Source organism: Mya arenaria, chromosome 9 (assembly GCF_026914265.1).
Source record: "Mya arenaria isolate MELC-2E11 chromosome 9, ASM2691426v1".
Classification (NCBI taxonomy): Eukaryota; Metazoa; Mollusca; class Bivalvia; order Myida; family Myidae; genus Mya; species Mya arenaria.
Window position 1 is genome coordinate 35,706,798 of NC_069130.1, and position 144,179 is coordinate 35,850,976.

The 144,179-nt window shown below is 36.1% G+C and overlaps 8 protein-coding genes, 2 long non-coding RNA genes and 1 pseudogene across 15 annotated transcripts in view; 4 read left to right on the forward strand and 7 right to left on the reverse strand.

Moving 5' to 3' along the window:
• Positions 1 to 3,186: 3,186 nt before the first annotated feature.
• LOC128203788 (ATPase family AAA domain-containing protein 3-A-like) lies at positions 3,187 to 19,672 on the reverse strand. 2 transcript variants are annotated; one of them, XM_052905332.1, is made up of 15 exons: positions 19,418 to 19,672; positions 17,288 to 17,364; positions 16,913 to 17,074; positions 15,427 to 15,496; positions 13,234 to 13,399; positions 12,613 to 12,682; positions 11,348 to 11,503; positions 10,116 to 10,172; positions 8,434 to 8,559; positions 7,774 to 7,898; positions 7,214 to 7,265; positions 6,181 to 6,251; positions 5,485 to 5,652; positions 4,811 to 4,919; positions 3,187 to 4,166 (listed from the first exon to the last, which is right to left on the reverse strand). In XM_052905332.1, exons 1-15 carry the CDS (start codon positions 19,611 to 19,613, stop codon positions 3,948 to 3,950), a joined length of 1,824 nt encoding a protein of 607 aa, XP_052761292.1. In that variant the 5' UTR covers positions 19,614 to 19,672; the 3' UTR covers positions 3,187 to 3,947. The 2 variants fall into 2 exon arrangements, with proteins under 2 accessions (XP_052761292.1, XP_052761291.1); XM_052905331.1 differs by having other exon boundaries at positions 16,913 to 17,364.
• A 287-nt stretch (positions 19,673 to 19,959) lies between these two features.
• Positions 19,960 to 45,549, forward strand: LOC128202760 (uncharacterized). Of its 4 annotated transcripts, XM_052903893.1 has the most exons (9): positions 19,960 to 20,296; positions 21,571 to 21,677; positions 21,975 to 22,086; positions 22,742 to 22,880; positions 29,002 to 29,139; positions 29,622 to 29,765; positions 40,032 to 40,136; positions 40,913 to 44,159; positions 44,513 to 45,549. In XM_052903893.1, the coding sequence occupies exons 1-8, from the start codon at positions 20,180 to 20,182 to the stop codon at positions 41,146 to 41,148; spliced, it is 1,098 nt and encodes a 365-aa protein (XP_052759853.1). In that variant the 5' UTR covers positions 19,960 to 20,179; the 3' UTR covers positions 41,149 to 44,159; positions 44,513 to 45,549. The 4 variants fall into 4 exon arrangements, with proteins under 4 accessions (XP_052759853.1, XP_052759851.1, XP_052759852.1 ...); XM_052903891.1 differs by lacking the exons at positions 19,960 to 20,296; positions 21,571 to 21,677; positions 21,975 to 22,086; positions 22,742 to 22,880 and adding an exon at positions 23,633 to 24,512; XM_052903892.1 differs by lacking the exons at positions 19,960 to 20,296; positions 21,571 to 21,677; positions 21,975 to 22,086; positions 22,742 to 22,880; positions 44,513 to 45,549 and adding an exon at positions 23,633 to 24,512 and having other exon boundaries at positions 40,913 to 44,180.
• LOC128202762 (uncharacterized) lies at positions 31,124 to 34,305 on the reverse strand. The gene is made up of 3 exons (XR_008255812.1): positions 34,167 to 34,305; positions 32,318 to 32,480; positions 31,124 to 31,269 (listed from the first exon to the last, which is right to left on the reverse strand). It is a non-coding gene; the product is annotated as an uncharacterized LOC128202762 (long non-coding RNA).
• A 16,120-nt stretch (positions 45,550 to 61,669) lies between the features above and the next one.
• LOC128245966 (uncharacterized protein K02A2.6-like) lies at positions 61,670 to 65,635 on the reverse strand. Its single transcript, XM_052964182.1, has one exon. The coding sequence runs from the start codon at positions 65,633 to 65,635 to the stop codon at positions 61,670 to 61,672; it is 3,966 nt and encodes a 1,321-aa protein (XP_052820142.1).
• A 1,887-nt stretch (positions 65,636 to 67,522) lies between these two features.
• LOC128203069 (uncharacterized) lies at positions 67,523 to 70,116 on the reverse strand. The gene is made up of 3 exons (XR_008255853.1): positions 69,959 to 70,116; positions 68,765 to 68,927; positions 67,523 to 67,670 (listed from the first exon to the last, which is right to left on the reverse strand). It is a non-coding gene; the product is annotated as an uncharacterized LOC128203069 (long non-coding RNA).
• A 5,199-nt stretch (positions 70,117 to 75,315) lies between these two features.
• On the forward strand, positions 75,316 to 79,448 carry LOC128245967 (DBH-like monooxygenase protein 1; annotated as a pseudogene).
• A 130-nt stretch (positions 79,449 to 79,578) lies between these two features.
• On the reverse strand, positions 79,579 to 84,398 carry LOC128245516 (uncharacterized). The gene is made up of 4 exons (XM_052963709.1): positions 84,033 to 84,398; positions 81,231 to 81,341; positions 80,704 to 80,808; positions 79,579 to 80,397 (listed from the first exon to the last, which is right to left on the reverse strand). Exons 1-4 carry the CDS (start codon positions 84,248 to 84,250, stop codon positions 80,391 to 80,393), a joined length of 441 nt encoding a protein of 146 aa, XP_052819669.1. The 5' UTR covers positions 84,251 to 84,398; the 3' UTR covers positions 79,579 to 80,390.
• A 4,616-nt stretch (positions 84,399 to 89,014) lies between these two features.
• LOC128245515 (DNA polymerase eta-like) lies at positions 89,015 to 107,654 on the reverse strand. Of its 2 annotated transcripts, none has more exons than XM_052963708.1 (11): positions 107,496 to 107,654; positions 103,738 to 103,880; positions 101,336 to 101,470; positions 100,025 to 100,170; positions 99,087 to 99,250; positions 98,585 to 98,688; positions 98,025 to 98,144; positions 97,388 to 97,511; positions 96,350 to 96,415; positions 95,744 to 95,916; positions 89,015 to 95,482 (listed from the first exon to the last, which is right to left on the reverse strand). In XM_052963708.1, exons 2-11 carry the CDS (start codon positions 103,860 to 103,862, stop codon positions 94,072 to 94,074), a joined length of 2,568 nt encoding a protein of 855 aa, XP_052819668.1. In that variant the 5' UTR covers positions 103,863 to 103,880; positions 107,496 to 107,654; the 3' UTR covers positions 89,015 to 94,071. The 2 variants fall into 2 exon arrangements, with proteins under 2 accessions (XP_052819668.1, XP_052819667.1); XM_052963707.1 differs by having other exon boundaries at positions 100,025 to 100,218.
• A 2,737-nt stretch (positions 107,655 to 110,391) lies between these two features.
• On the forward strand, positions 110,392 to 133,694 carry LOC128245669 (E3 ubiquitin-protein ligase MIB2-like). The gene is made up of 19 exons (XM_052963879.1): positions 110,392 to 110,501; positions 111,559 to 111,777; positions 112,145 to 112,313; positions 112,790 to 112,896; positions 120,120 to 120,317; positions 120,540 to 120,670; positions 121,034 to 121,138; positions 121,662 to 121,766; positions 122,055 to 122,229; positions 122,654 to 122,883; positions 123,307 to 123,455; positions 124,069 to 124,225; positions 125,734 to 125,888; positions 126,621 to 126,747; positions 127,648 to 127,750; positions 128,239 to 128,318; positions 129,068 to 129,246; positions 132,085 to 132,305; positions 133,376 to 133,694. Exons 2-19 carry the CDS (start codon positions 111,582 to 111,584, stop codon positions 133,414 to 133,416), a joined length of 2,628 nt encoding a protein of 875 aa, XP_052819839.1. The 5' UTR covers positions 110,392 to 110,501; positions 111,559 to 111,581; the 3' UTR covers positions 133,417 to 133,694.
• Positions 116,720 to 118,854, forward strand: LOC128245670 (uncharacterized). The gene is made up of 2 exons (XM_052963881.1): positions 116,720 to 117,618; positions 118,234 to 118,854. The coding sequence occupies exons 1-2, from the start codon at positions 116,925 to 116,927 to the stop codon at positions 118,578 to 118,580; spliced, it is 1,041 nt and encodes a 346-aa protein (XP_052819841.1). The 5' UTR covers positions 116,720 to 116,924; the 3' UTR covers positions 118,581 to 118,854.
• A 3,881-nt stretch (positions 133,695 to 137,575) lies between the features above and the next one.
• LOC128245968 (sushi, von Willebrand factor type A, EGF and pentraxin domain-containing protein 1-like) overlaps positions 137,576 to 144,179 on the reverse strand; it is an 8,078-nt gene continuing 1,474 nt past the window's right edge. Inside the window, exons 3-7 of the mRNA XM_052964184.1 lie at positions 143,639 to 143,818; positions 142,825 to 143,246; positions 138,822 to 142,287; positions 137,976 to 138,152; positions 137,576 to 137,604 (exon numbers count right to left, since the gene is read on the reverse strand). Of these exons, the coding sequence (XP_052820144.1) occupies positions 137,576 to 137,604; positions 137,976 to 138,152; positions 138,822 to 142,287; positions 142,825 to 143,246; positions 143,639 to 143,818 (4,274 nt within the window). The remainder of the gene's footprint in view (positions 137,605 to 137,975; positions 138,153 to 138,821; positions 142,288 to 142,824; positions 143,247 to 143,638; positions 143,819 to 144,179) is intronic.

Sequence of the window (144,179 nt, forward strand, 5' to 3'; positions counted from 1 at the left end):
AAATCTCTTCACGAAGAATGCCATCCGGAGCTTTCTGAACGAGACTGTGACATCACCAGTAAAGAATCACGTGGTTATCTTTCATTGCGAGTTTTCATCAGAACGAGGCCCAAAGATGTATCGACATCTTAGATCACTGGACCGTGAACTTAACAAAAACAACTACCCGCGTCTGAACTTCCCGGAGATATACCTGCTGGAGGGTGGATACAAGGCTCTTTATCTTCAATACCAGGTGTGGGTTTGTTAAAAGAACTATTTTGTTTCCATTTTATGCAACATTGAAAATTAAGGCAAAATAACAATACATATACTTAATGTTACTTTACTGTCCTGCAGATAACATGTATTGACCTCGCAAAACTAAACGTCCTCTCAAGTCAAGCGCGTACGATCGCTATTTAACTTCTAAAATTACCTATTAAAAGTACATGTACTTTTAAGGTCGATTAAAAAAATAGTGGCATGCTCACATCAGAAAAATAAGGATCAACACATGTTATACGAAAACTAATGTCACACTTCTGTCAGTTTTTAGTTTCGTATAACTCGATGATAACCATGCATGTCAAATAATTTCAGAGCCAGTGCTTTCCCCAGAACTACATTCCTATGTTACAACAGGAGTACGCGGACGACTTGCGTAAATTCCGGATCAAGTCCAAGTCCTGGGCGGCAGGCGACAAACCAAATCACAGATCATGTGTAGGTTTAGCGCACAAACTCGCTTTTTGATTGGTCAATAGGCAGCACTCAATATTAATCTTATCCTTATTCTTAGACATGCTTCAGTGATTCCATTCAGCCTATTGGTCAGCCAAATATACAGGCCAATCAAAACACTTAATTTCTAATCTTGATGTTAAATTCAATCTGAGCACAGGCATCTGAATAATTGTTTGTCATTAAAATATTGTTTAAAACCATTTTGGGTACATACATGTACAATGAGATAAACAACACATCTGATGATATTTAGTGTCTTTGATATACAAAAGACACTAAATATCTTCAGATGTGTTATTTATCTCATTGTATGTACCCAAAATGATTTTAAACAATATTTTAGTGACAAACAATGATTCAGATGCCTGTGTGGAAAGCAGGCGACAAACCAACACACATGTCACGTGTCATCAGTGACCATATTATAATCGTTGGTTTGGTCAATGAATGGGATTTGCGCTAACAGTTTCAAATTTCGAAGGATATTTGGTGTAAACTGTTACAGTGTGTGTATATACCACGTGATTTATGACGTCATATATGCTATGTCGGAAGGCAGCATTTAGCTTAAAATGAACACTTAAATCAAAGATATCTTTTCTTTTACACCACCATTTTAAATGAAACAAAGGCCAGTCTATGTCGCTTAAAGAGCCCCGCATTTGTTTTATTACCGAAGTTTGATAAAGTCATTAGTTTCATCAAACACTTCGACAAACCTGTTTCCAAAATCATGTTTTGACAGTGCTCCGTCAGACGACCGTATTGTGAAAAGGTTTGTCGAAGTGTTTAAAGAAATTAAACTCGCAATCAAACTCTGGTAAATGCCGAAGGCAGGGCTCCGTTAGCGGCGTAGACTGCGCTTTGTTTCATTTAAAATGGTGAAGAAATAGTGAAGTTATCTTTGTTTAAAGTCTTTTTTCAAATCAAAATATTGCCTTCCGACGTAGCAATTCTGACGCAATTTATCACGTGGTATACACACACTGTGTGAGATCTTTGAGAGTGCTTTAGAAATTACATTTTTTGATTTCTCTTTCTCTTGCTTCAGTACTTTAATCGGTTTTCTGAATACGTATTTCACATGTGTTTAAGTTTGGAAATGTTTCGTTTGTCACTTATGTTTTCTGTTTATGATTCATGAAATAAATAAAAAAAAATAAAGCTGTTATTGATTGCAAAGTTGTAAATACTAATGACTGTTTGACTGTTAATGTTTACGACAAACAAATCCTAGTTCAGTTTAAAAGACTAATACAAATGACTATTCTCCATCTCCAAAGGAACAAAGATAGTACACAGTAAGGAATTTTCCACAAGTAACGAATATATGTAAAGCAAGGAAGATCGTGCATTGTAGTAACTTCACAAAAGCCAGGCTGGCCATTCTCTTTTGTCATTTCCCACAAGCAAGGGATCCCCAGATCGTACATTTAAGTCATTTCACAAAAGCCAGGCACTCTTTTGTCATTTCCCACAAGCAAGAGATCGTTCAATTAAGTCAATTCACAAAAGCCAGGCTGATAGATCACTCTTTTGTCATTTTCCACAAGCAAGGGAGATCGTTCATTTAAGTCAATTCACAAAAGCCAGGCTGATGGATCACTTTTTTGTCATTTTCCACAAGCAAGGGAGATCGTTCATTTAAGTCATTTCACAAAAGCCAGGCTGATCTCGCACTTGCGTCACTTCTAAGCAGGGGAGGTCATGCATTTTAGTTACTTCCCACACACAAGAAAATCTAGCATTCAGTCACTTCCCGCAAGCAGGGAAGATCGTGCATTCAGTCACTTCCCGCAAGCAGGGAAGATCGTGCATTCAGTCACTCCCCGCAAGCAGGGAAGATCGTGCATTCAGTTACTTCCCGCAAGCAGGGAAGATCGTGCATTCAGTCACTCCCCGCAAGCAGGGAAGATCGTGCATTCATTCATTTCCCGCAATCAAGGAAGATCGTGCATTCAGTCACTTCCCGCAAGCAGGGAAGATCGTGCATGTTCGTCAATTCCCACAAGCAGGGAAAATCCTGCATTCAGTCATTTCCCGCAATCAAGGAAGATCGTGCATGTTCGTCGATTCCCACAAGCAGGGAAGGTATGCATTTAGTCACTTCCCGCAAGCAGGGAAGATCGTGCATGTTCGTCAATTCCCACAAGCAGGGAAAATCCTGTATTCAGTCATTTCCCGCAATCAAGAAAGATCGTGCACGTTCGTCAATTCCCACAAGCAGGGAAGGTATGCATTTAGTCACTTCCCGTAAGCAAGGAAGATCGTGCATGTTCGTCACTTTCCGCAAGCAAAAAAGATCGCGTATTTTATTCACATATTAACATAATTTAAATTGCTCTCTTTTTAAACGTACATTCTCATTCATCAGAGTTTTGACAATATTATGGCACAGCATCATCGCTCTAGCAAGTGTCATTTAGAAGGATCGAGATAGTAGAAAAAGCAACATTGTTTAATATCTTGCTTTATTATTTTATAAATGCAAAACCTAATTTAACATGTCAGTGACACAATCATTAACAACACTTTGACTTGAATATTTGTTAAATTCTAACCTAAAAAACATATTTACTAGAAAATGGCAGTGGTAGTCTGGATATAAATAGTGATACTTTCAAAACAAATGTTATCCCCTTCAAACTTACATGTGGACAGTCAATTCTTGTATATGCATATGCCATAATGGATTTGTCAATGTTTACTGAATTGTCCAACCATAGTACCAGGGCAGTTTAGACACTTACTACACTATGCACAAAGTAACAAATACGTATGCAGCATAATGAAAATTAAGGTTTTAGTATATACCAGTAACAGGCATATAAGAAACATTTTTTTTTGGAAACATGATTTGAATGAAGATTCCGCATACGATGGCATTTCTTTACCAAAACACTTGGCACTACAACATACATTTTTACTGTGATACTTCTTCAACAGTTCCTAGTTTCTATTCACATACAGAAGTATTCCTTGAACAGAACACTCCATTGGCCCTAATACGGTGCTCTTATGCTTTTATGAAAAGGTCCAACTGTCACATTCCATTCTTTTTGATCACCATTGACATATACTCATTAAATGGCACACATGTACCCTTAAAACATGTTTTAACACACATGCCATGAAACCTTACATGTACCGGTTTTACAGAGCACATGGTCCATCTCTAAACACACATTGTTTAAAAGCTAACTCCTATACAAGCTATCACATCAAGTTGCGGTCTCGGGAGCTGATGACCCTGATTTTGGTATGGCCATTGAAGCCCCTTTCTTGGACATGTTGTGGGTTTGATTCACTGTGTCATAGGAGTACAAGGTTTGGTCCTCCTGCCAGACCACCTTCTTGGAATGAGCTATGAGGGAATCATTCACCTTCTCGTCAATCATCTCCTCTGTGAGAATGCCCGTCTCCGAAGCATAGGCTGATGCCTGAGGGTAAAAGAATAAATAAATTAGACATAGTCAAAAACTAAAGACTTGTTAATAATATACAGCAAGAATTACATTCCATTTTAATAATCAAGCCACTTTCTCAAATTGAAAATTACTTAATATAACTTTCATTTGAAGTTTGAATTTGTACATGTTTTGCAATTGTACATGTTTTTTAAAGGCAAATAGTAAAACTGTTTTGATATTAAAAGGGTTCAAAACATTTCAAACCACTAACCAATGAATTTTCAATCAGCTGCCCATGTTTAAACAAGCCAAAATACAAGAAAACCCTGAATTTTGACCAATGACCAAGATCTTTGACTTACAGACATCAGCCTTCATGTTCATGTGACGAGCTGACTTCTGATGGTGAACATTTGTGCCCTGTTTTTTTTAAATCACCCAATGCATGGCCAAGTTGCAGCCCAGACAAGCCAACATCAGATAGATGGTTCAACAACCTCATCGACACATATTCAACCACAGAGCCACCTTTCTTACATCTATGTTGAGCTCACCACAAGTGGGATCGCCTTTCAATTTATTTAGATTCTAAATGCTAGGCACTAGTTGAATACCTTTCTATTTTGAGAGTAACAGTGCTATAAATCTGACCCCTTATATTATAAACAACCTACCTGCCACGCCACACCCAGTTTTGAGATCTCTCTCCCTGACAGGCCTTCTATACGATCCGCAATTTCCGTACATTTCAAGTCATAATCAAATTCTGCGATCTTCATACGGCTGGAAAGTAAAAGAATTACACATTTTAGAAGATATAAAATTAGAAACATTGCTATTGGGACTGTCATGTCATAATCAAACACCTCCAAGGTAGATCAATATCTTTCATAAGTGTCTTTCATGTGTTTGAGGTGCAGAGAGCAAAAGCCGGTGAAGGGACTTGTCAGGTTACCAAATACGCATCATGCCTTGATTTATATTTTTTCTTGCATTACCACTTCTATTTTTCATAGAATTAAAAATTTAAATCAAAATGTTTGAACTTTACACCAAAATGCCTATGCATTGTTTACGGAAGTAATGAGGTGCAATTATAAGAAATCAAAGTTTACATCAAAGAAAATAGTTTTCGTTTTTCTATATTTTTCCCAAACTGGTCTGGAAATCAGCACGAAACATACCAAGCGTTATTATTATATTCCAAACTCATGTTATTGAGCAGAAACTACTGAGCAAAAATCAGTTCATAGTACCTTGACCTTAACTCCACTCGTTACAAATGACAAGTTTCATCATTATATTTAAAAGCCTAGCTGAAGTTTGTGTGAAAACCACCACCCCTTACCCTTTGCCTTCAAATGCTGGCTGCAGAACATATTTATCAAAGTAGTGTCTGACAAGACGCTGCCTCTCTTCTCGATCCGGCAAGATGAACTCTACCATCTCATCCAGACGGTCATTGATTGCCCAGTCAAACTGCTCCGGCGTGTTACTGGCAAGGACCAGCATGAATCTGAAGTAAAAATAACAAAGATGACCAAAACTGTGAAGTTGTTAAATGATTAACGAATCTGACTTTGTCTCTCATCTAGATGGTCTGTGATGGCGCAGTCAAACTGATTCAAAATTAATGTTCCACTATCCTGGGGTATTAAACAGACGATAATTGTCAATCGCTTAAAATAGTTTATTGTTGTTGTTTTTACAATGAATGTTAGATTAAAATATGCTAATAACTTGTTGGCTGGATGTTGTGTGAAAGTGTGAACTTGTGAAAAACCTAGGTCTGTTAAGTTGGAGAGATTCATGCCTGAAGCAGGATAAAGGAGCTTAGAACCCTTTGTAAGTGTTTCAAAAAACACATACAATCAAATCAGAATATGATACAGTATTAAATATGTTGTTAGCTTTGGAAACAATTTAAACAGGTAAAGTCCCTTTACCATTCATTAGCTCTGATCCCCTAATACTAAACTAAGAATTCCAAGATTGGGATATGCTGTATGTCATGATCCCTGATGTTAGAATGAACATAACTTACTTATTTGATTGTTCCCCAGTTCTGTACAGGAAGGCATTCAATGTGGCCCTCATGTCCTCACTAATCAGCTCCTGAAATATACAGGGATGATAGATTAACATAGTGCTATATGGCGGCTTATCATCTCAAGGCTGTTAAGTAATCTTTAATCCGAAATCGCTATTCCGAAGTAAAAAATGATGGTTCCGATTTGGTATTTCACACCTATTTATCATTTCTTATTTCGAACTTGATCATGTCATAATTTTCACACCATACTTCAAATGCACTCAGGGCATCGGCTTGAGGTGAGAATGAACCACAAGAAGCACTTGTTAAAGAATGACATTGATCACGCGTATGTTACAAACATCGATGTCAGAAAATGAGCCATCCATTTGGGTGATGCAGTGTGTATTTAATTGCTGGTTAACATAACCTGATTATCAGTCGAAAATGTCTATCTCATCAGATTCGATTGCCACATTGCTTACTCGACCTGCTACCGAACAACCGTGCTATGTTCCGAATGCGTACATGTGCTGTCATTTTGTTTTCAATGTTTTATGTTGTTTTAATAAAGAAGTATTATAACGAACTATTTGTCGTTTATTAAACAATATATCTACAAATATTTTTGTATACGAAAGATCACTCAAACCGAATGTATCGTATTTGGTAATGAGTAACCAACATTGCAATCTTCATGACTTAGTATTTCATGTCATCTATAATTCGCGAACGCTGTCATTTTCTGAAAATTGTTAATCCGAAATATCGCTATTCCAAAATAATTTTTTGGGTCCCTAAGATTTCGGGTAAACGGTGTTCAACTGTAGTTCATTTAAGAGTTGATATTTGCTTTATTTGTAGCATAATTCTTGTATACATGTACCTCCTTCTCCAAATGCGAAAATTTGGATACTGAAAATTCGAGACATTTAGATTTTTAAAGTGAAAAAAATCCTGCAAATCAGCTTAACTAGAATTAAATACAGGGACCTGTGTGGTCCGTTAAGGACTCCCATCTGAAAAATCCTAAGGAACAACTAACCCGGTTTCTTTTTCGGAGAAAGGCATCAGCTTCATCAACAAACAGCAACACTCTGTAAAGTAATTCATACAGTGTTCAATAATATACTCATATCCCGTACTTCATCACGGTGAAATGAATTTCATATATTTCATTTCTAACAGTCCCTTTGCTTTGTAATAAAATCTTACATCTTTTACACCCTTTTGGACAGTGAGCCATTTTTGAAACTTAAAACAAGTCATCCTGAATAGTGAACTATTTTCTTAACTTTAAGGCGTTTGATGTCATGACAACACAGTGACACAAATGTCATTTCAAATGAAAAATTAACACATATTTACTAATTATGAAATCCACTTTTCTGCCAGAGTGATTATCATGAAATCCACTTTAACGCCAGAGTGATAGAATATTTGTTATCAATTTATACTGCATGAATGTGCTCTGAAAAAGACTTCATGCATGGCGCTTAATTACCCAGTATTTACCAATCTTTGGTTTATCAGCACTGTTTACAACTGCAGAGGTATTAGTTAATTTCTTAATAAAAATAGTAATATACCGCAAAACGAACTAACCCTTTCCTGCTTGTCTGTGCCCAGTCAAAGACTTTATGCATGGCGCTAACTCCTTCTTTACCCATTGGGGCGACATCACCACCGGTCATAATGGCATAGTCCATACCAGAGTGACGAGCTAAGTTCTAGAAAAAAGAATGGACTCCTGTAACAATTCACTATCTTTGCATGGGTACCTTTTATTGAAATCATCAACAATTAGCAATGTTTGACATCACAAGTAATTCAGGTTGTACTTTTATATATTATAATTCCACACACACTGAGGCAGTTTTTGCATACTCAGATAATATACTTCACACATACGTGTGACACAACGTATTGAATTACTTAGCAAACTTACAAGTATAACTTATAGAATATGATCATATTCTTTAAAATACAACTTAATCTATAGATTTGAGTGAGGTCCCTGGAGTTATTGCTAAGGTGTTAAGAATTTGACCCAGTTTTACTAATGGCCGAAATGGTTAAAGATCATGAAAAGATCGACCAAAGGGATATAAATTTTCAGTAATCAATTAAATCAAAATATGACAAAATCTCTACCATTAATAGCCAATACAGAACTTTTTTTATTGATTTTCAATAAAAAAGCTCTCATTTAAACAGTACTAGTTACTTAAATTTAAAGTATAGAACAACTCACACATTGCATACCTTTGCAAACATAGTTTTACCAGTTCCAGGGGGACCGTACATAAGCAGATTTCTATAGAAACCACTGTTCTTCTTTGTGTGTCTAGTTGCTATGGCGATATCTCTAAGACGCTCTTCTAAGGTAGGCTGGAAAACCCCCCACAATATTTAAATATAAGACATCAACCTTTATAACCTATTAATATAAGATCCTGAGTGAAAGCATTTGAAATGTGCAATAAAAGCAAGAGATGTCAAACATTATGCCCCTTAAGAGCTGCTTTGTCATTAAATAAAGGAACTTAAAAACAACAGCATGTGAATTATAATGGTTGCACATAGCTTTTTAAAAGTGAAGACGATTCTTACCTACTGACCTCATAAACAATAGGGGTCAAAGGCAACATACCATGGTTTTTCCATATATGGTTTTAAGTCAAACAATTTATCCCTAGTATTTGTCCAGAAAAAAAATCCGAAATTAATGTTATCTAAAACCTTGACCTTTGGCGTACTGATCTCAAAAGCAAATGAATGTCAAAGAATTTAGACAAATAGTATATGGGGTTATAACTAATCAACAGTGCCAAATAGTCATAATTCATGCACATTCAAAAATTTCCCATTGCCACCTATGTCTAATTGAAAACAAAATCAATGTACAGCAGCAATAACTGGTCCAAGATTTATTTTTCTTACTCTGTGCAAAATTTAATGTTGTCATCTATCAACATTCTTAGTTACACTGAATAAGTAGTGTTTGAGCTTCAGGCTCTGAATAAAACTCGATAACACTTGTTTAAAGAAAAATCAAGGTACAAGGGGAAACAAAATTGCAATATTTGGTCCAAGAATAATCATGTTTGTGCTGTGCACATGATAATGTTGCCATCTTATCAATGTTTTAAGTTTCCAGTTTTCAACAGGAATTGAATTGAAAATCAAGGTACAAAGAGAAATAACTTTGCAACTACTGGTGCAAGTGCTGCACAAATTCACTTTATCAATTTGTTTTCATAATCCCTTCAATGGTTTCTGAGTGAGGCTTTTACAGTACTTGTTTTGGCCCTTTTTGGGGTCCAAAATTTGCCCCATTCCCATCCTGAAAAAGTATGTAATTTCCCCAATCCAGGTAAAATATATCCCCTACTTTCTTTCTTTTTTGATTGACCACTTAAAATTTAGCAAACATAGCAATAAAGTGCCATTGATGAGTATATCAATATGTTGAATAAAAAGTTTGAAAACAATTTGAACATTTTATAAATCATGTTAGTATTTTCCCCTTTTTGGCAAAACGGTGCTTGTTTTCTCCTATCAAAGGGCCCCACCACCATTCCCTTTAAAAGTGGAAAAAAACAACACTTTCATTACTTCATAACCATGTAACCGCGGTTCCAAGTGTAACAACTCTAGTCAAGTTGTCAATGTTGCAAGTTTTAATATTACTGTTGAATTGATTTTAAAATAATGCTTCAGACAAATGTTGCTTTTAAAATAATGAATAACAGGAGATTACTGATATTTCTACAGAAATGCACATTGTAACTTTTTTGCAATTATGTAAAATTTCCAAATGTTCCTTAAATAGCTAAAATAGCTGAATACACTAAAGAGCTTCCTTCTGTGAACGTGCTATAACATACAGCACCATAATCAATACACAGGAATTATAACAGTAGAATATCTGCATCTGTACTTACTTTAAGAATAATTCCCGTTAACACCTCTTCATTCTTCTTAAAAAGTTTCTTTCCTATCTGAAATGTAGAAACAAATAATACTGCCAGGAGATTTCATCATCTTCATTTTGGCTTTATACAAGTCGAGTGTTAAATTATTAAAGGAATATATATTTGAGGTGTCCTTTTGCCTGGCTCAAAGAAAGGTTTTGTACAATTTCAACAATGTTCAAGTATCATATAAAATCAACAAGAAACGCCGCAATGCAACGAAACCAGGTTTTTAATGATTGACAGAAGAACTTCAGCCTGTGTCTGTTTTTCTATTTTTAGTAACAGTGACCTTGACCCTAGGGACCCCAAATGCAATCCATAGAAAGGTATCCATAAACTCTTCCTTTATACCAAGTTGTGTCAGAATATGTCAACCCTAACTTAACTTATTCAGTTTCAACAATTTTTCTATTTTTAGCAACAGTGACCTTGACCTTGAATCTAGGGACCCCAAACGCAATCCCATGAAAGGTATCCATAAACTCTTCCTTTATACCTTGTTTGGTCAAGATATGTAGACCCTGTCTAGAATTATTTAGTTTCAACTGTTTTTCTATTTTTAGTAACAGTGACCTTGACCTTGAATCTAGGGACCCCAAAATGCAATCCCATGAATGTATCCATAAACTCTTACTGTAGACCAAGTTTGGTCAAGATATGTCAACCCTAATTAAAGATATTCAGTTTGAACCATTTTTCTATTTTTTGTAACAGTGACCTTGACCCTAGGGACCCAAATGCAATCCCATGAAAGGTATCCATAAACTCTTCCTTTAGACCAAGTTTGGTCAAGATATGTCTACCCTTACTAAAGTTATTCAGTTTCAACTGTTTTTTCTATTTTTAGTAACAGTGACCTTGACCCTAGGGACCCCAAACGCAATCCCATGAAAGGTATCTATAAACTCTTCCTGTACACCAAGTTTAGTCAAGATATGTCATCCCTTACTTAAGTTATTCAGTTTCATACGAGAGTTTGACGCCGCCCGCCCAAACAACAACGTTTGCCATTCTAATAACCAGGTTTCACTATGTGTAAACCAGGTTAACAATCATATGCTATTAGCCCTTAAAACATTCAGACAATATCCCAATAATATAGATAATGACAATTTCTTCATCATTCTGTTGGAAATGTAATTCTTGTCTGCATTTGTAACTGCAAGTCTTCAAATATGTTGTGACGGAAAGATTTATACCTGTATGGGGTGCTTCAATGTTTCTAGCACAGTAATTCTCGATGTTTCTCGTACCAGTGATGGTTTTCCCAATCTTGCCTCGGTATACCTTGCAGCCACACCAATACCATATTTTGATCCATAAATACCCGCAGCCGCCATTGTTAGACCAGCAACCTATCAGATACATAATAGAATAGATATTAAATGATAGAAAAAGGTTATTAAACCTAACTTGTCATTTTTTTTTTTCAGATCATGCCTTGCAGTTAATCGTGCAGCTACTCCAACATCCTCAGTGTGTGTATATCACATGATTTATTACGTACGGAGGAAGCATTTTGCTTCGAATGAAGACTTTAAACAAAGGTAACTTTTTCATCTTCACCATTTAAATGAAACAAAGGGCAGTCTATGCCGCTTAAAGACCCCCGACTTTGTTTCATTACCTGAGTTTGATTATGTGATCAGTTGCCTCATTCAAACACTTTGACAAACCTGTTTCCAAAACAATGTTTTGACAGTGCTCCATCAGGCTGCAGTTTTGTGAAAAGGTTTTTCGAAGTGTTTAACAAACTTAACTCTTTAAGTTATCTTTGTTTAAAGTCTTCACTTAAAGCAAAATATTGCCTTCCGACGTAGCATTTATTATTTAATTTATTACATAGTATACACACACTGATCCCAGGCAAAAAACAAAAATGGTTTGGTAGGGTTACATCCATTTTAAAAACAGTTAAGGTAGGTAGGTTTAAGGTAGGTAGGTTTTTTTTTTATGTGGCCTTAAATACTTACAGTGGCGGTAAAAAATATAACATAACTAATTACAGTGGCGGTAAAATATATCTTGACTACTTAAGTGGCGGTAAAATATTTCTCCCACCTCAGATAAGTAGATCCAATAATTTAACCATGCTAGAAATTCTTATCTTGCCCACGGGCTAAGATGCCCGTATGGAACTTCTTTTTAATGGTCATCACATTGGAGTTACCTCCCATGTTGACTATAAACATAATCTGAATCACTGCGCGCATATCCATGACAACCACGATCTATCAAATATCCATACGCATTATTTTCATTATGAACAAAAGAGTTCCAGCAAAAAATACATTTATACTTAATTTTGTTTAACTGAGGTGGGAGAAAAAGCATCTACCATAGCCGCTCGTGTAAGATAGGTTCATCCCAACCCTCGTTTCCGCAAAACACCCTACACTCGGGTCAGGATGAATCTATCTTACACTCTCGGCCATGGGAGATACTTATAATCTTGACTACTTACAGTGGCGGTAACCTTGTCCCAGTCAGAGATAAGAGCTCTAAAACCTTCACCCAACACAGCTCCGGCTGTCCTGTAACGTAGAAGAAAATCTCTTTAATAGATCAAATCACTCTATGACTCCAATATGTTGTCAAGTCTTGGGAGAAGTAGGAGGATCTTATAGAGCAGTGATACAGCAGGATGAGTATTTCATAGTAATATGTGCACAAAACTTTGCTTGAGACTCTCAGGTGTTTACTCAGGACCCGTGCTTATATAATACTGCAAGTCGCAATGTATAAACTCCGGCAGATTTGAATATGAATCACTGTTATAAAGCTGTGAAAGTATATCCCATAAAAGATGTCTAGTTCAAATATCTGGCTATAAGCAGGCTAGTAGTAAAACCTGAAATGTTTAAAGGTCTGCCAGTGCCCGTTGGCTACATGTATTAAAAAAAGATTGTCCCAATTGCATTAAAACTGTCTATAAATGGATTAAATGATACATTTTTTGTGAAAAAGGGCTTCATTTGGATTTTGTTATCCAAATTTGGGCTTTGTCACATGTTTTTCCCATTAAAATAATCCACAGTTTACAAACTGCACTTATTTAGTAAAATTTATCAACTTAAAGGCTAACTTGATTGATTCCAGTCTGGTCTGTCTATTCTCCTGCGCTTTAAGCCTAATCTTCTCTCTGATGAGGTCAGCATTTTCTCGTTCAACCTGCGCCTTGCCTCGCAACTCGGCCTCTATACGCTTCATGTCATTTTTGTGATTCAATTCTGCTTGGTAGTCCATAGTTGCTAAAACAGAAATATATCATGACATTATATTCTTGTTCAACCATTGAATTGAAATTATTTGTAATATGTAACAATACTTGGATGTAGCAAAAAGCAGTGTTCAAATATTAATAGTGTCCCAGGTCCCAAGGACACCAAATCTTATTGAAGGACACCAGAACCTTCAAGTCCGGTATCTCGTCAGGACAACATTATTTTCTGCATATACTAGATTTTTATCGTCTAAAAAACACAAACATGATCATTCTATAGCTATAGTTCTGTGGTATGCAAACAGTGGTCGAAATTAATACAAGCCCACAGGCCCTGCACTGGTAAAATGTCTTCCAAGCTTGCTCAAATACTGAATTTATATAACGGGGCTTGTTAAAAAATTTGATGCCAAACAATAGTATAAGAATTTGGGCTTATTCGTCCAAAATCCTAATTTTGATGACTAACCATGAAACAATGCGAACTCAATTAATTACATATACACATGATTTGTACTGAAAGCATTTCTTATTACGCAAGAGGGACATCTGACTTCAAGATGGGACATTTGATTCCAACTGGTAGTGTCTCTCCTGGATCCCGGGAAAATAGAGTTATTATCAAATACTGCAGAACTAAAAGACTATGCTGTTACGAACAAGTAATATAATTAAGCATTTTGAATCCTTTCTATACTGGTCACTGTGAACATCTTAAAATACAACTAATTTGTTAATATTTAACGATGTAAATTCATTTAGATTGCACCATAATGGACGATGACGGTAGCAAATCTGTGGTCTAGTGGTAACACACTGGACTGTCAACCCAGGGGTCACAGGTTAGATCCCGTGTCTCACAACTGTATGTACTAATCGCTATACCAGGGAAGCTCTACCAAGGGATACATTTTGTCGGTGCACTTCAACGCGAAACCTAATAAGGCCCTTGAATTGACACCCCAAGGGTAGGACAGTGGCATCGTAATATAATATAAACAGACACCCACCGCATACTGCCATACTTCATGTATACAAATTTGGACAGAGTATACTGATAAACTTGATGTATAAAAGCTTGGACAGAGTATACTGACATACTTGATGTATAAAAGCTTGGACAGAGTATACCGACATACTTGATGTATAAAAGCTTGGACAGAGTATACTGACATACTTGATGTATAAAAGCTTGGACAGAGTATACTGACATACTTGATGTATAAAAGCTTGGACAGAGTATACTGACATACTTGATGTATAAAAGCTTGGACAGAGTATACTGACATACTTGATGTATAAAAGCTTGGACAGAGTATACTGACATACTTGATGTATAAAAGCTTGGACTGAGTATTCTGCCATACTTTATGTACATAAGCTTGGAGAGAGAATACTGACATACTTGATGTATAAAAGCTTGAACTGAGTATTCTGCCATACTTTATGTACATAAGCTTGGACAGAGTATACTGACATACTTGATGTATAAAAGCTTGGACTGAGTATTCTGCCATACTTTATGTACATAAGCTTGGAGAGAGAATACTGACATACTTGATGTATAAAAGCTTGGACTGAGTATTCTGCCATACTTTATGTACATAAGCTTGGAGAGAGAATACTGACATACTTGATGTATAAAAGCTTGGACTGAGTATTCTGCCATACTTTATGTACATAAGCTTGGAGAGAGAATACTGACATACTTGATGTATAAAAGCTTGGAGAGAGAATACTGCCATACTTGATGTACATAAGCTTGGAGAGAGTATACTGACATACTTGATGTATAAAAGCTTGGACTGAGTATTCTGCCATACTTTATGTACATAAGCTTGGAGAGAGAACACTGCCATACTTGATGCACATAAGCTTGGAGAGAGAACACTGCCATACTTGATGTACATAAGCTTGGAGAGAGAACACTGCCATACTTGATGTACATAAGCTTGGAGAGAGAACACTGCCATACTTGATGTACATAAGCTTGGAGAGAAGACACTGCCATACTTGATGTACATAAGCTTGGAGAGAGAACACTGCCATACTTACATCTTTTCATTTGTTCTTGTTTCTGTATGGACTCTTCTTGTTTTTTCAAGTTTTCTTCATTCAATCGGGCCTGCAAAGTAAATTAGTACTTGCCAGGTCTATTGTTGTCCAAGACAGTTTGTCAAAGGTTACGACTAGAATGGACTGAGTTATCCAACCATATATGGCTATCATAATATTTTCTTACTGATTAAAGTACATCATGTATACTGGCACAGCCCTTATTTTACTTGGAAGGGGATATATTGCACCAATGGGTGATTTTCAAAAATAGAATCAATGAAATCTTCTTCATGATTCTACTAGCGTTTATCAAAATGATTCTACACTATACAAGAATTAGATCGGAAACAATCTTCGGGGCGTATTTTTCAAGTCTTTTTTTGCAAATAAAGGGCCGTAACTCCTAAATGACAAAAGCGATTTCCATGGCTATCGAACTTGATCAAGATATTATGGTCACAATCATGTATGTAAAGTTTGGTGAGGATTGGACACATACTTTTCAAGAATTAGATTGGAAACATATATTTTTGAAGTATTTTTGGCAAAAAAGGGCCGTAACTCCTAAATGACTAAAGCGATTTCCATGACTATCGAACTTGATCAAGATATTATGGTCACAAACATGTGTTTAAAGTTTGGTGAGGATTGGACAAACGGTTTTCAAGAATTAGATCGGAAACAATCTTCGGGAATTTTTGGCAAAAAAGGGCCGTAACTCCTAAATGACTAAAGCGATTTCCATGACTATCGAACTTGATCAAGATATTATGGTCACAAACATGTGTTTAAAGTTTGGTGAGGATTGGACAAACGGTTTTCAAGAATTAGATCGGAAACAATCTTCGGGACGTACGTACGTACGTACGTACGTACGTACGTTCGTACGTACGTTCGTACGTACGTACGTACGGACAAGGGCAACCCTATATGCCGCCACTTTGTGGGGGCATAAAAATGTATAGGTATTTATGTGTTTGCAAACCTAGATGAATTTTAAGGTAAAACATTTTTGATGATAATCTGACTTTTCAACTGTTGGTACTTATGAAAAATCTGACATTCATTAGGCACAAAAGATATTTTTAGTTTTTACTTTAACAATTGTGAAGGAAGTTATATGAACTTATGCTTAGTCACTTTTGTTGGCATTATGTTGTGCAAGGTTTTGTGTTGTGGGGGAAAGTGGAGTGCAGTCAAGTTCAGTCCAAAAAAGAATAGATTGACACAGGCATTAAATAAATGGCAGTAAATTATTAGTTAGATGAACTGAGCAATTATATATATTTCATACTTTAACAGCCTGAAATCATTGGAATATTTGAGTCAATTTCCATCATCCATGCATGCAAACCAAAATCAGTAATCCAGGTCCATTTCCAATCATAGAAAAAGAAACAAAGTGTAATGATACTGAGCCAATAACAAATCTTCAGATATTTTCTTTTTAAACAATAAAACGGCTAAAACTATGGCTGCCAACCTGTTGAGCTAGTTGATCCTCATATCGTTTTCTCGCCAGCTGGTCCTGGTACTGTGACCGTTGCTGGTTTTGTTTCGTCTCTTCCTGAAGCGTCTTCCGTTTCTCCTCCTGCATCACCCGAGCCTGCTCCATTTTCAACTGTTCAATATGAGCCTCCGTTTCCTGTGAATGTAATGTAATTGTTTTATTAAACTGCCAAACAAAATTTAAACAGTCATATTTTGCATGTTCAAAAATTATGTGTTTTGGGTCACTGAAGGAGGAGAAACATGTATGTATTATTTTCAACCCTATGTCCAAGAAGATGACACAAAGACACAATTCCTGAGAAAAAGACAAGTTAAGAAATATTTCACAGATTGCATAGATGTCTACCTTGATTTTGGCTTGGTGTTCAAGCTGCAATGTGAGCTCCTGCGCCTTTGAAAGTTGAAGTGCATCTTTTGCATGAGCTGAAATTTAATGAAACATTACTTTTTGACAGTTGACAACACCAACTTTACAACTTTAAGGCGACAATAACAAATGAACTTCAATTTTTATGAAGATTTCCATCAAATACAGTGTGCAGACTACAAAGCCCAAACTATTTCATTACAGACACAATAAGACACAATAGTCTATCATTCAATTAGTTGGGTTTATTTTTATCCTCAAACTAAAATGTAGTTCTGGTTTCCAATTGCATAAGTTAAAGCTTGATATCATTTTTTTTAAATAGGCTTACTAATAGCTATGACTTGACTCAACCTAAAAACATTACGGCAGATTATTTTTATGAGTTAAACATATGTTAAAACATGGACTATTTTAAAAACTGTATTTTTAAAAAAAAATGGGCAATAAATATCAAACCCTGCAAGGTAGCCATGCAATCCAAAGTGCTGACATGCTTTGCCCTTGTGTATCATTATCTCAAAGAAATTAATTTGATTAATTTTATTTAAATGAAAGAGTAGTGTTGGAAATCTGACAGAAAAATTACTATATCAATAATCGGTTTATGAAACCGATCAATGATCGATTATTAATCGATTTAATTATTATTTAATTATCTTTGGTCATTTAACGCATGCAGATACAGTAAATGCACCAGTTTAAAGCACCAATGTTCCTATGCAATATTGTTTGTACATTTCTTTGTTTATATTACAATTATTTATTTAAAACGCAACTGTCCTTTAGTGTTTACAAGTTACTATTACAGAACATGAGACAACAGGCTCTCATTTTTGTCCTACATTTAGTTTTGTTTTTAATAATGAGTCAGTAACAAGTACAACAAGCAGTTGATTATTCTATATATTTTACAAGAACATGTCCTTTCAGAAAACTGAATTTGTACATTGTAAACAGTAAATGGGAACATGTTTTAAAAATCACTTTTAAACCACAAACATGAGAAGTTGAGAACCAATCCTTTAGCAGTTAAATTACAAAGTAAATTTGTAATAAGGTACTGTAGTGATATACTGGCTTGATAAGAATATGACTAAATAACTTAACATAGTAACACCTTAACGTTTCAATATGAACTAGAATTAACCAAGAAAAGAAAATTAGTTGGTAGCAGTTATGTCCCTTGCTTCCATACTTGTTTCTATAATCGATTTTTCAAATTTCACTATTGATTGCCGCCGACGTAGGCCTTTCCGATCAATTGTCGATTATAATCAATCATCGGCACAACACTATGATAGAGTAAAAGAAATTTTAACATTGGCAAACCTATTTAAAATACCAAAATGATAATCATCTCTATATTCTCTAACTTCATGTTAATCAACTTCTTTGATTCAGTTACTCCTGTAAAACAAGATTGACCTTGACCCTGTTGTGTGATGAAATGGTTGAAACCAGAACTAATTGAAACAGCAAGTATCAAAAACTAGATAATAGATAATTGTTTTTTAGTTATTTCACTTTTAAATTATAGGATACATATTTTTAGTCATCTTATTAACAAATTTGTGGACTGTGTGATATCTGTCCGTGTACTGTACTACTAGTAAATATTCATTAGGAGAGCTTTGATTATTTTTGAAATCCATAATGGCAGCTGAAATTGACCAGATTTGTAGTGATTTATTACAACTTTATAAATATATTTCTATGAATAGTTTAGGAAAAATGCTCTTGCACAATTCTATATGACTTCGGAGACATATTCAACACCAATTATACATGTACAGGCAAATAGCACCATTGGTGCAAGACTGTTTAAGCACATTACCACGATCTAAAGCTCGCAAAATGCAAGTATCTGATGATTTAATGCATTAAACATAAAACAAGTTTTTAGAATTAATATTGTCAAATTATATTTTCATTGCAAATGAATAATATCACTGCCACAAGAATCTGATGTAATCAGCTGATCTGTGACCTTCAACATTTTAAAAGAGTTACAGAAGCTCAAATTAATTTGCATACCTTTCCTTATGAATAAATTAAACAGAACATACATAATACAAATACTACCCAGGTAAATCATTAACTACATACGTGATCTTTCCAATGTTTGCGCAGCTTTTGCTGCCCTCTCCAAAGCTGCAGAATCAAAACTGTAGGCATCCGATCTCGATTTTCCCTTGTCTTTATCCCCTCCGTCTCCTCCGCCGCCTGGTGGTCCAGGGGGAATCATCCCCGGGGGTATCTGACCACCTGAAGGGGCATTGTTATATCCGAATAACCAGGACATTTTAATTTACGTAAGAAAATATTTAATTTTGACAGTTCTGCATTGCCCGCACGTGTGGGTGTTTGAAATTTTTACACGTCGTAAAAACCGCAATGCCGGTAGGTCAATGTACAGGAAGCTTTAATCACAAATCTATTAACTTGAAGAATTGTTGTTATTTTTAATGTTTTACCCCCCCCCCCCCCCCCCTTTAGATGCCGTCTTTTAACCATTTTCAACAAAATGAATGGAACAAATGATTGAATGAAACTGACACTGATAAGATATTTAAAAGAAACTGACGGTTCGATGTACACAACACTAGCCAATTCTCGAATACATATTTCATTATGGTAGTGTTGAATATTCTTACCAACAACTATTTGACAATTATACTTAAATCGCTAAATGTATATCATTTTATGATAATAACTTATTTATTTTTCGTTGCAGTTTATTTTCAAGGCGATGCGTTACGTTATCAGTCGGATTAAGTGTGTTATCAGTTTTTTCTGCGACGTTAGTACTTTAGTTTGTAAACAATACCTATCTGTATAGCTTACGCGTAATTTGGGGAGTGCGGTAAAATGGACAGTGATATCGAACCAGTGGTTGTTGATCTTGGTACGTGGATGTGCAAGGCTGGATACGCAGGGGATAAAACTGCACAGGCGTATGAACGGACACTAGTTGCCAAAGCACAGGTGCGTGTGGTCGTTTTAGTTGTTGGTCCATGGTGTAAATTAATAAATAACTATTCCGAGAAATGTCAAAGTCGCTGGTCTGATCTATCGAGCTGAGTAATATATATACAAAAATTAAAGAAAAACTTCCACTTACCAGGTAAAAGTTGGTACCAGAATCGGTTCTTTTCATTCTAAATCCGCCATTTTGTTTGCCATGAAACATTTTTCTCACTTAATGTTTGCATGAAACGAAATTACGTCCTCCCCCTAGTATAATTACGTGTTTGACTTTATGGATGTCACTTCCAGTGACGGATCCGTGGGCTATTGGTTTAGTGGTAGAAACACTCTACACACCCAAAATGTAACTAATGTATCTATGAGACCGTCAAACGAATATCGATCTAGTTATTAAGACGGCATTTGACGAAAACGACCGCAAAATATATGTTTATGTTACATGATTCTTTAACATTCATGTTAATGACATTGCAGATAGCCAATTAATTAGTACTAGTGTAATGTGTGAGACCAAATAAACACCAACAGATCCCTTCAGGGAAAAGCATGCTCGACCCTGAAGTGGTCCACTGGTCTTTATAACCACTAACTTCTAACAGATACCGGGTTTTGCTAATTTGCATGTCACTAACCAAGTTTACATACGTATTACGAACGTACTTCCGTTTTATACGGAATATTAATATGAACGCACATCCGCCGCATACAGCGGACCGTTACACTAGGCTTAATCATGAAGAATTTTGAACTTTCGCGGCCCTTCGTCAGATCTTGCGTTGGCAATGTGTCAGCCAATAAGATAGTATTCTAAGACAGATGACCTGACGTACTTCGCTCACTACGCCAATCAATTCTTAATCATTTAAATGTTACTTCATGTCATCTAACAACTACTAAAATCTGCGCATATATTTTTCATTGATTGATTATAACAGCACACGTCCGGCGAATCTATTGGTGTACACAGGAGTGCAATGCTAGCTAATAACTGTTCGGAAATTTAACGTTTTCAAAAAGTAAATTTCCTAAGCTATAGTAAAAGTACACCGGCAGATGTGATGAAGCCGATCCGTTTTAAAACAAAAGTAACAGCGCGATTTAAACATAATAGGCCTGCGGCCTCGCTACGCTTGCTCCAGATTCTGTAGATCGCCAAAATGAACTCTTAACATAAACGTAGTGGTAATTATAATACATTCCAAAGGTAATATCAATAATTAAGTGTTATAATTGTCAGTGATTTTAAACAACTATATTTCACCCTGTCACAGCCTGATCAGCTATGTTTTGGGACCGCTGCCTTGCAATCCGGTGAAGAACATGAACTGTCATGTCCTATGTCTAGAGGAGCGGTAACCGACTGGGAGCATATGGAAAGGTATGCTACTTGTGCACAAATTTAACTTGAACTGCGTAAGGAATTGAAATGAATTTAAGGAAGAATGCGACACGGATTCACTGGAAAACTTCTCACTGTTTTCTAACAAGTCAAACATCTATCTATTTGTATTCATGTACCGCCTTTAAAAAGTACATTGTAGTTGAATCACCGCGAACTTTATGACATGCGCTGTTTGTTGTATAATATTCGTACAACGTAAGTGTTTGTCACCTTTATGACATGGGCTGTTTGTTGTATAATATTCGTGCAACGTAAGTGTTTGTCACCTTTCAGATTTTTGAACTACGTCTTTAGTAAGGAGTTACGGAGTGGTATCGCGGACTGTTCCATGCTTGTGACGGAGGTTCCAAACAATGAACAGAGCAACAGACATAGTCTTGTTGAGGCAAGTGCTCCTTTGAAAATGTCTATAAAATAGGTAGTGAGACCCTGATTGTACATGTGGGCTTCTTTTTGTGTATCGCGTATAAGAATGACAAGTACGATAGCACGAGTAAAGTGATTTGTGCGAGTATGGGCGAGCCTACACGCTTTAACTTAATTGAAAATTTTACATGTACATGTACATTACTACGCCACCCTTGATATATAACTTTTGGAGCCAACTCAGTAAGATATATTGCGATAGTACTCGGAACGAAACATTTATCCTCTGTTTAATTTACTGCTTAACTGTGACAAGAATCAGCGGCAAAAGTGTATTTTATATATGTTTAATTCTTACGTCTCTATATTCCAATCTGACTTAAGAGCAGGATCGTACTTGATAATGGCTCAGCGTATAAATTGGTATATGATTTCAAGTAGATTGATCTCTATTCTGTCCATACATGTTACACAAAGTGTATTATATTCTAGGACTAGAACAAATATAATTGCGTGGCAAAATGTCATGAATTTATACATTATCAAAATGCTTTGCTACGCTTGTAAAAGTATATAATTATATTGCTCACGAATATTGCTCGTATTTTCGAATGTTTTGGCATGTTTATATGTTGCTGATCAATGTTTTAATTGACAACGCATGATTATTCCAGCTCATGTTTGAAAAGTTTAACATCCCTGCTCTGTATCTTACGATTCCGGCGTGCCTGGCCTTATACAGCAGTGGTCGCCTCACAGGTGCGGTTTTGGACATTGGAGGGTCGGTCACGCATGCTGTGGCCATCAAAAACGGTAATAATTGGATCGAAAATTCCAGCACGGATCATGGCCGTCCTTTCCAGTCTGTTAAAAACAGAACAGAATAGTTTTTTTATTCACATAAATAAATTGTGACATAAAATGCATTTAAACAAATCAAACTACATAAAAGACATAAGGTAATAGCACAATATTTACTTTGTTAAAAATGGCCGCGATACGTCCACAGGCATCTGAATCATTGTTTGTCCCTAAAATATTGTTTAAAACCATTTTGGGTACATACAATGAGATAAACAACACATCTGAAGATATTTAGTGTCTTTGATATACAAAAAAGTTTCTTCTGTGTTTTCAGATGTGTTGTTTATCTCACTGTATGTACCCAAAATGGTTTTAAACAATATTTTAGTGACAAACAATTAATGATTCAGATGCCTGTGGATACGTCTACAGGAAATGACGATTAGCGTATACTCGTAAAATAAGTACCATTGTGGTTGTTGTTTTTATGCTGTGACATTTAATTTCGTATTAGCAATTAGTTAATTTTGCTTAAACACAAAATATTTCGTTCTTATTTTGCCCAATAAAGTTAATTCTGTAACTTTTGACTTCGTTTCGCTGTAGTAGCCTCTCTTGACTTCATTACACAAAACTACGTAACACATTCGAATTCATACGCGCATTTGACAGATGGTGGTAAATTTAAATCAAATTGAAAGCGAAAAATAAAAAGGAATAATTAAATAGGCAGGTATATAATAAATGAAATATTACGATAAAACGCTTTTCTGGTGACCTGCATCACGTCTCGTTCGGTGAGTAAACATATATCCGTCGAGACAGTGTTTAATACGTATAAAAAACACCGATGAGCTATGCTGTGCAAGAGCCATTGTCACGGCGAAAGCTAGAATAGATAAACACGAAAAATGGGAGAGTATACGTAAGGGTTCCAGCATACAAGGATTACTGGCCGCATAACTACACAGTGATGCCAGCGTGTCAAGAGAAGCCTGTGGAATTGAGGAAGTCAAGAAGTTCCAGGCCGTGTTAACAAATTACCAACTGTACGTGATTTCAAAAACCATTCCAATGGTAAAATTTACAAGGGACCTGACTCGGACAACAAGATATTCTTGTATCACCATGACCAACATTATGACATCATCACGAGTATGCCAGCATTTCTAGGAAGGAGCTATTTTTGTACAGAATGTCAAAAAGGATACGATCACAAGGAGAAACATAAATGTAACAATGTGTGTCATTCCTGTTATAAAATACACGAGTCTAGCAAGGATGACTGGATTCACTGCGCTTACTGTAATCGATTTTTTAAGGGACAAGAGTGTTATACTTTACACAAAAATCAAACTGCCAAGGGAAATTTGACCTGCAAAACCTACCATCGCTGTGTACATTGTTCTAAACTATTAACAGATCCATGTGTAAAGGAAAACATAAATGCGGTGGAAAATACTGTGGCACATGTAAAGACTGTTGAAAAGGAACATCAGTGTTATATGAAGCCAGAAGAGAAAATTGAAGAATCAGATGAACAAGAAGAAGACAATAAACAAACATATATATTTTTCGATTTTGAGTGTACCCAAGAAGACATTGTGGAATGCGAAAGCGGTTTTAAAATTGGGGAAAACGGTAAGTGTATTCATTGTAAAAAGACAACATGTGACTCTTTTGAACACATGCCAAATCTATGTTAGCTCATAAAGTGTGTTCGGAGTGAAAACGTGTCCAGCACAAGTGTATGTAATTTGTGTGGCCAGAATGAATTCGTGTTTTCAGGTGTTGATACAATTGATGCCTTTTGTGACTGGTTGTTTTCAGAAGATATTATATTATTATATTTAAAATATTTGTACACAAATGGAATATTACCAAGTGTAATTCCCAATGGGGCTAAAATAATGTCATTGTTTGAGCCTAATAGCAACGTCAAGATGATCGATTCTCTAAACTTTCTGCCAATGGCATTGTCCAAACTCCCAAAGATGTTTGGCTTTTCTGAGTTAGCCCAGGGATATTTTCCACACCTTTACAATAAGAAGGAACATCAGACTATTGTCTTGGACCATTTACCTGACTTGACCTATTACAACCTAGATGCTATGGTACAATGGTATAACGAAAACAAACACAATACTTTCAATTTTCAATATGAACTTCTCAAGTACTGTACATCAGACGTAGACATATTACGACGGAGTGCCTTGAGTTTTAGGCAGGATTTTATACATATTACCGGCGTGGATCCTTTTGAAAAAAGTATTACTATTGCTTCGGCTTGTCAGCGTGTTTTCCGGACTAATTTTCTGCAGCAGGACACTATAGGTTTGATTCCATCGCACGGTTACAATCCTGAACAAGTTCAATCTATAAAAGCTCTCCAGTGGCTTAAATACCAATCACATACAATGGATGTACGTATTCAACACGCTCGAAACGGTGGAGAGAAAGTCATTGGACCATACAAGTGGACGGGTATTATGAGGCAAATGGTCAGAACGTGGTTCTTGAATTTCATGGCGATTTTTGGCATGGAAATCCAAAAATGTATGCCAGTTCTACACTCCATCCTGTCAGTAAATTAACCATGGGTGATCTCTATCAAAAGACACTAGACAAACAAATATATCTAGAGGACAGAGGTTACGTGTACCAATCTATCTGGGAATCTGAATTTGAACAGCAAATGAAAAACAATCAGGAAATGGCTGCTTTTGTACACGACCTAGAACACGTAACGCAGTTACAACCGAGGGATGCTTTTTCGGAGGAAGAACAGAAGCCTTTACCTTGTTTAAGGAACGAAGTCGGGGTGAAACACTCAACTACTATGACGTCACTTCACTGTACCCGTTTATCAATAAAACGGGGAAAATACCATTAGGTCATCCTACCACAATCACTGAAGATTTCAAAGGTATCGACACCTACGAAGGTCTCATAAAATGTAAGGTCCTACCCCCCAGAGGACTCTTTGTTCCCGTATTACCTTGTAAAATGAATGGGAAGTTAATGTTTGCTTTATGTAGGACATGTACCGATACGCAACAACAAGATCCATGTACACACACAGACAGTGAGCGTTGTTTTATTGGTACATGGGTTACTGATGAATTGAAAAAGGCTGTTGAAAAGGGGTATCGTGTACTCAATGTATACGAAGTATATATATGGCATTTTGATCAGATATCCCAATATGACGCTGAAACGAAAACCGGTGGTCTATTCACACAGTACGTTAATACATTCCTGAATATTAAACAGGAAGCCAGTGGTTGCCCTGACTGGTGTAAAACAGAGGACGATAAACAGAAGTACACCCAGTTATATTATGATAAAGAAGGTATTCTGTTGGACTATAACAACATAAAAAAGAATCCCGGAATGCGTGCTCTGGCCAAACTCATGTTGAATTCGTTCTGGGGAAAATTTGGTCAAAGGCCCAACATGTCTCAGGTTGAATACATCGACGACCCTTCCATATACTTTGACAGCTAACTTCAGACCGAGAGGATGTGACGGGCGTGAACTTTGTATCTGAGGACATGGTAGAAATAAGATGGAACTATAAGGAAGAGTTCATTGAAACATCAGAGAAAACAAATGTCGTCATAGCTGCCTATACTACGGCGCAGGCACGTTTAAAACTATATTCCTACCTTGATCGGCTTGGTTCTCGTGCCCTGTACGCGTATACGGATTCAATCGTCTTTTCGACAAATCCATGAGAATGGGTACCTAGCCTGGGTGATTAATTAGGTGACTTGACTGACGAGACACCTGGGAATTCAATAAAGGTGTTTGTAACGGGAGGCCCTAAAAATTATGCCTTCCAGTTGGTTAGCCCTGACAAGGACGGAAAGACAACACACTGTAAAGTTCGTGGTATAACTCTCAACCATAAGAACTGTCTGGATATTAATTTTAATACAATAAAGAGAATGGTGACGGAGGACAAAGACGATATAGTTACAGTAACTGACCAATTTAAAATTGTCCGCGATCGAGATGCCGCCCGTCTATTAACTACAACTCAAAAGAAAGATTATAGACCGGTGTTCGATAAAAGAGTAATCAAAGATGGATACATGTCATATCCCTACGGTTATTGAATCTACTTTGCTTTGTTGTGCTCTATAATGCGTTATGTATGAATTAATATAATACTATTTTCATGCGAACATGTGAATGTTGTAAATCTGTAAATAAAAATAAAAAACGTATCTATTGTTCATATTATTACATCATATATCTCTAAATCAACGATAAGTTGCGTTCTTGTAACAAAGCAGTATCTGGTTAAGAATCGAATGACAAACGGAACGGGGGGCTCTGACGGACACATGCTAAACCCCACGAGTTCTCGAAATAATATTACGTATGCAGACTACCACTATAGGTGTGCGCGGTCTTTAAGTCCCCTTGTACCTATACTCTTAAAAAAGTGATTCCTAAATACATAAAGGCAGCTATATATTACATATATTGGTTTATGCAGGTAGAACAATGACTCCTCAAAGTAAAATTGCGTTTTTAAATCTTATATATAATAAAAATGTAATCGACTCCTCAAGACAAAATGGCGGCTATTTATTAAATATATAGTAAAAAAAATGACTCCTCAAGACAAAATGGCGGCTTTCTATTGAATATATAGTAAAAAAAAATGACTCCTCAAGACAAAATGGCGGCTTTCTATTGAATATATAGTAAAAAAAATGACTCCTCAAGACAAAATGGCGGCTTTCTATTGAATATATAGTAAAAAAAGTACCTAGGGTACCGCCCTCTACTACTAGTACTGTATCAAATAATTACCTTTAAATGACAACCTTTATAAATGTTGGGAAATGTTTTTGGAAAGAACTTTAAAAAAAAGTCTGAAACTATTCAAAATCGTGTCACAGAAGGTATGAATGAGTGACTCTCTACAAATAGTGCTTACTTCAAGTTGATCAGTTAGAAAAGGCAGGCAGCCCTTTTTACATCGATGTATGTACTAGATAAAATCTTGTCTGAAACATCTGTTCCAATTTCAAAATAGTTTCACAGGAACTGTCCTGTTTTGCAAACATATTGTAGTTCTGTCCTTGGATGACCTTGGTCATGACCTTTTGACCGATTGTTTTTAGCTCAAACATTGTCAATTGGACAATGTGTAGTTTGGCAAACTCGTTAAAGTGTGAGTTGATGATGTTAAACGTGACCTTTTGACCAACTTACAAGCATTGAAGAATTGACCCAGTCTTAATTTTGAAGACATTGACTTAAAAGAGAAACCAGTTGATACAATTGCAAGAAAGGAAGAAAATTATCCAAAAACTGCATAAAATTGATATCGTTGTGAACAACGCATTGAAACTTACTGGTGTATCACATCGCTTACGATACGGGTATCTGTTGCAGTGTTTGCGTATTTTCCAAATTCGGAATTTACTGGGGTTGTTTACCACGTAAATTCCAGTCAATTTAAAGTTAGCGTCGGTATACGTATGTATCTGTACGAGTCACGTGACTTTTGCATTCAATAGGAAACTATCATGCGCTAAATTTAAACGGGTAAACTAAGCTGATACAGCGGCAAAATATTAAAAAAAAATATTGTATTTTATTAAATATTTATTGTAAAATCATGTATTATCTGTCTTACATTAGCTTGTATTGACAGTTTTCGGCTAGTCTTGAGAAAATACTGCATTTGCCGATTTTTTTACCATCTGGTAGCTTGTCCCTTTAATTTGGCCCCCGCTAACAATTTTGCGTCGTAAAGTATAAAGCATATTAGTTATGATAGTGCTAAACAAGCTATGCAACTACGACCGGCGAATCTTCCATTATGCCCATTTGAAAATCCTTAATTTCATCATGTCGTTCCCTGGTAGCAATAGGCTTTATTTGTGTTGTCAACTGGTAAAACAATAACTCATTGCTGGAGAAAAAGCTTCAGTTTCACAATATCATTTGGAATAATTTGAAGCAATCTAGACATTTAAAAGATATAAAAGATACTCAGTTGAGTGATTTAGACCCACGATGGTCCTCGGTAACGAAAACTTATTTTGATTGCCATTTTTCGCATATTCCAAAAGATTGCCCGCATTTACATCATGATTAATTTCAGGTAAAATCTGTAGTACCTTTGACGATGCAAATAACACCACGGCTATGCAGAGAATCAATGTTGGTGGACATGATGTCACGGAAACTCTGGCACGAACTGTGGATGCGAGATGTGGAACCTCATATTCATCTTCGTTGAGTATGCCAACTAGCTGTGTGCCATTTCTAAATGCCCATTAGTTTTTCCCGGGCCGTAACATATAAGCAACCGAGACTGTTTTATAATATATATATATATATATATATATATATATATATATATATATATATATATATATATATAGTTAAATTGGCAAGTGTCAAGAATACATTAACTTTTTTCAACATATCAATGTTCATTTGCATACGGGTGACGTCCATATGCATGTTCTTAAGAACCAAGATATCATTTTTGTCAACAGTTTTCAGTATAATGTAGTTAAGAATTTATAAGCATTCAAGAAGCCCAATTCAACTTGGTCCCCTCTCCCTTCTATAAATTGTGTATATCTGGTTAATAGGAGGTACATTATCGTCACAGTCGTCGTGTTGGTGATACCGTTGTACCAAAAAGGCATAACAGCATTCTCCTCACTATTGTACGATGTGTAGTCATAGGCTTTTGGTTAATCAATGTTGCAGGACGCCTGTTACAAATGGAATACTTGAAAGAGAGAGTTTGCATATATGGAGAGAGTACACAACACACGCTACCTGATGGCACAGCTGTAGAGGTGGACGAAGAAATAAGAAATATTTGTGCAATGTCACATTATCATTGCCAAGGTAAATCCCCTTTTGTTAACATTTATGAATAGAACAGAACATGTTTATTTTCAGACTCGTTCTGTGCATTTTATGTGTTTTACCTGTGTGTACTGATAATTTACTTGACGTTATTATATTGGCTAGTGTATTTTTATTCCGCGGCGCAGAAAAGAAATAATCATTCATTTTAATGGTTAAGATTACGCGTGAATTACAGCGAATTACAATGTCATGTCGGCGACAATCGAAAGTTGTTATCTATGTCGCTCTTGTATAACATCCGGAATTTATCGTTTGAAATGCTGTAAAAGTCTAGTAAACTCTGACAAATCAAGTGAGTTAAACACTTTGCTCAAATCATTAGAAATGCCCCCCCCCCCCCCAAATACAAATAATGTTTAATTGTTTAAAGATTTCATTGAACTCTGTTCAGTAATATTTTACCGTCTAGTGGGTCCGGACTCACTACAAATCACGGGGATCTCGGCTCTCTGCGTTTGTGGTCGATTTATAACTTCATTTTTTGTAAACAGATTTATGAAAGATTTTGATTTCATGTGACAATATTCAAATACGAATTAAGCATTTACCATCCTTCTTTTTCAGTACAAAAATGTGCAATCTTTTGTAGATCATAATGAATAAAAAACATTACGAGGTCGTCCCAGTAATGTTCTGTACTTTAAACAAACTAAGGTAATTCTAATAAGCTTAGTATCAACAATTTGTTGGTTTCTAAACGAAAAGTGCAATAACATTCATTGTTCGGTGCTTTTTCCAACTTTTTACACCAACATCAATCAATTTTATAACATTTTCACAAAGCCGCGACATTTACAATCGACCGACTCACATTAAATAAAACGAACGCCTTGATGGTTTAACTTTTTATTATCGGCTAATTAAGTACGAACACCAAAAAAGTTAGAGTTTATTTTGGCGATCTCCAGAAAAGGACGCGTGCTTTCTCGGCCTGTGGCTTCGCTGCGCTAGCTCCATTCTGTAGATTGTCAAAATGTACTCTAACATATAATAAGAGAGTAATTTTGACGATCTACAGAAAATAGAGCGTGCGTACTTCCCCAAAAATTAACTCTTAACATTTATGTGTTGCCCTCGGCTGCAACCACAGGGAATGACCATATTTCTATCTTGCCAGTTTAGAATAACTGTGAATTTTGTTATCAACACATCTCTTCTGGTACAATACTACACACTTGAATTTTAGTTTATTTCAAAGCTTGCTGAAATAAATCCCTCAATATTGCTTATCCTTGGTAGTGAATAATGAAAGGCAGGTAAAGGAAATCTTTGTTAGTGAGTAGATTAAGGATAACACTGCCTAACAATACCGATACATGTATAACACAATGGCGGCTGTTTTTTTTGTTTTATTTCAGTTTAAATAACAAAAGCTTTCATTTACAAACAAAACAATAAAGTTGTCATTGGCTTAGCCAACGTATCGATGTGAATAACAAGTGCGTCAATGATGGATTGGTGGCTTTGGTTTGAAATATACCTGAAACAGAGTAATTAATCACTGTATTACGGAAAACATCTCCGACCTCATAGGTTTGTTTTATAGAAAAACAAGCTTATAACAGTAGAAAAATATATTTAATACAAGGTTTTGTTCCTAGCCATGTAGAGTCAGTAGCCTCAACACTCATGATGATATGAATATGCCTTAATACAGTTAATATTGATACAATGCTCAGCCGAGTGTCATCTGTTATAGCTGTTTTCGTCATTTTGATAAATATAAATGATTGTTTACATAGAAAGTTAAATCTAGTGTTTAACAGACGATTAAGTCACCTTTCATGCAACTTCAAAGTACATGTAGTATGGTAAAATGACATCCATTGCCAAAGCATAATGGAGTACAAAGCGACATACACCATGGCATTTAAATAATAATTAAATTGCCCTCTTCTTTCTTATTTCTTATTGACATTATTTTTTTTATTTTCAAATTTCTCTTCATACTCTGACATTAGTGCAACGCCAGGTTGCAAAATCATTTGCCTTGACGTTATACAATATTTATCACAATACGTAAACAGACATGGCAAGACATTGCAATAGTTCCAAAGAAGATATATATGCCTTATATATATATATATTTCCATGCTTATACACACTTTTGACCAATTAGTTCATAATATGCTATAAAAAATCCCTTCAGGAACATTTCAACAAAACACGAATGTTTTTAAAGTTTTCGATCCCTTTTTTGATATTGGTTTCAGTGGTACTTTCAACTAAAGGGTTCACACGTTAAGCCACACCATATGTCATCCCTTTCTTCTTTTATTGCAGAATACGGTAAAACCCAATATTCCACATTGATGATGATATCAGATTTGATTGGTAGATGTTTATATAGCCAAAATAAAGTTCGCAATTATAGACGGGTTGGTGATCTTCAGCAAGTGATGTATTCGTACAGCTTTAGCTTAAATGCTGCACATTGTTCCAATATTAATTGTTACTCGTCTATTGTGTAAGCGGACAATGCGTGTATATACTACAAAAAATAATAATAGTAGGAATAATGAACGTACCTCTGTTAATACCGTCCAAAGGTCCTACAGCATGCCTTCATGTTGAACCTCTCTACTGCAACCTTTCCACACACGTTCGGCCACAGGTACTTAAAGGCGTACTCGTCGTAAAACGGGCGCCGGTGGTGACATTGCCGCGCGCAATGGTATTCGTAACATATTCCTACAAAACACATTAGATTGTCGTTATAAGTCATGGTACAAAAATCGTTTTCTATTCAAATGTTGAGGTCTGGACTTAAACGAGCATTCCCGTTCATTGTCAAATCGGATATAGTTTGTGTGTGTGTGTGTTGTACATGACAGAGAAGTCATATGCTTCCAGAAACTGTAATGCCAATAAACTACATAGTAAAGAATTGCATGAATTTTGTTGTACAATAGATAAGTTAAAATCCACGTTTGTTTTCGTTTTATTATTTTACAAGTTCCAGAGTCGGCTTGGTTTTCCATGGTTATATAAGTCAAGGTCAATCTCAGAGCCTGTAAGGTAATGTCGTAACGTCATTCAGCCGGGAGTTTTCGCCAAACTAATTTTACAATGCTTGCAGTGGTATTGAAATACATCGGGGTTTTTCAAACTCAATTGTTTTTGTTGGGATTTTCTCTGAAAATGGGAAATAACAGAGACTAATTTGGGGAATCAGGGAACGTCGCGGATACAGGCTACGCCAAAGCATGGTAAAAATGCTCCTGCTAATACTTGACTTATAGCCATTAATAATACCTTACTACAACTTCTAACATTTACACCAATAAATACACCACTAAAAGTACTGAATATTCGAATACCAATGTTACCATTCGTTTGCATCTCTGATAGACACAAACACCAACTGAAAAGCATTGCGTGACACATATGGTCAGTAAAAATAATGTTTCATTATTGCTTTGTTATGGTTGTAAATTACGTTAGTATCTTAATATTACTAACACGTTAGCTAACATGGGTGTTCAAAAGAGCGTGAAAATAACGTTTAACAAACCACAATTTATCTTCGTCGAATGGGGCATATTCAAGTATATTGATTGAGACAAAACTTATCAATTGTGAGATAACGCAAAACACTGAGATCAGTATGTTAACACTGAGATCAGTATGTTAACACTGAGATCAGTAAGTAAACACTGAGACCAGCATGTAAGCACTGAGATCAGTAAGTAAACACTGAGACCAGCATGTAAGCACTGAGATCAGTAAGTAAACACTGAGATCAGTTTATTAACACTGAGATCAGTAAGTAAACACTGAGATCAGATTATTAACACTAAGATCAGTATGTAAACACGGCGATCAGTATGTAAACACGGAAATCAGTATGTAAACACGGAGATCAGTATGTAAACACGGAAATCAGTATGTAAACACGGAGATCAGTATGTAAACATTGAGATCAGTACACAAGCTGTTCAACTACTTCAGTTAGTGTCGCAGATGTCATTACGTTAATTATTGAGCATTGATTATTGACAATTGATGAGGTAAATGGTAAGTCCCATTCTAATGGCAAGGCTTGCTACCGGTCCCAGCATTCACGTTCACGTTAACAATAGTTTGTACTCGCAATATTCATAATAAACGTTGAACGTTTGTTAGTTGTGAGCGTTTCTCAAATGCTAGTATTCTCAGTATTTAACAGTTAAGCATGTTGAAAGAAACACTCCAATAAATAGCAATCACAAACTACACAAAACTCATTAATTCATACCTGTAAACACATTTTCTATTTCTTTTAGGTTAAATAGCAAACTGCTTTAAGTTGATATTTGCTTACGTTATGTAAAAATATCCCGACTATAGAAAGCCTAACCGATGTGTGTTTTGAGAATTTGTATTCAATCGAATTACCTTCAACAGATGTGATGGATACAGCCAGGAGAGTACAAACGAAAAGTGCGACGAGAAGTTTAGATGCCATTGTCCTGCACTTAATCACTTAGTTTTTAACGTGATAATACAAATGTCCTTGTTTAGACTAGACACCGTTGTCTTTATATAATATTGTTGCGATAATAATTAACAATCTGCGCATGCGCATATGTTAATTTTCCAACGTACGTATTTTACGTATACGTTATACTATGTGAGTTCCATTGACGTTTCCTTGTTCGGTTGCTAATGCGTTCATCGTGTTTAACGTCTCATTGGTGTATACACTTATGACACTGTCATCTATAAACCACAGATTACCGTTTGTGTAAACGTGAATATTGTTTGACGAGCGATGACAGAGCAAGGCCTACTGATTCATTTGTGAAAATCTAATCGTTAATTTATGGGCTCTGGAACAACGTAGTAGTCAGTTATCAGTAATCAGTAGTTCGTAGAGTAAAATTTTGTCATTAAAACAGATGTAAATCGAAATATCCTTTGATGTTAACATTTATTCTTTAAAGGGACTTAGTCTAAGACACCAGATGATACATTTGCAAGAAAAAAATTGTCACAAGATTACATAATATTTTTATAGTTGTGTATTACGGATTAAAATTACTTACCGATAAATCAGATTGCTTGCGACACAAGTTATTATCGCAATTGTTTGCGTATTTTTCAAATTTGAATTTTGATTGGTTTGTCTACCACATCAATTTCAGTAAATTTAAAAATAGCGTCAGTAGTTATATCAGTAATAATCACGTTACTTTCACACGCATAATATAACCTGGGCGACTTAGCTGTGACAGCGACGAATTGTACTTGACAAACTAAAACTGCATGAAAAGATCAAAAACGCATATCGTGGACATATTACAGACAGACTCGTTTGTAAACAGTAAACAGCCATTCTTATCCATGCTATTTATGTACATTACGCCATTCTTATCCATGCTATTTATGTACATTACGCCATTCTTATCCATGCTATTTATGTACATTACGCCATTCTTATCCATGCTATTTATGTACATTACGCCATTCTTATCCATGCTATTTATGTACATTACGCCATTCTTACCCATGCTATTTATGTACATTACGCCATTCTTATCCATGCTATTTATGTACATTACGCCATTCTTATCCATGCTATTTATGTACATTACGCCATTCTTATCCATGCTATTTATGTACATTACGCCATTCTTATCCATGCTATTTATGTACATTACGCCATTCTTATCCATGCTATTTATATACATTACGCCATTCTTACCCATGCTATTTGTGTACATTACGCCATTTTTATCCATGTCATTTGTGTACATTACGCCATTCTTATCCATGTTATTTGTGTACATTATGCCATTCTTATCCATGTTATTTATGTACATTGCATCAGTCTAATATATGTCATTTGTGTACATCACAACATTTTAATCTTTGTCATTTGTGTTCATCACAACATTCTTATCTTCGTCATTTGTTTACATCACAACATTCTTATCCTTGTCATTTGTGTACATTACAACATTCTTATCTTTGTCATTTGTGTACATCACAACATTCTCATCTTTGTCATTTGTGTACATCACAACATTCTTATCTTTGTCATTTGTGTACATCACAACATTCTTATCTTTGTCATCTGTGTACATCACAACATTCTTATCTTTGTCATTTGTGTACATTACAACATTCTTATCTATGTCTATGCTATAAGTGTACACTACACCATTCTACAATTTTAGATCTGACAAAAAGTGTGTACTGCATCATACTCGCCCAGCCTGTAGGTGTACATTACAAACACCATTCTACCATTTTCGTTCAGACTATAAGTGTATGTAACACCATTTTCGTTCAGACTATAGGTGTACATTACACATTGTTCTACCATACTTTACCAAACTATAAGTATAATTATGTAATACCATTTTCGTCCAGACTATTGTTGTGCATTACACCATCCGTAACCAATCTCGTCCAGACTATATGTCCAGTTTTCCATTTCTGACCATACTTGAGTTTTACATTACACCATTTTTGTCAAGGCTACTGGTGTACATTACACCATTCTCGTCCAGACTATATGTCCATTTCTCCATTTCCGTCCAAACATAACACCATTTTTGTCCAGGCTATTGGTATATATTACACCATTCGCGTCCAGATTACATGTGTACATTACACCATTCTCCTCCAAACGATAGATGTACATTCTCCTTCAAACGATAGGTGTACATTGTACCATTCTCGTCCATACTATATGGGTACATAACACCATTCTCGTCCATACTGTATGTGTACAAAACACCATTCAAGTCCATACTATATGTGTACATAACACCATTCTCGTCCATACTATATGTGTACATAACATCATTCTCGTCCAAACTATATGCGTACATAACACCATTCTCGTTCATACTATATGTGTACATAACACCATTCTCGTCCATACTATATGTGTACATAACACCATTCTAGTCCATACTATATGTGTACATAACACCATTCTCGTCCATACTATATGTGTACATAACACCATTCTCGTCCATACTATATGTGTACATAACACCATTCTCGTCCATACTATATGTGTACATAACACCATTCTCGTCCATACTATATGTGTACAAAACACCATTCTTCTCCATACTATATGTGTACGAACACCATTCTCGTACATACTATATGTGAACATAACACTATTCTCGTCCATACTATATGTGAACATAACACCATTCCCATTCATATTATATGTGTACATTACACCATTCTCGTCCATACTATACGTGTACATTACACCATTCCCATTCATATTATATGTGTACATTACACCATTCTCGTCCATACTATACGTGTACATTACACCATTCTCGTCCATACTATATGTGACATTACACCATTCTCGTCCATACTATATGTGTACATAACACCATTCTCGTCCATACTATAGGTGTGAATAACACCATTATCGTCCATACTATATGTGTTCATAACACCATTCTCGTCCATGTTATAGGTGTACATAACACCATTCTCGTTCATATTATATGTGTACATAACACCATTCTCGTTCATACTATATATAACATAACACCATTCTCGTCCATACTATATGTGAACATTACACCATTATCGTCCATGTTATATGTGAACATTACACTATTCTCGTTCATACTATATGTGTACATAACACCATTCCTATCCATATTATATGTGTACATTACACCATTCTTGTCCATACTATACGTGTACATTACACCATTCTCGTCCATACTATAGGTGTGCATTACACCATTCTCGTCCATACTATATGTGTACATAACACCATTCTCGTCCATACTATAGGTGTACATAACACCATTCTCGACCATACTATATACATGTATGTACATAACACCATTATCGTCCATACTATATGTGTACATAGCACCATTATCGTCCATACTATATGTGTACATTACACCATTCTCGTCCATACTATACGTGTACATTACACCATTACCGTCCATACTAAAGGTGTACATAACACAATTCTCGTCCATACTATAGGTGTACATAACACCATTATCGTCCATACTATATGTGTACATAACACCATTCTCGTCCATGTTATATGTGTACATAACACCATTATCGTCCATACTATATGTTTACATTACACCATTCTCGTCCATACTATACGTGTACATTACACCATTATCGTCCATACTATATGTGTATATAAAACCATTCCCGTCCATTATATAGGTGTACATAACACCATTATCGTCCATACTATATGTGTACATAACACCATTCTCGTTCATACTGTATGTGAACATAACGCCATTATCGTCCATACTATATATGTACATTACACCATTCCCGTCCATTATATAGGTGTACATAACACCATTATCGTCCATACTATATGTGTACATAACACCATTCTCGTTCATACTGTATGTGAACATAACGCCATTATCGTCCATACTATATGTGAACATTACACCATTATCGTCCATGCTATATGTGAACATTACACCATTCTCGTTCATACTATATGTGTACATAACACCATTCTTGTCCATATTGTACGTGTACATTACACCATTCTCGTCCATACTATATGTGTACATAACACCATTTTCGTTCATACTATATGAGTACAAAACACCATTCTCGTCCATACTATATGTGAACATTACACCATTATCGTCCATACTATATGTGAACATTACACCATTATCGTCCATACTATATGTGAACATTACACCATTCTCGTCCATACTATATGTGAACATTACACCATTATCGTCCAAACTATATGCGTTCATAACACCATTCTCGTCCATGCTATATGAGTACATTACACCATTCTCGTCCGTACTATAGCTGTACACCACACCATTTTTGTCCATACTATAGGTCTACATAACACCATTCTCGTTCATATTATGTGTGTACATAACACCATTCTCGTTCATACTATATGTGTACATTACACCATTCTCGTCCATACTATATGTGTACATATCACCATTCTCGTCCATACTATTTGTGTACATTACACCATTCTCGTCAATACTATATGTGTACATAACACCATTCTCATCCGCACTCTAGGTGTACATTACACCACTCTCGTCCGTACTATAGGTGTACATTACACCATTCTCGTCCATACTATAGGTGTACATTACACCATTCTCGTCCACACTAAAGGTGTACATTACACCATTCTCATTCATACTATATTTGTGCATAACACCATTCTCGTCCATACTATAGGTGTACATAACACCATTCTCGTCCATACTATATGTGTACATAACACCATTCTCGTCCATACTATAGGTGTACATTACACCATTCTCGTCCATACTATAGGTGTACATTACACCATTCTCGTCCGTACCTTAATCTTTTGTTACACCATTCTTGTCCATACTATATTTGTACATTATACCATTCTCGTCCATACTCTAGGTGTACATGACACCATTCTCGTTCACCCTATAGGTGTACATTACGCCATTCTCGTCCATATTATTGGTGTTCATTACGCCATTCTCGTCCATACTATTGGTGTACATTACACAATTCTCGTCCGTACTATTGGCGTACAGGTAGATGTTCGATTCACACTTGTAAATGATAAAAGGCGAACTGTAAACAACTAACCCTGAACTTATTTATTGATTGTCGTTCTCTTCAGATTCCTTCTTATATTGAAAACAAAATTTATTGAACGGTCGCTTTTTTAGAGATAAGTTTGGTGTGTACGTTTACCTTGCGACGCAACAAGACTTTTCATGGGCGTCGCGTTATCGGTCTCGTAAGGTGTATACTTAGTGTACACATGAGGGTGTTAGCCTGTTTGGAGCATAGAACAGAACAATGTTATAACAAACGGTCAAGGACCTATGAACGTGGTCGAATGGCATGCACAATTACGATTTTAATTGTTAACCAGGTTATATTCACAATGATAGAGTACCTTCGTTAAAATTGAATAATGTTTAGCCAGTTTTGATAAACAAAACTATACCAACAAGGCTAGATATTGGACCTGCTTTGTCTATCTGTTCATGATGGATTCACTGAATGTTATAAACGTTTTGATACTCCTACGATTTGATATTACACTTCAATCGTATTACGACCGCTTTCGAAAATCACCAGTATTAAACGTTGTAAAATACGCATACATTTGTTTGTTCAGGGTTATCGTGTGACTAGTAAATATTTTCATTAGTTTAACAAGTATTCATACTTATAACTTTGGTTCGTATTTATGAATGTATGTATAAGTTATTTATTTCATATATAAATATGCAGGTATAAAATCAATTCTATATGACGTCATCAGCGCGTGTGACCATGGCGTTCGACCAGAACTGTTAAAAAATGTCATCGTTTCCGGTGGAGCAAGCATGCCACTCGGTATGTCTTAAAACAAATACTATCTTACGTTTATATAGCTAGTTGTATGCGTATTCTTGCTGAGTCCTCAGTTTATTCATTTTTATTTAAAATTAAAGGGACTAGACACCAGACGATGCTATTGCAAAAAAAAAAAGAATATTGTCAAAAACTACTATCGTTAAGAACAACGCATTGAATCTTACTTACTAATGTATCACATCGCTTTCGCAGTTTTTGCGTATTTTGCCATTTTTAAATTTACTTGGTTTGTCTACCATGTAAATCCCATTAGGTTTAACAATAGTGTCGGTATATGTAACTGTAGTAATCACGTGACTTTCACATGCTAAATATACACACTATAAACTGGGAAACCATTATTCGCTACTTTTAAACGGGCGAACTCAGCTGAACAGCGACAAAACATTATTTTAATCATGTAAAAATATGTATTATCGGCCTCATACTAGCTCGTGTTGATAATTCTTGGCTTGTTTTAAGGAAATTCTGTAGTTGTCGATTTGGGGACCATCTGGTGACTAGTCCCTTTAAATCGTTGCTCGATAAAGAAATTGCGTCGTTAAATATAGCTCATATAAGTTATGAAAGCGTTTAAATAGCCATTTATCTATGACCCTCGAATCATCCGCTATGCCCATTTGTAAAGCCTTGATTTCAACATGTTGTTTCCTGGTAGCAATAGGCTTTATTTAATAGATTGTTCATATACATGAATTAAAATTTCGATTCCACTTGCAAACAGATGAAAAATGATGAAACCGTTTTAATTACAGGTGTTGTCGATACAATAACATCATCGCTACGACGAAGCGTCACTTCTGGCACCGGCATTACTGTTGTAGCGCCACCGGAACGCAAGAAATCCACTTGGCTTGGTGGCTCAGTCCTAGCTAGTTTGAGTACTTTTCCAGAGTTTTGTAAATCAAGACGAGATTACCAGGAACATGGTGTTTCTTACTTTGACAGTTTTTGTGATGGAGAAATATTGGACAAACATGTTGATACATAACACGATTACATGTTTATTTTCAGATTCAATCTGGACATTTTATGTGTTTTACCTGTGTATACTGATAATTTACTTGCCTTTATTATTATGACTAGTGAATTTTTATACCGCGGCACAGAGAAAAACTCTCATGCATTTTAATGGTTAAGAAAACGCATGAGTTACAGCTAATTGTTAAGGTTTTGCATTCGAATTGCATGTACTTATATGTAGTGGTGAAACGATTATCGAGTACAATCGATAAACCGGCGCTGACAATGTCATGTTGGCGAAAATCGAAAGTGGTTGTGTAAAATCGATGTCGCTCGTGTATAACTTCCTGTATTTAGACGCGGCGTCTATAGGGATACATGTTTGTAATAGTCAATGGGGAAGTGTATACGGATAAATTTTAATTATGAAAAAAATATTTGTTAATGATATCAACTCTTATTCAACTTTACTTAAAATTTGTTTTGACGCGTGTAAAACTTCCAAAACGTCATATAAAATGAATAAGCCTAATGTTTAAAAAAGGAAATTAAACAAAGTTATTCTTTGTGTTTTTGTATTGAGTGGTCGCCGGTCATACGAGTTCGTTATTTTAGAAATTTACTTTCTGTGAAAACGATTTATATACACGCTGTGGTAGTAAATAAGCATGTGAGAATTTACTGGCATATTGTGGATAATAGTTCAAATTATGCATTCGATAACAAATATAAGTGCCTTAACACGACATTAATTGACTTTTTTAAATTTAAGTGATATAAAATGGAAGTACAAAGCTAATTCTCACGATTTTACTAACAAATATAAGTCGCAATAACGAAATTAACACAAATTAAATTTAACTGATATAAAATGAAAGTTCAAAGCGGTATTCACACGATTTAAAACAAACATTAATGAATAAAAGTAGGCCGAAAAGGATCAGCCCGAAATGATACCCGACACCAATAATTTTATCGGTGATAATGCAAGGTACCAGTCTAAATAATTTACCCATGCCGGAGACGACCGAGTAACTACGATCTAGAAAGTTGATTAAACCGTCATAGTTCGGCTATGTCCGTGTTACTTAGAATGTTAACAATTGTTGGCGCCGCACTGAAGTGCGCGCCTATTATGGAATGGGATTTTTTTTTAGTTAGTGGTAGTAGCGGTTTTTAAGTTGGTTTACAGTTGGGTTTTACTATTATTTTATAATGATTAAAAAATGCAAATGGGTGGCGATTGCATGAGTGTTAAAAATGCTTTTTATGGTTGAATAGATAGTCTTCAATTTTCCTTCAAAGCATTATTTCGGAAGAACGACAAATAAGTTTAATAACTGTTCCCGATTCGTTTATGTTTTCCGATTGGTTATCTGAAATATCATGTGCCGGAAATGTAAAATGTGTGGACCGGTAATTATGTGAATGGGAATAATTATGTTTTATGTTGTTTTGTTATGTTTACTGCATTGAAAAACCATGAGGTAATCTTTTTTCTTTAATCTAATCAATATTGGAATTAAATGTTCACCTAACTTTATTTGTTAATGTGTTGAAGGTGACATTAGTTAAATTTTATTACGATTGTCCCCGAGTTGTAACACATACCGGATGTTGCTATTTTTAGAACCAGAAGGTATTTCCCCGCTATTCATAGGTCAATAATGGAATTTTTACATCGTAGTAGTTGGAAACTCGGGTGATGATTTTATCATGAATATACGTTTAAAATAAGTAAACACTAAAAGTGCACACTGACAGTTGATTACGATACACCTAACAATTTGAGTCATTACAGTAAAACATGGATTATAAGTGAATTATACGCGTAAGACAAGATTTTCTGTCGAAAAAGCGAATGTCAACAATCGGCATGGAACTGGGATATTCGTATCAAAGGGCTATGTATGTAAGTATCTTTGAGTAGTTTTGTACGTTGATGTGTTCAAAAATGTTTGTTTTTTAATTTATCTTTGGAATTCTGAAATCATTTTTATTTGCTAAATGTTAAGACAGCGTGTTAATATTTTTACATACATGTACTATAATTATATATTATTATAAATATACATGCTACATCTACTTATGCACCAGTCAATTGTAACCACGCCCCCCCCCCCCCCCAGGTCAGGGGAATAGCCGGGACTTTGACTTTCGGTCCAGCCAACCCCAGGTAAAATCCTCGTCCTGCAAGGTCGAACTGATGGTCAAATCCCTGCCATATGCCCCCGCACCCCAGGGAGCCTAGGTAAGGCATATTCCCCGCTATATTTTGCTCGAAGACAAAACCACCGCATTCACACGGCACTGCAGGGCCACCTGAAAGGTAAAACACAGCCCGTTTCCCTGGCTATCCCCGGCATAACCCCGGACCTGGGGGCCATGGTTACAATTGACTGGTGCATTATGTACATGTTTCATATTTTTAAATGTACTTATGCACATTATTTATGTATATGATATGAGTATGTAATCTTTTATTTGATTGTTTTATCTTAGAAAAATATTAGACTTAGAATTTTGTTTAAAAATGATGTGTTTTGGTATGTAACCTATTTTTAACATACCATAATACATTAACATACCCATTATTTGTTTACAAACTGCACATTTTCAAAATAAACCTGTAAGAAAAGACGTACATGGTTTCGGGCTGGAAGCCACGACAGCTTTGACACTAGCGACATTCATTTGCTTGGTGTAGGTCTCGTTAAAACCCCGTACTGTTGTGAATCATTATCAACCATATGCACAACAACTACACATTTGTGCCTACCAACCCTTACTCTTGGCTAAAACAGATATTGGTGCAGAATGTATAATTGATACATGTGCATTTGTCTTTCACAGTTGTAGTTTCTGCCGGTTGATAATCAGAAGTCTAATTTCTTTCAGGTAGGAAAATGACTGAATATTACTAAGTCAACAAATTGGGGTTATGAAGAATTCCAGCCTGCATTAAATACTATGTTGGATCATTGAGACAGATTTGACATCCATGTCATCCACAAGGCAGTCACATCTGATAGAGATGATGTGAGTATTTCATATAAAACATATTTGAGTTGGTGTTTGTTGTTTTATAAACTCACTGTATTCAATAATAAAGTGGTGGTGGTGGTGGTGGTGGTGGTGGTGGTGATGATGATGATGATGATGATGATGATGATGATGATGATGATGATGATGATGATGATGAATTTTATTGATAAATTTAGGAATTTTCTTTATATATTATCTACATGTATGTATCAGCTTGTTGTTGTTGTTTTTTTAAATAATGTCGAAAAATATTAAGCTGTTTATTTTATTTTGTATATGTATGGCAGTATTTTTATCTATACTAATAAGTTAGAAAGGCCTTTAAAGTACTTTTTTTTCCTTTACAGCACTAAACATTCTAGATGGGTAAAGACCTGAAGGGGCATAAAAACCAAATCAGCATTGATTCAGCATTGAGTAATTATCATCTGTGCACACATTACAAGTACAAACGCATGGGAATAGACCAAACTTCAAATGTTGAAAAGTGAAGACTTATTGTGAAAAATTCTAAATGTAAGAATACCATTGACAAAATAAAACAAATAGACATCGATTACCTACAGAGACTGTTTACATGTTATAATATTAAAAAGACAAATTAGTTGAGAACTTTCACTCTGACATTTTTGGGGGGGCATTACCGCCTACATGTACATAGTGTTCTTGTTTCTTTACATATTTTAATTTGAATGTACATTCATTGTTTTTGTTAGTATCATACGTAAAATTAATTTATTTAAATGATTACATTTTATGAATAAGTCCAATAAAGCTTTATCAATTTTTACAAGAGAAGGGTTGATTTTTAAGCATTTTATTAGCTATAAAAATGTATGGTTACATTACAATATGTATATTTTCTTTAAAATTGAACGGTAAACTATCATAAATTGTCTTTTAAATTGTTCATTAGACATCATAGAAAAATATTTAAAGAGATTTCAGCAGGTTGTCTTATTATTGATTATTTTTTAAGAATTTATAAAACTGCTTTATATTTTCAAACATTGAAATACTGCTCTGTTCAGAAGACTCACAAGATCAATCAAAATGATTTTTTGCATGTGTATAAATAATGCTGTTCGGTTGAACTTATGTTTTCTGTTAACTGAAGTTTATTTCACCAGAAACTGTTGTGTTTATTTCATAAGCTCTGATAATGTGAAACAAGATTCAAATATAGACAAAATATTTACTTATCGCTCTTTGTAGCCCTTGGAGTTTGGGGTTGGGTGTAATGAAAATTAAATAACTTTTTTAATTCACGGTAAAATATCAAAATTTGGATAAAAGTCCCATAGTGTACATTGATAATAACTATGTTGTCGGTGAAAGCTTTTATTAAAGTGTGTATTACTTAAATACCTTAATTCAATTTAAATAATTATGGCCTTTAATGATTTTTGTTTTCATATAGATTTCCTGTTATATTGAGCTTTGTCATTTTTTTTTTGTTGTTTTGTATTATGTACAATTACTACTTCTATTTCCTAACTTCAATTTTTTGTCTCATTTGTCATATTGAATTGGTGCATATTTTATACAAATTGAAAAAACACACACTATTTTTAAAGATGCACTCTTACTCCCAAACAAGACTTATCACAATTAATATTATTGTTTTGATTTTTCAAAATGGGTTAATAGATGTCAACAACAATGTTTCTAATGAAGGATTTTGAGTTCAATTTGCTAATAAGAATGAACATAAAACATGGTATTTCTGCCTTGTGATACTATAGTAGACCACAGTAAATCTTTTAGCAATCACCAATCATTTAATATTTGTCATGCTTTCTGCTATTATAAACCGGGTTACAAGCTTGTTATAAATCAGTAAACAATATTTCAGTAAATGCATTATTTAGTAAGTAGTTATTGTTTAATCAGTCAATTTGATGTGTGTTATAAATACAATTATATGCAGGCGGCCTTCCATTAAAGGAAGTTTGGAAGTATATTACTCCTTAGAAATGGGTTAAAACTTTCAAAATTGTCTTCTAGGAAGTACAAAAACTTCCATAAGTTTGAAGAAAACCACCAAAGTAGAAAGCTTGGAAGTTCAAAATATTCAAACCTTGTGTCAATATTACTTTTATGGTCACAATTTCAATCAGTCTTAAGTTAAAATGATTTATTATAATATAAGTCTTTGAATTTGGCAAGTTAAAGTTACAAATTACTTGATTTTTAACATTCTAATTGAAAAATAGTGGAAAAAGATATTGTATTCGGAAGATTTTAACTTCCACATTTCAGTGTAAAACTTCCAAAATTGATGGACAGGAAGTTTATACTTCCTGTTTCTAAATTCTTAATGGAAGCCCTGTTATATGTATTGATTTCAAATAAGAGTTTCACTTTAAAGATGCACATTTAAAGATAATGAACAGACACACAAAAACTAGACACATTTGATACTAATTGTATGAATTATTATTGTTTAGGTGACCTCTGATTTGTTTTTGGAGATATTCATAAATGGGTGTTATTCTTTGTTGTCTTCAGTTTCTTATACATTTAAGGATTTTTATAATTGCTTTTCTGGTATATAATAATTTAATGCAAATGAAAACACACTTTAAAGTAGACACATTTGATACTAATTATATAAATGATTACTGTTTACATGTACTCTGATTTGTTATGAAGATATTCATAAAGGGGTGTTCTTCATGTTATTATACATTTTGGACTTGATTTAGTATTGCTTTTCTGGTATATATTAATTTAATGCACAAAGAAATTATTTTAACTGTTCAATATCACTTTCACACATTGTTTTCTATTATTTTGTGCATATTTGGCCTATTTATGCTTATATGTGCATTGTTGTATTTCAAATCCTTTGTGAAAAATAGAAACAGTATTATTTCTTTCATGCATAGTCTGATACTTATTCAGTTTGTATGCATTATTTTTATCATATTTGAAAAATTTGCCATTGTCCTATAAGACACATGCTATTTTTGTGTTAATATCACTATCAACTAAAAACATCCATTTTCAACTCTTCTTTACCATGTAAATGGAGAAGTTAACTTTATAACTCCATTGACCAGTTTTTTATGCAATTTGTCAAATTTCATATATTTTAGTAATATTAAACAGCTAAAAACAAGGCATGTTATGTTATAAATGCATTTCATCTAGTAAACAATGTTCTCTTTTTATATAACAGTTCAATAATTATGTTCTATTTATGTTTGTAACTTTCATACGAAGTGATAATGTTTATTAAAGTACTACAAAAATTGTTATTTCATGTCACTTCTTCATGATGAATTCCTCATATAATCAGGAAACTTTTTCTTCCATCAAGTTGTCATTCCAGCATGGTGACTTTGCCCCCTCCCCCTTAATGATTAGAACTGCAGTGTACAAGAACAATAACTCTATTTCAGCGAATTGCAAGAGTTAATCCCTTTGTTCTTTTTCCTGTTTGTAGCATAACAAGAAAACTACTTTTTGGAATTTCATTAAACATAATTCAATGGTAAAGCACAACAAGAGGAAGTGCAGTGCACAATGACTATAGCTGTATTTCAGCTAATTACAGAATTATTGCCCTTTGCCTCTTTTTCTTGACCAGAGCAATTACTTTCAAAATACTCATGGTATTGAAATAAAACTTGGTATATGGATAGGTGGCAATGACAAAAAGTACAGTGCACAAGCACCCTAATTCTGTCGTGTTCATTAATGTACCACACCCCTAATGAAATGTTCAACTTGAAACTCTTCAATTTCAATGCTTTAGCCTATGTTGTTAAGCAGAATACTACAAACATTTTGAGCATTTCATGGATGCGGTTAAATGTACCATATTATGCTTGTTGGCCTTGACATTCCTTGTTACATGACTTTATTGAGCCAATTGGGTATCTGTATTTTTCACGTGACACAACGATTCAGCATCCTCCTCCATCTTTTTGCGGGGAAAGAAAGCGCGAAAACTCACTATGGTAAGAGGTGTTTTAGGACATTTTCACCAAGGGCAAACTTTGTTTCCTCCATACAATGGCATGCAATGTACCGCTATGGCTCTGGTTACATTATTGGCTTTTTTTAGTTACGAACACAACCACATGTCCTCATTAACGGTTGTCGATGTAGACTGTATACCGAATGAGGGAAATGTTTCATGAACATCAATAGATATATATTAATATTCAATAAAACCCATTCTGCCGCGTCTTTGATGCCTGACATCAACACTCGTCTTGTTATTGTTTTGGAATGCAGTAAAACTCTAGTAAACTCTGACAAATCAAGTGAATTAAACATTTCTAATTCCTCCCAAATGCAAAATGTGTTTAATTGTTTACATACATCGATCATAAAAAGCTGCTCATGTTCGACCAATTATGTCGTTTGCAGGATAACTACTTAGCGAAAGTTATTTTTATCCATCGTCTTGTTCGCTTTTCAAACGGCGAACAACAGCGCCTTGGTTTTATACAAGATATTGTGAGAATTTTAAACAAGTACGTGCTGCATAATGTTTTAGAACAATTTCTTATTTGCGGGACATTTCCTTCAAAGTTGACCTGGAAACATAATATTATACTGAAGAGAAACGTGCTGATATATGTGAAAACATCATTGTTAAACACTCTGGTGCCTGATAATCCAAATATCATTGCGGATGGCCACTGTTCAAAACTCTGGACTGTTGCGAGAAACGAAAATAAAAGAACGATAATGTGCACCTCACTTCTTAAAGCTGCTGGACAGTTAATTTCAAAACACTTTGTAATGCGCTGCAGCCGATGCGGTTTGCTTACGGAGAATGCTACAGAACACGTACTATGTTTTTGCCCTGCTAATGAGGCTAAAAGAAAGCTATTTTGGGATGCGTTATGTGATTTAAGTCAAACGCTGTTCTTACAAATATTAAACATCAATAGCAACGAACAGTGTCAGTTCATTTTTAAAATTTCTACTGACAACAACGGTAGAAGTCTTTGCCATTTGAACCTGGCAACTTCATTGTGCAGATTACTAAGTTAACGCTGTGTCAATATCATACTAATTAGCCTGAGCTTAAATGTCTTAATTTTCGATTATCGTTAAGACAACCTTGCCACTGGCTGTAATATAGAACTGCGGCTTATTACGATATTGCAGTATGTTATATATTAGTTTGAATTTGAATTAGTACCGTTATCTGTGATCGATGCCAAACTTGTGCAATACTGATACTATGAAGCTATCTGTGATAGATGCCAAACTGGTGCAATACTGATACTATGAAGCTATCTGTGATAGATGCCAAACTGGTGCAATACTGATACTATGAAGCTATCTGTGATAGATGCCAAACTGGTGCAAAACTGACACTATGAAGCTATCTGTGATAGATGCCACACTGGTGCAATACTGATACTATGAAGCTATCTGTGATAGATGCCAAACTGGTGCAATACTGATACTATGAAGCTATCTGTGATAGATGCCAAACTGGTGCAATACTGATATAATGAAGCTATCTGTGATAGATGCCACATTGGTACAATACTGATACTATGAAGCTATCTGTGATAGATGCCAAACTGGTGCAATACTGATACTATGAAGCTATCTGTGATAGATGCCAAACTGGTGCAATACTGATACTATGAAGCTATCTGTGATAGATGCCAAACTGGTGCAATACTGATACTATGAAGCTATCTGTGATAGATGCCACACTGGTACAATACTGATTCTATGAAGCTATCTGTGATAGATGCCAAACTGGTGCAATACTGATTCTATGAATATATCTGTGATAGATGCCAAACTGGTACAATACTGATTCTATGAACCTATCTGTGATAGATGCCACACTGGTACAATACTGATTCTATGAAGCTATCTGTGATAGATGCCACACTGGTACAATACTGATTCTATGAAGCTATCTGTGATAGATGCCAAACTGGTGCAATACTGATACTATGAAGCTATCTGTGATAGATGCCACATTATGAAGCTATCTGTGATATATGCCAAACTGGTGCAAAACTGATACTATGAAGCTATCTGTGATAGATGCCACACTGGTGCAATACTGATATTATGAAGCTATCTGTGATAGATGCCACACTGGTACAATACTGATACTATGAAGCTATCTGTGATAGATGCCACACTGGTGCAATACTGATACTATGAAGCTATCTGTGATAGATGCCAAACTGGTGCAATACTGATACTATGAAGCTATCTGTGATAGATGCCACACTATGAAGCTATCTGTGATAGATGCCAAACTGGTGCAAAACTGATACTATGAAGCTATCTGTGATAGATGCCACACTATGAAGTTATCTGTGATAGATGACAAACTGGTGCAATATTGATAGCATGAAGCTATCTGTGATAGATGCCAAACTGGTGCAATACTGATATTATGAAGCTATCTGTGATAGATGCCAAACTGGTGCAATACTGATACTATGAAGCTATCTGTGATAGATGCCACACTATGAAGCTATCTGTGATATATGCCAAACTGGTGCAAAACTGATACTATGAAGCTATCTGTGATAGATGCCACACTATGAAGTTATCTGTGATAGATGACAAACTGGTGCAATATTGATAGCATGAAGCTATCTGTGATAGATGCCAAACTGGTGCAATACTGATATTATGAAGCTATCTGTGATAGATGCCAAACTGGTGCAATACTGATATAATGAAGCTATCTGTGATAGATGCCACATTGGTACAATACTAATACTATGAAGCTATCTGTGATAGATGCCACACTGGTGCAATACTGATACTATGAAGCTATCTGTGATAGATGCCACACTGGTACAATACTGATACTATGAAGCTATCTGTGATAGATGCCAAACTGGTGCAATAATGATAGTATGAAGCTATCTGTGATAGATGCCAAACTGGTGCAATACTGATATTATGAAGCTATCTGTGATAGATGCCAAACTGGTGCAATACTGATACTATGAAGCTATCTGTGATAGATGCCAAACTGGTGCAATACTGATTCTATGAAGCTATCTGTGATAGATGCCAAACTGGTGCAATACTGATACTATGAAGCTATCTGTGATAGATGCCACACTATGAAGCTATCTGTGATATATGCCAAACTGGTGCAAAACTGATACTATGAAGCTATCTGTGATAGATGCCACACTATGAAGTTATCTGTGATAGATGACAAACTGGTGCAATATTGATAGCATGAAGCTATCTGTGATAGATGCCAAACTGGTGCAATACTGATATTATGAAGCTATCTGTGATAGATGCCAAACTGGTGCAATACTGATATAATGAAGCTATCTGTGATAGATGCCACATTGGTACAATACTAATACTATGAAGCTATCTGTGATAGATGCCACACTGGTGCAATACTGATACTATGAAGCTATCTGTGATAGATGCCACACTGGTACAATACTGATACTATGAAGCTATCTGTGATAGATGCCAAACTGGTGCAATAATGATAGTATGAAGCTATCTGTGATAGATGCCAAACTGGTGCAATACTGATATTATGAAGCTATCTGTGATAGATGCCAAACTGGTGCAATACTGATACTATGAAGCTATCTGTGATAGATGCCAAACTGGTGCAATACTGATATCATGAAGCTATCTGTGATAGATGCCAAACTGGTGCAATACTGATACTATGAAGTTATCTGTGATAGATGCCACACTATGAAGTTATCTGTGATAGATGCCAAACTGGTGCAATACTGATACTATGAAGCTATCTGTGATAGATGCCAAACTGGTGCAATACTGATACTATGAAGTTATCTGTGATAGATGCCACACTATGAAGTTATCTGTGATAGATGCCAAACTGGTGCAATACTGATATTATGAAGCTATCTGTGATAGATGCCAAACTGGTGCAATACTGATACTATGAAGCTATCTGTGATAGATGCCAAACTGGTGCAATACTGATACTATGAAGCTATCTGTGATAGATGCCACACAATGAAGTTATCTGTGATAGATGCCAAACTGGTGCAATTCTGATACTATGAAGCTATCTGTGATAGATGCCAAACTGGTGCAATACTGATACTATGAAGCTATCTGTGATAGATGCCAAACTGGTTCAATACTGATACTATGAAGCTATCTGTGATAGATGCCAAACTGGTGCAATACTGATATTATGAAGCTATCTGTGATAGATGCCAAACTGGTGCAATACTGATACTATGAAGCTATCTGTGATAGATGCCAAACTTGTGCAATACTGATATCATGAAGCTATCTATGATAGATGCCAAACTGGTGCAATACTGATACTATGAAGTTATCTGTGATAGATGCCACACTATGAAGTTATCTGTGATAGATGCCAAACTGGTGCAATACTGATACTATGAAGCTATCTGTGATAGATGCCACACTGGTGCAATACTGATACTATGAAGTTATCTGTGATAGATGCCAAACTGGTGCAATAATGATACTATGAAGCTATCTGTGATAGATGCCAAACTGGTGCAATACTGATACTATGAAGCTATCTGTGATAGATGCCAAACTGGTGCAAAACTGATACTATGAAGCTATCTGTGATAGATGCCACACTATGAAGTTATCTGTGATAGATGCCAAACTGGTGCAATTCTGATACTATGAAGCTATCTGTGATAGATGCCAAACTGGTGCAATACTGATACTATGAAGCTATCTGTGATAGATGCCAAACTGGTGCAATACTGATACTATGAAGCTATCTGTGATAGATGCCAAACTGGTGCAATACTGATACTATGAAGCTATCTGTGATAGATGCCACACTATGAAGTTATCTGTGATAGATGCCAAACTTGTGCAATACTGATACTATGAAGCTATCTGTGATAGATGCCACACTGGTGCAATACTGATACTATGAAGCTATCTGTGATAGATGCCAAACTGGTGCAATACTGATAGTACAAAGCTATCTGTGATAGATGCCAAACTGGTACAATACTGATACTTTGAAGCTAACTGTGATAGATGCCAAACTGGTGCTATACTGATATTATGAAGCTATCTGTGATAGATGCCAAACTGGTGCAATACTGATACTATGAAGCTATCTGTGACAGATGACAAACTGGTGCAATACTGATACTTTGAAGCTATCTGTGATAGATGCCACACTTGTACAATACTGATATTATGAAGCTATCTGTGATAGATGCCACACTATGAAGCTATCTGTGATAGATGCCAAACTAGTGCAATACTGATACTATGAAACTATATGTGATAAATGTCAAACTGGTGCAATACTGATACTATGAAGCTATCTGTGATAGATGCCAAACTGGTACAATACTGATTCTATGAAGCTATCTGGGATAGATGCCAAACTGGTGCAATACTGATACTATGAAGCTATCTGTGATAGATGCCACACTGGTACAATACTGATACTATGAAGCTATCTGTGATAGATGCCACACTATGAAGTTATCTGTGATAGATGCCAAACTGGTGCAATATTGATAGTATGAAGCTATCTGTGATAGATGCCAAACTGGTACAATACTGATACTATGACACTATCTGTGATAGATGCCACACTATGAAGCTATCTGTGATAGATGCCAAACTGGTACAATACTGATACTATGAAGCTATCTGTGATAAATGCGAAACAGGTGCAATACTGATACTATAAAGCTATCTGTGATAGATGCCACACTGGTACAATACTGATTCTATGAAGCTATCTGTGATAGATGCCAAACTGGTGCAATACTGATACTATGAAGCTATCTGTGATAGATGCCACACTATGAAGTTATCTGTGATAGATGCCAAACTGGTGCAATATTGATAGTATGAAGCTATCTGTGATAGATGCCAAACTGGTACAATACTGATACTATGACACTATCTGTGATAGATGCCACACTATGAAGCTATCTGTGATAGATGCCAAACTGGTACAATACTGATACTATGAAGCTATCTGTGATAAATGCGAAACAGGTGCAATACTGATACTATAAAGCTATCTGTGATAGATGCCACACTGGTACAATACTGATTCTATGAAGCTATCTGGGATAGATGCCAAACTGGTGCAATACTGATACTATGAAGCTATCTGTGATAGATGCCACACTGGTACAATACTGATATTATGAAGCTATCTGTGATAGATGCGAAACTGGTGCAATACTGATACTATGAAGCTATCTGTGATAGATGCCACACTGGTACAATACTGATACTATGAAGCTATCTGTGATAGATGCCACACTATGAAGTTATCTGTGATAGATGCCAAACTGGTGCAAAATTGATAGTATGAAGCTATCTGTGATAGATGCCAAACTGGTGCAATACTGATATTATGAAACTATATCTGTGATAGATGCCAAACTGGTGCAATACTGATACTATGACACTATCTGTGATAGATGCCACACTATGAAGCTATCTGTGATAGATGCAAAACTGGTGCAATACTGATACTATGAAGCTATCTGTGATAAATGCGAAACAGGTGCAATACTGATACTATAAAGCTATCTGTGATAGATGCCACACTGGTACAATACTGATTCTATGAAACTATCTGGGATAGATGCCAAACTGGTGCAATACTGATACTATGAAGCTATCTGTGATAGATGCCACACTGGTACAATACTGATACTATGAAGCTATCTGTGATAGATGCCACACTATGAAGTTATCTGTGATAGATGCCACACTGGTGCAATATTGATAGTATGAAGCTATCTGTGATAGATGCCAAACTGGTGCAATACTGATATTATGAAACTATATCTGTGATAGATGCCAAACTGGTGCAATACTGATAGTATGAAGCTATCTGTGATAGATGCCAAACTGGGGCAATACTGATACTTTGAAGCTATCTGTGATAGATGCCAAACTGGTGCAATACTGATAGTATGAAGCTATCTGTGATATATGCCAAACTGGTGCAATACTGATACTTTGAAGCTATCTGTGATATATGTCAAACTGGTGCAATACTGATACTATAAAGCTATCTGTGATAGATGCCAAACTGGTGCAATACTGATACTATGAAGCTATCTGTGATAGATGCCACACTATGAAGTTATCTGTGATAGATGCCAAACTGGTACAATACTGATACTATGAAGCAATCAGTGATAGATGCCAAACTGGTGCAATACTGATACTATGAAGCTATCTGTGATAGATGCCACACTATGAAGTTATCTGTGATAGATGCCACACTGGTGCAATATTGATAGTATGAAGCTTTCTGTGATAGATACCAAACTGGTGCAATACTGATATTATGAAGCTATCTGTGATAGATGCCAAACTGGTGCAATACTGATATAATGAAGCTATCTGTGATAGATGCCACACTGGTGCAATACTGATAGTATGAAGCTATCTGTGATAGATGCCACACTGTTACAATACTGATACTATGAAGCTATCTGTGATAGATGCCACACTATGAAGTTATCTGTGATAGATGCCAAACTGGTGCAATATTGATAGTATGAAGCTATCTGTGATAGATGCCAAACTGGTACAATACTGATAATATGAAACTATCTGTGATAGATGCCACACTATGAAGCTATCTGTGATAGATGCCAAACTGGTGCAATACTGATACTATGAAGCTATCTGTGATAAATGCGAAACAGGTGCAATACTGATACTATGAAGCTATCTGTGATAGATGCCACACTGGTACAATACTGATTCTATGAAGCTATCTGGGATAGATGCCAAACTGGTGCAATACTGATACTATGAAGCTATCTGTGATAGATGCCATACTGGTACAATACTGATACTATGAAGCTATCTGTGATAGATGCCACACTATGAAGTTATCTGTGATAGATGCCAAACTGGTGCAATATTGATAGTATGAAGCTATCTGTGATAGATGCCAAACAGGTGCAATACTGATATTATGAAACTATATCTGTGATAGATGCCAAACTGGTGCAATACTGATACTATGAAGCTATTTGTGATAGATGCCAAACTGGTGCAATACTGATACTATGAAGCTATATGTGATAGATGCCAAACTGGTGCAATACTGATAGTATGAAGCTATCTGTGATAGATGCCAAACTGGGGCAATACTGATACTTTGAAGCTATCTGTGATAGATGCCAAACTGGTGCAATACTGATAGTATGAAGCTATCTGTGATATATGCCAAACTGGTGCAATACTGATACTTTGAAGCTATCTGTGATATATGTCAAACTGGTGCAATACTGATACTATAAAGCTATCTGTGATAGATGCCAAACTGGTGCAATACTGATACTATGAAGCTATCTGTGATAGATGCCAAACTGGTACAATACTGATAGTATGAAGCTATCTGTGATAGATGCCAAACTGGGGCAGTACTGATACTTTGAATCTATCTGTGATAGATGCCAAACTGGTGCAATACTGATAGTATGAAGCTATCTGTGATATATGCCAAACTGGTGCAATACTGATACTTTGAAGCTATCTGTGATATATGTCAAACTGGTGCAATACTGATACTATAAAACTATCTGTGATAGATGCCAAACTGGTGCAATACTGATTCTATGAAGCTATCTGGGATAGATGCCAAACTGGTGCAATACTGATACTATGAAGCTATCTGTGATAGATGCCACACTGGTACAATACTGATACTATGAAGCTATCTGTGATAGATGCCACACTATGAAGTTATCTGTGATAGATGCCAAACTGGTGCAAAATTGATAGTATGAAGCTATCTGTGATAGATGCCAAACTGGTGCAATACTGATATTATGAAACTTTATCTGTGATAGATGCCAAACTGGTGCAATACTGATACTATGACACTATCTGTGATAGATGCCACACTATGAAGCTATCTGTGATAGATGCAAAACTGGTGCAATACTGATACTATGAAGCTATCTGTGATAAATGCGAAACAGGTGCAATACTGATACTATTAAGCTATCTGTGATAGATGCCACACTGGTACAATACTGATTCTATGAAACTATCTGGGATAGATGCCAAACTGGTGCAATACTGATACTATGAAGCTATCTGTGATAGATGCCACACTGGTACAATACTGATACTATGAAGCTATCTGTGATAGATGCCACACTATGAAGTTATCTGTGATAGATGCCAAACCGGTGCAATATTGATAGTATGAAGCTATCTGTGATAGATGCCAAACTGGTGCAATACTGATATTATGAAACTATATCTGTGATAGATGCCAAACTGGTGCAATACTGATAGTATGAAGCTATCTGTGATAGATGCCAAACTGGGGCAATACTGATACTTTGAAGCTATCTGTGATAGATGCCAAACTGGTGCAATACTGATAGTATGAAGCTATCTGTGATATATGCCAAACTGGTGCAATACTGATACTTTGAAGCTATCTGTGATATATGTCAAACTGGTGCAATACTGATACTATAAAGCTATCTGTGATAGATGCCAAACTGGTGCAATACTGATACTATGAATCTATCTGTGATAGATGACAAACTGGTGCAATAATGATACTATGAACCTATCTGTGATAGATGCCACACTGGAACAATACTGATATTATGAAGCTATCTGTGATAGATGCCACACTATGAAGCTATCTGTGATAGATGCCAAACTAGTCCAATACTGATACTATGAAGCTATCTGTGATAGATGTCAAACTGGTACAATACTGATACTATGAAACTATCTGTGATAGATGCCACACTATGAAGCTATCTGTGATAGATGCCAAACTGGTGCAATACTGATACTATGAAGCTATCTGTGATAGATGCCAAACTGGTGCAATACTGATACTATGAAGCTATCTGTGATAGATGCCACACTATGAAGTTATCTGTGATAGATGCCAAACTGGTGCAATACTGATAGTATGAAGCTATCTGTGATAGATGCCAAACTGGTACAATACTGATACTATGAAACTATCTGTGATAGATGCCACACTATGAAGCTATCTGTGATAGATGCGAAACAGGTGCAATACTGATACTATGAAGCTATCTGTGATAGATGCCAAACTGGTGCAATACTGATACTATGAAGCTATCTGTGATAGATGCCACACTATGAAGTTATCTGTGATAGATGCCAAACTGGTGCAATATTGATAGTATGAAGCTATCTGTGATAGATGCCAAACTGGTGCAATACTGATATTATGAAGCTATCTGTGATAGATGCCAAACTGGTGCAATACTGATATAATGAAGCTATCTGTGATATATGCCACATTGGTACAATACTGATACTATGAAGCTATCTGTGATAGATGCCACACTGGTGCAATACTGATACTATGAAGCTATCTGTGATAGATGCCTCACTGGTGCAATACTGATATTATTCAGCTATCTCTGATAGATGCCACACTATGAAGCTATCTGTGATAGATGCCAAACTAGTGCAATACTGATACTATGAAGCTATCTGTGATATATGTCAAACTGGTACAATACTGATACTATGAAACTATCTGTGATAGATGCCACACTATGAAGCTATCTGTGATAGATGCCACACTGGTGCAATACTGATACTATGAAGCTATCTGTGATAGATGCCAAACTGGTGCAATACTGATATTATGAAGCTATCTGTGATAGATGCCAAACTGGTGCAATACTGATACTATGAAGCTATCTGTGATAGATGCCACACTGGTGCAATACTGATAGTATGAAGCTATCTGTGATAGATGCCAAACTGGTGCAAAACTGATACTTTGAAGCTATCTGTGATAGATGTCAAACTGGTGCAATACTGATATTATGAAGCTATCTGTGATAGATGCCACACTGGTGCAATACTGATACTATGAAGCTATCTGTGATAGATGCCAAACTGGTGCAATACTGATATCATGAAGCTATCTGTGATAGATGCCACACTGGTGCAATACTGATACTATGAAGCTATCTGTGATAGATGCCAAACTGGTGCAATACTGATACTATGAAGCTATCTGTGATAGATGCCAAACTGGTGCAAAACTGACACTATGAAGCTATCTGTGATAGATGCAAAACTGGTGCAATACTGATACTATGAAGCTATCTGTGATAGATGCCACACTTGTACAATACTGATACTATGAAGCTATCTGTGATAGATGCCACACTATGAAGCTATCTGTGATAGATGCCAAACTGGTGCAATACTGATACTATGAAGCTATCTGTGATAGATGCGAAACTGGTGCAATACTGATACTATGAAGCTATCTGTGATAGATGCCACACTGGTACAATACTGATTCTATGAAGCTATATGTGATAGATGTCAAACTGGTGCAATACTGATATTATGAAGCTATCTGTGATAGATGTCAAACTGGTGTAATACTGATATTATGAAGCTATCTGTGATAGATGCCAAACTGGTGCAATACTGATATTATGAAGCTATCTGTGATAGATGCCACACTGGTGCAATACTGATACTATGAAGCTATCTGTGATAGATGCCAAACTGGTGCAATACTGATATCATGAAGCTATCTGTGATAGATGCCACACTGGTGCAATACTGATACTATGAAGCTGTCTGTGATAGATGCCAAACTGGTGCAATACTGATACTATGAAGCTATCTGTGATAGATGCCAAACTGGTGCAATACTGACACTATGAAGCTATCTGTGATAGATGCAAAACTGGTGCAATACTGATACTATGAAGCTATCTGTGATAGATGCCACACTTGTACAATACTGATACTATGAAGCTATCTGTGATAGATGCCACACTGGTACAATACTGATACTATGAAGCTATCTGTGATAGATGCCACACTGGTACAATACTGATTCTATGAAGCTATCTGTGATAGATGCCACACTTGTACAATACTGATATTATTCAGCTATCTGTGATAGATGCCAAACTGGTACAATACTGATTCTATGAAGCTATCTGTGATAGATGCCACACTGGTACAATACTGATTCTATGAAGCTATCTGTGATAGATGCCACACTGGTACAATACTGATATTATTCAGCTATCTGTGATAGATGCCAAACTGGTACAATACTGATTCTATGAAGCTATCTGTGATAGATGCGAAACTGGTGCAATACTGATACTATGAAGCTATCTGTGATAGATGCCACACTGGTGCAATACTGATAGTATGAAGCTATCTGTGATAGATGCCACACTTGTACAATACTGATATTATTCAGCTATCTGTGATAGATGCCAAACTGGTACAATACTGATACTATGAAGCTATCTGTGATAGATGCGAAACTGGTGCAATACTGATACTATGAAGCTATCTGTGATAGATGCCACACTGGTGCAATACTGATAGTATGAAGCTATCTGTGATAGATGCCACACTGGTGCAATACTGATATTATGAAGCTATCTGTGATAGATGCGAAACTGGTGCAATACTGATACTATGAAGCTATCTGTGATAGATGCCACACTATGAAACTATCTGTAATAGATGCCAAACTGGTGCAATACTGATATTATGAAACTATCTGTGAATTTCTTAGGTAGATCTCTCTTTTTAATTAGAAGTCTTTATACTAAGCTGACCTTTTTAATAACATGTACCGTAACTTGGTAACTATCATTCATATTTATGTTACCTAATTGAATACTTTAGTCCATGTCTGTATGTTAGAGTACCTTTTGATTAACTTTATATACCACCTTTGATTTTTAAGTTTTTATTTATTATCAATAACTGTATAACACCTTAAATAATATGCCAATTTAAATATACCATTTACTTTAAGCTTTTATACACTTGTTATACCATATATATGTTTATAAATAGTCGGTTCAAAAGCTCGCATGAGCTTGTATAGTATTGTTTGTATCTTGCCGGCTCAAAATAAAACTTATCTTATCTTATCTTATAAAACGTTTTGCGGTTATATTTCACGATCTAGTGGGTCGTACTCAGTGCACATCCCGGGGATCCCGGCTCTCTGCCTTTTTTTGAAAACAGTTTTATTAAAGATTTTGTTTTCATGTTACAATATTCAAATACGAATTAAACACTTACGTTTCTTTCTTCATGTTATGTTATGAAGAACGACTGCATGTGTTCTAACTATTTATTATTGATACATATGATATTGGTGAGGATGGTACAGCTCTGACTGCTAGAGATAAACTGACCGCCTGTGTTGGCTGGCCGGCCTTATCATACAAGGTGAACTATAAATAGCGGGAGGAATTAATTCATTACCGTATAATGTTACATCTCCCTTCTTTACAAACAAAAGATATTATCAATAGATATATATGTGATTTGATATCAAATTATTTATATTTATTAATAGAGGAAAAGAGAAAGAGTTATTCAATGTTAGGGTTATAATAGCAGGATTTGAATTTCATCGGAAATTTATTAAAGGTTGTCAGACTAATTTAAACATCAAACAACTAATTTAGATAAGTGATTCAATCAGCTTACAAGCGAAATGAACATCACATGGATTCAATTACTTTTGGTTTTACGGCCCTTCCTGACCTGGTCACGTACAGATTGTGATTGATACATGGAGAGGAAGTACTGCCAATTAGAGGGCTTTCCGAATCTTTGATGTCAGTCTGGGTAGGTGTTTGACCTAAAGGCATTTCCTGTATTTCTGGCTCTGCAAATTGACCCTGGCAGGGCTCATTGGTCTTTAATAGATCCCGCCTATTTCGTGTGTACATAGACCCATCTGGGCACTGAACAGTGTATGATCTTTCATTTAACTTGCCAACTACAGTGGCTGGTCTCCAAGTTTTATTTAATTGTTGGATCATTGTATTTTCTCCATATGTTAAGGGCTCTAGTGACCTTGCTTGTCTGTCATAATATTTCTTCCCCTTCTGTTTGCTATCTTGAATACCCTGCCTGACTAAATTAGGAGATATCACCTTGGGCATCAGATTTTCCTTAGATGTTGGGAGGATAGAGCGCAATTGTCTGCCCATGTTTAACTGCGCAGGGGAATACCCTGACTCAAGAGGGGTGGTCCGGTATTCTAATATGCCAATAAAAGGATCACGCCCAGCGTCCTTAGCCTTTGTGAGGAGTTTCTTACAAACTGACACATATTTCTCAGCTAGACCGTTTGATTGACTGTGATAGGGACTAATTGTCTGGTGATTGAAATCCCATTCTTTTGCAAAATCAGCGAACTCCTGAGAGATATAACAGGGACCACCATCAGATATAACCTTCTCACTAATTCCCCATCTGGCCATTATGCCTTTCATTCTGTTTATGACCGTGGTGCTTTTCATATTGGGCAATTCCTTGACCTCAAAATACCTGCTATAGTAATCCACTATCAGAAGATAGTTCCTGTTTTCCCAGGTGAATAGATCAGTGCCTATAATTTGCCATGGATAATCAGGAATCTCAAGGGGAATTAATGGCTCTTTTGGGTTTGAGTTTCTGTGTTTTAAACAGGTGTTGCATTTTAACACAAGATTGGTAATATCAGCCGATATTCCTGGCCAAAACATAACATCCCGGGCCCTTCTGAGACATTTCTCAACTCCCATGTGACCTGTGTGAATGAGTTCAAGCATCTGAGACTGCATTGATTTGGGGATGATTATTTTATTTCCTTTCATGACTAACCCATCAATAGAAGTTAACTCATCACGGAAATTCCAGAAGGGCAATATCTGGGACGGACACATTTTTCTAGAGGTTGGCCAACCTTGAAGTATAGTCTGTTTCAACAATACTAAAGTCTCATCTTGACTTGTTTTGTCCTTCAATTCATTCAATTTTCTGTCAGATACAGGTAAATGAGACATAACCATGTGTACCTGCATGTCCATGCCTTGTGACAATTCAGGGAACGTTTCATTTAGAAAGTTCCTGCTCAGTGTGTCTGCAACTGGTACTTGTTTGGATGGATAATGTTTGATGTCAAGATCATATTTCTGTAGCTGTAGTAGCATACGCAGCAATCGTGCAGGAGCTGTGTTTATTGATTTTTTGAAAATAGAAACTAACGGCAAATGATCAGTTTGCACGTTGACTTTGTGACCATAAACAAAATGGTGGAGCCGCTTGCAGCCGAACAAAATAGCAAACATTTCCTTCTCAATTTGTGCGTAATTGACCTCAGTTTGTGTGAGTGATTTTGATGCATATGCAAGTGGCTTCCCGTCTTGCATTATTGTTGCTCCGAGACCAAACTTGGAGGCATCAACTTGCAATGTTAATGGCTTGCTTTTGTCATAATAGGATAAAACCTGATTCGGGTCTGTGATGATTTGTTTCATTTTGTCAAATGCATCACTTTGTGCAGTTTCCCAACAGAATTCAACTTCTTTAGACAGTAATTGTCTCAGAGGGGCTGTTACATCTGCCAAGTTTGGGGCAAATCTAGACAGATAGTTTACCATACCTAATATGGTTTCAAGTTCTGATTTATTTTTGGGTGGCTTCATTTTCTGTATAGCCTCTGTCTTTGAGGTTGATTTTTTCAAACCATCTGATGTGAGAAGGTGACCAAAGTAGTCTACTTCTGATACCCCGACCTCGAGTTTGGTTTCGTTAAAACGAATTCCTTCATCATGAGACCTCTTTAGGACTGCTCTAAGATTGGAGTCATGTTCCTCTCTAGATGACCCATACACTAGTATGTCATCCACGATGACAGCTACGCCACTTAGACCTTCGAGACAAGCATCAATCTTTTGCACAAAAAGATCACCGCTTGACTTCAGACCAAAGGGAACTCGGACATATCGGTACCTTCCATATAAGGTGTTAAAACATGTAAGGAACGATGACTCTCTCTCAAGTTTCAATGCCCAATAACCACTCCTAGCATCAAGCTTTGTGAAGTACTTTGCGCCTGAAAGCTGAGGCAATATATCATCCAGAGTTCTTAAAGGGTAATGTGGACGTTGAATGGCCTTATTCAAGTCACGCGGATCCAGACATATACGAATTTTGCCATTGGCTTTTTCGGCAACGACCATTGAACTAACCCAGTCAGTGGGTTCATTGACCTTTTCGATGACACCTAATGACTCCATGCGGAGTAACTCATCCTTGACCTTTTCTTGTAATGCTATAGGGACCTTTCTTGGGGGATGCACCACAGGCTGGACAGTGGGATCAATGTGAATCTTACATTCACCGGCTAGCAGACCAATGCCATCAAACACTTCCTTGTATTCCTTTAATACCATGTCTTTAGTGAGGGGGTTGACCTGGGAATCTGACATAACTGTGTATGTGAGATTTATGAGTTCAAAGTCAAGGGATGATTGGAGACTTAGCAAAGGACTTGAATGTGTGTCAACTACATGAAAGTAAACATCCTTTGTTTGGCCAGTTCCAGGATGATTACACCTCAAAGTAATGCATCCCTTTACATTTAACGTGCTTCCGTCATAGGCTGAAAGCTTTGAATGTGAGGCTTCTAGAACTGACTTTATGCCTATGTCTCTAAAGGTTTTGTATGGCAATATATTCACTTGGCTACCAGTATCAATCTTGAACTGTACGGACAAATTGGAAGGACCTACCTTGAACTCTGCAAATACCTGCCCATTCCTAACAGTGGACTCCACATTGTCAATCACTAAATCCTTGAAATCATGAGTACAAGAATTGTTATTGTCAATAACTTCATTTACACTTCTACACACTGATGCAAAATGGTTCCATTTTTGACATTTGTGACATTGTTTTCCCTTTGCGGGACACTGGTGTTGTTGTTGGTGTTTCCGCCCACAATTTTGGCAAGTCCGGGTAACGTCTTCTCCCAAAGTGACGCGCTGTTGTCTTCTCTGCTCCCACTGGCCTGAGGAATTGTGACCAGGCTGGCCTGAGGTGTTATGACCAGTAACCCTTCTTGAACGAACCACATTAACGGCTGCTCCTTGCGATGGTGCCTGCATTTCGCGCAGTGGTGCTTGAGCATATTCAAAGCTTTGACATATTTGAATAGCCTTGCTCAAGGTCAAATTTTCTCCCATATTAATGAGTTTTTCTCGGATTTTTTGTGATACTATTCCAAACACAATCCTATCCCTGATCATGTCTTCACTGTCCTTATAATTGCAATCCTTCACCATTACTCTCAATTTGGTCAAGAATTCTTCGAAAGAAAGTTCTCCCTGTGTCATATTGTTGAAACGATATCGTGCAAAAACGGGGTTGATCGTCGGCTGTAGGTGTTTTGTAATCGCTTCACAAATTGCTGACAAATGTTCTCTGTCGGACGCTGACAGTTCTAGTGTTTTGTACAGGTCCCGACCCTTTTCACCCATCCAAAGTTGCAAATAGGTGATGTGTACATCCTCATCCTTCCCTTTAAGTGGACCCTTAAAAATAAGCTCACAGTGCTCTGTGAACTTCTTCCAAGCTTCCGGAAGATTTGAGCTATTCCAATCCATGCACGGTGTTGGAACACCACTTAACTCCATTCTCACAGTGAACAGTTTATTAGATGCTTAATCTATTAATTAACGATCCAATGTTAAAATAATCCACATTTAATACTATATGAGCGATGAGTTCTTTTCTGACACCATGTTATGTTATGAAGAACGACTGCATGTGTTCTAACTATTTATTATTGATACATATGATATTGGTGAGGATGGTACAGCTCTGACTGCTAGAGATAAACTGACCGCCTGTGTTGGCTGGCCGGCCTTATCATACAAGGTGAACTATAAATAGCGGGAGGAATTAATTCATTACCGTATAATGTTACACTTCAAATAAATGATCTTTAAAATATACAACCAATCAAGCAATTTCAGTACCAAAAAATATGCAAGCTTTTGTTGAATATTATGAATAAACTCATTGCGAGGTAATCCCAGTAATGTTCTGTACTTTAAATACCAAGATAATTCTCATAAGCTGAATATCAACAGTTTGTTGATTTTAAAGATGCACTCTTACTCCCAAATAAGATTTACCACAATTAATATTCCAAAAAGGATGAAAAAATGTCGAAAACAATGGTTTTTATGTTGGATACCGAGTTTATTTTAAAGAAATGAGCATAAAACACGGTACTTCTACCTCAAGGGACGATAGTATATCTCAGTAATTCTTTTAGCATTCACCAATCATTTAATATTTTTTGCGCATTCTGCTATTAAATACACGGTTACAATATTGTTATCAGTAATTAATATTTTCCATATATGCATTATTTAGTAAGTAGTTAAAGGTTTATCAGTCAAAATTTATGATTGTTATACATGTGTTTGTATTGATTTTGAATAAGAGTGTCACTTGAAAACGAAAGGGACAATAAACGTTCATTGTTCGGTGATTTTCCATTTTTTGTACAAAGATCGATCAATTTCATTACTTATTCACAAAGCCGCGACAATTAACAATCGACCGACACTCATTTAATGAAATTATCGTATTGGCGGTTTATCTTTTTATTTTCGGTCAAATAAGTGCGACCACCAAAATAGTTGGAGTTAATTTTGGCGATCTACAGAAAAGGGTGCGTGCATTTTCGGCCAATGGCCTCGCTGCGCTCCCTCAATTATCGGTAGATGGTTAAAATGAACCCTAATATTAACTTGGCGTTTGCATTTTGGTATGGGCCAATGATAATCGTGTTTCAATATTCTGTTCATAAGTTTTACGTAGATGGACAGCAATATTGACGATCTACAGAAAATAGAGCAGGCGTACCTCGCAAAAATTGAACTGCTTCACTCCGAAGGTCGAATAACCAAAGTTCTATCTGACCAGTTAAGAATAACTGAGAATTTTGTTGTCAGCTCTTCTGGTACAATGCTACACACTTGAATTTAAGTGTATTTCAAAGCTTGCTAAAATAAATCCCTCAATATTGCTTATCATTGGTAGTGAATAATGAAAGGCAGGGAAAGGAAATCTTTGTTAGTGAGTAGATTAAAGTGACACTCTTATTCAAAATCAATGCATACACATGTATAACAAACATCAATTTTGACTGATACACCTTAAACTACTTATTAAAAAATGCATTTATGGAAAAATATTAATTACTGATAACAAGATTGTAACTGTGTACTTAATAGCAGAAAGCGCTAAAATATTAAATGATTGGTGAATGCTAAAAGATTTACTGTGGTCTTCTATAGTTTTATATGGTAGAAATGCCGTGTTTTATGCTCATTTCTTTCAAATTCAACTCAGTATCCTTCATGAGAATCATTGTTTTCGACATTTATTCATCAATTTTGGAATTTTAAAACAAAAGTTTTAATTGTGGTAAATCTTACGTGGGAATAAGAGTGCATCTTTAAGGATAACACTGCCTAACAATACCGATACATGTACAACACAATGGCGGCTGTTTTTTTGTTTTATTTTAGTTTAAATAACAAAACATTTCATTTATAAATAAAAAATGATAAATGCGTCATTGACTTCCCCAACGTATTTATGGGAATAACAAATGCGTTAAAGATGGATTGGTGGCTTTGGTTTGAAGAATACCTGAAACAGAGTAATTGATCACTGAATTACGGAAAACATCTCCGACCTCATAGGTTTGTTTTATAGAAAAACAAACTTATCACAGTAGAAATATATATTGAAAACAATGTTTTGTCCCTAGGCATGTAGAGTAAGTAGCCTCAACACTCATGATGCTATAAATAAGCCTTAATATTGATACATCTGCAAAACTCAGTCGATAGTCATCTGTTATATCTGTTTTCGTCATTTTGATACATATAAATGATTTTTACACCAAAAGTTATCTAGTGTATAACAGACGGAAAAATCACATTTCTTGCAATTTCAAAGTACATGTAGTATGGTTAAATGACAACCAAGAGCTGCCAAAACATAATGAAGTACAAAGCGACATACATGCCATTTAAATAATAATAAAACCGCCCTCTGCATTTTGATTGGACAAGCGCAACGTCATTTTACCATTATATAAACTAATGTCTTTTATTATGGGGGTTATTTTTTTAAAACTGTCTTCATACTCTGAAAATAGTGCAACGCCAGGTTGCCAAAATCATTTGCCTTTACAATATTCATCACAATATGTAAACAAGGATTTGCAAGATATCGTAATAGTTCCAAAGAAGAGGCATATATATTTCCATGCTATACACACTTTCGACCAATTAGTTCATAATATGCTATAAAAAATCCCTTCCTGAAAATTTCAACAAAACACAACTATTTTAAAGTTTCCGATCCATGTAAAGACGTATTTGATATTGATTTCAGCGATACTAAAGGGTTCACGTGTTAAGCCATACCAGATTTGATCCCTTTTTCTGTTATTCCAAATTTCAGTCAAACCCAATATTTAACATTGATGATGATATCATAATTGAGTGTTAGATGTTTATATAGCTAAAATCAAGTTCGCAGTTATAAACGGGTTGGTGATCTACAGCAAGTGATGTATTCGGACAGCTTTAGCTTTAATGCTGCACATGTATCCAATATTAATTGTTACTAGTCTATTGTTGAGGCGGACAATGAATGTATGTTCTACAAATAAATCGGAAGGTCAAATGGCCATTATTATTTATGACCGATAATAGTAGAAATGGTAAACGTACCTATGTTAATACCGTCCAAAGGTCCTACAGCATGCCTTCATGTTGAACCTCTCTACTGCAACCTTTCCACACACGTGCGGCCACAGGTACTTAAAGGCGTACTCGTCGTAAAACGGGCGCCGGTGGTGACATTGCCGCGCGCAATGGTATTGGTAACATATTCCTACAAAACACATTAGATTGTCGTTATCATACAATAAGTCGTGGTACAAAAATCGTTTTCTATTCAAATGGTGAGGTCTGGACTTAAACGAGCATTCCCGTTCATTGTCAAATCGGATACAGTTTTTGTACATGACAGAGAAGTTATATGCTTCCAGAAACTGTAATGCCAATAATCTGCATACTAAAAGAATTGCATGAGTTACACCATTAAAAAATACTGAATATTCGAATATCTATGTTACCATTCGTTTGCATCTCTGATAGACACAAACATGAATTGAAAAGCATTGCGTGACGAATATGATCAATTCAAATACTGTTTCCTTTATTGCTTTGCTATGATCGTCAATTACGTTAGTAACTTAATATTACTAATACGTCAGCTAACATGGGTGTTCAAAAGAGCGTGAAAATAACGTATAACAAAACACAATTTATCATAGTCGAATGGAGCATATTCAAGTATATTGATAAAAGTTCTAAACTGAGACAAAACTCATCAATTGTGAGATGACACAAAACACTGAGATCAGTATGTTAACACTGATATCCGTATGTAAACATTGAGATCATTTAGTAAGCATTGAGATCAGTAAACAAACTGTTCAACTAGTTAAATTTGTGTCTCAGATGTCATAACGTTAATTATCGAACATTGATTATTGGCAATTGATGAGTTAAATGGTAAGTCCCTCTCTCATGGCAAGCCTTGCTACTGGACCCAGCATTCACGTTAGCGTTAACAATAGTTTGTACTCGCAATATACATATTAAACGCTGAACGTTTGTTAGTTGTGAGCGTTTCCCAAATGCTAGTATTCTCAGTATAAACAGTTAGTATGTTGAAAGACTCCAATAAGTAGCAATCATAAATAACACAAATCATTTATTCACACAAACAATTGTTCTATTTCTACTAGTTTTACTGGTAAAAAATGCTAATGCTAAAGTTGATAATAGATAATGGTTTCAAAAAATAACTTTAGATATGTGTTTTGAGTATTTGTATTCAATCGAATGCATATTTACCTTCAACAGATGTGATGGATACAGCCAGGAGAGTACAAACGAGAAGTGCGACGAGAAGTTTAGATGCCATTGTCTTACACTTAGTCACTTAGTTCTTAACGTGATGATACTAATGTCCTTGTTTAGACTAGACACCGTTGTCTTTATATAATATTGTAGCGATAATAATTAATAATCTGCGCATGCGCATATGTAAATTTTTCAACGTAAATTACGTAAACGTTATGCTATGTGAGTTCCATTGACGTTTCCTGGTGCGTACTAATAAGTTTATTGTGGTTAACATCTCATTGGTGTATACACTTACGACAATGTCATCTATAAACCACTGATTTACGTTTGTCTATACGTAGATACTGTTTAACGAGCAATGACAGAGCACGGACTACTGATTTGTTTATTAAAATCAAATCGTTAATTGGACGAATCAGTAATAATCAGGTGCTCGTAGAGTAAAATTTTGTCATTTAATCAGACGTAATTCAAAATATCCTTTAATGTATACTTGTATTCTTTGAAGGTACTCAGTCAAAGACACCAGATGATACATTTGCAAGAACAAAAGATAATTACAACGCATTACATATTACTTTCTGAGATATCAGATCGCTTGCGACACAAGTATTTGAAACTTCATTTGTTTGTCTACTACGTAAATTCCAGTAAATTTGAAAAAAGCGTCGGTAATTTATCTGTACTAATCACGTGACTTTCACTTGCTAAATATACGTACTATAACCTGGGAAACTCAGCTGAGACAGCGACGAACTGTACTTGACCTATGTGTATGAAAAGATCACCGGTGCATATTGTGGACATAATACAGACAGACTCTTTTGTAGAGAATAGTTTTCTCCCACCTCAGATAAGTAGATTCAAACATTTGGCCATGCTGGAAATACTTTTCTCCTACCTCAGATAAGTAGATCCAAAAATTTAACCATGCTAGAAATTCTTATCTTGCCCGAGGGCAAAGATAAAACAATTGCCCGTATGGAACTCCTTTTTAATGGTTATCACATTGTAATTAACTCCCTTGTTGAAGACTATTGTGTGTAGCATCATAGAAACCTTGTCTTGTGGCAATATTTAGAATGCTAATTAATTATTTCTCGCTTCAAATGTGACCATAAAAAAAGTTTTCACACACCTTTCAAGAAATAATGCTTCACTCTCCTCAGAACTATTTAAAAACCGATTTGACTATTAACATAATCTGAATCACTGCGCGCATACCGATGACAACCACGAATTATAAAATATCGATACGCATTTATTTTTTCACTACGCACAAAAGAGTTTCAGCTAAAAAATGCAATTTTGCTTTATTTTGTTTAACGGAGGTGGGAGAAAAAACATCTACCATAGCCGCTCGTGTAAGAAAGGTTCATCCGAACCCTCGATAAATCTTGTCTCCGCAAAACACCCTAAGCTCGGATTGGGATGAACCTATCTTACACTCTCGACCATGGAATATACTTATAGTCTACCATGTAAATCCCAGTACATTTAACAAAATCATCGGTATATGTATCTGTACTAATCATGTGACATTCCCATGCTAAATATACACACTAAAAACTGGGAAACCATTTTGTGCTACTTTTAATAGGGTGAACTGTGCTGACGCAGCGACAAAAATATATTCTAATATGGCCTTCAAAGTAAAGAAACAAAAAAAGCATTATTCTTGAACATAGGTCACCTGTCAATGTTAAAAATAGAAAGATACATTTACAAATAAAATTATTAAACATTCTGTTAATAAATGCATTCAAACTTAAACATTCACTGACAGACACTCAGACATGACTATAAATTAAACATATACATATGTTAAAGAACATGCAAATAACTTATCATTCACACAATAAATGAAGCTTATAATTTCCTTTGAACGTGTTAAGGGTCTTCAAGGTACGTATGTAAAGGAATGTCATTCCATATATTTTTGCTATAATTTGTGAATGATGTTTCCATGTATTTAGTACGAGGTGTTATCTGTAAGACAAGATCCTTGTTTGATACTGATCCTAACTGGTATGTTTTATTGTCAGAGAAAGTTACAATATCTGCCAAATATGATGGGCCCTTGTTATTCATAATTTTATATACCAGGACAGCACAGTGGTATTTGCATCGGTCTGAAAAACTCAGCGATTTTAATTCTTGGAATAGGTCTGCCGATGGTGTTCGCATCGGTTTCTTAAGTATTATTTTTGCAACTCGTTTCTGTAGTATATTTATCTTATTCACATAGTTACTTGTTCCTTTGCCCCAGACCGTACAACAGTTGTCAAATATGGGCAGGATACATAAACGAAATAACATTTATGTAAAGAATAAAAAGCAATGACCCTAATATGGACCCCTGAGGCACCCCAGATGTGATGGGTAGTATCTCAGATTGTAATTTTCCAACTTTTATCATTTGTGTCCTGTTTTCAAGATATGATTTAAACAATATTAATGTACAACTTTAATATGTGGAGAAGTATTTCGTGATCTACAAGATCAAAAGCTTTCTTTCTTAAATCTAAAAATATTGTTCCCACCAATTTACCACTATCGATATCCTTCAATCATACATCTATTAATCTTATAAGGGGAGTATAACAAGAGTGGTGTTTCCTAAATCCAGACTGCGTTTTATGTATAATATCAGTTTTCTCAAAATATGACTCTACTTGTGTTGCAATATGTCGCTCAAATATTTTTGATATAGTTGGAAGAATTGATATTGGACAGTCATTGCTTGGATCGTCTTTGTTACCAGCTTTAAAAAATGGTATAAGTCTTGCTTCCTTAAGATTGTTAGGAAATATTCATTGAGCAATGCTATTATTGATCATAGATGTAATATAAGGTGTAATGTAAAATTATGTATTATCGGCCTGCCTTCATTCTTTTAAGTGACACTCTTATTCAAAATCAATACATACACATGTATAAAAAACATAAATTTTGAGAGATAAACCTTTAACTACTTACTAAATAACGCAATCCTGGAAAATATTACTTACAGATAACAAGATTGTAACCGTGTATTTAATGGCTGAAAACGCAATAATATTTAATAATTGGTGAATGCTAGAAGATTTACTATGAATAACTATGGTCTCATAAGGTATGAAGACCGTGTGTTCTGCAACTTTATTTCAAATAAACTCGGTTTCCCTCATAAGAACCATTTTTTTTACATTTTTTCTACCTGTATGATATATTTAAACAACTTTATTATACCCCCACAAACGAAGTTTGAGGGGGTATATAGGAGTGATCTTGTCGGTCGGTCGGTCGGTCGGTCTGTCGGTCTGTCGGTTTTCATGGTTTCCGGACGATAACTCATGAAAGGCTAGACAGATTTGAAAAAAATTTGGTACACAGGTGTAACATCAGAAGATACAGGTCAAGTTCGATATTGGGGCTGGTTGGGCCAAGGTCAAGGTCACTGTTACTAAAAATAGAAAAACGGTTTCCGGACGATAACTCATGAAAGGCTAGACAGATTTGAACACTTTTTGGTACACAGGTGTAACATCAGAAGATACAGGTCAAGTTCGATATTGGGGCTGGTGGGGCCAAGGTCAAGGTCACTGTTACTAAAAATAGAAAAACAGTTTCCGGACGATAACTCATGAAAGGCTAGACAGATTTGAACAATTTTTGGTACACAGGTGTAACATCAGAAGATACAGGTCAAGTTCGATATTGGGGCTGGTGGGGCCAAAGTCAAGGTCACTGTTACTAACAATAGAAAAACGGTTTCCAGACGATAAATCATGAAAGGCTTGACAGATTTGAACACTTTTTGGTACACAGGTGTAACATCATAAGATACAGGGCAAGTTCGATATGGGGCTGGTGGGGCCAAGGTCAAGGTCACTGTTACTAAAAATAGAAAAACGGTTTACGGACGATAACTCATGAAAGGCTAGACAGATTTGAACACTTTTTGGTACACAGGTGTAACATCAGAAGATACAGGTCAAGTTCGATACTGGGGCTGGTGGGGCCAAGGTCAAGGTCACTGTTGCTAAAAATAGAAAAACGGTTTCCGGACGATAACTCATGAAAGGCTAGTTTTTCTTGTCAGCAGTGTAACTTCTAAATTACCCAACAGATTTAAATAAAACAATACATGCATGATAAAAGAAGATGCAGTGTGCAGTAACCTTGGAGTTATGGCCTCTTTTCAAAGGAATGGTTTGCCATTCCTGTGTCCAGGCGGCATTTGGGGGTATTCGTCACTCCTGTGACAGCTCTATTTAATTTTGGGAAATATTATTTGGGAGTAAGAGTGCATCTTTATGGAAATTTCAAATTCGGGCGCATCTTCCGAAATGCCCATTTGAAAATCCCTAATATCAACATGTCGTTCCCTGGTAGCTTAAGGCTTTATTTAATAGATTTTTCAGAGAAATGAATAGAAATTTGAATCCCACTTGCAAACAAATGACTGTATTTGTCGAACTCTGATTGCCCGTTGAGGTCGGTTTTATCCTGTTTATTCTATATCAATACATATTTATAAAAGTACCTGTTTCCATATGGTTTTCGCACCGTAAATAAACATGTGAATATGTTATGCTAAATAAATGGAATCCCGTTAGGGACATGAAAATCGCAGTGTTGTTTTATACGCCTTACATATTTTGCACTGGGGTAAGAGTTGGTGGTGAAATGCTGCTTGGCATGAGATATTTGTTTCATATATAACTTCTTTTAACAAACTGATTTGATTATTTTTATACTCAGTCTGATATTTTTTTATTTGTATGTTTGGTTGCTTATAATGTTATAATAAACCTTTTTCCCCTTAGCATCTTGCTACTTTCATACCTCAATATTTATATTTTTAAGCTTGGTCTATTGATACAAATCTACAATCTGAACAAAAATATTGATGGTTTGGAATAAATAATATACAACCGTAGCATCTTTTTTCTGAATTTTGAAAAGTAAATGATACATTTATATATATATATATATATATACTGGTACAACATAATTAACTAAGAAATATCGCGTAGTTTCCGCAATTCCATCGGTCGCCGGGTGAGACCGCAATGACCGTTACGGTTAAATAAACATTCATTGTTTGGAACCACACACGAAATTTGTGCACACAATTGTCTCAACTAATAAGTGACGTATTCTGTTGTTATTCTGGACTTGATTGCACTGTGAATATCAGGTGAACATGTCTTATCTCATAATTATCTTCTTATACACAAATGAAGGCGGGACTAAAATAACTGATAAGATGGCAGCATATTGAATACAAATGCTTAAACTGTGAATATTAATAAATACATTGTCCTTTGTTGTTTTCTATATAGGATACCATACTTTCAATGAAGAGGTATGTATAACTCTGTTATACGCTTGTTCAATAAGGAATAAGATGTATTCAACTCACTGATTATTAATATTAAACAGTTGAAACCCGCTCTGTTGATCTCTGATTTCTCGATTTTCTGGTTGTGTCCAACTTATTTCCCGGTCCCGAATATATTTCGTCTGTTTTTTATACAAATAATTTCGCTACCGTCGGCTTTTTCTTAAGACGATTTTTTGGTATAACAAAGTCATATTTCAGTCCCTGCGATCAAATTTCACGCATTTCCTAGCATATTTTTTGTATTTAGAATGTTTCGAATGTTCGCTATGTTGAAGTATTTCCGGAGGTCTCGACGACTTCTACATAACAAGTTTCGTCTTAAGTTTATGATATATCGTGAGGCTTGCTCAGTGAAATGTATAAAATCATGAGTATTTGTGTAACAATAGCTAATATATATGCAAATATCACTAAGTTTTTGTTCACTTTAAAATTCTATTAGAACGTCTGCAATTATAAAACATTGACTCAAACAACTACACAATCGTCTTACAGTTTGGTGGCTTTGAGCAGTCTTCTTGTTTTTGTGGTGGCAGTGGAAAGTACCATCACATCTTCGATCGACATACTGTTGGAATACGTGAAAATTCCTGCAGTTGAAACGTACTATGTCTGCCAACAGTTCCAGGTGATGATGTATATTGTTGAGTCTATATACACGTGAATACATATATATTAAGTATAAATATAAGCATGTGTTTGTGTGATAATAAAATTCGTTCAGGAAACTTTATTTTGGGTCAAACATCACACTTAAAAACTATATTTTCTAGATTCCAGATGATAGACAACTACACGTGACAAAATTTGAACCAATCATTAACAGTTCTGCCATTCATCACATGCTTTTATTCGGGTGCAGCTTTGACATGGATGAGGTTGGTAGTCATGGAAGGGTTTCATTTTTATCAAAGTCAAAGAGTGGATATATAGAAATCACGCACGTAGTCACTTCAGTCCGTCTGTCCGCCGTGTTAGCATTTTTTGGATGCGGCTTTGACATGGATGTGGTGGGTAGTCATTGAAGAAATGGGGTTCAAATGAAATTAACACATTTTTCATTCCCCGCTGCACAAAGTAAAATGTCGTCACGTCAGTCCGTCCATCCGCAGTTTTGTCCGGTCCATATCTTTCTTATTCATTGTTGGATTTTTAATAGCAGACGTGATCAATCACCATAGCATGAGGATGTGTTGCGCACAAGACTCGTGTCAATACCTTCAAGGTCGACTGATCATTTCAATGGTATTGAAAATTAAAATCTAACCTACCTAAATCTGTAAAAACTGTTTATCGAGGGTCCACACCCCTGTGGCGGAATACCCAAATATGTAAAGTTGTAAACATTGTTTACCAAGGGTCCACACCCCTGTGGTGGAATAGACAACCGATGCAGATCGTGGTTGGTGAAATGGGACATGGGAATGGTTGGGGATATAGAGATGCCTTCCAATGCTGGGGTTCGGATAGGGAAAGGCGCGTTCAAATATATCCTTCTACAGATACATTGGAACAATCCTGACAAGAGAGCCGATCTAACAGGTACAGTTTGTTGTATTCGTATGGTGTTTTAATCAGACGTTAATGCATGGTCTCGTGATTTTTTTATCCATGGTTTCGATACTGTCGTTAGTTTGAATTACGAATGACAAAGAGTACCCGAGTACTCGATGGATCTTCCAAATACACGAGTCCTAATTTACTACTCGAGTATTAAATGTTTACATGTCCGAAGTACTATTATATTAAGCCGACATCGTGATAGTTATGGTAAATGATACGTATTGTAATTATCTTGAAGATCAATCGGGAATGCGTTTGCATGTGACCTCATCGCTCCGCCCATACGACATTGGAAATGTCCAGATTGGTCAAAACGAGATACATATTCCCGGTCTCCGCCAATCCAATCCAGTGTCAGGAGGGTGTTCCGGACGGTGTACGGGTCTAATGCTTCCTCGACCAATACATCTAACTGATATCTACCTTCACATGCACAGTTTAGGTATGGAACTAATTACAATTTAAATGAAACTACAGGACAAAACTCATCAGCCCCATTATACATGTATATGGACTTGTTTAAAGGGATATCGATCAAAGCCCACCAGACCCTCAACGAGAGACACGCGACGTGATTAGACAACACTGATAACGCAAATATTCGAACATCGCTACTAATGTCCGTTGTGGCTACCGTCATTGGTACCATGTATGGGGAAACAGTTATAGCCACATTATCCTCACCAAACGTTGTTTGGTGTTATAGTAGGATAGTTGTATTAGACAACTGCAGACTCGATATGTAAAGGATAGCTTTAACATACGGATGCAAAGATGCACTAAGAAGTAAAAAATAAAACGCAATAATACTCGGCCAATTGAATACTATTGGTTTATTATTCGGTAAGAAATAAGCCAAACATGTTATTGATAACTCAAAATATACCCCAAAATTAATTCTCACAAATCGAATTGTTTTATTATTCAACCATGCAAAATAAAAACGTGTTAATAACTTGCTTAGTTGTAAACTGTTGTTTATTCTTTGTAAAACCAATTATTTTTACCAGGATATAGAGCTGCCTTGGACATACAGCGGGAGAGAGAGGTGTGGGAGAGAGTTGCACTGGAAGATAACTATGACTATCGGCGGCCAATGTGGCATCACTTGAACGACACTGCAATTGTCAACCCTGGTAATTGTCAGTGGTAGTTGTCAGCCCTCGTGATTATCTCTCTATGGGACTCGTTAATGTTTGTTAAATAGATAACCAATTTGGAACCATTTTGGTTACATCACCAGGCTTTCAAGAGGCCACTTTTTACTACCATTCCCTTCCGTTTTTGTAGCCTCTGCTTTTCCCTATTTTTTCGTGAAAATTTATCTAAATCTTGATTTTAATACGAAACCATTTCTAGAATTGTTGTAAGGTTCGTTTGATGCAGTTGGTCTCTTGTGCTGCAAGAGGGGTTCTATGATGATAATGCCATCGGAGTGGTGCATGATCATTAGTCAGAGAAACCCATTTAAGGTTCATCTGCACACCATGGGGCTGAATCCCTCTTGTGGCACTGGTTTCATAGCAAAGATAACTACGTGTACATCACAATTGATGAATAGGTTAAGCAGTCATTTATTTGCATCCAAACGCGTAAGTAAAAAGAGCACTACTATCCCTCCTTATTGCCCTTAATGTCCCTATTTTACCCTACTGTTATCAAAGGAAAATCTCCTACTTTTATCCCTTTTTTCGATATTGGTCACTTGAAAGCCTGCATCACAATTATTAATCCTGCATGGTACACGGATTAACATATATCGATGTAAATGCGAATGCTTAGTTCGGAATCGGCATCATTTAAACACTTAGCTACTATTAACATCAGGTAATTTAAGATATTAACTTTCGTTATCTGGTATCTGGAAATGCATTTTATGATACAAATTGAGATCCCCTGACTTTCAACTTCATAGAGAGAACACTCCATGTACTGAATTATATTGAATCACTGACCTGAATCACTTATATGTTCAAACATCTTGGTAATTCCAAAGGTGACAGTGTACGGCTGACTTGCTGGTATAACAGTGCGGATGGTAACAGGGAACGGGCCAATATGACAACCTTTGGACAGGGGTCGGCGGTAAGACATGTAGAATTATATTTTTAAACTGCATCGTTAGATACGAACTATAACATTTACAGATAGAGTTTACAGTAAAGAAATATAAAACATTTTGTAATAGTTTCAATGTACAGTTTCAATATTAAATGGACAATTTTAGTCTATAGTGAAATAATGACTTAAAACATTTACGAGTAGTGTTTGTCATTAATAAAGTAGTAATTACATCAGCACACAAACCATATAACATCCATGTTAAGTGGACAAAAAATCTCAAATTCACGTGTTCTAAGATGACTAGTCATTGCCCGGATTACATTTCTATTGTCCAGGCTGAGATGTGTTACGCTTTTGTAAGGTATTATCCCCAAGTGCTCGGATTTGACCAATGCTTGCAGAACGGGACTCTCAATATCAATTGTATGTTTAAGAATAAACCAGAATAACAAGTGTTTACATTGCTCTGTTTTTTGTTTAATTACAGTAGTTTTATCAATATAAAACAAACATTGTGTCGGAACACAAAATCATGGTCGACACCTGTGTATAATTTAATAAAACAGAACAAATATTAACAGCACAGATTTGTACATGTACTATGATTACACAAAATGAATTGGTTAATGAGAAATCATTATAAATACTAGTGTGTGTATGTAATAAAGGTGTAAATATGAACTTGATATGTTCGAAAAATAAGCATATATAACCCGGTATCTTAAAGGATTTATTGTTGTACAAACATGTGTAAGATTATAACAAATTAACAAATTAACGTTCTAGTACGAGAAAGACGTTACTATTGTTGATAGAACTTGTGTCCAACCCATTTGCTTTCTGTATACTCTATATCATTGTTGTAAATACCAATCATGTTGAAAGAAAACAGGCAATAAAATATGTTTAAATCAACATTCTAGTATTGGAAATTAGAAATCGTTTGAAAGCAAAGAATGAACTGTTCTGATAGATTTGTAGAGCTAAATCAACTCACACCAGCTAACAGTTTCATAGTTTGTGGTATTTAAACACGTGGGGTGGGGCGTACTTAATAATTATGGTGTATTTGTTCCGGCTAGTAACTATATTACAACATATACACATAATATGGTACTCATCCTCAATATCAACTTGGTTACAGCAAATACAGTACGGTTCATGCCGTTGAATATTATTGTTTGCATGTCGTCGTCTGACATATAGAGCAACGATGCAGCAATGCGTGATATAATACGGATATGAAGTGAAAGTGGACAGGGACCAACGTTTATCTTATTTCTTACTTTGACATGAGCAGTATGTTGGAATTTCAAACGGTTCAAATTGCAAGGCACACTTGATGTAGTTGAAGGAGTACAAATAATGTATCGTGGTCACCAACTGGCATACTTCACAGTTCTATAGCCTGAAATGTTAAGTTTGTAAAGTGTACTTGTACAATTTTACACTTCTACAACCCCATACATTGTACATGGAGCTGTTCAAACTAATTTCATTTCGCTGCTGTCGTCGGATACAAACGGCTGACGTTGTCCGTTACTCAGATGAATACAAAGTAACGGTTTGTGTCGGCCATGGGTATCCGACGATGTTTCGCTGAAAAACAGTCATACATCGTGGCATTTCAATTGTGTTTGATGGAAATGTTATTCATTATAACTTATAGAGCGACATGTGGGTAAGTTTACTTATAATTTATAAGTAAACTTACCCACATGTCGCTCTTGCGTAAAGCTGGATAATACGACACGGGTCTCCGTTGGCGCTAGTCATGTTGCGAAGTTCAATATTGGAATACGGAATAACTGCTGAAATCCTGTAAATACATAAAAGTTAAATGCAATATTATTCGCAGTGATCTCCCTAGATCAGTGTTCAACGACATCCCTTGTTCAGCGTTCTATTATACAGTACACACGTATATTTTACTTCCATTTCCATGCGGTATCTTGATTTGGTTATATACAGCTTGGCGTCTGTATATATACATACGTCTGTACTCGTATATACCAGAAGGATTAAAACCTTACACTTTTCGCAAGAGTGGACTCGTCAGTTGTTTCAATTCAATTTCAAAAACAACATTCATTTTGAATAAAATCAATCCTGACAGTCCTGAGTTTCCACCACCGACGATAAATAAAACTACTTTCAAAATTCCTTGCCATTTGACTGACCCTTGATTATGCCTTTAAAAAGTTGGTGGCAATAAAAGACTAACACAATCGTTCAACTTACGTTCCGCAACATTCATCCCCGTTATCCTGAAGGTCATTTTTGTCAACAGCCGAACGGTATTCCGACAGTTTTGGAAACAGGCCACAAAGTTCAATGTTTAACTCAGCAAAGCTTGAAAATATAATGAGGTAACTACAAGTTATTCAATATTTAGATAGATAACATAAAAAAGGGAATAGACACCAGATGGTCCCAGCGTTGGCAAACACAGTATTCCCCAAATAAAGCCTATACTTTTTCATGCGAGCTGGTATGAGACCGACTGCAAATAATTCTACATGATTAAAATGTTAAACGTAACCATCTATGTCGCTGTCTCTCAATTGTTGAGTTTGCCCATTTTAAAAACCACACAACGGTTACGAATATATAAAGCCCGGAATTCACATAACATGCCGGTACAAATAAAAGGTGAATTTCATACTATTGAAATCCATGTACTAGATCATTGACTATTGTTTCGGAAGTAACGCGTGTATATTTTTGGTATATTTTTATACCGGAGGTTTAGTTTGGGAAAACCAAAATATCTATAATTCCGGGCTTAAACTATTGCAACAATATTATCAACCATAATTTCCTTCGGACATATGCATACCCAACATGTTATCATTGAAATATAATCTTTTTCGTCATTTACTGATATGCCTAAGGATTTTGGATATGTGATTGCATTAAACCACATTTTGAACGTTGGCCAATCATGATGTACAAACTAATACTAATAAAGAAGCATCTATATTTACTCATACCTTTTTTTGAATGTTATTTTAAGATGTGTATGAAATATATCAAATATAAACAATACTTTGAAATAGTACTGTTTTCTAAACCGTACGTGAATATTTACCCGCATTGTAAAATGTAAACTGAATCCATCGTGCACCATATACTTTTCTTTTGCATCAATAATGATAGTATTCGACACTTACTTTGGCGTTAACTGCATTCTTTGTTATGAAATGATATGTTTACTAGCTTTTGTAAGCTAAGATTTCGAAAGCAAATTGTCGCGATGTATTTCGGTTTTACATACTTAAATCTTACCGACGAATTACGGGTATCTCTGTATAAGGTCATTACAAGATATTCGCATTTACTTGTTAAACCGTTTGTGTTCCTAAAACAGACTTAGGACATTACATTCACGCAGCGTTCAACTGTGTCAATATTACGCCTGAAAGTCAGAATTCTTACTCATCAATATAATTTATTATGAATTATTATAAAATACGTAGCCAAGCATTTGTCTAATTTCTTTCGCTTTCGTCTCAATTATACAACATGAAATTGGCAATAAACATTTTTTGCCAATGAAATCAGATAACGATGACTTAATAATTTATCACAGATCATATTATTATTTCCATATCACTGTCTAATCGTTTTCGCTTTCGGCTCAATTAGGCATTAGGCTATTGGCATTAAAAACAATTATAGTTTTATAAAATCATAATGTGCACTGAGTTATTCCATGTATAGTATAAATTGCAACACGAATTAACTATCGCAATTATTTTCCTTTAATCTATATATGTATTGTTAAATCATAAGTACTTATAGACATTGAAATTCTATTTCCATTGTCTTATATATTACATGCAATTAAGTCCAACAACTATGTTCCATGTATATATGTATATATACTCGATCTCACTTATAATTATGTTTATGTAGTATATGTATGCAATGCCATGTTCAATCTCTTCTTCAAAAGGAGGAAATAAAGAATTATCCATCTATCATTACTGAACAATATCCACAATGAGTAGTTTGTCCCCTAGTTGTTGCAAAGCTTCGTAATGAGAAATGTATTTTCCGACGTTTGAATGTAATGAATTAGGCGGGAAATAATTTTGTCTGTATGATAATTCCATTGGTCATTACAAACTTGTTATGATATTTACCTAATTTAGTGGTCAGTCCATCGATATTGCTTTATATTGGTAATTCAGCGTTGCAACTTGGAATATCGTTATGAACACTATGGAAATTACTTTTTGACAGACAAAATCAGATGTAGTGATGTTTAAATGGTTTATAATGCAAATACATGTAGCATGATTGAGGATATCGATTTTGGATAAGAATGTATTGTCGAATGTTTGTGTTGCATGTGTATGTATTTGTAACAGCATTGTCCAAGCGCTATACATCTTACAAATTTCTTTTAAACATTGAAATATTCAATAGTTTCGTCTTGTGTAGTCAATGAATTGGGAATGTTAGAGGAAACAGTGAGTTTGTAAAATAGATACAGCCAAAAATGAAATTGATCGAAACTGAACATTTTTCTCTCAAATCAATCATTTCCATCGTTCCTTCAATATATTCACTGTAATGCACCAGTCAATTCTAACCACGCCCCTCCCCCCGGTCCGGGGAATAGCGGGGACTTTGTCTTTCGGTCCAGCCAATTCCAGGTAAATCCCCAGCCTGCGGGGACAAACCGCGGGTAAAATCCTCGCCAAATGCATCCACATCACCGGGACATCTTATGTTAGGCCCAATTCCCCGCTATTCTCGGCGTAAAAACATAACCACCGCATTCACACGGCACTGCGCGGCCACAATGAAGGTAAATACACGAACCATTTACCCCGCTATCCCAGTATCATTAAATACAACCTATTACAAACCCCATCAAAGGTTTAGAACAAATGATTTGATGTCCGTTTGAAAATTGTATGAAAACTCTGCCAAGAACTAGGCACTATTCTGTAAGCAGTAAAATCGTTTACGTGGTCTTAACCCAGGATTCGAGTAGAAAGGGGATTTTCGGTACACACTTGTGGTATTTACCTGGCACTGTAACATTCCGCTTTAGGCTTCTTAGAATCCAAGGTTTTACATATTTCAACCCCCTGTTCTGTAACAAACACCTCAGTTGACGGCCGTTCATAATCCCTACGCACATGTTTCTGGTATTGGAAAAGGGAGCTGCCACACCCATTTAAACCTCCAGTAGTCACGTGGATTACAAAACACGTTAAAATTATCGTTATCACATCGATCACCATTGCTTGTTTTTAATGAAAACAAACTAAACCAAAACGTTCGTTAAAATAAATTTACAAAAAGGATCCTTAAATATTAAGTTAGCTGCGTAGAAAACACTCAATCATGTCAACTTGTATCGATGACATGACGTTAATGATTTAATATATCGATGAGTGTATCCTTCCAGCGAAATTTAACCATACGCATGTTTAGAGCTATTGAGAGCGATTGGTACAGGGGGTACCCATGTATCGAGAAGTTGACTGAATACATCAATATGTTTGAGCTCCTGAATATGTATGGTAGGGATCGATTTTCCACCAGTTCACTCAGTATGCTTTATATATATATAAATATAACATTCAAATTTCACTTATTTCTTTTGCTAAAGTGAATTTGATGTTAGTTTCGGTAATTCTTAAGACATAGTGTAGTCCGTATCTTGATATATATGACGGTATTTTAAATTTTATTCTGTTTAACGTAACATTTTTGCGCATGTTTTATTTTTTCGATTAAGAAAAGTGATATGAGTTCCCTTAAAATTTGTCTATGTCATCTTAATTCAACATAAAACGTTAAATATGTGTCAATTTATTTAAACACTTGGTAGCAAAATATATGGTTCTTGACCATTTGAGTAATTTTGAATCAACTTGACCTCAAGATGCTGGTACCTGGTGTTAAACCTAATGTCACCTTCGTCCCCCAGAACCCGGTATTCGGGCGTCACATCTTCTCTTTCTAGAAGTATTAACCCTAAAGTTGGAATGATCCCCTATTTCGTTTAATTATTAACGTGTATGTACATGTATTAGATAACCCCTATTGTTAGCTTTATCACTATATCTAAGGTAGGTAGATAATTTTGAAATATAAATATTTCATTTGAACTTTAATTTAGCAATTAACAATTTAACTGTCTTTTCGTACACTTAAAGTATAATAATATAGCCAGCGTATTTAGTTAAGTAATTTGCTTTTGGCCTTTTCTTAATGTCTGCTAAGTCAGGGAGCAGTTATTAAACAGTTTTAACCCCCCCCCCCCCCCCGTTAATTACAAGGGCCAATTTTAGCGCACAAAACGAATGATTTCCGAATTAAAATTTGAAGCTCTTATTGCGATATGCTGACTGCTATTTCAAATACATAAATCAACATTTCCGCATACAAATGAAATTACCATGAGTTTTGTAGTAAAGAAAAAAAATACTAGGAGAATAAAATGCGTATCATATATATTTTAGAAAACAATTTCAAATAAAGAAAGACGAATTACAAGCTAGCAAATGCTAAATCAAATGATATTTCGTATGTTTACGTATTTACGAAGGCTTATTACATCTGAAGAATAAATTAAATATTAAATGTTCCCACTTCATAAAGAGTTCAAAGTACGTCAGCAAGTACAAAAAATTCATAACAGCATATTAATCAATCACTAACCTGGCAAATCGGAAAATGCAATTATGAAATACATACATGCACAAATGAAACGAATTGCATTTTAAAATGTCATAAAGCATAATAAGTGAACTGGCGCATAAAACTTTCCATAGATATCAAACAAACGTTTATGTCTTCAATATAAACCAAAATAGTGCCATACACTAGCGCATCCAGGTGGGGCGCATCCCCTAAAATCATCCAAGTTTAAATTATAGTTCAATACAGGAGAATAAAGTAATGTAATACACCCAAAATGCCCCTTTCTGGACTAGAAATTTCTTTGGTGAGTATCCCTAACCCCTTGGCAACACTTCCAACCAAAAAAACTGTTCTAAAGGAGGGGCGCAAGTCAAAAGGCTATGCCCTTTAGTTACGCCCCCCATAACGGATAACGGTGAATCCTGGACCCGCCCCTGCCTTGTCCCGAAGTCTTTCTTCGTTCTCGTCTAGATATAACTCACATATCGGAACAGTAGCACACACATGGGCGTTAGCGTTTAATAACTAACCTTGATTAATTACAAGGCTATTCATAAACTTTTTCATAAACCAGAGCGATGATGCTTGAATACTTATGTCGGGCCTGTGTTATATTTATCATTATAAACCACTGATGAATGAGAATGTTCATTTAAACCGCAAGCTATTTATTGATCGGTGACCTTGACAACAATGTACGACAGTTACGTTACCCTGCAGTCCCCGTGATTCAAATTATATACTCACGCTAAAACGATCGTGTATATTTTTTGATTTAGTAACTATGACAAGTTTTACATTTAAACCTTTAAACGGAACTGTTTCTATATTGTTTTATAGTTGTTGCGTTGTTGGTTTAGTTCTTACAACAACCTGCGGAATGGGTTAGATTCATAAGATCTCAAATGGAGTTACATGTTTATTCATTCATACCCAAGCATCAAGTGAAATACAATACTACAGGCATAGCTATATATGAAACATAGTATTCAGTATGAATAACTTCAATAGAGAAATATGCTGTAGTATATAAAGAATTGTGTCCCTTAGATACATTAAGATTAAGAATGCAACAATAGTGACACTGTGAAAGTTAAGATTTGATGTATTTACATTTGTTTAATAGTCATAATTTTGAAATCACGTAAAATCTTAATTTTGACTAAAATACATACTTTTCTGTAAAAGTGCAATAACAGTTGCCTTTGTCATCAGTATTGGATCAGCCGTGAACACACGGCAAACAGAAGAGTACACTTAAAAAACAAACAGCCAAAATCGTTTATAACGGAACGAGTGTTCGATTGGTTTTAAGATAAAGTCAAATATTCATAATTAATTTCAATAATTACGGCCGTCATTGCGACAACTTATTGTACGGGGAAAGCTAAAGCCATTATTGAAAGGGATCGCCTGATGTTCATGAGCAACCAGCTTAAGTTTACGGTTATTTTGTCAACAACTGACCTCAAACAGTTAAGGTGCTGCTCATGGCCAACATTGAAACAAATTTCTAGCTGAAGATTATCATGACCTTTGACCCGATGTGTAACTGTGACCTTGATCTTTGACCCGATGACCCTAAAATCAATAGGGGTCATCTACTGGTCAGGCGCAACTTTCCAAGTCAAGTTTGAGGGCCATGGGTGTGGGCATTGTCAAGTTATCACTCGGGCAACCTTTTTACACTCAATGTTATTTTGACCTTGACCGTTGAGTCGTTGACTCGATGACTTCTTAAATCAATAGGGGACATTTCATTGTCGGAACCAGCTTCCATGTCAAGTTTGAAATCCAAAGGCCAAGGCATTGTTGAGTTATCACTCGGACAAGCCTTGACAACCTTTTCCCGTTTAAACTTACTGTGACCTTCACCTTTCACCCAATGACCCCCTAAAATCAATCGGGTTCATCTACTGGTCAGGCCAACCTTCATGTCAAGTTTGAGGACAATAGGTCCCGGAATTGTTGAGTTATCACTAGGACAAGCTTTGTTCTACTGACAGACGGACCGGCTGACATGTGCAAAGCAATAATACCCTCTTCATTGAAGTGGGGCATAAAAAAAACCCTGCAGCACAAAACATCCCACCATTGCCATCTCCACATGATGTATGCGAAAGTTTGATACAAAAAAGAGTATAAGGAGTTTGACAGATATGACAGAATTTATACTGTACTATATATTTGACACAAACGTAATTGACTTTTTTCGACCAATGGCAAAGCAGTATTTTTCAAAATATTTGAATTGTCATGTTCATAATGATGGACGGTTTATATGCAGTATTTGTTGACTCGTCATCATATTGGTCGTTTATATCAAAACTGTATGTTTGAACAGTTCATCTAATTATTTTATTGATGTAACTAGTATCATGCCACCACTTGTAACATGTCACGCTGGCAAATGTCAATTCAGTAAGAAGTTCATAGGTAATATTCGCGAGAGGATACTTGGGCCTCTTCTAATAAACCAGTGATGTGTATGGAATATATTTATTATACAAATACCTACATTCATACTGTTCGTCTGCTCTTTCTTCCCATACTCCTTTATTTTAGGGGTAGACGCGAAAGGTAAATAACAGAAATTAAATTAACCATTATATACGTTATATTATCACTGACTAAAGAGAGGTTTACAAAATAACTTTTTGTAATTGTATGCATGAATATGATAACGAACAGCGTTTGTAAGAACTTGTACCAATATTCGTTCATTTTAACCTATACGCTTTTATTTCCAGATCACATGTTCATTGTAATTTTGTGATATGTTATGTATGTTTGTTAATTATTTCGGAAAAAGCTCAGTGATCTTATATTTCTTGTACCAGACTTGAAATAAAGATTCTTGTATCTAGGGTCATATCAGTCATTCGTCTAGACGTGCCGGCCAGAGACACAGAAGGGAAAATGACCAGAGACAGACAGATGGTTACATAGAAATATTTGCAGAGGCATAGACCCATTAGACTGTATCACAATTAGTGGAAGATACTCATAACAAAGGGGGGGGGGAGATGGCCCTCACCTGATTGGACAAAGGGTTCATAAGTAACTGATCGCCCAAAATACTGGACGCTGCTTGCCCAAACCCTCGCCCGTATAGAAACAAAAACTCTTACAATATTTAAGTTTGATATGTATACCATGTCATAAAAGAGCACATTGTAACTGTTCATGTTTTTTGATAAATTCAATTAATGTAAAACAAAAAAAAATATATAAAAAAGAAGAAAAACATCTATAAATTTATAAAAGGGTCATCTAAGGAGTATTTCTTTGTAATCTGGCCAATGGTTTCTGAAGAAAAGATTTTTAAAGTTTTCCATATTGACATATACGCCATTTTCACTATAAATGTCACGGGGATGTTGCACTTCATTATGAATAATGAAATGTTTTCTACTATTTATTATTTATTATGATCAGATTGACATACTATCTGAGCATAATTTTCTGAAGTTCTATGTCTGTGACTCAAGTCGTTCAAAAGTTATGGCCCATCCTATAACAGCAGGTATGATCGTTGCGGACACTACATATATGTAGAGTATAGAGAGTAGTATGTTGCTACACTTGCATATTTCTTCAAAAAATACCTTAAACATTGCTTGTTTTGGTTATATTTATTGAAACTCAACATCATACAGAAGTTCAACCCCAAAATACATTACTGTATATAGATTATCACTGAATTTCACTGTGAGTAACATGTTGCTCAAGATAAGGAAAACTATAACCACTTATTCAGAAAGGTCTAGAAAAAAATACTCTACAAGAAAATAAAAAAATCTGAATGGTATCAATTGTCAACTATATAAAGAAAATGTTGGCACATAACCATGGATTTATCAATTGTCACACATTTTTCAACAGTACACAATTTCGTTGCGGACACTACAATTGTTTTCTTTATGTATGTTAAGTCAAGTATATATTTTCTCCTATATAAAAATAACGTTGTTCACTGTTAAACTTAAAAATCATATTCTTACTGACTATAGAAACATTTAAGTGTGAATAATAATGATAAAAATATTACCATAAATCAATTTATATTTTACCGAATATATCATTAATACATTTTGCATATTGCAGTAAATCACTAGACTATCTCTTAATATAGGCAATATAAACTTGAAATGTAACATTTTCAACAAAGAACTTGCTTATCTTTACAAACAAAATTCTTGTATTTACAAAGAAATTCTCGTAAAGAACAAAACACATTATGTTGCGGACACTACAGTTTTTTTCATATACAACAATGTAGGATATAGCAGCAAACACTTAGATAAATTTATCAACTATTGAAACTTTTCCTATGAAATATAAATATGAACAAGAACAATTGTATTAACTAAACTAAATTAACAATTCAATACATATTATCTGTCTATAGTAACAGTAACAATTATGGGAATCGCTATCACCACACATCATCATGTTGGCAATTTCGGATTGGCTTATTTTATTGATCCCTGCCCCGTCTTTTCCACTTACAAAGTTGTTAATACCTTCTGCAACTAAAGCTTTATTGCAACAAACTTGACAATTAGGCAACATTTTCTGTTTGTTTCACTGACTTTACGTACATTTTTAGGTTTAAGCTTGTAGAGAGTTGTAAGGCCAACCTTCATATTTGGAAACTTTGTTTTGAACAGTTATCATTTATCGTCATGGTCATCAAAAACTTTAGCTGATTGTCTTTCTAACCGCACCAAACAGATAGAAGTCTTTAAACATTCATTCTGTGTCCGCCGAAACATGCCCTTTTCAAATTGTTCGTGCTCTATTCTTCTACCAGCAGTTAGATTTTTCGCTTTTTCCACAGTGTGTGTATACCACGTGATAAATTATGTCATAAATGCTTCGTTAGAAGGCAACATTTTGCTTCAAATGAAGACTAAAAACAAAGATAACTTTTCTTTTTCTTTACCATTATAAATGAAACAAAGGGCAGTCTATGCTGCTCAAAGAGCCCCGCCCTCGTTTCATTATCGGACTTTGACTTTAACAAACCTGTATCCAAACTAATGTTTTAACAGTGCTCCATCAGGCGGCGGTTTTGTGAAAAGGTTTGTTGAAGTGTTTTAAGAAACTAAACTCTCAATCAAACTCTAGTAAAATACCAAAGGTGGGGCTCTGTAAGCGGCGTTAACTGCATTTTGTTTAATTTGAAATGGTGAATAGATAGTAAAGTAATATTTGTTTAAAGTCTTCATTTGAAGCAAAATATTGGCTTCTGACGTAGCATTTATGACGTAATTTATCACATTGTATACACACACTGGTCCAGAGGCCTGTGCCATTTTCAAATTTCCTTTTCAGCATTGTCTTCTTTGTACTTTCATTAAGGAAATGTTTTAGAGTTTTCTTTGCATGTATCTTTTCTTTTTTCTCAGCTCTTTCAGACTCGTTAGTTTCGTCATTTGTAGTTTGTTCATTGCTCATCTCTTTCATAGCTTTTACAGACTGGATAAAGTGTTCCCCAACTGTTGCCATATCCTTTATTTCTGGTGTTGCTATAACACTTCGTTGTTTTAGCTGTTTGGATGTGGATGGTGAAGACACCAGTCTTTCAATAAGCCTAACTCTGCCGCTTTTGCGGGTGTAGCAGGCATGATGTCCTTCACGCGTTAAATAAAATGGAATTCAGACCATCTTAGAAAGTAAGGTGTCTTGCACTTACTACTTTCTGCTGTGGTTCTTTTATCTTTACTACCTGTTCTGTTCATTACTTGTGTGTGACAGTTATCCTCATTATTTTCTCTGTTAAGTTCCACATCTTCAATCTGATTTTCATTTACTGGAATGTTTGATTCTGATAGTGTATCATTCAGTTCTACTCTTAAGCGCCATTTCTGTGTTCTGAGCTATGCACCTTTTTTCTTTTGATCCCTTTTAAGTTTTGACCATTCTCATTTTTTGGTCACTCTTTTGTTTTTGTCTCTTTTTGGTCCTATATTTTCTGACTTCCTCACTTTTTTAAGCTCTCTCCTCTTTCTGAAGTTTTTCATTATTTTTAATGCATTTTTTTTTTAATTTGGAACGTGCCAACTTAATCTGTCCTTTTCTTTTTCACTTTCATAGTCCTTTTTGCATTTTCTAGAGTGCTCTGTATTTGTTAAATTAATGGTTTCTTATCCATTTCTGCCGCTAAAATAGTTTTATTCTAAAGCACCACACCATGAATGAGTTTTGTAGTGTCCGCAACAAAATTGATTAATAAATTTAACTTGTATGGAGACATAACTGATATAAGAGTTATACAATCTTTATAACAAAAAGAGAATGACATTGTTTCTTTACAAATATATCTTTTATTCAAGTTTAGTGTTATATTCCTGCTATAGGTTATTCATTTATGTCATAATAAACAAAGCAATGACTGTTTTTTGACTGTGAAATATACAATTCAAATTCACGTTGCGGACACATTTATTCAGATATTATGGAAATAGTTACCAACTGAAAACCAAAATAAGTTGATAGATCAAAACAAGTTGTCAAGCCATTTTAACATTAAAATAGCATGTGTCTGTAACAATAATGCCATGTAGTAAAATCAGACCCGTTGCGGACACTACAGAATTTACCATCTTCAAGCACCTAGAAGTACAAAAACAATGTTTGTTTAATTTCTTAGATAATCTAGTGAACCCATTTTATTTCATTACTGCAACAATGGTGATTTATTTTAAAGTATAATATTAAAGTTTTTGAGCAGTTTTTTTTTTAAATATGCCAGTGCATTATTAGAACATGGGTAAAAATGCCAAATGTATAACAAAGACATGTATATACATAAACTAATGCCTTTAGGTGAGTGTTGCTCATAATTTGATAAAATAAAAACTATTTGAAACTAATTAAATTTTTCACTAAATGACAAAGTCAACCTTTTTTTGATGTGTCCTAGTTTTCCTCTTTTAATTCAATTTGGAAAAAATAAATTTTTTGGGGGCAACAGAATAACAATGAAATTGCACCATTTTATAACAACAATTTTGAATTGTGTGGAATGCATACCACTCATGGGCATGTCAAATACCGTTTTTCAGCTAGAGACATCATTTAGATACATGGAAAACACAATATGTTAAAGATATAGATACGACCAAGCAGGGAAATGACATATAACGAAGGGTTGTCGCCTGTGTGACATTTATAGTGAAAATGGCGACAGTGAAAACTAGCCCCGCCTCTAACTTCCATGTTTTTTTATGAATCAACATGGCATTAAGGAATTTGACAGAGGGTCACATAAGGAACACTACAGTCAAATTATTTTGATATTGTGCCAAGAGTTTCTGAAGAGAAGATTTTCAATATAAACACAGTGTGAAGAAGCCCGGCCCCCTGATTGCGATGTCTTTTTTCAAATCAACATGGGGTGAAGGAATCAAATAAAGGATCAACGAAGGAACATTTCCCTGAGATTACCATATTTTAAAATCAGGTATAGACATATAATGAAAAGTAGCCCCACCTATGGCGGCCATGCTTTTTTACGAATCAACATGGCATGAAGGAATTTGAAACAGGGAGCATTCTGTGAAATTATGTTAACATCCGGCCAGTGGTTTCTAGAGGAAGGATTTCAAGTTTGTTTGTTTTCAGGTTGCCACGGCAACCCGAGTTCTGCATGGAACAATTTTTATTGAAGAAATCTGGAAGAGGACCACCCAAGGAACATTCTCACGAAGTTTGGTTAAACTTTCCCCAGTTGTTTAGGAGGAGAAGTTGTTTGAAGGAAAATGCTGACAATGGACAGACAGATGGACAGACAATCACCCTATCACAGTAGCTCACGCTAAGCACTTTGTGCTCAGGTAGGCTAAAAAAACATTATTTATCCAAGTGTAAAAATATATCAATTTATTATGTACAGACTCAATGTTATATCAGTATGCAATGTTGTTTTGATAGCATTGTATCACAGAGTTCCAGATAAGGAGCTCAACTAATAAATATGCATTTAAACTATAAAACACAATTGACTTACTTTAGAACCTATGCGTTATCAACAAGCATTGGACATAGTGAAATTTGCCTTCCTTTTGTTTGGCATTTGTAACAGCATGTAGACTATAAAGCCATTAGAGTCTTTGAGAGATGAGAGCAACAAATTCAAGACGGTGTTCACTTCACTTTACATTACCATATCCTATATTATAGTTTTTAAGGAAAGTTTATTGTCTAAGTTTTTTTTAAATTTTTTAGCAACTGGTTTAGCTATAACTATCTACGGTATTAATACCTAAAACAGACTTTTACATTTCTTTTGATACTTGTTGATAAAATATCTTCATGGAAAAATACTTTTGACACTTCAATAAATACTCCTGGGTGTAAATTTCCCTTATCCCCAATACCTTATCTGGAGCTCTGGTATCATATTTCAATTGTGTTTTACAAAAAATGAATCCAATTTTCCCTGATTCGCAGCATTGCTCGTCCTTTTTGTTTTCTTTGTGGCATTTTGAGAAGCCTGATCAGATTTCCTCTTGCCATTGTTTTGAACATTTGTTTTGCTAGGTAACACCAGTCTGTCAGAAGTATTCAAGTCTTTTTGTAGTTCCAGAGCAAAGTGAAAATCCATGTGTTCTGGCATCTCCCACACCGAGATCTTCATACTGCACTTTTCACATTGCACATAATCGTCATCACAAACAGACACATTTGTCAGTCCTGCTGCAACTCCATAATCATTTGTCAGACCTGCTGCGACTCTATCAGCATTTGTCAGACCTGCTGTGACCCCATTACGATTTGTCAGACCTGCTGCTACTCTATCACCATATGACAGACCTGCTGTGACTCTATCATCATTTGTCAAACCTGCTGTGACTCTATCAAAATATGTTGAACTGGCTTTGAATCTATCACCATATGTCAGACCTGCTGCAACTCCATCACCATTTGTCAGACCTGCTGCAACTCCATCACCATTTGTCAGACCTGCTTCAACTCCATCACCATTTGTCAGACCTGCTGCAACACCATTTGTCAGACCTGCTTCAACTCCATCACCGTTTGTCAGACCTGCTTCAACTCTATCACAGTATGTCGAACTGGCTTTGAATCTATCACAATTGTCAGCTCCCAAAGTGTCAGTTAATGAATTAGTCAAACCTATTCCATCACAATCATCCAGTATAGTAACTACAGATTCTCCAATGTCAGCTTGTTGTGAAGTTATACTTTTGTCATGCGAATTCTCGCTAAACAAGTATTTGTTTCTTTGTGTTCCAGTTTCATTAGTTTTTAGTTTTTCAACATTACTTTTTTGTTTAATGTCATCACCACAAGGCTGTAAAGCTATTGAAAGTCCCAGTTGTTTTCTCTTGAAAAATGACTTAATAGAGTTTGAACTATCACTTGTACACTTGTTGTTTATTTTCTTATCACTAACACAAGAAATTTCAGTATCGGCTTGATCAGAGCCTGGAGTATCTACTATTCCGGTTGAACATTTACTTTCAACAAAAAGTTCACAGTTTTCTGTGGAATCTTTCTGATTCACAGTTTTGAAGAAGTTATTTATATTCCCATGATCAGAATAGGCCTTCTTAAATGAAGATTTTTGACTCGCAAAGTCAAAATCACAGACCTGTGACATACAACTGTTTTGACTAGGCTGGTCCACATTTATTGCCTGCGAAGATAACAACTCTGGTCCCGTACCCTGTGTAGTTTGAGATGCCATTTTCTCTGTCCGGGCAAACATGTCACCTATGGTGGTTGTGCTACAGCTGTTGTCATCCTGGAACTTCCCAGCTGATAAGCCTAGACAGATGATGGGTGGATACCTACACAAACAGAAAAAGCATTGAAAAAATCTTGCTTTTTTGTCAACTATCTTTAATATTATTGTATAATGGGTTTCCTTCCAGAAGTTAAGTGGCTTGTAAAGCACTGCTACCTACTTAAGTACCATTGCTTCATAGTTGGGCATCTTTACTGCATATTCGAATGCCATTGCTACATATCTATTGCTACATATTCCCATACTAGTCCCTTGCCCATTTTATAATGAAGTGTTTATCATTACACAAAACAATAAGACATACCAAGCAGCTTGGTGAGGAGGACAGCTGTTGAACTGCTTTACCAGGGCAAAAGCGTCTTCTGTGAACTTCAGGGCGTCGTATCGCATGAGGGCACAAACTCGGGAGGCAGACTGGGGCTTTGGTTTGGCCTCGTATCGCACTGACAGGGTTAATGTCCGTGCTGTTCGCTTGTTCTGCAGTAATGGTTATGTTGAATAATAACGCACAATAAACTTTGCTTAAAACTATCTCCTCACTACATTCATAACTTGAATGAGTTTTTCATATCCTTACCGAACAATTTTCTTGTAAAAAAAAAAAGTGTGTATATTGATTTGAACAAAGATATATATAATGAACAAACAATTATCATAAGTAATCAGTTATATTATTATTAAAATAATAAAAATATTACTTATAATATTTCTAAAAAATAAAAATAGTAATAATAATAAAAATAAATTAATTTTGCATAAAGAAATGTTGATTCTTTTAAACAAAAGTTCTAATTCATTAAGACAATAAATGAACATAAAACACTTAAACGTTAAGTTATTTGTAATTTTTTCAAATTGATTGTCATTATACATTTCAGTATATCAATCAGTACATTTGTTAAGGTTATACATTTTGCTTGTCTTTCTTCAGCCTCTCCTCCACTTCCTTGGCAAGCTCAGACAACCAGAAGTTCACCTGAAAGTGACAAAAACTAATTGAAAAGTAAATAACAATCAACCAGCGTACATATAAGCTTATTATTTCATCGAGCTATTAGAAATAATGTTAATATTGTATGCTTGATGACCTCAACATCATTACGTATCATCTGTAAGGGCATTGCTTGATGATAACTAACATTAATCAATGACTGAAAAAGCATTACACATAAAGTTATTACAGTTTGTAATTTTGTTCCTAATTACAACTCGGGGTTATTATTATTTATATTATTTTAACTGACAAGTCTTTATATCAGAATTATCAATATATGGAAGTGGTAGGTAGAAATATGCATCAGAGGGATATCAATAATGTTGTTTTATTTATAAAGATCTCTATTATTAAAATGTTAATTCATTTCTGGTTGTCAAAATTGCAAAGGCATAGCATGCCAAGGCCGACAATGCTGGATAATTATCGTTTTAATTCATGGTAAAACATGAAAGAAAATGACCAAGAGAAAAACAATGAAGAAACTAAGCGCACAGTTTATATATGATTCACTAATAGTAGTACATTGTTTTAAGTTATCCGGGTAAGAAAGATATACCGCAACACTTTTTATACAACAATACCCTCCCTTGCTATGACCAATTTTGCAATCCCTCAATAAGTTTAGGTTGAACAATTTCAATAAGTAAACAACCAGCTACTCCTATTTCTTCACAGATTCACGATTGCAACATGTGTTCCAAGTTTCACTTGGATACCTGGGACATTTTTGAGTTATGGCCAAGGTTAAACGGTTTTGCACGCCAAACTCTACAATGACACCAAGGCTATAACAATACCTCAACTTTTTCTTTGAAAACAGACAAGCTAAAAATCTTCATTGGTTCAATGTTCTATATAAGATTATTTAATTAAATTAAGTCTAAGTTAAAGGAATTGAAAAAAAGATGTCCTTATATAAAAGTATGATTCAATTATCAGAAAATTTCCTACCTTCTCTCCAGTGTCCAGGCAGTTTTTCCCTGTGAAGTTCTTACTACAGCCGACAGACTTGGGTAGCTGTCGTGCTGAGACAGGCTCGTTGTCAAAACCTCGGCACATGTTGTACAGCCACGTTCTGTGGGCAACAGAGCATGTACATATACAGGTTAATATGGACAAATAAATGCTTACATTTTATTCACACTCCTTGCAAGACAGAGTTAATTTTACAGTTGACATCCACCTGTTATATAGCTTTTACATGTAGGGATTTCCCTGAAGAAGAACCCAGTGTCCCTAAATCATTTCCTTAGCTAGATACTCCAATTTTAAACTTACTGAGCATCCATGGGACCCTTAAAAATAAGCTGCTGTTGAGTATAAACCTTATATTGGGACCCCATGATGTAATTACCAGAGACAACTAGTGTGCCTTCCTTTCACGGTCACAGACACCACAGCTAAACATTCCAGGGAAAATCCAGTAGATACATTGTATTCCATCTACGATGATTTTCACCAGATCTTTATTTAACTTATATACTACATTATTCTCAAATAAATCATATCCCACTTGCAAAATGAATCACTTTCACTATCACATTTTAATATGTTGTCATGAAAACAATCTGACCACTTCACAAATTACCCATTTTTCTCCCCTAGAAACTGCTGTAAAGCCTTCTCAGAGAACGGCACGAGGTCAGCCATGTTTTCCACTTGCAGGTGTTCCATAACCTGAACTCCCAGCTTTCCTCCCAAGCTACGACTGGAATGGACAATCATGATATATACATATATTTCTTTATATATGTATATATTATGTTCTTTGATTAAAACTTAGGCCCTAAAAAAAATATTTTTGTTGTTTCGATATATTTTAATATTAAAACAAGGACAGGTTAACCAATAACCAACTGTCTCAACGTTGTTGGATTTATTGCACATAACAGGTACAAATGAAAAGAATACATACTTCTAAGTTTTACTACACATATTTACTGTATAAACACTGGTGTTGTCAAGTGTTTTGAAATTTTTAATAACACCAATTTTTAAGTATGCAGAGAGCGTTTGACACCCACTGGGATATTTTGTTTTTGTTTTGTTTTTTGGGGGATTTGGAAAAGTGACATTTTCATTTATGATTCTGAAAGAAACACCCTCTACAAGAAAGTAATTTGACGAAAACTACCTGGTATGGCTTACATTTTTCTGATAGGCAATGTTATGAACAGGTTTTGAACCTCCGAGTGTGGCAAAATTGTCTGCTTGTTAGGTTTATGGAACCCACACGCTAGCTTGGACAAAATCTGAAACCAATAAATATAAAAGGGTTTAATTATGGATTCCACATAAGGGATAAAACAATGATTGAGTACTGTCAAAAATCTGTCATTAACTTCCAAAATTGGCAGTAACAGATTCAGGATTGTTGTTCTGTTTTTAATCCCTACTTAGGCTGCTACACATGTCCGTAAGTTCTAACTGTTTGAACAACCTTCAATCAACATTTATTTACAAACATGAGGTAGTCCTATGGTACAGTCTGTAAAATGAGCATCTGTGTCAGAGACAGGTACTTTTGTATGAGGCAGTCAGTTTTTGGAAGCCTTACAATACATATCCGAAACAAAACAGCTTCCTCTCATTTTGGATCAAACCCCCTTATCATTTTAAGGTTTGTTCAAGGGGGCTATAAGTTACGCACCTTGTTGTGAGCAATGCCTGCTGAGCACCTGAATCCTGTGTCTTCAAACACAGCCGCCCTCATTTCCTCTGCGATCACTGCACCCACAGCAAGACGCTGGTCATGTACCTCAAGACAGTCAGGATCAAAAGCCTGACCAAGCCAGTCAGACTGATCTTTACCATCTGCAAATATAAAGCTTTCTTCAATAATGATCACTTTTTTCAGACTATGGCTATAAGCTGCAAGTTTTATAACTTAATAACATTAGTTTTAAATATTTTACTTTCAAAATATTTTACTTTCAATTTCATTTCGACAATTTATTGAAAAAGTGTTACTTGACAATTTCAATGATTTTTTTTATCTTTTTGGTGAATTGGATAAAAAAACAGGATTGCATTTTCATATTTAAGCGACCAATGTGTAGTGTCCATGGGACCATCAGTCACAACATTACATACCAGTAGCCTCCACCAGTTCCTTACCCATTTTGTACCTCATGTCTATGAAAATCACATAACAATCATGAATATATACTTCCATAATTATGTAGTAAGCTAGGGTTATAGCTGTAGAGTTATGGAGGGGTGCTGCACACTGTCTTTTTTTGGTAAAACTCATCTGAAGTCATGGAGACCAGCATGTTTAACCTTCTACCTTCATAGAAGACAAGTAAATGCTTTAGATAATCAAATATGTCCTTTGTTTTTATTACAACTTTTAAATTAATTGAGAATACATACAACACATAAAAACAGTAAAAACTTACCGCAGTTTATTACCTCAAAAGAACACAATTCTTAACAGTTTCGATCAAATTCATAAGTTCTTCACATCCCTATACATTGTGCCCTTTTCACCCAGTCCCTCTTCTGCAGCAGCCCATCCTAAAACCTGGCTCAAACCCTATATAAGCAAAGGTTTAAACAATTACTCAAACCTGAGCCTAAACCAACCTTTATCCTTATCATGCCCCACTACATGTGTGTTAGGCAGATCTCCCAGACTGACCGGTCTCTGACCCAGATTGACCATTCGCTTGTTAACTTCATCGGTCAGGTCAATGTACGCCTCGTCTACGCTCGCACGCTCCACACAGTCACTGAAGCGTGACAACACCTCAATAACCTCGGCTCCACCCTCTCTGTACCTGGATTTAGGTAAAATAAATATTAAGGTATTTATTCCATTTCCTATTCCCGAACTTGTCTTAAGAAGAACATGAGGCATTTATGATTTTCAAGTTTTCATCTGGCATTCAATTCTGTTAACCACTTACATGAAAGTAGAATCATCTGAAATGACAGTTTTAGACTCAAATCAAAATTTAAAACAACAACATACCGTACTTATACAAACACTTTCATTTGCCTTCTAGAAAAATTATTTAATAACTAATATTTCTTTTGCATTTTATGACATGTTTGTAATCTTTTTTCACTCATAAAGCCTTGATAGTGAATTAAATTAATTGAAAATGCAACAAGAGCTGTCACAGAGACAGCGCGTACGACTATTCCACCGCTTTGCGGTGTATGGATTGAAAAATTTTGGCGAAACATGCATGGATCACTGTTAGATTAGATTTCAATGCAATACAGGATGTGCTGAGATATTTACATAAATATTTGAGGTGGTACGCAAACTTCAATGTAAATACTAAGTCGAAAAAGGGGCATAATTCTGTCAAAATGCTCAATACAGTGACCTCCTCCTGTGTACAGGTTGGGGGCATGATGGTGAACAAGCATGCGAAGTTTCAAAGCCAGATGTCAAAAGACTTTGAAAATATTTGAGGTGGTACGCAAACTTTAACGTAAATTCTAAGTCGAAAAAGGGGCGTAATTTTGTCAAAATGCTTGATAAACTTACCACTTTCAGTGTACAGGTTGGGGGCATGATGGTGAACAAGTGTGCAGAGTTTCAAAGCCATATGTCAATGGACTTTGAAAATATTCGAGGTGGTACACAAACTTTAACGTAAGTGGTTACGCCAACGCTCGGGTGACTAGGATAGCTCTCCTTATTCTTCGAATAGTCGAGCTAAAAATCTAACACTTAAACACAAAGGTATCACATTGAAAGAATAAATGGAACTGAAATGATCTCAAAATGGCTCTTTCTTAAAGATCTATTTTTAAAATCAATTAAGGCAAAACCACTCTCAATAGTTGCTTATAAAACCTTTTGATCAATATTCAATAATTATAGTATTATGATTGATAATAAAAAAAACATACCAGACAATCAAAAGATAGGTCACTTACTTTGTGAGGTCTGCCTTGCCCCTGACTTGGGGCACCCTTACTAAATTGATGGCCGGACATTTGGCTTTCGCATCATCACCACGCATCTGTCGAGTCACACCGAACGCTCGAGCTTCATAACTGACAGCTATGATGCTGTAAACATATTTACGGACAATTAATAAACATTGTATTACCATTTAATAGTAGAATCAATTACTAGCAATTAATACAAGAGTACTCTTTTTGAATTTTTTTTTTCTAGTTTCTTGGTATACAACCATGTTCTTACCTTTTCCTTTATTAACAGAAGTCAACCAATGTCTTGAACATTGGATTGTATCCAAGATGGATTTTTCATTTAACCAGGTGCAGAGACATGTTAGTTCCTATTGTAAATAAACTTGACTGTATATGTAAAGTTGTTAATATACTGCTTGTTCTTTACCATTAAACACTGGTTATAAGCCTATCCAAAGAGATTTTATTCATATTTATGAGAGAGGAAATATTACCTTATAAAAAACATAAAGCGCTGCAATGCGCAGAAACCAGTTCTTCAATGATTGACAGGAGATCTTCAGCCTGTGTCTGTTTTTTTCTATTTTTAGTAACAGTAACCTTGACCATAGGGACCCCAAAGGCAGTCACATGAAAGGTATCCATAAACTCTCCCTTTAAACCAAGTTTGGTCAAGATATGTGAACCCTGACTTTAGTTATTCAGTTTCAACCATTTTTATATTTTAGTTACAGTGACCTTGACCTTGACCCTAGGGACCCCAAACTCAATCCCATGAAAGGTTTCCATAAACTCTTCCTTTATACCAAGTTTGGTCAAGATATGTCAACACTAACTAAAGTCATTCAGTTTTAACCGTTTATCTATTTTTAGTAACAGTGACCTTGACCTTGACTCTAGGGACTCCAAACACAATCCGATAAAAGGTATCCATAAACTCTTCCTATAGACCAAGTTTGGTCAAGATATGTTGTCCCTGACTCAAGTTATTCAGTTTCAACTGTTTTTCTATTTTCAGTAACAATGACCTTGACCTTGACCCTAAGGACCCCAAACAGAATACCATGAAAGGTATCCATGTCCTTTATACCAAGTTTGGTCAAGATATATGGACCCTTATTAAAGTTACTCAGTTGTAGTGTTTGAAAATAGGACTCCATTTGCTATCGATAATCGAATCGAATTGGACCAAGCAATTCGATTTACTATCAGATAATAATCAAAAGTTCATAATATCAGTAATGAATACTTCGGATCACTAAAATGGTTAAACCTCGAATCAGTACGTGTGCGCTATGGTCATGCCTTTTGCAACAGTAAGTAAATTTCCATAACCTTTTTCTGTCTTTAATATCATAACAACACAGCACATACTTGATAGTTGCACATCAATTGCAATATGATGCACACCGCATTCAGTAAGTTATCTTAGCATTTTATCCATTTAAAACCATATTTAATAGTTGTGAACCAGCTTAACATTCAATACCCTGCTATATTGAACATTTCATTAAAATATCCTAATTCATAAAAATTTCACAATAAAGTAAAATTAGTTAATTACAAACGATACCCAAACAGGTTTCAAATACAGAATGCATCGAGCCGGGATCCCCGGTATTTGCAGGTCAGACCAGACCCACTACACTATAGAGACAGGTTATTGAAAAAGGCAAAAGCAAGTGTTCACATTCACCGCATTTATGTAAGAGAGTGACCTCCCTTGTTAAAATGAACTCAACAAGAATTTACCTGAAAGAAAAAATGACATTTACTCGACTTTTACCACAAAACAAAAAAAATACGTAGTTACCGGAAGTAACATTAGCGACATCGATTTTGGACAACCACTATCGATTGTCGCCGACATAGCATCGTCAGCGACGATTTATCGATTGTACTCGATAATCGTTTCATCACTACTCAGTTGTAATCGTTTTTCTATTTTTAGTAATAGTGACCTTGACCCTAGAGACCCCAAACGCAGTCACATAAAAGGTTTCCATAAACTCTTCCTATAGACCAAGTTTGGTCAAGATATGTCAACCCTAACTAAAGTTATTCAGTTTCAACCATTTTTCCATTTTTAGTAACAGTGACCTTGACCTTGACCCTAGGGATCCCAAACGCAATCCCATAAAAGGTATCCATAAACTCTTCCTATAGAACAAGTTTGGTCAAGATATGTTACCCCTTACGGAAATTATTCAGTTTCATAGGCGAGTTTGACGCCGCCCGGCCACCCTTCAGCACGCCCGCCCTAACAACAACGTTCTTCACTCTAATAACCAGGTTTCACTAAGTGAAAACCTGGTTAAAAACATTCATAAATAATCATTACCAGAATATGATCGGAGTGACTCACTCTTATTAACCTTGTTTACTCAGCAGACAGTACCTACCCTCCTCCTTTCCAGGGGTTATACTGTACCACAGCACACGGCTTGCCTTTCAGACTCGGATTGTATCTCTGTTCTACTTGCACATAGAAACAGTCCATGTCAACAAGGGCAACCACTCTCTCCATCCTTACTGTTCACTCCTCCTAAAATAAAAGGCAAGATAGACTATGTATATATTATCATAGCATCTCTTAGATTCTGGAAAGAGCCCTAACATGTGCTGTATAATAGGCCTTTAGCAATGTTTAGGCTTCGTCTGATTTATAATTACATGTTAGAAACATTGACAGTTCATAGTTTAGCAGATATAATGGTAGCTCATCTTTATTTTGTAGGCGTTTTGGGGCAAACCTGCAGCTTATAACATAACGCATGTCACGTGACATATTATGTTGCAGTGTTCCAATTGGATATTTTAAAGCCATTTATAAAATGCTTATTGTGAGATTTTTGTTATGTATTATAAGTGCTATATCACTCTCTATACGCTCTTCATTGTTCGTTACAAAGATGATTAAATATCTTGATGTGAGTTTTTATTTTCCTTTTTGTCCAAATATTCAGGAATTTCACATTAACATAAGGTAGTCTATTTTAGTGAGTAATATATTTATCGAGGTTTCAATAAAAAGAATGCATTCATTACTGAAAAAAAGCAACAGATATGTAAACAAGAGCTGTCACAGAGACAGTGCGCTCAACTATTCCGCCGCTTTTCATTGAAAGAATTGAAAAGTTTGGGCAAAACATGCATGGATCACTGTATTAAGTCTCAATTCAATACATCAAGTAGTTGGTGAGATATTTACATATGTGCTTACATGCAAAACCTTGACCAGAATGATAAAAGGGCAAAATTTATATTATATGCAAGATAGAGTTATCCAACTTGATTAATCAAGAAGCCAGGACTGGGACTGGGAGCCCTTGTTTAAAGTTTCAATGCAATGCATTATGTATTTGCTGAGATATTGAAATAAATGTGGTAACATGCAAAATTTTAACTTGAATTTATAAGTAAAATAATAAAGGGCCAAAAAAATCTTACTTAATTTAGGAGGTTGAGTGGTTGATTACCATTGTATATAGTCTCAATGCAATATATCAAGTAGTTGCTGGGATATTTACCTATGTGTGCTTACATGCAAAACCTTAACCAGAATGTCTTAAGTCAAATAATAAAGGGCAATTATTTGCATTAAACTGGAAAAATTAAGTAGGTTGGATGGCTGAGTACTATTGTATAAAGTCTCAATGCAATACACCAAGTAGTTGCTGAGATAATAACCTATGTGTGCTTACATGCAAAACCTTAACCAGAATTTCTAAGTCAAAAAACAAAATTTGGGCTGGATTGAGAAATTACTGTATATAAAGACCAGTGGACCCCTTCAGGGGCTAGCATGCTTTTCTCTGGAGAGATCTGTTGACCTTGTTGGCCCTGCACTTTACAAATGGTACCAGCGGTGGGTCCCACATGTTGACATCGGCTGACAACTCCTCGGACTTCCCCACCCCTCTCCAACCAACCTCAACCACGACATACATACCACTTAATCACAATGCAGTATTGAACCCCGGCAAACAAACCACCTTGCATACACTATTGTATGCAATTATGAAAATGGAAGGGGTTCCCCGGTTTGAGTCACCTCCCCCCACTGTTCCTGAAAACAATGTTGCGGTTTAAACGTTGAAGCAACGTTGAAATGAGGTTGAAACAACGTTGAAATGAGGTTGAACCAGCATTGCAGTTTCAACATTGAATAGACGTTGCAGTTAAACCGCTGAAGGGTTAAGGTAAAAACTATAAAGAACACAGTTTTGTTTGGATTACATTTATACAGTATGTACATGTAAATGGTTTAATGAGTTTAAATTTAATACGAGTGATACAAAAGATATAATTTGCCAATGTCTCCTCATCCACTGCCCCATCAACAACGCGATGCACCAACCCTTCTTCATCCATGCTGAAATGTAAAAGATTAGAACAATATATGTAAATAAACCATCCTTTATAAACATAATAGATGCAAAGAAGAGTATTGTTGCCTTCCCACGTAACATATTTGACATAATTTATCATGTGCCTGTATACACAAACACTGGTAAATGAATAATTCAAATACCCCCAAAACTTAACATCAACTTATCTGATTCTTCGGGAATGGGTCCGGTACCACAGAAAAACCCTGCTACAACCAAAAACAAATGGCCATGGTGCATTAGAAATATTTTTTTCATTTTAATATTTCAAAACACAATGCAAGTTCTATAAACTTGACAATTACACATTTAATAGGATTAATATGTTAAGTAAATGTCAATAAATTGTTCAAGACTAAGAATGAAATCACATTTATACAGGTTTTGTGTGTGATAAGTAGAAATAAAACACATTAACTTCTTGAAAATCTGAAATAAATAGTCTTATAATGTACAAATATAAGTATATCTTTTTGCCTCACATTATATGGTAGGTGCATGTTTTACTGATTGCTGAAATACTTGCAACTATCGTAGGTCAATTAGACATTTAATACTAATCAAATTATTCATTTTAACATACATTTAATAAACATATATTTATCCATTTTAAAATCATTTGAAATTAATATTAAATACAACTATCCCATGTTTTTACATTTGTTTACTCCCTTAGAAAAAGAAGATGTATATTAGGAACATTTTTCACCATAATTTGAACAATGGAAATCGTATCCAAAATCCCGTCGGGTCCGAAATGCATGATTTTCAACAAATAATTTGTTCGAAAACATAATTTTTTGACATTTTGTAAATAAATACCAAACATACTTACTCGAATGGAACCTACTGTCACTTCCCACACGTAGTTAGCTTGAACTAATGGAATTTACGATAATTTTAAAGCTCTGCTGTTACTGATGATCTGCACAATCAATATCTTTTGAAAACTGACCGTAACTACCCAATACACAAGGGGCGCAACTCGTTTCAAACTTTCCAATCAGTTTAACTCTGTATTGCGGTAGATGGCCATTCAGCCTTAAAAAAGAAGTCTACTCGTCAAGCATTAATGGCTCTCTATAATGAATGTGGAAATGGTAATATAAACAGAACAGAATATTGATCTATATTTGAATGTCGTGACAACATCAATATGACAACCATTTTTCAACCATCCTCAATATTGAGGTATCGACCGTATTTCAACGTCGAAATGTCAACAATTTTTCAACGTTGAAGCTTTGACGTTGTTTCAATGTTGAAATATTGTTGATCGATGTTGTGACCAATATTCAACTATATTTCAATGTTTGTTGATCGATGTTGTGACCAATATTCAACTATATTTCAATGTTGAAACAACGTTGTGTGCCTGCTGGGCAACAACTACGGCATACAACCCACAAACACAATGAAGTATTAAATCCAGGCGTAAAAACCATGTCGAATACTCTATTTTATAAAATTATGAAAAATTACAGGGTTTTCTGGTTTTCCCAGGTTTTCAGTAATTCCATGGACCCAACAATTTGTGCGTAAAGGATTTGCCATATCAAAAATATTTGTGCGTAAAGGATTTGCCATATCAAAAATAGTGAAATAATCCGTCAACATATATTTGGACTAGCCTATAGACATTCAATTCTTCAAACTCAAGACCTGGGTTAATCCACAATGTTAGAGAATTCGTCGCTATTTTTACCCTGGCCCCATTCACAATAAGGACATACGGTGCCTAAACAGCTAAAATTGGTAAAATCCTTTACCTATCCTCAAGTTCAACTGTTTGATTGATGATTTTTATTTCTGAATGCTTGATACTTTATTAGAAAGTATTAAGTGTATAGGATATACATCAATTTCAAATCGGGGTCATCGCGGTAGAAAATGCATAAAAACTAAATAAAAATTCAATTTCGCCGCCATTGCTGTTTACATAACTTCTGGATTCTTGTTATGTACAGTGGATTTCATTGGTTCACCGAATCAGTCACCCTCCAATAACAGTTGATTTTTCTTCTGTCTTCAAAACTAAACCGTATGATCTGAAAGGCTACAGAACAATTCTATATAATATACAACGTAGAACAAAATACTCAGTGATTTACCTTTACAAATAATATAGCTTCGAGCGGGTATCGGAGATTTCTGTGCACTGGAGTTCGGCAATTTACACCAGATGACTTTACTGGTATGTTGACGCGAAGTTAACGCGAAGGAATATTTTCCATCCTAGTTTGATTTTTTTAGTAAAAGGCATTCACTCAATAAATCAAAGCCCTGAATTATTCGAATGCTTACACTCAATGACAAAATGGAGCATTCACGCGGTTGACACATTTTTAAAAAAGAGAGCACTTATTTGATCTTTCGATGGTGTTTCTTCATCGGTCCCTAGACTTACCGAAACGATTATTTACCGAAAGACGCATGAAAGTTACCGAAAGACGCCTTCTAATGCATTTATTTTATTGTTTTTATATTAATATTATACAAATACATTACCGTACCAAATTTGAGAGAAAAATATTAAAATATAATGATGTAATAGGCAGTTGAAATTTCAGTGTTCGAGATCGAATTCCGCGTGCCGACTCGCTAACCGAAAGACAGATAAAAGCTTCCAAAATAATCAATTATTCCAATTAATGATGATCTCATAATATTCATATAACTAAAACACACTCATAAAAATGAAATGTTCATGAAAATATTTAATTATTGTTCAATTGAATAAAGACAATATGTCAGTGAAATAGTTGTCTCCCTTCGCCAACCGAAAGACGATTTAACGCAGGTAAAAATAACTTATTAGTTGTTGTATTATGAATTTGGATTCAAATAATAGCATTTATATTCTTATGGAAATGTTAGATCAATATACAGCATTTGAAAGTATTTTGGAATATACTTGAAACATTGCCTTTGAAATAGGTCGAACATGTCGCTAAAATTATTTTCTTTTAAACTAACTTAGATCTACAGTATAGTTCAGGGCTTTCAAATTTTATTTTTTGATTATATGAAAATTGAAAAAAGAAGCTTTTAAACAGCGAAGTTCTCATCTTCAGATAAATTAGCTTACTTATGGACAATAATAACCAGACCACACCAAATACACAAAATCAGGCGATGTTTAAAACAACATAATTATCACCCGGTATATGACACCCCACAAAGTAGCGGCACGTTTTTGAGGGACAGTTTGGTATTATTGAAAGTGTGTTAATTTGGGTAAACTAAAAGGACCGCATTACGTGTACATTTATAATTGCGGGTGATTTTCACACAAATTGACGGCTTCATTTGAAGATTCATAAATAACAATCGCGAGTAAAAAGGTAAGTTATTGCTGTAAGTATTAAAGAATCCCAAATTAATAGAACTTACACTCTGAAATCATTAATGATGGATGAGTTTCCTTGTGCTATATGTGCTGTTGACTGTAGTAGTGATCAATGCATACATTGTTCTAATTGTAGGAATTGGGTTCATGCTAAATGTTCTGAATTGTCAGAGCGAGACCTTAAGTAAGGTTGTTACATCATTTGACCACATTTCCAGTGATTTGCATGGGCAGCTAGACTCTGGACTGTTAAGCCTTGAACAAATAGTAGAGATCTTATTAAGTGGGGCGGGTGGACTGACTGTTATACCACAGGGGCTGAAGGAAAATGTTTATTTTGTTTTGGACAATTCAAAGAACTCATCTAAATGGGATAAAAAACAAAGGAGCTATCTTGGTGATGATTGTGGGACTTGGGATATCTTTGGCCCAAAAGGTCTGGCGGGGGCAGATGACACTATCTGCTTTGCTTCTTCATTACTGCAAGAGTATTTCACACGAAATTATTTTTCAGCCAATTTAAATTACAATGTTCTTATATCCAACGCTTGTTGTCACGGTTTATATGTATGTATGTTATTCATGTCGTTAATATTTGTTTTTTAATCTTATAACCGACTTTAAATAAAGATATCGATTCTTGTATCTTGTTTCTTTGGTTGTTGCTGAAGTGATGAAGAGACAGCAGAGCGGAAGAGATAATTTGAGATACTACGAAGGTAGCACGAGTGAATTCCTCTTATTTCAAATACAGCCCCTTGTTAGATCCGATACATTGGTACATTTTTTCGTGTTAGGCCATCACTCATTACACCAAATTTCTCAAAACTACCACAAAGTCAGGCGCCAGGTAACGAAGCCATGAACTGTTTATTTCACGGTATCTAGAACAATTATTATTTGTGTCCAGATATCAAGGTTTTTCATAAAAGTCTACGGTGTGATCGATATGTTGTATGATAACGCAAATGCTGAGGTACGCTAAATCAAGCTTTGCAGGTAACTAATAATAATTAAAGTACAAAAGTCTTAATATGGAATTGGTCGATGGAATATTGGAACTGAATGGCTTATAAGTATGCACACCTACATTCTGAATGACATCCGTTCACTTATTTCAGCATTTAACCACCTATTTAGTACGCACTCCTAAGTTTGGGAATGCTACATGTTTTACATAAAACATATTAGACCAATGGTTTGGCGGAATTTAGATATACTATTATTCATATACAGGAAGTATGTCGTTGGTCCAAATATAGATTTGTTGGATATGTAGATTAACCAATAAGAAACCTCAAAACGCCTGATAAACGTATACGATTTCCAATCATCCGCCAGTTATTGAGCATTCAAATTTCCCATTTAGGAAGTAAATTGAATACGAATTCCGTTGTTCAGATTGATCAGCACAGGAATACAGAAGGTAGAAAAACATTTTTTAAAGAGTTATATTCATCGACATTTATATAATGTAATATTATAGACGACTTTTAAAGATGTTTAAAGATTTTTTAAAGTTTTTTTTAATATGACATTTAAATTTCCAGTTTCGTTTAATGAATGACTGTACCGCTGGAATGTTTCCAAAATATTTGAATTTAAATCATTAATGTACAGCTAAAATACTCCACTAATTTGCGTTTAACATTGATTACCGTTTAATTAGAAAACGTATTATATGCAATGACATAACTAAGATATGAATTAATTGAAGCGGGTAAACTAAAAGTCCTAGAGGAATGGGTGTATCATTGTCGTATTATTAGAAATTTATTACTTACATATTTTAATGATATTCAAGTGCTACTCATTCGATCCAATATTAGTCGGGTTTCTATTGTATTTATACATCAGTATATATTGATCGTAAACTATTTCAATACGTACATTTTGTATCAATCAATCTATTGCAGTGTTGCGATTTTTACTATTTAAATGTAGGCCTGTTTAGGAATTTAGTTTTTTTTTAATGTTGGTCTCATTACATAAAAACGCTCGGTCGTTGACTTTACTTTGTTGAACGAATTCACTGATTAAAATAATAAAGTACGCGCCTCTTCTGGACGAAAACTTGTATCTTACAGCAAAATAGCTGAAGTTCACTGATCAGAAAAAATAACGAATACTTCAATATATAGGAAGGTATTTGAAAAATTCTTCAAAACGTGTCCGAGATTTACTCTTCCACTGGAATGGTTTCGGAACCTCACAACAGGACAAACATAAACAAGTAATACAATTGCTATAGGGCAAGTCCCTGTAGAATTAGATACATGAGGAGTATGTTCAACTGCTTTAGATGGTTTTGGCAACACTAGGTTTTTTAGCAGTACGTCTTAGTTTTGTACAAAGTTGTCTTTTCTGTTATTTATCTCTAAAATCCAAAGAAAAGACGTATAGTACTGCAGTTTTGTCGCAAACATGCAGACTTCTATAAATGATACATTGCAAAAGCTAATTTATATGGCATTGCCTGACAGAACAGAGCAGAACACAGCAGAAAATGCTTGGTCTTCGTGTGGTTCGCGGACCGAATTGGCAGCACGGTGACCAAGATGGCGGCGAAGATCACGTGGGTACGGTGGTGGAGGTGAATGGAGCTAATTCCGTCATCGTGGTTTGGGACATGGGATGCACCACTGTGTGCCGAGGGGGTGGCGGGGAATATGATCTGAGAGTTTTTGATGGAGCGCCCGTTGGTAAGCTGTTTAAAAGTTGCACTGGTAGATAAAACAGACTTTCATAAAATATCCTTCAAAATCATATTTATAAAGTATACCACCATAGTATGACTAGTACTCAAGATGGTTACATTATTTTGTAGCTTATGTGCTTTTCCTGTGATACCTTGTAATCATAATATGCCATTAAACACGACATATGATGTAGGATATGATTTGTACGAATAGTGTATGGCTAAGGGAAACACCCGTCTGCTCCGTTTGAACATTTCTTCCAAAAGTTAACCAGAAATAACGTAAGAATAAAGTACATAACTTTTAAGTAGTTCAAAGAACATACATTTTAGTGTGATTTCCAGCTTATAAGCTGTTAAATGTTTTGCAGGTATTTGTCATCCCATCGCATGTGTAGCCTGTGAAGATGTCGCGGTTTTTGGAACAATCTGGAGATGTGCCACTTGTACCAACGTTACTTTATGCTCTCCCTGTTACCATGATGACAAACATGACATTTCACACGAGTTTGTTAGGCTTGACTTACCGAAAGCAGATCCGTAAGTATTTCGGAAATACTTAAAGATAGAAAACTCCACTCAAATTTAACATATCCTTCAGGTCTATGTCCGTGTATAATCTTTACGTTAAAGTTAAAATTCGTTTGCCTTTAAAATAGCAGATTACGCTTAAATTATGATAGTTTAATGGTACCAGGGTAAACACGTGGCGGATTATCCCCTAACAATCCTAGTACATCACGTGAACACTGATTGGCCTGGACCTGGATAACACAAACTAGCACATGCATGAAAGACCTTGCATTGAAAATAATATAACCCCTATACAATAGAGACAGGTTGGGCGTAATATATGGCCTCAAATACTCGAACGGTCCACTGTTGCACTAAGTGTAGACCCAACACGGGAAAAAACAAACCTTTCATCGGAAATAAGTTGAACTTCGGAAATATCCATATACGAACACTGATATACACGCAACGAACTATCGTTTCATGCAACTTTATAATTCCAGAGTAACCGTTCCTAAACGAGCATCAAGTCAGCGGTCAAGGTCAATGGGCATTTTCCCGAACGCATTGGTTAAACGGGGAGCACACTGGGAATACGGCGACCAAGACGGTAAGACGCACACACCCTCACGAGAGATGGCAGAGTTAAGTGTGTTTATCCTACCCAGGTAGTTGACACGAATAGTGCTCATCCTACCCAGGTAGTTGACACGACTAGTGTTTATCCTACCCAGGTAGTTGACAAGACTAATCCTATCCTACCCAGGTAGTTGACACGACTAGTGTTCATCCTACCCAGGTAGTTGACACGACTAATGCTCATCCCATCCAGGTAGTTGACACGACTAATGCTCATCATACCAAGGTAGTTGACACGACTAACGCTCATCCTACCAAGGTAGTTGACAAGACTAATGCTCATCATACCCAGGTAGTTGACAAGACTAATGCTCATCCTACCCAGGTAGTTGACAAGACTAATGCTCATCCTACCCAGGTAGTTGACAAGATTAATGCTCATCATACCCAGGTAGTTGACAAGACTAATGCTCATCATACCAAGGTAGTTGACACGACTAACGCTCATCCTACCCAGGTAGTTGACACGACTAATGCTCATCCTACCTAGGTAGTTGACAAGACTAATACTCATTATACGAAGGTAGTTGGCACGACTAGTGTTCATCTTACCCAGGTAGTTGACAAGACTAATGCTCATCATAGCCAGGTAGTTGACAAGACTAATGCTCATCATACCCAGGTAGTTGACAAGACTAATGCTCATCCTACCCAGGTAGTTGACAAGACTAATGCTCATCCTACCCAGGTAGTTGACAAGACTAATGCTCATCATACCCAGGTAGATGACAAGACTAATGCTCATCATACCCAGGTAGTTGACAAGACTAATGCTCATCCCATCCAGGTAGTTGACACGACTAATGCTCATCATACCAAGGTAGTTGACACGACTAACGCTCATCCTACCAAGGTAGTTGACACGACTTATGCTTATCACACCCAGGTAGTTGACAAGACTAATGCTCATCCTACCCAGGTAGTTGACAAGACTAATGCTCATCATACCCAGGTAGTTGACACGGCTAGTGCTCATCCTACCCAGGTAGATTAATGTCATCATACCCAGGTAGTTGACACGACTAGTGTTCATCATACCGATGTAGTTGACATGAATAGTGCTCGTCATAACCAGGTAGTTGACACGACTAATGCTCATCATACCCAGGTAGTTGACACGAATAGTGTTCATCCTACCCAGGTAGTTGACACGACTAATGCTCATAATACCAAGGTAGTTGACACGACTAGTGTTCATCCTACCCAGGTAGTTGACAAGACTAATGCTCATCCTACCCAGGTAGTTGACACGACGAATGCTCATCCTACCCAGGTAGTTGACACGACTAATGCTCATCCTACCCAGGTAGTTGACACGACGAATGCTCATCATACCCAGGTAGTTGACATGACGAATGCTCATCCTACCAAGGTAGTTGACAAGACTCATGCTCATCCTACCCAGGTAGTTGACACGATTAATGCTCATCCTACCCAGGTAGATGACACGACTAGTGTTCATCCTACCCAGGTAGTTGACAAGACTAATGATCATCATACCCAGGTAGTTGACACGACTAGTGTTCATCCTACCCAGGTAGTTGACACGACGAATGCTTATCATACCCAGGTAGTTGACAAGACTAATGCTCATCATACCCAGGTAGTTGACAAGACTAATGATCATTTTACCCAGATAGATGACACGACTAATGCTCATCCTACCCAGGTAGTTGACACGACTAATGCCCATCCTACCCAGTTAGTTGACACGACTTATGCTCATCCTACCTAGGTAGTTGACACGACTAATGTTAATTTTACCCAGGTAGTTGACACGACCAATGCTCATCCTACCCAGTTAGTTGACACGACCAATGCTCATCCTACCCAGCTTGTTGACACGACGAATGCTCATCCTACCCAGGTAGATGACACGACTAATGCTCATCCTACCCAGGTAGTTGACACGACTTATGCTCATCCTAACCAGGTAGTTGACACGACTAATGCTCATCCCATCCAGGTAGTTGACACGACTAATGCTCATCATACCAAGGTAGCTGACACGACTAACGCTCATCCTACCAAGGTAGTTGACACGACTAGTGTTCATTTTACCCAGGTAGATGACACGACTAATGCTCATTTTACCCAGGTAGATGACACGACTAATGCTCACCCTAACCAGGTAGTTGACAAGACTTATGTTAAAGCTTGAAGACGATATAACCACATTAAAAGGGAAATAAAAATAACATATATGGAGAGTACATTCCTATCACCTCTCACATTGTACAAGGGGAATTTAAGAAGTCGTATTCGTGAGAAGTACATGCAATGTTGGTTTTGCGAGGTTTAACAGATGACTATATCCCGTTTGCTATTATTAATCAACGCTGTAATGTATTACTCACTAATAATCATTTTAAAACGAATACTGTGTATAGTGTTTGTGTGAATATATATAATTTTATTTGGCTAAGTGGGGACATCTAAGGAGGGAAGGGAGTGCATCTATTACCTATGTTGCATTAAAGATCACTTCTATTCTGACTAAGCTTCAAATTCATCATGCTCCCATATATCTCAAGCATTAGCAAATGGATTCCGCATGAGTGGAATCCGGAAAAAAACAAATTTGGGAATCCGGTGTACCATTTGGGGAGAATGACACATTCATAAATGGTACAACTTCGTCTCCTCAGAAAACAACAACATGAAATCCACTTTGAATATGGTCCTCAATCGTTCTTTTTTGGCATTTAAACAATACAATAAATGTCTCCTATGCTTTTTCAAACGGCTTAAATATTGTATGTTTCTTTTCATATATCAAAATTACTGCCAATGACGATCATGCTTTGTTCTATCGTGGTCAATATCAAAAGAGGGAGTTTGCATAAATATCCTCTTTTTAGCAGCTTGAGATTTGTGTCGTCCATACATTTTTCGATAATTAATTAAGAATAACATTCATTATCTAGCATTTTTATTTCAGTACACCCGTCATTTTCATTGAGTGTCCTCATTGCGCATATCCAAACATATCCTAATGGAGTATGCCCTAACATGTCCTCATTGCGCATGTCCAAACATATCCTAATGGAGTATGCCCTAACATGTCCTCATTGCGCATTTTCAAATATATCCTCGTGGCGTATGCCCTAACATGTCCTCATTGCGCATGTTCAAACTTATCCTCGTGGAGTATGCCCTAACATGTCCTCATTGCGCATGTCCAAACATATCCTAATGGAGTATGCCCTAACATGCCCTCATTGCGCATGTTCAAACTTATCCTCGTGGAGTATGCCCTAACATGTCCCCATTGCGCATGTTCAAACTTATCCTCGTGGAGTATGCCCTAACATGTCCTCATTGCGCATGTCCAAACATATCCTTGTGGAGTATGCCCTAACATGTCCTCATTGCGCATGTTCAAACATATCCTCGTCGAGTATGTCCTAATATGTCCTCATTGCGCATGTTCAAACATATCCTCGTGGAGTATGCCCTAACATGTCCTCATTGCGCATGTTCAAACATATCCTCGTGGAGTATGTCCTAACATATCCGTATTATGCATGCCCAAATAAATTCGTTAGGAGAAACTCCTATTCAAATATTTCTTCGTGCGCGATATCTTCTGTGCATGTATACTAGTGTCGTCACTACCAGTGCTACGTGTACGCTTCCTTCGATCTCAAATAATAACAAAACACAGATAACCAGATCAAGTTTCATTATCGAAAACAAATGCTGTTTATTTAACATTTGATTGAAGAAACACAATGGAAGCGAATGCCGCTCGAACGATTTCTAACTAGCGTACTTACGTGAGCTTAACCAAATGTTTACTAGATATCGTTTATAATGAAAAATCCCTCTAACCACTTTCTTGTGCGATCTGATTTTGAAACACAAAATAAGTCATTTAAGAAACTGAGTCAAATTCAAAGGCGAACGACTTGTTGGATTTGGTTATACATTCGTTTTATGACGGAGTACCCAACTTTTGTTGTGCAAAAGAGACATAGGCTTTAAACTATTAAGAAAATGGCTTCCAAATTGAAAGGCTTAATCAAATATGCGACGGATCAAACCTTTGAGTTTCCCTGCACATTATGTGAAGACAAGGACTTAAACGCAGACGCCAGTTTTTACTGTGGAGAGTGTTGCAAGCGATTATGTGACACTTGCAACAAGGGACATGGCTATTTGAACCCCAAACACCAAGTCCTATGTCGGGAAAATCAGGCAAAATGGGGCGAGATCGAACACGACCCTTACAAGTTTGTTGGAGGGAGGAAAATAAATGTTAGGACCATTTCCGATAAGAACAAGTGTTACATAACCGGATGCTGTGTCTTAAATAAAGACAACATTCTGCTCGCTGATTTCAAAAACTGCAAACTGAAACTTTTGAATGGAACCTATTCAATCGTATCGACCTGTGATCTCAAAACACGCCCTTGGGACGTCTGTAGGATCTCCGAAATCGAAATCGCCATTATTGACGGCACTAAAGATATCAGGTTTTTCGGGGTCGGTATCGGCGACATTGCATTGACCCCTAGCCCGACAAGAGAGCTACAGGTCGATAGCCCGTGCTTAGGTTTAACCTGTATGGGATGCCAGATGTTTGTTGTTTGTGACAAAGGTCTGTTCGTCTATGACCTCGCCGGAAACCTTGTCAAAAAGATGTACGAAAACTTTTGGCAAGATGTGTGTGCTCCAGATCATGTGAACGGTAAGTATTTTGAAAAAGGGTTAGGTCAAGGGCTTGTTTCCTTGCACATTTCATTGATTCAGAAAAAGACCGATGCTTAAAATGTTGTAAATGTAGATCAAACATTAGTTTTAAAGGAGTCATCCATATCTTTTAGCGATATGGTCGAAACAATGTCAAGTTATTCGTTTTAGACTACCTCAATGAGAGTACACCTTATTTATTCACGGCAGCTTGTACACCTTATTTATACACGGCAGCTTGTACACCTTGTTTATACACGGCAGCTTGTACACCTTATTTATACACGGCAGCTTGTACACCTTATTTATACACGGCAGCCTGTACACCTTATTTATACACGGCAGCTTGTACACCTTATTTATACACGGCAGCTTGTACACCTTTTTGAAGTCGGACGAACGTAATTTCATATAAAATACATTGTGCAAAGGCGTTTTTAAAATCCAATATCCAACTTTGAATTTATTTCATATAGTTAGAAAGTTATACACCTCAACTTTTCTTAAACTTTGGTCTAATTAAATAGTTTATTATAAATCATAGTTTTTCCGACTATGTAAACGTCTCTTTGACCTTTCATGTAGACCATATATCATGATTGATACATTACAGTTCATTACATCGCTGTAAGTGAAGATGGACAAAGAATATACATCACCAACCAGAAGAAGAACAGCTTGGTTACCATTGCCAGCCCTGGCCACGTTTCAGAGCAGACACACCATGATTTCTCTGGTCCGGAAGGAGTCTATGTAGGAAAACGAGGCACAGTTTTTGTGTGCGGCTCAGCCTCGCATACGATACTTCAGGCAGATGGAAAAGGGAAGAGAATTACTGTGTTTGCTACAGAAATGGATGGCTTGAATAGTCCCCGGACAGTGTGCTTTAGGTCGGATACGTCCGAGTTGATTGTTGGGCAACGTGATAGTAATGCAATTATGGTTTTGAAACTATGTTGAATATTATTTTATTGAATGACTGTCTTTATAGTAATGCAAGTATGGTTTTAAAACCGTGCGGATTATAGCATTACTGTCTTTAATTAGTTTTTTTTTAATATATATGTGCACGTATTCACAGTGGATACTTTCAAGTAGATTGATAAGTACTATCAAAAACTGCTCTTGTGCGACTATTTACATTTCGTGTGTTATGTTTTTATCTTCATGTGTTATGTGTATGTGTATATATCGACAACTTTGATGTCATACTATATAAAAATGGAATGATTTAGAGTTGAATTATATACAGGGCGAGTGCTCCATACTCCATGGGAATGATTTAGAGTTGAATTATATACAGGGCGAGTGCTCCATACTCCATGGGAATGATTTAGAGTTGAATTATATACAGGGCGAGTGCTCCATACTCCATGGGAATGATTTAGAGTTGAATTATATACAGGGCGAGTGCTCCATACTCCATGGAATGATTTAGAGTTGAATTATATACAGGGCGAGTGCTCCATACTCCATGGGAATGATTTAGAGTTGAATTATATACAGGGCGAGTGCTCCATACTCCATGGGAATGATTTAGAGTTGAATTATATACAGGGCGAGTGCTCCATACTCCATGGAAATGACTTTGTTGTGTCCTTTTTTATCAAAATAATGTAATCCAAATATAGAACTATAAGTAATGTGTTTAGATACGATTTTGTGCTTTTTATTGTTTCATATCCAGGTTTTGCGAGATATCAGTATCAATATTTTTTGTGCAAAGATGAAAACACTCTCAAACCTGCTGTCGACACAATTGTATGTCAATACAAAATCATATTTTCCGTTTTGGCTTTCAATATCTTTACAGAACCCCCCCCCCCCCCCCCCACAAAACCTTTAGTCTTCAGGCAATGTAAACATTATAAGATTGTGTCAATTGTTTTAGGTTATATGCTTTCATTGGGATTTCTGACATGATCGCCTTGTCTCTTAGAATGTTATTGACATGTCATTTTAGTACTTTCAAACACTATTTAAGGACTGAATGGTCATATTTTAGAGTCCAAGCTATGTAACGGACACACGTGGAGTCTAAACTATATGAAGGACACCTAGCTGTGGGTTCTAAACTATGTGACGACAAATGTAGGGGCTGTGTCGGACGCCTGTGGGCTGAACTGTTATACATTTCGTTTTCGTACTTTTGTATTATTACTATAGTGCAATACAAAAAGAAAAGCAGGAATTTGAATAAGAGTTTATGACACAATGGCACTTTGAGACCGCATACTCAAGACGTGGACCCCTCCTCAAAAATTGTAAATTGAATGCCTAAAATGGGGTTAAGCGGGTTTTACCCCCCCCCCTCCCCCAAAAACTATGTTTGCTAATTACATTAGGGGTATTGCATGGGTGGGGTAATGTATTCACCCGCTGGATACACTAGTGATTACGGTCTTCTTGCTAAACTGTACAGTGGTGTTTTGTGTGCTACTTGATTTGTGCATGTTCACGTAGTTTCTCTTGGTTAAATACAATTGTTTGAATATAAAGGGGGCAGCGGGCACGAGGGTTCCGTCGAGGACATAGTCAATTTCGGCCAGGACGCTTCAGACCGGAACGCTGCTCGTGTCACGTGGAAAAACCGACATACGCACGTGTACAGGGTTGGTTATTCTGGGAAGATGGACCTCATGTGCACAGAGGAAGCACCCGGGCTCTCTTTCTATCCAAAACATCTTGCAGTGCTAGGTACTTGATATATAAACATACTGGTCTATGTCCGTTAATGTTTTTACATGTTTGAATTAAAATTAAATGTCTTCTTGAGAAATGTTAAAAGGATAATATATTCGGTAACATTTTTATTGGGAAAAGACTAATTAACTAAAATTTTTAATTTACCTAGTGAGCGTTATTTATGTATGCACTTAGTAAAGAATTTTAATATCCGTTCCGATTGCAATGTTCTAGACATTGAACGCTTTGCAAAATGGAGCAAGAGTGGCGTCCCTTTGTGTGTCGGCGAGCAGGTGTGCGTCACCATTTCCCTGAGCGAGTTGAAGCAGCTACAACAGGGCAGCTGGAATAATCGCTTTGAAGAAGTAATATTTCTGACCTGTGATTCTATCTTTCTGTTAAATTATAAATGTTTATTTTATTTGTTCAGATTGTTTTCATTGAAATATTGATGAAGGGTTTTACTCCTCTTATCCTTGACCCATATTTCAATTTTTATGTTCAGAGTAACATAATATGCTTATTATCAAAGTAAGGTCGTACTCTTAATATGGAATATGATATCGTAAGAAAACATAAAGTTTTACCTTGAAGGATTTTCTCTATGGATGTTCGGTAAACGTTTAAAAAAGAGTCTAAAGGGTTTCAAGATATAAATTAATGCCAATAGCAATAGTCTTGTAAAGATTCTGTGTATTTACTCAGTAGTTTTATCATTTAACTAACAGATAATTGGCGAGGTCGGGGTCGTTGAATCCTTCACAAGTGAGGGTGACGTGGTGGTTGACTACGACGGAGATGTCATCACAATTCACAGAGCTGCCCTCTCCAAGGTGAGATACAATATGCAGTTTATTCAAACAAACTGCTGCTGCTGCTTCTGCTGCTGCTGCTCGTACTACTACTACTACTACTACTACTACCACTTCTTCTTCTTCTACTACTACTATTACTACTGCTGCTGCTGCTGCTGCTGCTACTACTAGGATAATATAACTGATTGACAATATTTCATATTGTTGTTGTTGTTTGTATTCTTCTCCGTATAATTATTATTATTATTATTATTATTATTATTATTATTAGTAGTAGTAGTAGTAGTAGTAGTAGTAGTAGTAGTAGTAGTAGTAGTAGTAGTAGCAGTAGTAGTAGTAGTAGTAGTAGTAATAGTAGTAGTAGTAGTAGTAGCAGTAGCAGTAGCAGTAGCAGTAGCCGTAGCAGCAGCAGCAGCAGTAGCAGTAGCAGTAGCAGTAGCAGTAGTAGAATAACTATAATTACTTTTATTATTATTTTTTATTATTATTATTATTATTATTATTATTATTATTATTATTATTATTATTATTATTATTGCAGGTGTACCAATACGGGAAAGGAGACTTGGTGAAAGTAATCGGCTCGAAGGAAAAAGTGCGACGTCTCCAGAAAAACCACGGAGGGTGGGACGACGATATGAATGATGTATGTAGCTGATTTAGAAAACATTGTATGTGAACAGCTAAAGAAGGCTTACACGATACGCTTTGCAACTAAGATTCAAATTGATTATCTAACCTATCATGTGGACGCTTAATTGTGCTGATACTACTTATATGGATACTAATGTAACATTTTAAAAATCATAGTCCTTGGTTTTTTAATAAAGTTTGAATTGATAACTTTAAAGGGTCTGTTGTTGATTTACCACATTTATAGAACATCGCAGGGTAATTCCTGTTGTTTTCAACCATAACGTTTTGTGCACCGTAGGTTTTAGGTAAAACTGGCAAAGTTAACATAGTGGACAAAGACGGTGACATCGGTGTTGTATTCGAAGACAAGGCGTTTGTGTTTCATCCTTCTTGTCTTACAATGGTACAGGCGTCTGATCATGATGAGGATGACGAGGACGAAAGCGACGATGAAGACGAAGGGTTTCTAGTTGGTAAGTGGACGAATAAAGGGAAATATTTCTGCTGTTACAAAAAACAGGATATCTTCAAGGATAAGCTGCATTTTCCCATTCACTGACTTTCTCATTTAAGATCCTTTGAATTGTTTTATCCAGATTTATTTGATTAGTAAAAAGACAAATCATATCACTGTTTAATTCTAAAATAAGTTTATCAATATAGTAAATTTATTTCATGAAGAGTGCCACAGGTCAGTGAATATGCTGTTTTCATTATATATAGCAGGACAAACAATATCCAGGGCCCTCTCTCTATATATATGGTCCATTAAAATATACCAAACTTTACAAGCAGTGTATCGTACGTTAAGAAAAGGACACCATTTGTCTTGAAAACACGATTCTTAAAACGGGCTTCGTGTTTTGTTGTTATTGTTGATGTTCCAAATCATTCCAGGCGACGCACTTGTGCCATTAGAGCAGGGCAAGGAAGATGCTTCTGATGATGATGACGACGACGAGGGGGATGCTGGAGCCGGTCTACTGCAGATGTTTGCTGGCCTTGCCTTGCTGCAAGCACTCGCTGATGCAACATCTGAATCAAACCCTCGACAGGCACTTGTAGACGCGATTGAGAACAATCAAGTGGACGACGTCCGAGAAATTCTTGAACAACAACCGGAGCTGGTAAGAATGAATTAGTTGCAAAGCACGGCCATGCGTTACAAATAAACATTGAAATGCAAGCGTATGTGAGTATTATATGCTGACCATAGCAACTGGTAAATCAAGGCGCGGTTATTACATTTTAGTGACGTAAACCTAATCGATGTCACCCCTTAACGTTAGTGGTAAACACTTTACAAAGAAGACACATAAGGTACCATGTTACAAATTCACAGTTTTACACCAAAAATCCATAGAAAACAAAAAGAATCATTTACAAAAAATCGTCACTATCCTGTCAAAAGTTTGTTCTAAATGCAAGAAGAAGTTTCATTCAAGAACAAGTCCGATCATTTGAAGCGTAAACATATACGCTGAAGATGAATATGTTTTATTGATACAATTGGATTGTATTACATCTGCGATTTTATTTTCTTCACGCAGAAGGATTTCAAGCCGCAGGGGATACCTCTTCTGTCGATAGCTACGTTTAAGGGACACGATGATGTCATCAAAGTTTTACTGGAGGAGGGTGCGGATATAGATGAGGAAGATAGCAAAGGATCAACACCTCTGCTGATCGCCATGTTTGTGTACGTGGTGGTGAAATAGATAGGCTAGATATGCTAGGACATTTCTGGTCTCGTAATAAACATCATATATCCATGGTGACTGATTTCTGCAATTTCGAGTGTCCGCACGTGCGTGGCGAAAGGAAGAGAATGCGTCAAGTGGTGAAGCGAAAATGCGCCAAGTGACTGGCCAAAATTGCACCGCATAATTATTTCGCATTTTCACTTTGCCACTTGCCGTTTTTCCACCCTTCCGACGCAAATATGCGACAACACGTAATGGCATGAATCTGCCACCATATCAACTGATCTCTCTATGAGACATGACTTAGGACTCGTTTAAGTAAATGACACTTTTACCATCGCTGACATTAGTATTAGCTTCTTATATAATGTAAATACAACATTCTAATCAAAATCAGACAGAAAACATGCAACGTAAACTACTTGTACTTCAGCTACTGAATTTCGGAAAGTAGATAACGCCACGGGTAAAACCATATACCGCGGGTATGCAACGCCACGGGACAATTCAAAACCATATACCGGGTATGCAACGCCACGGGACAATTTAAAACCATATACCGGGTATGCGTTTGAAAAAGCGTATACTGCACCATCTATTGATTTTCAGCGGCAACACGAGTTCTGCTACACTGCTGCTTCAGAGAGGAGCAAACGTTAACGTCAAAAATCAGGAAGGACGATCGCCCGTGCACGCCGCGGCTCACAAGGGGCTTCCGGACATCCTGAAACTTCTGCTTGAGAAAGGATGCAACCCTAACATACAGGTATTTACATGTATGTGTGTATGTATTAAACCCTATCGTTAACCCAATTTCTCGCACAGTTCTTAAAGCTGCACTCTCACAAATTGAACGTTGGAAAACTTTTTTATTTTTTTTTTGTCTTGGAACGAGCCAATTTTTGCAAAAATCCATGGAAACAAGTTAGATAAAGTTGCTTACAAAATAATAGATCGCAGACTTTTATATTTAAGTTCAAAAAATGATGTTTAATGCATTTTTCTTAAACCGTTAGTTAAGGCCATAAAACATTAATTTTCGAACGGAAATATGAAAATCTACGATTTGATTTTTTGTCAGCAATCTTATATCATTGGTTTGCAGATATTTACGCAAAACTTGCTCTTACCAGGACAAAACAATTAACGATTAATTTTCCCATATGTGACCTTTAAAACCATACATATAGACATAATCTGAATCCCCAACTACTGACTGGTTTGCAGTTGAACATTCGCGAATAATCGACTGGAAATGGTCGAATATCCGACTGGCGAATATACCAATAAAAGTAAATTAAAACAGTGTTTATCGAATCCCCAACTGACAACTAGCAGGTAGTTGAATATTCGAATCCCCAACTGGCAACTGGTAAGTAGTTAATTATTCGAATCCCCAACTACCAACTACCAACTACCTTCCAACTTTACCGTCATCAGTTTATTGTGTAATTGTAATAAATATACAGTCAAAACTCGTTGGCTGGAACTCCCAGGGATCGACGAAAATACTTCGAATCTCGAAAATTCGAGCCAAGCGGAATTGCTTACATTCAGCAGAAATAAATCGGTCCTTTAAATCCAGATCGAGCTAACGAGGAATTCGAGCCAAGCGAGTTCGAGCCAACAGGAGTTGAAGTAAGAGGGAGCAGATCTTAGGGACGTAACCATTTGAATTGCGCCCCTCGCGCAGCAATTTGAATTGCGCCCCTCGCGCAGAACGAAAATTTATTTGTTTTTTTAGTGTTTGTAGGAGGAAGGGGGTTTTAAGTGGTCCGAAATGGTGTATTTTGGGCGTATTTTTATATTTCTTTTGTTCTCCTATGTTTAAACAAGAAGTTGGGAGTATTTTAGGGAGCGCGTGTCCGATGCACCCCCGGATCCACTAGTAGTGGTGGTGTGTGGTTTTTTATCTTCCCTCTCCTTTGAGTGTTTTACCATGGTGTTATTACACTCGACCATGGTACGCCTTGTCTTAATGTATCTTTTTTATTGCACATTTCTGTTTGCATTATACGTGGTTTCATCGTTGGACGTCAACTTCTTTCAGCCGTTCATCGTGTGGCGTGCTTCAAAGTTTATAACATACATGTACATTAGTTTAACTGTTTATTGTCAATGCATGTTTTGCTCGACATAAATTAGAGCTATCTGAGCTTTAAAATGCTGATTAAATATATGGCGTCTTAAAAATATCTTGGATGCACACGAAGTCATTCATAACATTTCGTAGCAAACTATGACTTCCGCCTAAATTTCGTATTATTTTCGCAGGATGTTGTAGGTGATACCCCTCTCCACGACGCCATATGCGAACGTCATGACGCCACGACGTCAATCTTGATTGAAGACACACGAGTGAACGTGTGGCTTCAGAACAACAAAAATTTTAACCCGATGCACCTTGCGTGCTTGAAACAATACGCATTGTAAGTAGACAGTAGGTTCATTATGCATTGCTGTAACATGTGAGTTATATATAGTTCGGTTCAAAGTCATATACATGTATCTGTATGCAAATGCCTGGTGGTTGTCTTTCATTGGTCTAAATTATAATGTAAATAGAAAACAATAGGTTAGTGCCCTGGATGGAGAAAGTTTATTTGGCAAGGCGGGGGAATTTATCGGGTGAGCCGAAGGAATTAACTATCGTTGAATGTTGCAAATGTTTTGGCATTTGAGGGTGGAGTTAGTGCACTTGAAGATTTTCTGACCGATTTTCTCTGCCAGTGTCATGTCATGCAGAGAGATGGAAATTTCTGGGCGAGTGATTGTTGAGGTCGGTTGATAAGATACTGAAGCATTATTTTTGCTGTCGTCTGACATTTCAGAAAAAAGTCCGTTATCGCGGTCGCATGACCAACTGACTGTAGATAAACATCACGTAGTCAACTATCCTAATACATTGTAAACTAAATTTAAACGGCACCTTGTTTTTGGATCGATTTGTTTGCAGGTGATAGGATCAATGAATCGTAATGTTACGTAATATGAACAACCTTACAATTGTAATAGGATCACCCTAGCCAAAGTGATACAGGTTAGCGACTCGCTCGATGACCGACGAAACAACACCTTGGATGTATAGTCGTTACGTATAGTACAAATTGTATTCATTGCATTGAATCATAATGTATTTAACGTCCTCTGCTTTGATTTAGTGCTGTTGACAAGCTGCTTACCCGCGAACCTGGACTTGGTTCCGCTCCGAAGAATGACGGTTTCACGCCTCTGCACATCGCCGCATTTAACAACCACGTCGCAGAAGCCACCGTACTCCTTATCAAGGTCTAGTACAATAAAACTGCAGGGGAAATCCAAGTTACTGTTAATCGAAGGACACTCTGTTAAAATGCGCAAGCCTTTACAGAAACGGAACGAGAGACACACAACATTCAGACAACATGACATATATTTTTTCATTAAGAAAACAACACCATAGCATATATTAAGTTTAACATTTTAGTTTAGTTAAATATTCAAAAAAAAAGTGCTTCAGATAAGAAATAATTTCAGCTTCCTAAATTCTTGACACAATCAAAGCAACGATGTGTTGTGGTTTTGTATTACAGTTTTTGTAGCATGAAGTGGCATTTAAGTTAACAGGTTTTCAATTTACTTCTTAACTGTAAATATTTAAGTTAATAGGTTTTCAATTTATTTCTTAACTGTAAATATTTAAGTTAATAGGTTTTCAATTTATTTCTTAACTGTAAATATTTAAGTTAATAGGTTTTCAATTTATTTCTTAACTGAATATATATATAACCACAAAGCCACTAGTAATTGTTGATTGGATAGTCTGAAGCGTTTTGGCAGCCAATATATTCATATTGTCAAAATACTTCTCCGTTTGAATGTCAATTGCATTCTCAAAAATCTCTGACAAAAATGTTGCTTAAACACCTTTTTTCATCAAAACATACAGTATATTTGTTTACTCTTGCAAAAGATTGTTACTCAAAACTAAATGAACAATGATATACTTGTATTCTATCATATAATTGACTGGCGTTCCCTTCATTTCAAGCTTGCCAAAATCTGATTTTTTGTTCAGTAAAAGGGACAATACTCGTGCGTCCCGCAGTCAGGTCAACAACTTACCAAACGAATATCTCATAAGTCTTGTCGAATTAAAGAAATATGTTCGTGACTTGTTCCTTAACCGGTTTGTGGATTTATATTTAGGGTCGTGTGGAAATTAACGCAAGGACACATGAAAAAGCCACCCCTCTTATGTTGGGAGCATCCCAGGCTCATTTCGACATAACGAAACTATTGCTGGAGTACGGTAAATAATTAAAATCAGATTATATCTTTGAGACCGATAATTAATTTATATCAGGCAAAATTGAGTTAAAACGGCTGGGATGGTACAGAGGTAAAGTGCCCGCCTCCCGACCAGGAGGTCAAACGTTCATTCCCTTGTCGGGGATGTTCTTGTGTGCTCTAACATGAACACTCAGTACTGGTGAGTTTGACCCAGGAAGCCGACTCGAGAAAGTTTTAAATAATATGTTAGGTTTAAAACTACACATATGAGCTCAAGTAGGCTGGTATAAACTTAATTCAGTTAGATTTAAGCATAGAACATTGTAGTTATCATATACATGTAATTTCAATTTGTTAACAAAGCAATGTTCAGAAGTAACCAATGTGTATTCCCTAGCACTGAAGGATTGGACAACGATGTTTCGGTGGGTTTTCACAGTTCTTGGTGTACGTACGGTTCTGTATGACAATGTCAGGGCTGAATGTGAAATTATGTAACACTTCCAGAAGCTGACTTTGACTTGAAGGACAAGGACGGTGACACGGCCTTACACATGTGCATGATGGGGAGGCGGACGGACCAAGTGGTAAGAACAACTATCTGTGTATCTTTAATTGAATATAAATTGAGCACGTGTTCAGTTTGTGTGTGTTCAGAGGCCTAATTGTAGCTTATATGTGTTATTTTTTAATTTCAAAATCAGCTTGGAACCCTGGGACAAACCTTGCTTTAACACATACTAGCATTGTGATCGGTTTCACTAATGGTCTATAAGCTAAACCAATACTTAGATGATGTTAAATAAAACTATATTAGAAACTCTTTTTAGATTACAAACCAGCAAACTATTAAATCAAATATCCATTAATTTAGAATATTTTAAAAACACTGTGAAAAATAAGTAAATTAGGGAACATTAAAATAAGGTTGTAATGCAAAAAATGAACAATTTAGTTTAAACTTGATTTATTTCAAAATGATGGTGAAGACATTTATATTAACTTACGTCAAGATAAGTCACTTTTGTTGGCACGATGTTGCGCCAGAGAAACCGACATACAATATTGATTTACCAAGCTTCAGCATGACTGATAACTGTTAAAAAGAGGGCGCGAGTACAGTAGATGTATTTGGGCACGCCTCTCACCGAAAAGGTAATAGATTCATACCCCACCAAGGGCACATTATAATGACCTCTCAAAAATCATTCATTGTTTATACGGACTCCAGGAAACGGACTCGAGAGTGTTTCATATCACCTTAAAATCGTTAAGCTACAATCAAACTACACTGACATATTATAAACGTATTTATATGGCGATTTTCATAAATCAGCTGTTAAACATTCTGGGCTTGCGAAACCTGTCGGAGGACGTGGAGCGGATCAAGATTGCCAACTTCCTGTACCAACATGGCGCCAACCTGGAAGCGAGGAACAACAAAGGACAGACTCCCATCACATGCTGTCAAATAACACACATTCGGGAGGGCGTGCTTAAATATGCCACTGAAAAGTACGTTGTATTTGTAAAAAGACCGTAACCCCAATATTTTGGCGAGTCAAATGTTGCAATATTCAATATCTTATATTTATGTGGTATAATTTCATAAACGAGGTATGTTCTAAACTTTGATATTTGCATTGCGTATTTCAATATTTATATGGTATTACTTGAAATATATTAAACATTTATTTCCTTATCTAAATTATCAAATATATGAATAAACATATTGTAGAATACTACAAATATTTAAACACTTAAAATACAAATTTAAATAATGAATCAACTACTGGAATATACTACACTTACTTGAACTATTTGAACAAAGCATATGCTATTTACCACATAAATATGAAATGTCCAATATTACAACATGTATAAGGGCCACCTGCTTTCATTAAATGAATTAATAATTCTAACTAACAATCCTTATAAATGAACTTTAAATGAAGTAGCCCTAGCTGGCATGTTTTAAATGATGCAATATATGTGTTCATTAAATAAGGAATGACACTTGATGTTGGAAAGAGGGATTTTGAATCTATTAAAACGCTTAATCTACCTGGATCGCAGGAGGGAAACATTACATGAATGAATTTAGTTATAACTTGATTGACAACTCAATCTCAATGAAAGGATTTGAATGGAGACAACTGAAATTACATATGCCTTTTTGGGGGGAGGGGGGGGGGGTGGGGGGGTGGGGGTCAAACCTTTTCCATGGTAACCATTACTCATATTAGTGCTTGCCATTGTGAGATCGGCAAGGAGGAGTATTTCCAGCATTTCTTTACCAAGTCTACTGAAAACTTAATTTACAGCAAACAACTTCTCGTCGTGTTCAATAAGTAGTGAAAACTTAATTTACAGCATACAACTTCTCGTCGTGTTCAATAAGTAGTGAAAACTTAATTTACAGCAAACAACTTCTCGTCGTGTTCAATAAGTAGTGAAAACTTAATTTACAGCAAACAACTTCTCGTCGTGTTCAATAAGTAGTGAAAACTTAATTTACAGCAAACAACTTCTCGTCGTGTTCAATAAGTAGTAGTAGTAGTAGTAGTAGGTAGTAGTAGTAGTAGTAGTAGTAGTAGTAGTAGTAGTAGTAGTAGTAGTAGTAGGTAGTAGTAGTAGTAGTAGTAGTAGTAGTGGTAGTAGTAGTAGTAGTAGTAGTAGTAGTAGTAGTAGTAGTAGTAGTAGGTAGTAGTAGTAGTAGTAGTAGTAGTAGTAGGTAGTAGTAGGTAGTAGTAGTAGTAGTAGTAGTAGTAGTAGTAGTAGTAGTAGTAGTAGTAGTAGTAGGTAGTAGTAGTAGTAGTAGTAGTAGTAGTAGTAGTAGTAGTAGTAGTAGGTAGTAGTAGTAGTAGTAGTAGTAGTAGTAGTAGTAGTAGGTAGTAGTAGTAGTAGTAGTAGTAGTAGTAGTAGTAGTAGTAGTAGTAGGTAGTAGTAGGTAGTAGTAGGTAGTAGTAGTAGTAGTAGTAGTAGTAGTAGTAGTAGTAGTAGTAGTAGTAGTAGTAGTAGTAGTAGTAGTAGTAGTAGTAGTAGTAGTAGTAGTAGTGGTAGTAGTAGTAGTAGTAGTAGTAGTAGTAGTAGTAGTAGTAGGTAGTAGTAGTAGTAGTAGTAGTAGTAGTAGTAGTAGGTAGTAGTAGTAGTAGGTAGTAGTAGTAGTAGTAGTAGTAGTAGTAGTAGTAGTAGTAGTAGTAGTAGGTAGTAGTAGTAGTAGTAGTAGTAGTAGGTAGTAGTAGTAGTAGTAGTAGTAGTAGTAGTAGTAGTAGTAGTAGTAGTAGGTTGTAGTAGTAGTAGTAGTAGTAGTAGTAGTAGTAGTAGTAGTAGTAGTAGTAGTAGTAGTAGTAGGTAGTAGTAGTAGTAGTAGTAGTAGTAGTAGTAGTAGTAGTAGTAGGTAGTAGTAGTAGTAGTAGTAGTAGTAGTAGTAGTAGTAGTAGGTAGTAGGTAGTAGTAGTAGTAGTAGTAGTAGTAGTAGTAGTAGTATCATGTCCGTTATGGAAGGTTAACACCATCCGTAGATTGCAGTTGCTCCCCTTCACGTACAGAAAACCGATTGACATTCAATCTGTAGGGCAATCTCCTACGAAGTGTCAAGCAGGAACTAGATCTCTGTCACCGTTACAGTTGGATTAGGCCTAAAAAATAATAATGTCTGTTTCGGGTAACCCGACCCTACCTATAAAAATGCGCCGACCCTAACTACTACCGTTTCTGAGCAAAAAAATATTCGTTAGCGAATAGAGAGTTACGAAGGGCGGATAAATGCGAATTGGACGATCAGAATTATTGTTTATATGATAAAACAAAGTCAGGCAATGACAGTAATGTAGGAAAGACTGCCATGTGCAAGGAAACACTCTGAACTTACGACAGATTTTGAAAAAAATTATAAAAAAAAATCAAAAAAAATCCCTACCTACCCTACCTTAAAATTTTTGGAAGGTTACCCTTAACAAACAATTATAATTCTTTTTGGCCTTATATAAACTTTTTATAAACTTTTATTCTTTTTAATATTTTATTTTCTCTCTTTTCGTTTCAATAGTTTTATAGAATTTCAATTATTTTCAAGAGACTGAGATTAAAATACAAGCACATATATTTAAAATTTAAGATAATTTATAATACTAATAGTATCTATGGTCACGTGATGTTCATGGTGACAGTGATGTACTGTATTAAGGAAAGTAATAATACTACGCGGTATTTGTGTGTACGACTGTCGTAAAACCTGAAAACTTATATTTAATCTAAAGTTTCGATTATAACTGATAACTGTTTAAATACGACTGTCTTTTGATTGCAAACATTATCAACTAATATTTGCAATAAAAAAATAACTTTTAGCAAACCCACAAAACCAGAACGGCATCAGACGAGACCCAAAACAGCCAAGGTTGAAAAGGAGATCTTCACCACTGCAAAACAGATGTGTCATAAATGCTCGGCCCTCGAGGCCACAGTCAGGTTTGAACCCTGTAAGCACAAGGTGTCATGTGAGAAATGCTGCTTCCGGTTTAAGAAGTGCCCCATTTGTCAGAAAGACATTCGGAAGAGGGTCGACAAAAGTAAGTGTCATTAATTGTTATACATGTGTATTAATGGGTAATTGGAAACTACAGACTGAGGTTAAGATTTACAGGTATATTAAACAGCTTAATGATTGCATTTGATGATTGTATTTGAATTAATACAGCTGATAATAAAACAAAGGAATAGACGGAAAAAAATTGTATAATGAGTTATACATTACACTAAAACATATAATTATTATCTTTCCTTTTTCCCTGACTAGATGGCATAGTTAATATTTTCTGATAGTGATAGGGTTTTGCATTTAACACATCTATATTCTCACATTTGTAAGTTAATGGACAAGGATAGTTCATATTGTATGAGGAATGATTTTGCAAATGCCTTATTTCATTTCTACGAGGTTTGTAAGTTCGTGGAGTTGTATATAAAACAGAACCCACTGCACTGTATAACGGTATTATACAGTTCATTTAAGGAATGAATTGCGGGGTTAATGTCATTATCGGGGTATGAACGCAATTGGGTTGGTCAATGTGTGTGGAGTCCGAAGGACTCCACGCGTACTTTGACCAACCCAATTGCGTTCATATCCCCGATAAGGACATCAACCCCGCAATTCATTCCTTATATTCACGCCAATAGATCATTATTTCATTCAAGAATTGTTAAAAAAATACTTCATTTCATTTAAGAAAACCTTTCAGTAATCCGTTCTGTAAATAGAACGACCCGACTATAACCGTAAACATTTTTTTTCAAATGACGTCACAATAACGCGGGAAAAGATCAACCACTTGAAATCACTTTAAAACGTAAAATTGAAACACTTCTGGTACCAATATATTTAAAATATAATAAACTAACACTTTTAAAAATGTTGATCTATATTTTACGGGACCTGCAGACACAATACAACCAAAAACAAGATCAATAGCTTTCATGTATATTGTTATGCAATGAATTACGATCCGAACATATCCGAAGATGTTGCGTTCATCGATTGATGAACGCAATTGCCACAAGGCAGTTCATTAAAGGAATGGAAGTTGAGATGTTAATATTGTTGTATATTATAGGAATAAAAGGGGTTAACTTTTTTCAGATAACCAGCCAGTGTCGAGTGATTCCTGTACTATTCTGTGAAGGGCGTGGGCTTTATTCAACCAGCTTTGAATATATAATATACCGGATAAACACTTGTATCAAAAAGCTATACTCTTAAGTACTACAACAACAAACTGAAATGTTTTAAATGTTTTTTTCAGTGTTTATGAACATAACCTCCTGTATGAGTGTATACCTGTTATAATTGCATACATTGTAACACTGTCACATGTTGATTTCGGCACCTGACTGGTAATTTCTGAATATTCACCATACTTATTGTATTGTATTAACCCTAAATACGTTATATACGAGGAGCGTTTCATTTGTTGTAGCAACATACCATGGTTTCCACGTGCACATACATGTAAAGCATACCATTGCGAGAGTATTAAGTTTTAGCTCAACTGAGAACGAAGAGCTCAATATAAGGTATTGCGATAGATTTTCGGTGCCCGTCGTCGATCGTCAACATATTTAAAACCCCAGGATAAAACGTGATTAAAATGATTTTCTTAATGGTGACATGATGAAGTTCAAATTTGGGTCATCTCTAGTAAACAAAACTAGGTCACAAGGTCAGCTTCGGTAAAAATGCTAGGTCAAACCTTAGAAAAACCTTGTATGGCCAATAGAGGCGTTTTTATCTGAACATCTGAATCCTGATCAGAATGAGTGTGTTAATGAAATATCGGGTAGTTTATTAGTGATATTAAAATGCATGCACTCAATTTGTCTTAAATTTGCCCAGTACGCATCTATATATATATATATATATATATAGCAAAAGCTTGTCTTGATCAATTTTAGACTCGGTTACTTTTTATATCGAATCACCTCTCATAAAAAAGGGCGAATGTACCTTCATCTTGGTCAACATAATACTAGTAATTAAGAGCCAAAATAGTGGTTGTGTCATAACGGTGATTGGCATCTTAAACGTAAAATGCCCCAATCACACCTTACAATGTTCCGACAGCATCCCTGGAGTTCTAAAAAATCCAAGGACTCTGCGACGATGCCGTGTTCTTCGAGAAAATCCAAGATGTAAAATCGTCACGTCCATGCTGCGTCTGCGCCACGTCCTTGCTGCGTTCAATCATGTTGCGTTGGTGGAAAACCAACTGTGTACAGTGTGCACCTACATGTGACCAGCCCCGGTTAAATGGAGGCCAGGCAGTTTCTGTGCACGTCACCTACATTGCTGCAACTTATCATACCCGAAAGTGGGACACTTTCCAATTCTACTCAACGCCCTGCTTGATTATTTTACTCTATACTTCAAAGGGCTTGATATCAATGGGAAGAACAAACAACGCATTTAGGCCAGAAACTCGTAAGTATGGGGAAGAATTTAGGCCTAGTTTTTAATGAAGACGGTACCACATTCACTATATTTTTAAATAAGAATCTCTATTGAGATACTGTTCCATTTATACAATTTGTTTAACATTTTGTTTAATCAAACTGTCTATTATCGACGGTTTTTTCTTTTTGAAATTACAACATTTATTTTAATTGTGGCATGACCTCATTATGCTTTTTTATAGATCAAAAGCACAAACACGTTTAAGAAAAAGATGGCTGTTTCTTCTTATGCAGTTGTATTGTGTTTTTAAAAACGTCCGCCTACTGCCAATGATCCGATACACAATCCCTGCGTCAGATTTTGCTTGTACAATGTGTCAGCCAATGAGGTTGTATTCTTAGTCAGTTAAATGACGGGATTTTATATCTTAATGATAAAGAAAGGCTCGTTCGCTACGCTTACTCCGACAATTCCTAATCATTACGAGCTTATTTCATGTCATATAACTTTTACGTATCATCAAAAACCGTCAAAAACCAAATTTAAATAAGTGGTCGGATAATAAAAATTCGACTACACGCGTACTTTGACCAGCCCAATTGCGTTCATATCCCCGATAATGACATCAACCCCGCAATTCATTCCTTAAATAAATGCCTGTCAGTGAAAGTGGACTTTTAAGATCGTTATATATATGTTAAAATATTAGGTCTTTCACCCGACTTCAGCTGCAGTGTTTTGGAAATATATTACACAGACCATAATACGTTTAGGGAAATAGGTTTTGCTTTTGGGTGAATAGAGAATGATTAAGATCTGAGTAATTCACTGTTTAATATAAGAACGTAAAAACGCCTTTTTCAATATAAAGCAAGAACGAGTCAAATCAATTTCAATTTTAACAGTTTTTCTTTCTTTTGAATATAGGGGTCGAAGGTTTGATGCCCCGCCTAACCAATAAAAAAATACCAGCTGTCTTCTGAGAGGGACGCTAAACGGGGGTCCCGTTTGCCAGTTCTATACCCTGGCACATGTATAAAGACCAATGTAACACTCTGTTTGTGTACTATACCCTACAATCGTACTAAAACTCTCTCCGAGCCGACGCTCATGGATAGGTCATTGACGCCGTTAAATAAAACTACCACACTCACCGTGCATAGAATAACACGTAGTCATCGAAACTATACATTTGCAGATTATTTATTTGATTTAGGTCAGACATTTCAACAAATATACAATGCAAAACATACATATTCGAACAAACATTTTAATAGAATATTAAATGTTGAATTCCCAGATGCATCGTAGCGCATACACTGCCAGCGGGGAACCATATCGCAAACGGTCGCTCACGTTAGCTTACACTGCAAGCGTCGCTAGCCGCAAACACCTATACTTCGCGTTGAGTGAACTCAGCGCAGCCCGGAGTTCAGTTACCGCTAACGGTCGCTCACGTTTGCTTACACTGCAAGCGTCGCTGGCCGCAAACACCTTCACTTCGCGTTGACGTTAACGCTTACTACTACCGTTTGCGTTTTTGTTTCCCTGCTTGCAGTGTATGAGCTGTCATGGCACAGGGATACATACCGAAACAGTAAGCTAATGTCAGCGACTGTTATGATAGCCTAAATTCAGACGGATCATACTGCGTGACGCCATGCCGTCTATCGTTTACCTTTAAACAAACATCTTATTTACAAATTGGCTGTGGAAATAGTGTGTTCAACCATAAGTTTAACATTCAAGTGTTAAACTTAAGCAACACTTGTCATAATGGTATTTACTTTTCCTTTAATATAATTTAACTTAATGTAGCACACCAGGAGTCGTATTTACTTTGTTCAGTTTAAAGAAAAATTAAAATGTTTACTATATGGAAATAACCAAGAAAATTGTCTTAAGATAAACGCCTTTCAATAATTTGACTATTAAAATTAATTGTGGTTTAAAACAGGAGGTTTACACCAAGTTGAACTGAGCACAAGGATGGTTCATGCATATACATTAAAAGTTAATTCCTTAGTACAAGTTTTGCTTTATAAATATTATGTTTAGATTATTAATCTACATATCTATAAATGAGATAATACGCTTTCCAAAAGAGTAAAATATTTATAATCTTGATATTTTGAATTATTACACAAGTACATGTTTTGAATTAGAATAACATTTCTAGAGACTAGAGGAAATGATGTTCATCAACATGTTCATGAGAAAAAACTAATAGAATTGTTTTAATTGCGGTAAATCTTATTTGAGAGTAAGAGTGCATCTTTAAAGGTTGTCATCAAGAATGAGAGTTACCACCACCCCACCCCAAAAAAAGAAAGAAAAAAAGGATTTATATTGTAGTTTTAAGCATAGAGACTGAACGCAGATTTGAGACCGTTCATAAAATGGGCCCTGGGCTAATGATCCAGAATTTGATACGCTAGTTGGTTTTTAACTTTTTGTCAACCGTTTTTATTTATTATTTATCGTTTCATTTCTTTTTAACAAACAGGCGTATTTCTGCTATATCTATGCACTGTTTCACATCAAATATTTATACTCTTTTAACAAAAAATATAAACACAGACATGTTTATAACTATTCATATACTTGAAACGCATTCAGAAACCTCGGCCATTTTCCATCGAAAACAACCTCGGATGATTATGGATGGTTTATAATGTCAGAAATCTTTATATTTAACTACGCTACGATTAGATCGCGTAGAAATTTCAATTTCACAGTTAAACTTAATGACTTTACTCTTGAATCTCTTAATTATTTATGCAGTTATAATTCACCTCACTAGCAATCAATTTAAACTTAAGTATACAAAATACAAGTTAAAGCATTACAAATAATTTATACTATTATCTATAAGTTTACGAAGTACTTCTACTGATGTACCGGCATTTGAGGTTTTCCTGGATGGATAAAAGCTGAGGAGTTCCAAATGACCCGAAACGTATAATTGAAAATGATCGTTATATAATCAAACTTGATTAAGTCACTCAACATGGCATAATTTGACGCATCTATGCCGAAGGAAATGTTATTCTTTCTCTTACATCGTCTTGGTCATTTAATTCAATGTGTGTGTCATGTGGAACGGATGACACATCATATATTTTTCTTCCACGACATCTTCTTGATATAGTTTTTCTACATCTGGAAAACCGTTTATCTTTCCATATAGTTAACACATCTAAACACGCTACAGTGCCAAATATTACAGCTAATAAACCAATAGCAACTGTTCCTATAGCGGCAGACGATGCTCTCGGGTCTGACCTACTGATGAGCCTTGACTGGGCGAGTGTCGTATTGGTCACGTCGATGCTCAGGTCTTTAACGAGTTGATCTATGATCTCTTCTTGCGTCAGATTCTCCCATTCGTGGTGTTCATAACATATACAAGGCATTATGTACAGCTTCTTTGGTGACGGCGTGGTCCTTGCTTTTCCCAGGGACACTAGAAGAAGAAAAAATAAACAAACTAACATATTCTACGAAGACAACGGGGGCGTTTTCATGCCACACCCTATGGCCACGATTCCCTTCACAAATTAACTTAAAAGGAATAAAACAACCTTTGATTATGATAAATATATATATGAATAATATAAAAAAAAACAATAATTATTGTGATTAAATACTAGCTACAGTCCCCTATCAGTATTAATAAGCCTGGGAATAATTCTGGCATTTTAGCAATTGATGTGAGGCCATATGGTGTGGAAAAACAGAGCACCCTGTCCCTGTTTTAGAGACAGTAATACACCGATGAGATTCACACGCGGTTGAAAAATATACCATTTTTGGGGGCTTCGAAAAGTGATTCTGATAGCTCGTAAGCTCACGGAAGAGAGGCGGAAAATACCATGTAGAACGGTTAGGACCAATATAGATTAAACTTTTTACTTGAAGCCTGGACCCAATTTCTTAAACAATTGTATGTCGATCAAGATCAGCGCACTATTTTTTGAATATTTCAATCGTCATTTAAACACATCATGCTCTACTTATTTGTCAACAATAACCATTTGTTGATTCGTTAATTTCTCCACAATACTCTTGTTTAAATAAAAAGGGTTATGCATTTTCATTGAAGTTAAGCATTAATCAGTATTTGCTACAATACCTATACAGCCCGGCGGTGATCCACTCCAGGTGCCGTTAGCGGTGCACGTCCGAGTGTTGGCTCCATTAAGGTCGTAACCGTGTTGGCACGAATATACAGCTTGCTGTCCAAATGTCGTTCCAGTGGAAACAGCAATGTTTCCATTTGTCGGAGGGAGCAAATCCCCGCATTCAACTAGCAAGCACGATGGTGTATCAAAACTCCAAGATCCGTTTCCTTGACATGTTCTTATATGCGCTCCGGTCAGGTTATAACCCTCGCTGCAAGTATATGTAGCGTTTTGTCCAAATGTTGTCATCGAAGACGTAAAAACATTTCCATTAGATATTTCATCAGGTGTGAAGCAGTCAACAAGAGAACAAGTTGTATGTAAAGGATTATCCCATTGGCCTGTTGCGTTACAAGTAGCGTCTGGACTACCTGTCAGTAAGTATCCATCATTACAGGAGAAGTAAGCAGTTGCCTCAAACTGTGTTCCGGTAGATGTAATTACGTTACCGTTGGTTAATTTAAGTTCACCACAATCATGTATTGTGCAATTCGGTAAAGGACTGTCCCATTGGCCTGTTGCGTTACATGTAGCGTCTGGACTACCTGTCAGATAGTATCCATTATTACAGGAGAAGGAAGCAATAGCCTCAAACTGTGTTCCGGTGGATGTAATTACGTTACCGTTGGTCAAGTTAAGTTCACCACAATCATGTATTGTGCAATTCGGTAAAGGACTGTCCCATTGGCCTGCTGCGTTACAAGTAGCGTCTGGACTACCTGTCAGATAGTATCCATTATTACAGGAGAAGGAAGCAATAGCCTCAAACTGTGTTCCGGTGGATGTAATTACGTAACCGTTGGTTAAGTTAAGTTCACCACAATCACGTATTGTGCAATTCGGTAAAGGACTGTCCCATTGGCCTGTTGCGTTACAAGTAGCGTCTGGACTACCTGTCAGGAAGTATCCATTATTACAGGAGAAGGAAGCAATAGCCTCAAACTGTGTTCCGGTGGATGTAATTACGTTACCGTTGGTTAATTTAAGTTCACCACAATCATGTATTGTGCAATTCGGTAAAGGACTGTCCCATTGGCCTGTTGCGTTACAAGTAGCGTCTGGACTACCTGTCAGGAAGTATCCATTATTACAGGAGAAGGAAGCAATTGCCTGAAACTGTGTTCCGGTTGATGTAATTACGTTACCGTTGGTTAATTTAAGTTCACCACAATCATGTATTGTGCAATTCGGTAAAGGACTGTCCCATTGGCCTGTTGCGTTACAAGTAGCGTCTGGACTACCTGTCAGGAAGTATCCATCATTACAGGAGAAGTAAGCAGTTGCCTCAAACTGTGTTCCGGTGGATGTAATTACGTTACCGTTGGTTAAGTTAAGTTCACCACAATCATGTATTGTGCAATTCGGTAAAGGACTGTCCCATTGGCCTGTTGCGTTACAAGTAGCGTCTGGACTACCTGTCAGATAGTATCCATTTTTACAGGAGAAGGAAGCAATAGCCTCAAACTGTGTTCCGGTGGATGTAATTACGTTACCGTTGGTTAAGTTAAGTTCACCACAATCATGTATTGTGCAATTCGGTAAAGGACTGTCCCATTGGCCTGCTGCGTTACAAGTAGCGTCCGGACTACCTGTTAGATAGAATCCATTATTACAGGAGAAGGAAGCAATTGCCTCAAACTGTGTTCCGGTGGATGTAATTACGTTACCGTTGGTTAAGTTAAGTTCATCACAATCATGTATTGTGCAATTCGGTAAAGGACTGTCCCATTTGCCTGCTGCGTTACAAGTAGCGTCTGGACTACCTGTCAGATAGTATCCATTATTACAGGAGAAGGAAGCAATTGCCTCAAACTGTGTTCCGTTGGATGTAATTACGTTACCGTTGGTTAAGTTAAGTTCACCACAATCATGTATTGTGCAATTCGGTAAAGGACTGTCCCATTGGCCTGTTTCGTTACAAGTAGCGTATGGACTACCTGTCAGGAAGTATCCATTATTACAGGAGAAGGAAGCAATTGCCTCCAACTGTGTTCCGGTGGATGTAATTACGTTACCGTTGGTTAATTTAAGTTCACCACAATCATGTATTGTGCAATTCGGTAAAGGACTGTCCCATTGGCCTGCTGCGTTACAAGTAGCGTCTGGACTACCTGTCAGGAAGTATCCATTATTACAGGAGAAGGAAGCAATAGCCTCAAACTGTGTTCCGGTGGATGTAATTACGTTACCGTTGGTTAAGTTAAGTTCACCACAATCATGTATTGTGCAATTCGGTAAAGGACTGTCCCATTGGCCTGCTGCGTTACAAGTAGCGTCTGGACTACCTGTCAGATAGTATCCATTATTACAGGAGAAGGAAGCAATTGCCTCAAACTGTGTTCCGGTGGATGTAATTACGTTACCGTTGGTTAAGTTAAGTTCACCACAATCATGTATTGTGCAATTCGGTAAAGGACTGTCCCAATGGCCTGTTTCGTTACAAGTAGCGTATGGACTACCTGTCAGGAAGTATCCATTATTACAGGAGAAGGAAGCAATAGCCTCAAACTGTGTTCCGGTGGATGTAATTACGTTACCGTTGGTTAATTTAAGTTCACCACAATCATGTATTGTGCAATTCGGTAAAGGACTGTCCCATTGGCCTGTTGCGTTACAAGTAGCGTCTGGACTACCTGTCAGGAAGTATCCATTATTACAGGAGAAGGAAGCAATTGCCTCAAACTGTGTTCCGGTGGATGTAATTACGTTACCGTTGGTTAAGTTAAGTTCACCACAATCATGTATTGTGCAATTCGGTAAAGGACTGTCCCATTGGCCTGTTGCGTTACAAGTAGCGTCTGGACTACCTGTCAGGAAGTATCCATCATTACAGGAGAAGGAAGCAATAGCCTCAAACTGTGTTCCGGTGGATGTAATTACGTTACCGTTGGTTAAGTTAAGTTCACCACAATCATGTATTGTGCAATTCGGTAAAGGACTGTCCCATTGGCCTGTTGCGTTACAAGTAGCGTCTGGACTACCTGTCAGGAAGTATCCATCATTACAGGAGAAGTAAGCAGTTGTCTCATACTGTGTTCCATTGGATGTGTTAACGACACCGTCTGTTAAGTAAGGTTCACCGCAATCGTATATTGTGCAATTCGGTAAAGGACTGTCCCATTGGCCTGTTGCGTTACAAGTAGCGTCTGGACTACCCATCAGATAGTATCCATCATTACAGGAGAAGTAAGCAGTTGCCTCATACTGTGTTCCGGTGGATGTGTTTACGATGCCATTGGTTAAGTTACGTTCACCACAATCGTATATTGTGCATTTCGGTACCGGACCATTCCATTGGCCTGTTGCGTTGCATGTGATGGTTGAACCACCAGTCAATGTATAACCTTCGTTACAAGTATATGATGCGTTCTGTCCGAAAGCTGTCCCAGAAGGTGTAGAAACATTTCCGTTAGGTATCTGTTCGGGTGTGAAGCAGTCAACAAGAGAACAATTTATCGGAGGTCCACTCCATGTTGCGTTTAGCAAGCAAGTGCGATTGTTTTCGCTGGTGGATAATATGTAACCATAGTGACAAGTATAAGTCGCAGTGTCATTATATCCAGTACCGGTAAAGGTTACTTGTGAGTTTGATGCATTTTCGGGAATACCACATTCTTAAATAAGACCAAACGTATTGTATTAACAATCACACATTAGCTTGTATACGGAACGAACTAATATATTGCTTGGCACTTTAAAGTTTCATTATACAACGGGAATACAGGGCCGCATTTATATGATTTAAACGCACTGATCAAAACTGTTTAAAGTAAATGGAATAAGATCTAAAGGATATTGAAAGAAAAACAATTAATACATATATAAGATGCGCCTACCTGTATGAATGTGATCACATGTTGGAATCGGATGCGACCAATTACCATTTGCCAAACAAGTGCTGTGATTTGAATAACTTTCATTCAACCTAAACATAAAGTTGCATTGAAATGTTACATTGTTGCCGTATGAAGTGCCGAGGAGCTCCGCAATAGACCCGTTTACAGGCGTTGGAGGTGGACCGCAATCCACTATGCTGCAATTAGGTTTCAAATTATCCCACGACCCGTTAACCTGACAGGTTCTAATAATGTCTCCAATACTGTTAAAGCCTTCGTCACACACGTAATATATACTGTAGGGATGCCGTGTTCCATTAGGGGTCAACACAGAACCGTTTGTTATAGTTTCCACTTCGCCGCAATCTCGCCCTAAACACAGTGGCTCGGGATCACTCCATAACTCCGTAATCAAACATGTCCGGTAAGCATCTGTGGTCGACATGTTGAAATCCGGCAAACACTCATAAAATGCGAAATCGCCAGGCCGTGAACCATTTACCGTTATATTTGCACCGTACTGGATTGGCGGTATACACTCTGAAAATGTATCATAGCGTATAAAGTATGGTCAGTGTTTGTGATAAAACCTACCATTGTGCGCGGATATCAAACGAAAAAGTAATGTTGAAACGAATGTTCGATGATGTAATTATACAGCAAAATATGAACATTTGAACCACAAAACGATGAGCAACACCGACTTTATAATATTGGCCACACAACTTGATCAGTCTCTATTAAACACACGTTTCATCCAAAGTTTGAATCAAAACATGCTTGAAATTGAGTTATCATTTAAATTAAACTTCAAGGAATCTGTTACTTAGTTTGAAACTGAAAAAAGGACCTATATACTAGTATATGTATAAAACCAACTATTTACAACAACATTCAACGTCAACTTGCAATTAAATAACAGAGAATCTCACCAGGTATTTCACACGTTATATTACGACCTGTCCACTCCAGACTTGTTTTGCATGTTCGTGGACCGCCTGGTTTCGGTATAAGACCTGGATCGCAAGCGACTTCGTATTTACTTCCAACCAACGTACTGTTGTCCAACAGTATAATCATTCCGTTCATAGTAATTGGGGGTGAAGGACAAGCTGTACAAAAATAAAACATATATATATAAATATATGCAACCATGCTCTTGTCGAGTAATAAAACATATACATTTACAGTATACAGTATGACTATAGCAGTCTTTGTTCGATTGTCACAGCAACAGTAAGTGCAACACTGTCCAGAAATCAGTATTTTGAAACGAAGCAGGTGTTATTTTATATAAAATGCATATTGATATAATGAATTGGTGAATTTTGGAGTTTTTATTGTCAGTGTTACAAATGCGTTCACATGTATGTTACGTACACATTGGGCGGGGGGGGGGGGGTCCAAACGTATACCTATTTTAGACAAATTAAAACAGTACGTATAATACCAAATAATATTAATTTAATTTTT

Excerpts from the sequence above, each read along its gene's own strand:
- LOC128203788 (XM_052905331.1), bottom strand. The coding sequence starts at position 19,613 with ATGTCCTGGTTATTCGGATATAACAATGCCCCTTCAGGTGGTCAGATA. Across the intron at positions 13,400-15,426 it reads ACAAGAACAAATGAAAAGAT|CAACTATGGACTACCAAGCA; the intron begins GTAAGTATGGCA and ends TTTCTGTTTTAG. Across the intron at positions 6,252-7,213 it reads TTCTCCGAAAAAGAAACCGG|GAGCTGATTAGTGAGGACAT; the intron begins GTTAGTTGTTCC and ends TGTATATTTCAG.
- LOC128202760 (XM_052903891.1), top strand. The coding sequence starts at position 24,029 with ATGCCAGCATTTCTAGGAAGGAGCTATTTTTGTACAGAATGTCAAAAA. Across the intron at positions 24,513-29,001 it reads TTTTAAAATTGGGGAAAACG|GTAAAATCTGTAGTACCTTT; the intron begins GTAAGTGTATTC and ends GATTAATTTCAG. Across the intron at positions 40,137-40,912 it reads TGGAGCAAGCATGCCACTCG|GTGTTGTCGATACAATAACA; the intron begins GTATGTCTTAAA and ends TTTTAATTACAG.
- LOC128245515 (XM_052963707.1), bottom strand. The coding sequence starts at position 103,862 with ATGGAGAGAGTGGTTGCCCTTGTTGACATGGACTGTTTCTATGTGCAA. Across the intron at positions 101,471-103,737 it reads AACCCCTGGAAAGGAGGAGG|CATCATAGCTGTCAGTTATG; the intron begins GTAGGTACTGTC and ends ATATGTTTACAG. Across the intron at positions 95,483-95,743 it reads CCTCCTCACCAAGCTGCTTG|GTATCCACCCATCATCTGTC; the intron begins GTATGTCTTATT and ends CTGTTTGTGTAG.
- LOC128245966 (XM_052964182.1), bottom strand. The coding sequence starts at position 65,635 with ATGGAGTTAAGTGGTGTTCCAACACCGTGCATGGATTGGAATAGCTCA.
- LOC128245669 (XM_052963879.1), top strand. The coding sequence starts at position 111,582 with ATGCTTGGTCTTCGTGTGGTTCGCGGACCGAATTGGCAGCACGGTGAC. Across the intron at positions 121,139-121,661 it reads ACAGAGCTGCCCTCTCCAAG|GTGTACCAATACGGGAAAGG; the intron begins GTGAGATACAAT and ends TTATTATTGCAG. Across the intron at positions 125,889-126,620 it reads TGCTTGAAACAATACGCATT|TGCTGTTGACAAGCTGCTTA; the intron begins GTAAGTAGACAG and ends GCTTTGATTTAG.
- LOC128245516 (XM_052963709.1), bottom strand. The coding sequence starts at position 84,250 with ATGGTGATCGATGTGATAACGATAATTTTAACGTGTTTTGTAATCCAC. Across the intron at positions 81,342-84,032 it reads GCGGAATGTTACAGTGCCAG|CTTTGCTGAGTTAAACATTG; the intron begins GTAAATACCACA and ends TATATTTTCAAG. Across the intron at positions 80,809-81,230 it reads GGGGATGAATGTTGCGGAAC|GATTTCAGCAGTTATTCCGT; the intron begins GTAAGTTGAACG and ends ATGTATTTACAG.
- LOC128245670 (XM_052963881.1), top strand. The coding sequence starts at position 116,925 with ATGGCTTCCAAATTGAAAGGCTTAATCAAATATGCGACGGATCAAACC. Across the intron at positions 117,619-118,233 it reads TGCTCCAGATCATGTGAACG|TTCATTACATCGCTGTAAGT; the intron begins GTAAGTATTTTG and ends GATACATTACAG.